This window comes from Phaenicophaeus curvirostris, chromosome 19 (assembly GCF_032191515.1).
Source record: "Phaenicophaeus curvirostris isolate KB17595 chromosome 19, BPBGC_Pcur_1.0, whole genome shotgun sequence".
In the NCBI taxonomy this organism is placed as follows: Eukaryota; Metazoa; Chordata; class Aves; order Cuculiformes; family Cuculidae; genus Phaenicophaeus; species Phaenicophaeus curvirostris.
This window is the reverse complement of record NC_091410.1, coordinates 10196960-10341138: the sequence shown is the minus strand read 5'-3', so window position 1 is coordinate 10341138 and position 144179 is coordinate 10196960. Positions and strand designations below refer to the sequence as shown.

Genomic DNA, 144179 nt, shown 5'->3' with positions numbered 1-144179 from the left:
AGGCAAAACTGGACAAAAAATACCATAGGACAAGGTTCTGAAATGGAAACACCTTAAGCTGATATTGCCCCTCTAAGATAGCACTGAAATTCCATATAAATTTATGGTGTGGCTGACTGTGCACTAAACTAACTTGGTGTGTCTGGACATCTGGCCCAGCCCAACAACAATGTGAAAGGGAATTTTGTATGTATCCTTTGCTGATGATGGGATTTTAAGTCTGGAATTTTTTGTTTGACTGTTGTCTACTAATTGTTGGATTCTCAAATGAATTTGTTGTTCAAAATGGTTCATAAATTTTCTCAGCAATAGCTCTTGGTATGCAAGACCTTTGCAATTTAAGTGCTGGTCATTAGTTATTCAGCTTATACAGTAATACAATTCCCTTACCGGAGAGTCTCTGTTCCCCTCTACCCAAAGCATTCAGAAGTCATGAGTCAATGCCCCAAGATCCCAGGATTGGCTTAAAAACAACATTATTTTTAGCAAAAACATGTCAAAACTGATGCTTTTTATTTGCTTTCTTGCTTTGAGTCTGTAGGGCTAATGCATCCAATGTGCTGGAAACCAAGCTTCAAAATAAAGGAAGCTGTAGTTCCCACATAAATTCAACACTTTGGAATCTAAAAGTGAAAGTTTTTCCTGAGAAGCCTGATTTTAGATGGATTTTTAGCCTGATGGATTCTTTGATGCCCAATACAAGGGTGAGTGCCAGCTGATGCTTTTCCCACTGTTGGAATTTTCACTTTGGTGTCCATTTTCTGGGGTTTACAGATGGTTGAATTCACCCTGCAGAGCATCCTTCAGCAGAGAGAGCGATAGCATCTTGCCCTGCCTGCCTATCTCCACACAACTCTTACAAAAATACTCTGAGAGTGGCTTATTAAGAGCTTATATCTGCCACAGTCAGAGTAATGGCAGCCATGCAGAAATTGCACCGGCTCACTTCAAAACAAACTATTTCCAGGAAAAGGCTTTTAAGTATTTTTAAGCTGAGTGGAAAGATAATCTTTATCTTGGTTATGATTCAGAATGGCAGTGTCAGAGCAGAGCTGAACCCACACAAGTGAACCTCCCTCCTGTCATACAGTCAGACCTCTATTTTCTCTTGAAGACCAGAAGAAATTGATAAATTGAAATGTCTGGAGGGGAAAAGTAACATTTTCCTGTTGGCAATTAAATAGCTCTTACCAGTGAGTCTTCTAAGGGATACTTATGTTAGTAAATAGTAAACATGGGGCCTCGGCTTCATCTGGAGCACGTAGGATTTTTAGTTAAACCATCTATACTCATTCCAGGACATTGCCAGACAATCCTGAAGGCATCTCACAGGCTGCAGGAGAAGGCCTGTGCATTACAAAGCACAGCAGCTGATGGAAATGGAAGGAGCTTGAGGGCTTCTGTGCTCCCATTCACTTGGAAGGGAAGATGCACACTGTGGGTGCTGCTCCTTTTTGCTTCAGTAGCTTTCAGGGTTACAATTAGTCCTTTTCCCTCATTTCTTTTAATCCACTGCCATCCTCCTTAATTACTGCCTCGGCTTTTAGTCTCTGCCTCACCTCACACTGTTGTGCTGAGGTAAGAGCAAATATTTTAAAACACTGGTTCCTCTCCGTGGGTGAAGTCTCACATCAATGAAGGCAGAAAAGCAAATAGAGAGGCAGACCCCTGCCTCGTATCCCACCGGAATGCAAGAATTGACCTTGTTACGTGAAGCCTTCCACCTCTTTCCTTGCTTCACTTCAAACCCACCTCCTCTGAACAGGACCCTTCTTTTTTCCCCAAAAAATTCTAATGGAAAATCTTAAATACATTTTCAACTAAGGTGTCCAAATGTCTGTGTTTTATTTCTCTTTTCTATTCTTCTTCCCTCTTTTCCCTGTCTTTTCAACCTTTCTCTCTCTCTCTTTTCTTTTAACTTTTCCATCGACAGAGGAACAAGAGAACTGGGATGATAACCAAAATTTTCACAGTCAGTTCTCAAATCTCAAATAATTTTCATTTTGCTTTGCTTCACAATACAAGTTTTCTAACATTTTGAGCATGTTTTATCTCACAAATGAAAATGGTGCTGGACTTACCTACAGGCATTCACAAGTCCTACCAGATGCAGCAATATGCGTCTGAAGAACTGCCTTTTTTTTAATGATTCTCAAAGCAATTTTCCACTTTACTTCATGCGTTACAGCAGACGGGAAATCATTTGAGCCTTCTGTGTATGTTGAGCCTCTCCAGTAAGGTAAATGTTTTTCTTACAAATAATGCCTTGCACGTTTGATCAACTTTGTAACCACAGTATCTATAAGTGCCTCAAATGTTAAACAACACTTGAGCCAGATATATTTACTAGCCAGGAGATTTAAAAGCCATTCTTGACGTCAAGCTGTGAAGATCAAATATTCTAACTTAATGGCTGCCAATACGGTTCTCAACCATTGTCTAGATCCAAAACCCATTGTGCTTGTTTTTGTTTTTGTTTTTGGCATCTGAAATAAGTCTTTTACTCAGACCACTTCTGTTCTTATATAAATAAGTTTCTAGGTCAACTTGCTCATGGATGTTGATATAACTATAATTTAAATCTAATGGCGGTATCAGCTTCTATTAGGGTACAAATTAGAGTTGTTACAGTACAGCATGAAGTTAGTGACTTTTCCATAGAGTAAGTCTTTTCTGTTCCTAGTGCGATGATCCAAATTCAGAGATTCAGCTTTCTTTTCCTTTTTGGTCTCTTTTCCCTTGGGTGTCTTTATACTACAACTTGTGTGGATACCTCGAGATAAAGCACTAACTCACCTAATATTCCCCCCTCTTTCTTGCATATTTGATACCTCTTCCCTCAAAAAGACAGAAGACAAAAGTTTCTCTAACCACATCACCTTTGATGTCCACCCTGGAAGGATATCGAGCACCATGTAAGCTCTCGGCGGGGCTGTAGCTCAGCGATCACCCAAGCCCCAGTCACAGTAAAATTTAATTGCTCTTGTCGCTGTGCAAACATGTAGTGAATAATCTAGACTTCTGAGCAACTTTTATGTAAGTAGAATTAGATTTGTACGGAGGATTTCTCTGTGCAGGCTACAAAATAACTGCAGAAGTCTAGGGCCAAATTCTGATATCATTACTTAGGTTTAATATTAACAGTATCAACGAGTGATGATGCTTGTGGAGTAAACAGCTATTAAACCAGAACAAGTACCTTAGACTGTGCCTCTCCACTATTACAGTTAACAAATACATAAAAAACTGGCTGTGACATCTCTGGGACAAATACTCCAGCCTTTCCATACACTGATAAGCACTTACAGCCTTTGTGAAATTACAACTGGGAACCATTATTGCTTATAATGCATATGGATTGCTGTATTGAATCTAGAGATAATCTGAAATGCCTTTATGTTCCTGAGAAGGCAATAAACTTCATTTGCATTTACTCATCTCTGAAGGAATTTATGGGTGAGGAAATCACTTGCTGTTTTTCTGTTTCCTTCTTTCTCTTCAGCTTAGTTTTATGAACAAACTTTTTATGACCCAGGTACAGGAGAGAGTGCATGCCCAAGGTTGGGAAAGCTGGGAGGTGGGATTCTGCTGGGAAGTATTAGTGATGCACTCAGCATCATTTGTCCATTACTCAGGGAGATGATGGGATGCCTGAGGCTTTGTCCCCTTTTGACCTCAGCATCCTGGACATCATGATACTGCCCTGCAATGCACCGAACTTGTTAATAATCTGCTATGGAATAATGACAGCGTGTTCTAGATTTTAACAATGCAGAACAGGGAGAATGGATGAAAGAATAAAAGCTGGCATTCACCATGCTGTTCAGCATGAACAGTGAGAGAAAAAAAGTACCTGACTTAGCCATCTTCTGGGTAATCCAGACACCACAGTGCTCTGAAGTGTCTGCCTTTCCCCAAATTTAGTTACTCAGTCTGATGCTGCTCAGCCTTTACACCCCAGCTCAAGTCTGAGCCGGATGCCCATGATTTAGTACTTGCTGTGTGTCCAAGAACACAAAATGTGTTGCAAGGTACAGAGGCACAGACTGCAGCGAGCATCCTCTCCTCTAGCCCCTGAAATACAAATTAGCCAGTCTGGTATTTGATCACGGGCTGTTCTTAAAGCAGTTTTTTTATTCTGTACTTTTATTTTCCATGGCTATTGCCAAGACAGAGTCCTCTCCAGGACCCCCTCCCATCCCATCTCATCCCATCTTGTCCAATCCCCTGGTTCTTCAGCCTTGCTTTTCCCCTTTTATTTTCCAGATCAGACCTTGGCTCCTTCTACCCCTTCTCTTCCACATTGGCTTTTGTGGCCTGCTTGAGAACTTGCTTGTGTATTTTATGCATGCCCATGAAATCTCGCCTTGCTGGCACTGCATCATCCCAGTGTTCTCAGCAGTTACTGGTTTTGTGTTTTTTTAACATTAAGCCATTCTGCCTTACTCCTGGATATTGGACTGCAATGAAAAAGCCTGTAAATTAATGAAATATCTATTGCAGCTGACTTTAAATGATCCTAGAAAAATAGAAGTTTAAGTCCTACTAGTTTTGATTAGCTCAATTACCTGCCAGTACAGGCTTCTTTATATTTCCTATTTCTTTGCCCAACCTATTATTAAATGTCTGAAGGAATCGCCTTCCTCTGCTTTCATTGAGGAAATAATTCCAGTGCGTAATAGTTCTCCCTGGAAAGAAAACTCTTCCTAAAATCTTCTTTTTGCACCTCCTCCCTTTGCCCGGACAATACTCAACAATTCCTGTCAATCCTTGATGAATACATGTCTTTACATATTCGTAGGTAATTATTATTTTTCCATTTTTGCAAGTATTTGGCCACCAAGTGGCTGAACTTAAAAGATCTGTCTCAGATACTTTGATAATGATAGTGAGGACATTGCAGAGTTACTGGTAGAGCTAAGACTTCCAATGTCTCGTCTCATCTCCAAAAGCTGGCACCAAACTCAGCTAAGCAGCACTTTGGGCTCTACTCTTGACTTTATAAGAAGTTTTGGACTGTCAGGTTTTGAGAAATGACACCAAATCATGGCCACGCTTACTCTTCCCTCTTCACTGGTTTGGGAGTAATCAGATATGCAGCCTCAGCCCTAATCCTTGCTTGGAAATAAGACACAGTTAGCTATATTTCCCCCAAGAGACGCTATTTTCTTCTTAAGGGGCTCACCATAAGCTTGTGGTCAGCCTTTGGGGGTGAGGCTGAATCCCTTGGTTTTACAGAGGTCCTGGCATTGCCTGGACTGCCCCCTACCCGCATGCATTGCATGAAATGTTTTATTGCAGAAATTTATTGTAACAGCGGAATAACTGCCTCTATGGTTTCATGTCATCTCTCAAGCATGACGGACGTGTCCAGTTAAATTCATCATAGAGACACACTTGGCAAAATGAAATAGAAATGTCATAAGAGGGTGAAGTTTGAGGGAGGGTGACAGAAAGTTCTGCTGCTTCACCAAGGGAGGGGGGAAATGGGAATCACTGGTTCTAGGGAAGAATTAAATTCCTGTGCTGCAAATAGACCTATTACATTATTACAGTAATTTAATATAGCAATTATTTCCAGTGTATGCCCACACGCATCAAGGTTCTCATACATGGAAATGTTTCACGGTTTGCAGGCTCTGACAGAAAGTCTTTTAGCGCTAACGTTTAGGCAATAGCTTTAGTTCTTGTTCTTGGGGCTTTGATCAGGGCTGAACCCGGTCCTTGCTTGCACCATCACCTCTGTGCTGTGCAGCTGGATGCAGGGGACCAGAAGTTGTGTGTGTGTGGAGGTAGCAGCACAACTGCCTGATGCTGCTTTAGGGTTTATGACATGACTCACACTTCAAAATGGCATTTTAAACAACTCTGATCTCCGAGAGAAACAAATATGCTTACGTGCTTCTTACAGGGTGCTTTTCACATCACTTTTAAATTAATCAGATGTTGTCTTTGTCACTTTGGGGGAGGTAAGGCTTCCAGCAGCTCTCAGGGCTGTGATACAAAGGCAGTACACAGCTCAGGTGAGCCAATGGAGACAATCCCTTCATTACAAGCATTAATTATAACACTATTTGGGCACTGCTGCCTCAGTCAGTCTTTCATTTGAGCTGATCAGATACAGGCCTGAGTTTGTATTTCATAAAGTGCTCTATAACTAAAGTGATTTAAGATCTTGGGGGCTGGGTGGGATGGTTGAGCATCCAGGCATGCCAGCTTCAGACTGGTGGGAATTTAAATGGCTTAGTTTAAAAGTCCCATAAAATAAAATAAAACGGTGAACGATCTGAATGGAAATTATTCACTGCCACAAATGGCATCAGCAGAAATGCCAAGCTTATCTATTTATAGTGTTATCTGTGTCTAAATACTCATAAATAGCTATGTAAAACACTGCCGTTATATGTATGTGTGTGTATGTCTTTTCCAGCCACTGAAATGTTAAATCAATTTTATAACAAGTTGCTTTTCCAGCCACTGAGTGGCTGTAAATGTTAAGTGTTTTTACAGGCAATTTTTTCCCCAGCTGCTAAGCAGCTTTAAATGTTATCAAAAAAAGTTGCTTTTCCAGCTGTTCAACCACTCTGAGAATTTTTAATGGATTTTTTTTTTTTAACTTGCTAAAACCTATTTATATTTTACTCACAAAGCAAGTGCAAAACTGTCCTGGCTCTGTCTAGGTCTTGTTTTTATTGTATTTTTTTTTTTTAAACCTGTGAATAAAAATTCTTTCTCTGTCTGAGGAATTTTTTTTTTTTTTTGAGAAAAGAAGGGGTTTTGTTTTAATGAGTCCAAGATGAACATTATGAGTTCATCTTAGCATTTAGATACCTCAAAAGCACCGTCCTTGTGGTATGTTCAATGGAAACACTGTTCTTGCGGTACGTTCAATGGAAATACTGTACTTGTGGTATTTTCAATGGAAAAAATATTATTGTGGCTTTTCCAATTCAGGAAATGCTGCTCGGTCTTTAAACCAGGGGAAAAAGAGGGAGTGGAGGGTGAGAGAGCTAAATTGAGGTGACAGCGAAATGGAAGAATTATTTTATTGTAATGAGGTGGGGAGAGATATACGAAGAGTTTAGGGCAGGAAAATGGAAAATTCTTGTGGCCCTTGAGGATTCATAACAGTGGGAGAAGGAAAGAGATCTGCAGTAGCATTACAGAAAGGTGTAGGATGAAGTTAAGAGGTAGACAAGAATAGATTTAAGGAAAAATAAGATATAAAAAAAATAGAAATGAGACAACGTAGAGATTTCTTAGAAGAAAGGGGAATAAAGAAGCAAAATCTCCTGCTAAATGCAATGATTAAGAATGTGACTTACTTGAAAAGGCACAAGAAGACCCTTTATCTTTGGGTCCTAAGGTCAAGTACCATAGGAACCTATTGCCACACTTTCAGAGAAGTTAAAAGATTTGCCATTGACTCAACCCGAGAGTGAAATCCCCCAAGCCGAGCCCTCCCTGCGACTGCATCAGGCTTCTGGTGCCCACACTGGAAGATGACTTGTAGTCAGATCGTTTTAACTAGTAGCCAGCCAAGGAAAGGTGATGGTCAGGCCATTCGTACTGCTGCTGGAGCTCTAAGACAGTAACCGCGATGCTGAGGCTGCTGGAGGAAGGTTGGGTGAGACTCCTTCAAGACCACAGACTCCGGCTGTTGGCAATCATTTACAAGTAAAGTAGGCTAGAAGTCACATTTCTGGGGCTAAAAGCACAAAGGTTCTGGAATAACATTTAAATTATAATAATTAAAAAAATAACAGGGAGAAAATTCAAGTTAACTTCGATATCCATCAGTTCCCTGGGAAAAAGGTAGGATTTGCTTTAGATAGGAAGTAACTGAGTTCTTTCCAGTCTGGTATTCCTAATTGTAATGATTTTTAGTGATGGCATGTGTAGGAGACCTGTTTAGACCAGCTGAGCTTGTGGTGGAATTCAGATGCCCTCTCAACTAATGCAACATATCCAGCAGAACATATTAGACACACAGACACCATGTTTTGTTCCTATCTGTTAACAGGATATATACTATATTTCTGTGCACATAATGGTGACATGATCCCAGCTGAATTGCTTTTCACTTAAACTCCCAAGTTTTCCATCCACTATAATTCAGGAATTGTGCATCTTCTTAAGTTTTTTTTTAAAAAAACACCTTTACTGCAGTTTTAATGTGTGCTTTAACTGATATTAGAATCACTCAAATTTGCAATGAAGCCACTTTGGCCACGTTCACATCTCTTTGTCTTTGCTTTCTAAGAACTTTTGAGTTATCAAGTTTTACTGGCCAAAAATGTAGCTGAGAGCAAATTTCAGAATCACACAGAAGTATTTACAGAAACTGACATTTCGGTTTCTACTAGGAAATATTTGCACCAGATGTGCTTACACACGCCTCCATTCAGGAGTGGAAACACCATCATGTGATTCATATGACCAGTCAGATTTAAGTAATTCCGATCAAATTTTGAAGACTCGTAATGAGTCCCGGGAGCAAACAGTTCATAAATATGGTGTTTATGGAATAAATTTAGACGGTCTGATAAAATCCAATGACCCAGCAAACTAAGTGGGCAGATTTCTCATCTCTTTAGAAACTGAAGGTCAATACCATCATGAATGGATTTAAAAAAGAAAAAAAATAAATAGAATTTGCTTTTAGATCATCCATAAAAAGAAGGGAAAAAGGCAGCAAGTGGATTAATCCAAAACACTACTAATCTTGCTGCTGAATTGTTACAGCTGTAAATCCTGCTGCATCTTTTCTTCTTTGTGTCATCTGCCATTACGACAGATGTAAGTTAGCAACTTAGATCATCTGATATTAAGTTATCCACACAGACAATAATTTTACTAGCCTGTAACTTAAACATATGGATACTTAATACTTAAATTCTCTCCTGAACATTGAACCACCTTATATGAGGCACTTAAATTGTTTTGCCGGAGCAACACAGAAAACCTGAAATTACTGCTGACTGCTCTGTCTCCCCTGGGTGTCACCACTGGTGCTGAATCTGAACATGTCCTTCAGGGGCAGAAGGCAAATTTTAGGGTATAATATGTTTCTGTATGGGCCTAACTGTGTCAAATTGATTCCTGTGTTCTTTTTGATGGTCTGAAAACTTAACGTATCTTTCCCATGTTCTTCATGCTCTCTCCCAGACTACTCCATGTGGATGAAGAAGGCTTCCTGAACTCCAGGGTGTAATCGACCCTCTGGAGAGCAGAGCAATTCATATATATGTGTGTGGGTATATATTATGTTGTATTTTCCTGGTTTAAAGTTGCCATGTATCTTGCTGAGATGAGAGGTTGATGGCAAGTCTTACTTTCTTGCATTGCACAGATTTTCTCTTCAGTGGGTAAGAGACATCGCTGCGAGCTGAACATGGTGAGTGAATGAATCTTTAGACATACATGCCTCATTGATATTCTCACTCTCTGGGCATGGATTGATTTGTGGTCAATGAAGTTAAAGGAGGTACTGTTGGATACATTGACTTGGTCTCTTCAGTTCATGCCCTTTGCTAGGGCAAGACCGGTTAGGGTTTATTTTTAGTCTTTTTTTCCAATCTAATGGCAAACTGCTCAAACAGTGGAGCTTCTCCCACATCCTTTGGAATAATTTTCCACAGTCTAAAAAGATTTCAGCACTTGGAAGTTTATCCTGTTATTCAGCCTAAACCTTCCTCTATTTAACATTACGCTTTTAGTCCTTATACCCTTTTCACCATCCTAAACAATTCCTCTTCTTCTCAGTGTTTACAATCCACAAGATTTCCTTCTTCCTTCCAAGAAGTTGTTTCCCATCAGTATTTATAAAATGGAAAAATAAATGACAAACAGAAGGCTCAGTAGAAAAGAACCTCCTGCACTACAGAAGTCAGATGTTTGTGCAACAACTGCATATACTTCAAAATAGACACAGTTTCTATAGCCTGCTGGTATCCAACTATACCACCAAAGATCCTAGACACATCTTCAGTCCAAACAAACTTTGGGAACTAGAGAGCTGCATACCTTGAGCTTCCAAAGTAATGCTTTATAAAAAAAAAATAAAAGCAGCCAAACAAAATCAGGATTTGTTTTCTTTATTTCCTATTGTTATTTTTGCCTGAGCATGAAATGATTGAGTTTACATGGTTAAGGGCATGTTTGTGAAAGAGAGCTGCATGGTGGTGCTTGGGCATCGTGTCCATATAAACAGTTAAACCTCCCAGGATGCAGGATCTTTGTTGTGTCTGATTAAGGCAGACTTTCATTAGGCCTTTTACCACCAGCTCTTGGAACTCTTCCACTTCATGCAAGTAAAAAAACCACAAATATTCCTCTACTTATATCAGTACCAGAAGCTGGAAGCATGGAATGCTTCAGAATGCTTTGAACCCCGTAATTCTCTCTTGTAATAATACATTTTTTTTACATTTGAACTCGTGAGTTATCAAGGACAAAGAACGTAGCAACTTGGTTAAAATAAAGAATTAAATTATGGTCATGGAAAAAAAAAAAGGTACTTTCCACTGTTCTCAAAAGAAAGTGTCTTTGGGAAAGAATGAATCAGAACAGATCTCTAACCTTGTCTGTATGACTTTGTATTGTATTTCACAGACCAAGGGATGGTCAGTGGGAGGCTCATGGTTAGACGGACTTTAGATAAAGGTCTTCCATATGCTGGAAATATCTTGTGCTATAGCGCCTTCTGTGAACCAGAAGAATAATGCTGTTAAATGTAGTGTTCATATAACATATCATGCTGTATAAGAGAACAGGTAAATGTTTTCCTTATGTGTTATGGCCCAGCCACAGAGCTGTTCTGCTCCTTATCTAAATCCCCATAATTAGTCCAGCTCAGGTCCTTGGCAATATTCCCTGCTGACCTCTCTCTTCCCAACACTCAGCTCTGTTCCAAGCAGCAATACATCACTTTTTGCCTTGACTCCACATCTTATTTCTGTAGGGTTCTTAGATCTAGATTGGTACCCAGCAGCTCTTTTAAAAGAAAACACTCAAAGTGATTCAGTCTGGTTGTTTCAACTGCTTGACTGTATGTGTGAACACTGGGCTCAGAATAACTGCTTAGTACTTGGGTTTTTTCTTCTGGGACATCATCCTCCTACAAATTCTACGTGAGCTGTATTTTCATTTCATCACCATGATCTTCCAAAATTCAGAATTCATCTTAGGATACTCTCTAATATTTATGCAAATGCACCCCAGGAAAGAATTTGGCCATGGGAATCCTAATGCCCTCACCACACACTGTAGCAAAATGTGTTGCTCTCCTGAGAAAGCCCATGATGAGGAGGTCAAAGAGAAAATACCGTGCTGCAAGGAGGAAAAAAAAAAACCCTATACACATCATTTAAAAGCTAGTTCAAGTCATTGATAGTACCCTCTCATTCACTTTGAACCCGAATCCACAATATACATAAGAAAGTGAAAAACAAAACCAATAACAAAACCTAGAAATACTATAAAAGAATTTACAGTATAACCATTTTTGTACTAAATTAAAGGAGTATTTACAATTCGGAATATGTACATGAGAACAGTCTTCTTATTTTTTCTAGATTGATTTGACGATGTTTGCTGCATTAAGACATCAATGTCCGAAACAAAATGTGAATTTTTGACCACTTTGACTACCAAATTAAACGAAGCACTGGACAGTATAATCTAGGTGGCTGGAAGGACTGGACCCCTTTGGTGCTGCGCTGACACATCAACTTCTAAACTCTGTTTTGAAGAGCTTAGACCTTCAGATGCCAGTGCAGATCTGTGTGTAGAATAACAAAGACTTTTAATGGGCTTCATGCACGTGCAACCTCAAATTGTCTTTTGGGAAGGAATTGGGAACTGGCACTAACGAAGCTGCCTGTAGCCAGACCTGTTTACAAGTCTTTGCCCAATTCATGTCTTGATTGCAAGACAATGCAAGAGGTACTTGGATTTGGGAAGGAGCTAAAGGGTAGCAATGAAGGAACAGAGGAAAGTTTTTGTCAGCATTTTAGTATTTGTTTATAATTTTAAGAATTTATTAAAAAAACGGAACTTTGTCCTGGTTCAATCTCATTAAAATATGATGAGGACTTTGCTCCTTTGTTGTTTCATCCTTGAACCACTCTCAGCATCCCTTTGGGAAAACTGTCCTTTTTCTGTCTAAGGGGACAAGCCTCCCTCCGCCAGGGGAGGTTTGGGCTGAACATTAGGAAAAAATTTTTCACAGAAAGGGTCATTGGTCACTGGAGCAGGCTGCCCAGGGAGGGGATTGAGGCACCTTCCCTGGAGGGGTTTAAGGGACAGGTGGACGAGGTTCTGAGGGACATGGTTTAGTGTTTGATAGGAATGGTTGGACTCGATGATCCGGTCGGTTTCTTCCGACCTGGTGATTCTATGATTCTATGATTCTAATTGAGGTCCTGCCCTTCCACGATCATTCGGGATGTGCCCAGAGGAACCTCAGCTGCTGTGATCAGCGATGACCATTACCCAGGTCTGGATTTGCAGCATCTCCTGTAACTCCATGGCAGAGGGTCAGAGCAGACAGACAGATGGAAGGGTGAATTGTCTGATAGTTCTCACTACAGATTAATGGGGAACAAAGCCTTTTGTTACCCAGCTGCCTTTGCTATTGAGAGCAGAGTCAGATAAAGGAGGAAAAACAGCCTTTTTTGTAACTGTTTTATGTCGAATCTGTCCATTTTGGCTTTATAGTCTCACATGGTAGTAACTCACTGCCACATGTTATCAACGTTAATCAGCCTCGACAGAGCCACACACAGCAAATGCCGAGCGCAGGAAGAAAGCGTGCCAGGCTTTGTAAGAGGAAAAAAGAGTTTTCTTTCTTAGAAGCCCAGTGAAAACAAAACCAAACCAGTCCCCAAATCTATGGAGAGCATAAAAAAAAAGCTCTTGGAGATAACTTCACATCCCCCTCCAAATCACAGGAGCCGGTTTTCAGCTGATGCTTGGCCACACTTGCAGGGCAGGAGCACTCAGGGTGGGCCATGGAGAGCAGGGCACCACAGGATGCAGCTCTATCGCGGTCCCTAGCCAAAGAAAGCAGTGCATTGCACTCCCCTTTGATACTTTATCTTCCCTAGCTACTCACAGTAAAGCTACAAAAAAGTGTGAAGAATAAAGAAATACAAAAGCAAGTTGCAGCCGTATTTCTCTACAAGGATCTTCTCCCTGTGGGAACCACCAGTGCTGGTTCCTGCTAACACATGACTTCAGCAACTATAGATAGTGGAAGTTTTCTGTGCTTTACTGCCTCAACAATGGGCTTGGGAACTCATACAACCTTTCATTTCCGTCCTTTTATTTGTAAATCGCTTTCCTTTAAGAATACTGCTATTTAATAGATGGGTTATGATGTCAAACACTTTAATAAGAGCTATGCTTTTTCCTCTGCAGTTTTGTTTTTATTCTAAACATGTTTTTTTTTTCCTAAACAGATACAATTTTAAGGAAAAAAAAGCCAAACATGACCAGAAAAGACCTTATTTGTTATGGAAAAATTATAACAAAGATTTTCTGTGGTTTTTTTTCCCTTTGCTCTTCCTGTTGTTGGTAATAAAAGAATTTTTATTGTTCTTTGGTGGTAAACCTAGCTTTATGTCAAAAATCAGGAAGGATTTTTTCCTTCTTTTTTTTTTAATTCTGTTTTTGGTTTGGTTCTCTGGTTTGTAGCCTGAATGGAACTAAACCAAGCATTGAAAAAGGTTGCCACACACGGTCAGAAATGATACTCCTTTGCCTGAGCTTGCTGGGCAGCGTGCACACTGATGCTGCTTCACAAAACATTGATTCCCATCCAATGACTACGACGATATGAGAAGCTTTCGTGCATCCATGGTAAATTCTGATCTGGGTTATAGAGCCGTGAGTGGAGGATTTAGGTCAGGTTTACCCCACATTAAATGAAACCATGGGCAGTGAAGCACCCACAACTACCTGGAAGATGCCACAAGGTACTGGCACTATGGATGGCTGAAATTTCTGCACTGACATTCTCCCCTAGACAAAAATAGTTTTTATGGAAATCTATTTTTGGGGGATTAGGCTGTATTTCGTTCTATTTTTTCCTTTTTCTTTCCTCATGGTGGTGGTGGTGGTGGAAAGCAACAAATGGTTGGAATTTTTGTTTCTGCAAAACTGGAAAATTAAATTTTGTTTTTAATATGAAAAATACCAGCAGCTGAAATGTTATAATTTCAAGACTAATTTAACTGATACACTGCCTAAGTAAAATCATGTGCTAATCATGACAACCTTTCTTTTCCTTATCCCATATAAGCTGTTCTGCCAATATTTCTGTGAAAAGCCTTAGTTGGCACCACTGCCTCCTTTAAAAAAAAAAAAAAAAGAAAAAAAATCTCTTCTTTAATTAGTACAAACATTACACAAAGACACACCACCAGCAAAACAAAGTAAAGCAAAACAAGGAAAAGAGCTCCTCTCCTCTTTCTATTACGAATAACTATATTCCAGATGTAGTATGGGAAAGTGAAGAAGTGCTCAGTAATGATGGTGGGACGTGCCTGTGCTGTACCTGCTGTGCCTTCAAAGGCAGGTATAGGGCTGCTCTACTCCATTCCATGGAGATCCCCAAGAGCATTTCCATGCAGCATAAGCTCCTACACAGTCCCCAGATGCCTCTCTGCTCAATCTGTCATTAGGAGCCCAGCATATGGACTGAGCAACATGAGGGAGATGGATCAGAGCACTGAAAAGTGCTTTTCCACTTGCTTTTACCCTTTTATGATAGTGGCAAGAAGAAACACTTGCAAATAATGTCTCTTTTATTATAACTGAGTCTACAGCTATTCAATGTGATTGCTCTGGTAAGACTTGGAAAGACATCAGACTAATAAAATATCCTTAAATATCAGTTTTGAAAGGTAATTCATTTGGAGCCGTACTTTTTTACCAGAAAGGGAATTTTTTTTGCTGCAAACATTGGTTGATTTTTCAGACGAATGGAATAACACAGCAGTCCCAGAAGGATTTGTGGAAATTATCAATATCCCATTTGCCACTTGAGCCTTCTTACTCACCCTGCAAATGAGCTATGCAAATATATTCTTTGTGGTGGGAGAGCTGAATGCCCTGTAGCTCTCTGAGAATCAAGGCATAAAGGTTCAGCCTCTCATGTTTCTCTTCTGCCACCTTCCCAAGGAAAAGCAGACCTTGGAAATCACAGAGACTTTGCTGCCTCTTGCAACCAACAGCACTGAAAGTAGTACAAATAATGTTTCCATTGCTCACTATTTCAGATTGAGAGCATATTTTTCTTGGAGCATTCTTAACCTTTGGGATCTTTTCATGTTCTTTAGCCATTGTGTTTGCCTCTTCCTTGTTTTCTTACAGGGAAAGCCAAAATGACTTACAATTAAAATCTTTTTTTAACAGCTTTCTCCTGTTGCGTTGGCAAAACAAATTTTGAACAGTTGGAATGATACAGTGCGATTTACTCCCTCCTTAAATAGTTTTCCCCTTCTACCAAAAAATCCTGCTCAATTTGGATCCGATCATTTGCTTGTGTATAGAGGGACACCTCTAGGGTCTTAAACAAAACTGGAAAGATCTTCACCAGCTGAAAATTTTCATTGTTAAGTCAAGGGACAAATTTACTTATGCTGGGCCAGTTTCTTTCAGCGCTACTTGTTTGTTTGTTTTTAAATTTTGCAGGATCAACTTGTGATTCACGGTGGTACAACTGAGAACAGAATCTGGTTAACTAATTGAAGGTGCTAATGACTAGTCAGTCTATAACTGGAGGTAAGCCGTAGCCACAAATTGCTAATGTGATTCACACTGTAAAATGTGGGAGGATTCAAGATTTAAGAGACTGGTTTTACCCATCCTGGTAACAGAACCTAACCAGGGCACTCCCACATGAAGGCAGGAGCTTTTTGCTGTCATCTCAGCTCCCTCTTATAGGTGCAGACCACCTGCAAGCCTTGAAAGTTTTCCAGTTCAAAGCTTGGGCTCATAACCCACCTCAATTTACAGCCCCTTTTGCAAAGTCAGCTCTAAGGAGGCCGTGTCCTCAGCAGCACCATCTGCTGTCACCCATTCTTACCCATTTCTATGCTTCATAATTTTCCTCAGTGAGTATGTTTACTCTGAAGGTAGATGCATAAATCGCATGAGCTGGCGCTCAAGCAAGTGTATGACAAATATGGTATTTTTTAAGGTTAGTTGTTGTTCTTTTTAATGAAAAAAAACCAAGAGGATGGGGTTGGACTTTTATGATGTGCAAAAGAGGTTGTAACCACAGAAAAATCTGCCTCCAAAAGCCAAATATTATTCATTTTGGTGGAATGCACTGTTAAAATAGCTCAGCCTTTCAGGAAGAGGCATGCTTATGTAAACCATCTAGTTTACTTTCTTTTGAACTGACAACCTGAAAAAAATCCTATCTGTATGTACATGTGGCATCTTCTTCATATATATGTACATAGACTTGCATATGTCCACACAGATAGTTGTGGTCCTCAGCAGTTTCATAAAGAACATTTAAGAGGCAATCGCAGAGGGGCTTGATGCCAAATGCCATGACAACTTACTGGTGCCATTGATTAAGATCAACAAACACCAGTGCTTTAACAAGTGTCAATAATTCACTCATACACCTTGCTGATCCACCTCATATTTTTTTAACATTTTAAAGGGGTGTAATAAGGGCTGAAACATCATCTCCCATCCTCTATCAGAGCTTGGAAACACCTGCCACGAACAATATGTCCATCTGAACAGATGATGAAAATTCTGGCACATCTTCAAATTTTGAACAATGTTTCTTTAATTGACACCTAACCCTCTCAAGTTTCATGTTAAAGTTCAACAGATATGACACTGAAGAGCTTAATACTGTGGTTATTTATATTGAGATATTCACCTTTCTTGAGTTCCTTAATGGGATTAGATACAGGATTGCATACATTCACCTAAATGGTAAACTCATCTTATATTGCTTTCATCTGCTTTTTGTTCCTTGCATACTCAGGACCTTTTCTTCTTTCATGTATCCCTTGTATTCTTTCAGGAACATCACGTAACTATCATTTATATACACCCACAACAGCTCAGCTCCTGCAGCCTGATCCCTGTACACACCGACACTGCTGTTTAATTCCCTCTGCTGCCTGTTTCCCATTCTTAGCCTCAAGGTCTTCCAAACTCAACCCACCGTCTATTCCCCCAACTTCTTCAATGGCTGATTGAACCTGGATGTCACTTGGAACTAAGTGTAATTTTCTGTAATGTTATTTAATAACTACCTTGGTTGTAGTGGGGTAACTGAGTGTAAGAGAACCAGTAAGACAGTAGTTGTGTTTGGATGCTCCAGCTACTGTCCGTAAGCTTGAACTTGGAACTGCAGGGGACTGTGTGTGGCTCTCAAGTCTCTAAAATGTATAGGTTACATTTCAAAACAGACACTGTTAGATCTTTGCATCTTTTCTCTTTTAATTTTCAACACTGTTGGCATTTGTAGGAAAATAGCGGCCAGTCCTTAAAAAGTCTAAGGGAAAGTTTTTCTGATCTTTCTTTCACCCAAACCTTCCATCATCTTCTCTTTTCCAGAATAAGGCCCATTTTGAGGACAATTCCCCAGAAAAATGTATAAGAGCTCCCATTCACATTATTAGTGTAAAGATTATGAGCTTCCCTGGATAAGGATACTCTCATGAATGACTTTGTTGCTGTTCTGCCCTGCAGTCAGGCAGCTAGGAAACTGTGCTTTGAAAAGTCAGCAAGAGTATCACGCAGATTAAATATTCATGTTTCTATTTTTCATCCTTTGATTTTTGTCCCATGTAGCTGTAGGGGGGAAAAAAAAAGACTGAACATACAATCATTTAGTTGAAAGTTTAATTTGAGAGAGTTCAAAAACATTTAAAATAGAGGACGAACTAGTTAGAGTGATTTCTGTTTCCATCATGTTGATAATTTGCATACTTCGGTTTCTCTTCTCCCACCACTTTCTGTCCCCATCAATTAGACATTTTTTTTAATCCTGCTTAATTTTTATTGAGAGTAGATGAAACACTGTGGCTGCTTTTCTTGGCCTGAAGGAAAGTTATATGTGTGCAGTAAAACTACTCCCTGCTATTATCACCCTAGGAGTTATACACATAAAACCCCTTTTTATCCATGAAATAAAAGAGAATAGGAAATGCTTATAAGTTATTATAATTGGTGAAAAATACTAAATTCAATAGGTGATTTTCTCCACTGTTACAAGTAGAAGTAGAGCCTTTCTACCTCTGTGGAACAATGTTGATTTATACCACTTAAGGATTTCACAGAGAGTAAGAAGTGAAAAACATAAAACAGTTGATTTTTTTTTTTCCTGGGGAGAAGAAAGAAAAAGACCCTAACCTCTTAGTCACTGTGAAATCCACTGAGGTTTAAAGAAAAAAGTGTGTAAAGAACATACTTTCACAAAGTTTAGGGTCAGAAAAACAATAAAAAGGCAAAGCAGAACAGAAGAAAAATAATCTAGTGAGAGAGATTACGTTACTTTTCTGATTAATCTCATGATTATATTACTCTGAAGTATACGGTCATACACAGAATTTTCAAGGACTGTTTTGGGATCAAAATAAAACCTGGTGAAACTGCCAGAATTTAGATGTTACGTTTAAGATGACTTAAGATGACAAAAGCTCTCATTGAAAGAGTGGATTTCAAAGAATTGTACTCCAGAGCAGTCAGTAGGAATGGTCTCCTTGCTTGTATGATATTGTGACACTAAGCCACCAGTTAGCTTAACTTACAGGGATTCACAGCACAGGGTATTCAGGTAACAGAAATCATATAAAAATAGAATGGTTTGGGTTGGAAAGGACCTTAAAGATCATCCAGTTCCAACCACCCTGCCATGAGCAGGGATACCTCCCACTGAATCAGGTTGCCTAAAGTCTGTGGGACTTCAAATAGGGGCCCTTTTCAGTTTTCTGTGGGATCTTCATGACACATAAGCAGTTATTCTGTCTTCATTGTTATATGCTCATGAACATATGTGCCTCCTTCATCTGAAATCAACGCTAGGAGCAGAACGACACAGATCTTTGCGATGTGCCAGGTTTTTGTGCTGGTTTCTGCAAAGGAGAACCTTAACAAGAGATCATTTGTATTTTGCATTTTGGCTTGTGCAGCACCCTCTCGTCCAGTAGACAGCGGGATGTTAGCAGTTTGATGACGAGGGAAAAACGGCTTTGATAAACATTAGACCCCATCATTATCTCATTTTGGTGCACTCTACATTTTTTCCTAAACAAATTCCATGGAAAACTCATGTAGGAAACTCTAACTTGCTACAAATGAGAACCCACAGTTTGATTTTTTTTCCCTATTCTTAATACATGAATGCAGGGATAAAATTACTTCATTGAGAAAAACATGGCATGCAAGAGAACAGAGGGATAAATGAAAAAAATTACCCCAAATCTACAAGTGTCTAATCCAGTTTTTATGGGGGAAAAAACCCCTAGTCCTATCTTAAAACTCTCCTATTCCACAGTGTCTAGAAAAGATACTAGAAACCAATGTGCTGTAACCTTTGTTCATATGAATAAACAGTTATTTATCATTAATTCTTCCCATTTTTTATCAGGTTCCAGCGATGATGTTTCTTCAAACTGAACGTATTTGATAATCATGAAGATGTTGATTTACAGGCAGCTTGGAAAACACGCCAGTATGATAAGTAAAGGAATCATTAAACTGATCTTTAAGTCTCCCAACCAAAATACTAAACCTGAAATTTAAAAGAAATCAATGTTACTCATATCAAATTCAACTTGGGACCTAGAAATGACTGAATATAACTTGAAAGCTTTACAGTTACTATAATGCCTGGGTCAGTGTGCTTATAGTGTTACTCAACAGTGACTCAAGATTATTTATGTATCACTAAGTTGGTTCTCTTGTTGATGTGCACAAATTTCCTCCTCTGAAGAAGTGTTCACCTCCAGTGTTAGCCAAGCATAATAGCATGGTGTTTGATACTGTGGAAACACACACAAATTACAACCCAACAACCACCGTGATGCTGGCCTTATTTCTGTGGAGGGTAACAAATGTAGGTCTCTCTTCTTAAGAAAATCAATGCTTTGTCATTTTTTTTTGGTCCACTGTTGTACAGGATGTGTATCTAATTGGAAATTGCTCTATGGAAATCATTAAAAAATGCCAACTTTGCATGTTATAATTTCCTGATAGAAGTTTCACTGAAATGTGTCTGAGTTTCAAGAAAACAAAAACAAGGATCAAAAAAGAAGACAGCCATTTCAAGACTGGCCAGTTACAGGGTGACCTCTCAGCGTTCCAAAATGCCACATTTAGGCTCTTGCCATTGTCTACCTGATTCCCATCAAGGCACTGGGCGTTCTAGTATAACTGGGCTTAGAGTCCTTTTGGAGCTTCCCTGGGATGGATAACTCCTCCTTAGCTTGGTCTTTGTCACCTATATCTCACTGACGCAGATTAAAAAAGTGTCACTGAGTTCACCCTGTCACAGAGGAGCAGCAAAAGTTTCAGAGACATGGTATCCTCATGGCTCTTTCCATCCTAGTGATTCCTGTGGCCCTCTGTCACCTGAAAGCTATATTAAAAAGCAGTCCCCCTAGGAGTCCTAGTAACTGCTTATCATTAAAAGCATTTAAGAAAAGCACTAGTAAACATGCAGGGGAGCAAGATGACTATTATGAGTCTATTTGGAAAGATCTAGTTTAGTGAAATAGCCCAGTTTAGTGTAACATTTATTAATCATCACTTATTGACTGCCCAGTTCCTATAATTTGTTAATATTCTCAGTGCATGCTTCTTGTCGTCCTTTCTTCCTCATGAATTCTGAGCTGTGCACAAGCTGTGATTTGTGATGCAGAGGACAAGGACTGAGCAGACACTTGAAATCAAACATTGAAATCACATGCCATTATTTCTATGCCAATCATGAATCTTTCGACAAGTGTTCTCCTTCAGCTTTGCCATATTCACTTAACAGAGAGGTGAACAGAAACATGTTTCTTTTGCTATTTAATACTCACTTAGAGAAAAAAAAGGGCTTTTCTGTTGAACTGTTTTTGTCTAAACTACTTCTGGTGAGCAATCAGGTTTTTAGCATTTTTTTTTTTGTTGATGTAAAAGCAAGTGTCTGTCTTTCTGAAAAAAATGGGAATTTTTACTGGAGACTTCAGGCAAAAAGCAAAAATATTTTGGCCCCTAACCAAAAACTTTAAGCTTAAAATGGCAAACCTGTCATTTTCAGCCAAACAATGAAAACGTTGGTTTTGGCTGGACATTTTTGGTTTTTCAACAGAAGTGATCTTTTTCTCGGTCAAAAATTTTCCATTAGGTGAGGAATAAACATTACGGGTAAAAGCCTGGTGTAACTGGAAGGAAGGAATAAAGGGAGAGATAAGGGATAAAAACAGTTTATCACAGCCATCACAAAGCTCCTGTTGCCAAGGTCTGTTACAAGCCACTGTACCAATCCGGTGAAGGAACCCTGAAACCTATACACCTTGATATATTTGTAGCATGATTCATGGTCACTGAATGTTCTATAAACAAATTTATGGAACTGTTTTTCTCTTGGTTGTTTCCCTTTTTAGAAAATTATCACGAGGAAAAGCACTTGCAGATTGTTTCTACCTGGACAGAGTTTTCATAGCTGTCCTCATGATCTCAGTTGCTACACAGGCAACAAAAAGTTCCAGGCACTTGTTAGTGGCTTTATTAGAATCATAGAATCATAGAATAACCAGGTTGGAAGAGACTCAACGGATCATCGAGTCCAATCATTCCTATCAAACAATTAATTCGGGAAAATCAAGAATCCCCTGTAAGCACCTGTTAGGGAGAGGACATGCCTTGCTACCTCTTTCCCACCAACTCTACACAGTTTGTAGGCAGAAGGGAGTGTGTTTAGGGATGGCAAAGCCATTTCAGACCAAGATGTGAGCCATCCAAGCACCAAACACAATACGAGCAGATTGTCCTACATAACTCTCAATCACCACGCAGCCTCAGTGAATCAATTACTCTTGCAGCATAAATCGCATCCACCACTGTCATTGCAACGTGATGTGTTTCAAGAGGGAGTGGACTGAGCAATCACTGCAGAAGGGGCAAGAGGGAAAAAGCTGGAAGGTGGGACGATATGGAACCTGCAGGTTAGCAGAAGGAGATGTGAAAAGATGTTCTGCATCCAAGAGCTGGCCAATTATGAAGCCTGCCTTTACTGATGGTGCATACCTGGTTTATTTAACTACTTCTTAATATTCTGCTTAATATTTGGTTCTAAAGAGCATCCTTCAACACAGCACAGGGTGAGTGCTGAGCTAAAGAGTAATCTGACAGTGTTGAAAGCGATGTGTTCCCCCAAGTTACTAGTGCATGTCCTTGTGTTTTCTTTTTCTTCTTCCATATCTTCAGGAAATATTCCATCATTCATGAAAGCACTGCTGTCTGCATCACACATGTAAATCTGACTACTTGGGTGGACACAGGTGAATTAAACTGTTGAAAATTGATGCATTCACCTTGCAGTTTTCGTGCAGAATCCACGATCAGAGACAGTTTTTTAATCACCTTTATAATGTTTCCCAACCAATTCATAAAGCTGCTTTCAGGACATGACGCAAAACAGCAGTTTAAAGCCATAGATCTTTCTAGTTAATCTAAATGATTAAGCACCTCGCAGCCACTGGAGAGTGCTGCTTGGAACTACAGTATTATGGCCCTGGATAAATCTGCTTTTATAATCCTGCTTAGTCTACATTGATCTGGATAAACAGAGACCCATCGTTTGAGAATGAAGCTCAGAAAAGCGTGATTTAGGTGAAGGGAGGAAAATAGGAGTGCATATTTTCAACAGGGACAGGAAGGTGGCATAGGATGTTAAATCGTGTTAGGGACAAAACATAATCCCCAGCTGCCCTTTACAATGACACTTCACACAGAGTCACCTTACTAATAAAGTCCCTGCCGAGAGAAACAAGTGATCAGCCTGGAGAGGAAGGCTGTGTAGGATGAGGATGACAAACCAGAGAAGCTCAAGTGGCTGCATCAGAAGTGTTTGAACCTGCAGCCAGCCTGGGTACAGCTGCCACCCCCAGGGACCCCGTGGGCAGCTCCGACTTGAAGACACAGCGTGGATCCTGAACACACACAAATGCTGCTGAGCTCAAGGAGCGTGTACGGCAGTCAAGGCATGCACTTCCGAGGGGAAAAATAAATGATACTTATCAACCCTCCTCACCTTGGGGAAAGAACCAAGAGCAGAAGTAAACATGTACACAAATCAGTTGATTACCAGGAATCCCAGTTCACCTACCAGCACCGAAACATGGGTATATTTATTTCTACCAGAAATATCTCGTGGGAACGCAGTTACTAACCCAATACAACACCCCTGCTGCATTGATAACAGTCTTTAGCAATCAACAGCAGTGACTTTTTTTTCAAGACGTAGCAGTATTTGTCCTCCTTTGCCTTGCTAACTTGTCCTTTATTGAAGAGCATATCTTGCAGGCACAACCATGCCATGATGCTGGGGAGCTGGCACCACCTTACAGATAGAACACTGGATGTGAAGGCAAGGAGACCCTGGTTTTTTTTTTCCCCCTTTGTCCAGATGCAGTTGGATGTAGTTGAGACAGCTGTTTTGTCCTTTTTCATAATTTCTGAGACATGAAGAAACAGACACCTTATTTAAAAAGATTTCTGATAAAAGGCTGAAGTTCTGTCTGTATTCTGCACTAAGAAACCCCCTATTCTACAAATGCTTCACTTAAAAGTTTTTATATTCAGCTACAAGCAGCTCAAGTTTAAAGTGTATGAGATCAGTCATTACATCACCAGCTTATCTATGGGGTTAATATAGCACAGATCAGATGACTGAAGAACTGGAAAAAGTTTTTGCAACTGAGGCTCTTAGGAAAGACTTTTTTAGCACTTAGACAGGGAACACGTGCTTGCACAAGTATTTGTGAATAGTGTGAAATAAATGAATGAATATGTTTAAATCATGTATTTTCTGTATTTCTGAAGGAAAATGAATATTGCTTGCATTTCTGAAGATGTGCAGCTAAAACAGAAGTCACTAACTTAATATACAAATTACTTGGCATAACCCCCTTGTCTATGTTTGCCACATAATCAGATCAGGGGGTCACAATGGCTTTATATTCTGAAGAAGCTGTGAACAAACAAGTTGGACACTGGATCTGCATTTGCAAACAAACACTGTGCAGTTATGCCACAAAGAATAATTACAGATCTTTCTAATACATAGTCTCAGTCTATTTTGAATCGATGCAAAACTTGGCAGTGAAGACAGAGAGACTGGAAGCGTTGGATGTGCAGAAGTAAGCTCCTATTCAACCTAAGTGATAATATTAAAATAAACCTCCCACAAATTTTACGGCAGCAAAACTCAGAAGCAATAAAAGGAAGCTTTTAGAAAACAAAGAAACTCATGAAACTCATTGCTATGAGACAGGAATTATGACTGCTATTATTATTATCTAGTGCCTATAAGCTGCTATGATGAATAAGGACTCTTCTTATGCCTTGTACGAATAGAAGGATAAGAGATCATTGTCGTCACAAATTTATTGGATTAAGAAAATAACATGTGCATAATGAGTCTCCTTAAATAGAATATTGGCACAACATTTTTAAGCTAGCTAGAAATCATTGTATCACACATGGCTTGAGCAGACAACTAATTAATTTGTACTTGAAAAGAAATACCTCCCTTCTGTGACTTTTTTTTAAGATGTGTTTTGGTGTTTTTGACTGATTGCCCAGATTGCTGGATGTGTTGTGATTACCTGAGTACCTCTGTGGCTCACAAAAACTACCATGGGAACATGATAAGAAAGGAAAGATCCAATTCCCAACACACTTGTCATTAACCAGAATCTTAGTTGTCATGGGAAACCTGGAGCTAGTTTCTGCACTGATACCATCAGAGCTACAGTTGCAGAAAAACTTTGGGATGCAATTTTCCTTGTATTCCCATCACTAAAAAGGTTGTATCAACTATATAACAAAAAGTGTCAAATCAGCACTGAAGATCTCTTTCCTTTCTTCCCTGATGCTATTCTCTTTCCATTGCCTTAGAGGAAAATTTTGTCACCGCTGGTGTTAAAGGAGTGTGATCCAACTTAAGCAAAGGTTACACAAGCTAGTACAATTACTAGTCTCCATATTTTACTAATAATGAATCTCGCTCTAATTCAGAAGATATGGCCTGCCTGGGAAACAATGCGAGGTTGAATAAGGACAGAGCAAAGAATGACATGTCATAAAAGCCTGATGCTCTTGAGTGCCAAAAGAACTGTTTCCTTCTGATGGGTGCTCTTGGGTAGCTAATTTGAGGCATTTGGAGCATTTGGTAGACAGCTGTTCTGCAGAGTGCAATGGCAAGTGTTTTCAAGCTAAAACCACAAGAATGAACTGATGATGCCATTTGGAAGCCATGTTCAGAGAACTTACATCCTCTGACTATGTTGCTGTTTTTTAGGAACAGAATGCAGCTTTTCACCCTCTCCCTTCCCTGCTGCTTTCCCTTTTGTAGTTCTCCAAGCAACCAAATCTTGCCAGAGCTGCAGATACCAGAGGTGATGCAGGCTGGATCTGAGGGAAGATGGGAAGCAAATCAGCTCCAGCCATCTTAGTTGGTGCTACTATTGGGACAGATGGAGGAAAAAGACATCTTGTTTGGTGAGAACCTCCCTCTTCTGTGCTGGAAAATCTGCACCTACGAGCAGTTAGAAAAATGATCTTTTATTCTTCCATAAGGCAGATGCAGCACACAGCCTACTTTGTTGACATGTGTCACTGCTAAACGTGGCCTTCAGTGAAAATTGTCCAAAAGAAGGGGATAAGAAACAGCGAATGTCAATTGTTCCTGTTAACTGCTAAACTGTTTACTGTTACATGTTTACTGATCTTCTGCTGATGTACATCTACCTGAACTGCTAGATGCAAAAATATTCATTAAACTAGAGATCAAGGCTAGTATAAGTGATGGAAGGAGAGCGTGTGTAAGGAATAACACATGAGACAGGAATGCAGCCATGAGGCTCTTCGGGATCAGACTTCAAACTAATCTAGTTTTAAAATTTTCATCAATGATCTTGGGCATATTAAAAAGTTGGGTTTGAAACGTGGATGGTCAAGGAGGGAAATACCAAAAGGGAAGAACCAAATAGTCCCAAAGGACTGAGTAATGGCAACGAGATGGAAATTTAGTAACACGTAGCATCAAACCATAATTGGTAATTGCAAGGATTTTCGCTCTGTATTCAGAATAAATCACAGCAAAAAGAGAAAAGAGGAAAAAGATTAATCTAGCCATAGAATACATTAGAGGAGATATTCACAGACAGGAAAGTATTACTATTGTCCTGCTATTGTAGGTCACTTTTTTTTTAACTGGATGACTATGTCTTATTTCTTTTTAAACTCTAATAGTGTCTTTGATTTCTCTCTATTTGTTGGAATGGAGAATCAAACATAGAATTAACAACAAAAAGGGGATGCACCAGTAGTAGTCTGTTAACTAACTACTGAAATCTTTGAAATGCTCCTTGGGAAGACTATGAATGCACAAACAACTTAAGAAGAAACCATGTTGCTTCTTTTCCTTCTTCTTTTTTTCCCTGGTATTTCTACAATATCTTTTGATTGAATTTTACATAATTAGGTTGCTGAAACACATTTTGCATCTTAACTTTTTCACGTTCTGTTTCTAAATACTTGTGCTGCTTTTCTACAATCATTCTCAATAATTAAACTGATTTTAGAAGCTTATCGAGTTCTTCCAAAAATTAACAATTTCTGAAGACAAAAAGTGTAGAACAGTTCACTAGAATGATCTGATTCTTTTCCAGACTTACTAATCATCTAGACTGCTAGCTGTGCACCTTGTGTGATCCCTGGTAGCTGGTGCTGCTGCAGCTCTTTACATCTCATTCTGCTAAGTTTTCACTCCCTTATTACAAATAAAAGAAAGACGAACATCCAATGAGATATGTCTTTCAACAACAGTTTTTGAATAATGTGCTTGATGTTCTAAGTCACTTTGAATGGAAACATGCACAGACAGGAGAGCATGGCCATGTAGACCACGTGTAATGGGACCACTAGCCTTCTTTTTCCATCCCCCCCAAATTACACATGCATTCAATGCCCTCTCTTCTGTTTAATTCTATGAAACCAGGCACATCCAACTTAATTATGATTATTATGCCACTTTATGTTGTTGATGTTTCCATCCATTCCTGCACTTGAGACCAAATCCAAATTGAAGTGATGTTTAGCGTGTGCATGCTGCACACAGCATACTTGCTTGCCTGTTTTTCACTTCCTTTTCACATTATTCTTAATGGGCCTTTAAGGACATATCTGTATTCTCGCAGTGTTATTTATGGTTCTGACATCATCCCTCAAGGTGAACAGTACTTTGCTGTAGAGTATTCACTCTTTTATAGTAAATCTGCCTGCTGCTTTCTATAAAAACAGGAAAACAGCTGCAACTTTTACAGGCAAGAATGAAGGTTTCTCCCTCTTCTTAATGTACTTTTCATCATGGGGGAGTTAAAAGTGATCATCGGAGGAGAGACACAAAGCACGAGTGTGGTCTTTCATGGTTGCATTTTATCTGTATTCCTTCAGCTGATGTTAAACAAAATGCATAAAGCAACATCAGATGCTTTTATTATCATTCTTTACTGACACCAATGCAATATGGGCAAGCACAGTAGAACATACAGAAAAAAGTGGCCTTGGCTCATGGAAACAGATCTTTCTTTACAAACACCTTGCTAAATAATTAAGAGTATGCAAGATGTTGTTTTCTAATCAATGCTGAATGAAACAAAAATCTACAAAGAAATATAGTCAAATGAAGAAATAGCAACTGTTAATATCTGAAGTCCAAGATACTAAATTGCCTAATGAGATTTAAATTGCACTCAACTTGGCCAAAGTGTAAGGACCAATATTTTTCAAGTGCAAATCAGGTACCTAACAGGTTCTTATTTTAAAAGGATGCATTCATCTTCCTTTCAGAAATTTTGAAATTGTTAACAGTAGAAAAATTATGAGAGATCTTAGCTTCTACTTTAACACTCTGGGAAATTTGAGTAAGAGTATCTTATTAGTGTCACATGTAGATCAGTGTTTGCTGATAACAAGTGGCACGTTTGAGAGCTCTAACAGCCATGAGAGAGACTGAAGCATTTTGTACCAAGTACCACCATGCTGAAGCAGCACAGAGTAATTTCAGGTTCTCTCCAGGCAGCTGCTGAAAGGCTAAAACAGAAGAGGTATGGCAGGAAGAAAATCCAAACCTGGGGATCTGGAGAGATAAACTGGAAATGCAAGAACAATAAATATAAAACTTCATTAAAAGATATAAACAAATCACAGATATCAAGAGCACATTTACCACAGAGGCAGAGGAGCATCAGGAGGTTTAAAAATTTGCCATTCCAAGAGTCCACGTAGTAGAGAGCTTGCAAATACCATGTAAAGAGTATCCCTGGTGTGGTTTCTAGCTCCTGCATTTAATTATAAACAAAATAAAGTGTAATGATGCTTAGGGTTTTCTTTTCCTCTTTTGAACCTGCAATTTTAAAAGTTGCTTATGTTATATGCACTTGCATCTGATCTGAACAGTGATATCATGTGGTGCATAACATGCCTTTGACTCTGTCTCCAGCCCTTTATCCAGTTAACTTGATGAAGCTTTCTAAACAGCTGGCAAGATCTTCTGAATGGCTGGGTGGGTCAGATAGAAATTTCTGAATATTATTACCTGTGGGATATGTCTTTGTATTGTTATTTTAGGTGATGGATTCTTATGAATGAATACCTTCTGCTTATCAGTGGGAGGACTTTGTGTGCCAAGCTATTCGGGTAATTTAGTATACCAAACGTTTACACACTCAGAAAAAGATGCAGCAAATCCAGGGCCAAACCAAGAATCAACACAGTTTTGATGCAAAATATCCACTTGCTTAAACCTTCAAGGTTCCCAAATGAAGCAGTGAAACCAAGTTATGTTTGTGTAGGGACTCCAATTTGTGCAGGTGTTTCTGCCTTCTTGAAATAGATGCGAAACTTCACAATTCATCTCCCATTGCTGGGTGTGATGTTTACAACAACCGATACAGCTCTACGCTTTATTTTGCAGGACTCAAACCTTTACGACCCTGAGAATTTCTGAATCGAATTTTTCTACTTAACATAGATGATCCATAATATTTCTGTTGTACCAGAGCAGTGCTGAAATCCTCTAGGCTTTAACAGCAGCTAAGGGCTTCTATTTTGTTAACTGACTGGTCAAACATTATTTCTGGATCTTTGAGTAGCTTTTCCTCTGAGCGTTCTCTGTCAAGCTAATGGGGATGTGTAAGCACAATTGTGTTTAAATAAACACAACTTGTGGAAATCTTTCCTAAGGACAATGCTGCTTCTTTTTTTCTTGATCACTGGATCTTGCTGATGTGTGCAGACTGGATACTGCCACCACAGCCTCCTAAGAACTTTAGAATTTGCTCTTTCCTTTTTTTTCCACTGTCAACTGGCCAAATATTTCCAACATTTTCCTTTAACAAATGTGTCCTTGTGGGGGAAAGTCCATTAGTAACAGAGCAGTTGCATCTTGTCAGGACCAGACTTTAATGGCTGTTTGAATTTTAACTATTATTTGCTAACTATTCCTGTTCAAGCCAACTAAGACCATAATAAAAGCCATTAAATACCAAGTAACTGGCCTCAGTGTAGCTGCAGGGTATAACACTGAGTATGATCTGAATTTATCCACCTCAAAGCAAGACTTTGACCCTCACAGTCTTTTTGAAGATGGAAACTTTTTAAGATAATATTGCCTAGAAGAATGAAAGTACTCTTCTTTGCCCCACGGAAGGCTGTGTATAGTCCGAAGGTAACATGACACAGTAATTCATTTTCCTGTTTACAGGATGAATGAATACACTAAATTATCTGGCACTGATTTGCATGGGACAATGCAATCTGGTGTTTGAATCAGTGGAAAAGTACACTGTGTAGAAGGACAGAAAATACAAAGCATTTCCCCAGTGCAAGCACAGGAACTGCCAGTGCTCGTGGATGAACAAGGCAGGCAAGGCAGACTGAACCCTTCATTCTTCTGTCTTTTTCCTCTCATGACTACTTTCTGAGCACCAGAAAGCATTTATGGCACTTAAAGCATCATTCTGGTAACCATTGTCCAGTGAAACAGCACTGAATAAGCAGAGAAACTACAGATAAAACAGACAGAAGTGATAGGAATGGAAGTGGTTGCCCATGGTCAGATGAAGCCCTGACGGTGTAATGCCAAAGAACACACCAGCAAAAGGACTCCAGAACATCTTTCATGGGTCAAAGGAGATGACTTTCTCTTATCTCCTCAGTAAGAAGAGCACAGACCCTCGTCAACTGCAGCTTTGCCCTGCTGCAGCCTGAGACAGGAATCTGGGATAGAAGGGGGGACATGCTGTCCATCTCCTGAGTCAGTGTCCGTGTGAAAGCATTGCATCACAAATTAAGGGAAAATATAACACAACCCCTCAAGAGATTTATCCTCTACATTATTAATGGATTTTCTGCAAAGACCCAGGAACAAATTTAGCACTGGTGGCATTTTCACTTACAAACCAAATCTGAGTCTAAGCTATTTAAGGTGGTTAGAATGAAAAGATCAAAATCCATAAAAGCTAAAGAGATAAAAGTTGAAGGCATGAATCTTAATCTGATGAATCTGTATCTTCAAATCTAGATGTGGGGCAACAAATGCAACTAAAATAGTCAGGTTAAGAAAGGAGAAAAGTAGGACAAAGGTTGAAGTAATTAAAATTTCCTGGTTATTTACTTATGGCCCAATCAAAGTCTACTGAAGAAAACAGAAAGCCTCACTGGGCTTTGGAATAGACTGTTAAGACATTTGCACATCTTAAATGATCACTGGATGTAACCAGTGCACTAAGACTGGAGTACAGAATGGAGAATTAAAAATAAGCAACGCATTAGCTCAAGTGGGAGCATAACAGAGATCTCACAAAGCAATTTTCCATGCAAAAGGCCTTAACTCACACAAACAACAACAACAAAAGACCAGTCCAAAACAAAACCCAGCCCTCACAAGTGATGTTCAAAACAATGCTTGGCTAGAAAGATGAGCTTTACACCATGTTCCAAATGTGAGCAAACTCCACAGCTGGAGACATTAATCTGAAAATGTTCACTGCATGAACTGATCACTGCAGGGATCAGGAAGAACTTTATTTCCCCGAAGAACAATAACATATTGGCAAGGTGTACTGCAGAAATATTTCACCTTTTTGAACCAGTGAGTGTTGCTGGTGGCTGGATAGCAGACTTGACAAATCATGAGGCATCATCTGTCTAGGATGTATCAATGCATATTGAAGGTGGTCCAGGAAAAATGCTATTTAGTGAAATGGCTTTTTACATGTCATCCTGTAGAAATAGCTTACTGATGCTTCACTAACAAATAACCCACAGCTAAGATTCTTACTCCCAATGTTTTGCTTACTGTTTAAAGTAAATCACAGCACGTAATTTGCATTTAAGGTGCTTAATTAAACCTAGCAGTGCCTGGAGGAGAAAGATGGAGGTCTCCTCTCTGACTTAGCTTGCTTGTACAGAATTGGTTCTCTCTTTCACTAAAAAATATAATGCTGTGTAATGTCATAGGGCTGAAAAACCCCCACCAACATACGTCTAGATTTAAACCACTTGCAGAATGCTTGGCTCATCTCTGTATTTGAGTGAAATGTGAGAGTTGTCACTCAGGCCTAGGAAAGCATTTAGGAAGCAGCTAATCACAGCTGCCCAGCAGTGGTTTTCACAGAAGGATATTACAGTGCCTGAGTTACAAGACTAATTTGCTTCTAAACACATTCTTTTTTTTATTAGAATCAGCTCAAGGCTTTGCATGTTTTCAGTGATGTTTAATGGGGATTAGTTTGAAGTGAAAATGTGTTTTTCATTTGTCTGAGAAAGACACAACAGGGAGCAGAGCCCTGGAGATTATTGAAAGCTTTGGGTGGTTCTGGGAGGCCAAAGGCCAAGCAACTTCAGATTTCAGTGGAGTGTAATAACCCCCTAGATTTGCACAGCCTGGTGTGCCTTATTGTGCAATTATGGAATGGCAGTCGTAGTGCATTTCTGACCTGTGGATTATTCACTGTGTATCATTAACGCAGGCATGACATGAGCAGTAAGAAGTCAGGCAATTCCAGCTGCATCTGGAGCTATAGAACAATCTCTACTCCCATCTTCTCTATTCTGTTAGGATGCAGTAGCTCTTACTCAGTTTAACAAAAGTTTAACTACAGAGTTGCAAATAATAGAGCTGTTAAAGTTTATTCCCTGATTCATGGATAATGAGTTAGTCATTTTGCCCACCTCAGGATATTTAGACAGTTAATTAGTGGCACAAAGAATTGCTATTTAAGGGCTCGAATAGGAAACACTGTGCATTGTTTTTCTGTTCAGTGGTGTTTGTGACATATGGTCGACTTAAATCTTTGTGTTTATTCAATGACTTGCCAACACATGAACATACTGGCTTGTTTTACATTACTTATTTTTTTTATTCACTTATATTCAGTAGCTGAAACATTTTCTTTGGTTGCAAAGCATTGCTCTCTGTGTGTTGCTGGAGGTACATGAAGAATGCTTAGAAGTCCAATGTTTCTGCCTTCATCCACCCTGAAGACTAGCTCCAGACATCACCGTGCTGAGTGACGTCTCAAATATTTCTGATGTCACACAGACATTACTATGAAACAGAGCTCAGACTTTCTGGAGAACCTTTCCACCATGATTGTGTAACACCTCTTTGTTCTGAGAGAAAGGTTTGTATCTATTGAGGATGGAGCATTCTTGTGGTCCCTAATCATCCTTTGGATTTTTGCATTTGGAGACCCAGGTTAATTTATCTGCAGTGAGCGGTACATAACAGTATTATTTGCATTGATTTCTTCCTTCAACCCAACTATGTGCTAGCTGTATTTCTTGGGAGAGATTTGAATGCTGTTAGTGACCTTGTGAGAACACTGTCTTCATTATTAAAACCAGGTCATAAATACCCCTGGGCATAATGAAATGCCTCACCTGCAATTCTTCACATAGTTTCCACTGCTATTAATTCTTTTAGGTGTATGAGGCCTCACACATGTCTATTCACTAAATAGATATCATCTGGAGGCAGCTGAATATAACATTTTGGCATCAAACAGCTTGTACATAGAACACCTAGAAGTATTAGTTGTGGATTTATCAATGTACCAAATTCTTGATTTCCTGAGATAGCTCATCTGGAGGGAGAAAAGCCAGCTTCAAACAGGAAACTGAAGTTGTCCAAAGTTCATTGGTGTTAGAGGTCAAGATTTAGTTCAGCTTATTACAGAGACAGATGTTAAATTCAGATTAGGAATTACATTTTGGGAAAGTTTAAGAGGTTTTGGGATCTGTGGTTTTGGCCTAACCCACTCTTTAATCAAAAATGACATCCTTGGGCAACAGTGTTCAACTCTCTCATACCTCTCGGAAATATGCGTTCTAGACAGACAGAAGCTATTTCAATCTCAGTAAGGAAACTCAGGTTATGCTTATTCTCTAAATACAGTTGAAGAATCCCCTCCAGTTCACAAGAAAACTATTTTCCCCATCCACATTTCATTATTTGCCTTTGACTTTCACAACATTATGAGTGCACTTTGTTTTTGTAGGAAAAACAGTTTGCTTATGATTGTCAAGTCAAACACATTTGGTTGCAAAGAAAAATTTAAATGAGGACTAGTTTGTCACCCATGACTTCTACTGAAGTGGTGGTTACTATAAATGATATGTTATAAATATGCTCTTTTAAGCAATACTTTGTTTTGAGTTGTTTTTAATTACTTTTATTAGAAACACAATGACTAAAGTGATGTTAAATTTAGAAAACAGCTTCTTCTTTCTGCAAGGAAGTCTTGGTGGTGTGGGTTTTTAGTTTTGTATCCTCCAATTAATGGTCTCGAAAAGTCCTAATGTGCCCTTTAAGTGAGACACGTGGGTATCCAGCCTGGCCTATAGCAATACTTTGTCAGGTATCCCTGAAAAAAACAGCTCTGAGTGCTCTCCACTGTTGCACCTTGAAAAAGCACAGACTCATTCTGGGATGCAGAGGGAGACAACTTTATTCTCAACCCGTCTCTTTTTATATTTTTCTCTATACAAGTCATATAGTAACTAAAAAACTTATGCCTAATCACAATTTTTAGTGAATACCTACAAACTAATCAACTAACAGATCATGTGCTGATCATGCATCTATTTACTGTTAACTTAGCGTTTTGGTACTGTCCCATTACTATCAGCAGGCAAGGCAAGCTTCACAATAAGTGATAACTTTCTCATTCTAAAAGCTAGTGGTTACATATTTAAAAAAATTAGATAAGCAATGTCTCAATGTTCTATGCACTTTGTTTTACTGAATTCTTGCCTCCTCATCCCACATTTTTGTTCCAACAAGCATAACTGTCCTTCTCCCGAGGCTGCTTTCGCTCCATCGACATATTCGAGCTTGCTCTGGAAGCCCTTCCACCCCGCTACTGAAATTTTCTGGTCTGGGAAAGGTGCCTGAACTCCTTGCACAGGGAACCAGGAATTCACTACAGAGAAAGGCACCAAAAGAAGGACTACTGAATAAAGCCAGCTTGTGAATTGGTGGTAGCGCTGCCTCTGTACTGTGCTGTCCTCCAGCAACCCGGCAGCCAGAGGAAAGTTACTGGGCTGGGTTATATCCTTGTTTAAAAAAAGAAAAAAAAGACTTTAGATAACATATTGCAAGATCATATTACAGTCACAGCTAAAACGCTGGTTACCATGATGTTTTATGTAAACAGCCTTTATGAATGCTTATAAAAATGAATTTAGTTACTAAATGTTACCTCTTCAAAGCAGGTAAATGTAATCTGCATTTTTATATGTAGCTGAACACCACAGTTGGCCACAGTCATGTGAAACCTGGAACTGAACCCAGGCTTTAGGCCTGCTTTTTCACTCTAATATTATGCTGTACAGAAAAGGAATTTACTAATATATAGTATTTTCCATCCACTATATATGCCAAAGAATTAGAAAAACAAGTTAAGAAAATGCAGGTAAAAGAAAAAGGAAATATCTCAACAACTCTTTGTAAAGAGATGGGAGTACTTAATTCTTGGTAAAATCATACAAAAGCAATACCAGATTGGACAGCATTCAGAAGTGATCAACCATAATGATTTTGAGCTGGAGATCCTGATTCATAAAATAACATTATTAATTTGCACACCTTGTTTTATCAAATGTAGTTGGAAAGGGATTGCTCAGAAGGTTATATGAAACACAGCTCTAACTAATGAGTTGAAGTCAAGGGAACTAATGCCCCAGAAGGGAAAACTTTCTGAAACTGCTACTTCTTAGGCTGCCACAATCTGCAGAGACAAATGGTAGAGGCCACATCTCTCAGAACATTTGAAACCAGCTTAACCAAAGTAGCAGAAACTGCAGCATGGAGAGCAGCCCTGGCTTGGCAGGGGAGTCAGTAGGATTAGCAAAGAGGTCATTCCTAGGGCTGCTGAGGGGCTGTTGTAGGGGTTCAGAGCTATTTTTGTCCTTTATGACAACTGTTTGATGAACAACTCTATTATTTCCCAGTTGTCAATGAATAAGAGGAAGGAGTTTCCTGTGGAGTAAAATCTTCCCTCCAAGGTGAAGAATCAATTGGAGACAAATACCAATGTCACATTCCAGCGCTTCTCTCCTTATTGTGTTTGGCATGTCGTTTCCTCTATCCTACATTGCAATTGGTCCATACCAGGGCAGAATCAGCCTGTTCTGTCTAATAAAATTTTATTGCGTTGCTTTTCAAAATAACAATTCCTATACTGGCATTTTGAAAGCCAGGAAGGCACAGAGGCAAGAAAAAACATGCCTACAACTCATTAAGGCTACTAGAACAGTTGCATAAAAGGATCTGACAATGCAGCACAGTTTCTCATTCCAGTTTCATTCCATTAATTGTTCCTTTTTTTTTTTTTAATGAAGAACTATAACCCCAAAATGGACTCTTTCCGTACAAAAGCACAAAGATGAGACTGGAAATAAAAATCATTAAGTCTTATTATGTGTACGGTCATGCCAATTGTTTTGTTTTGTTTTTTTCCAATGACCTTCTCAAATTCTTTTTCTCTGTCAGTTGTGCTCTCTTGACTCCTGCTGGAAAGGAACAGAAGGGATGAAGGTAAGTGGCCAAAACACCATGTTGTCTGGTGTTGCAATAATGACAAGCTGACCATATTCTGAGTTATCACTCATTCCTCCACAAGTTCAACACTTGGATAAACCACTCTGTCACTGACCTTGTGCTGTTTCCACTGGGCCCCTTTACTTCTTATTTCCAAAAAACCTGAAGAAAATCTGTCAGAACCTGAGCAGGAGTTTGCTTAGCCTCAGGACACTGGAGCTTCTCGCCGTGGCTTCCATCTCTGGTTATGGAAGCAAAGTGATTTCTGAAGAGACCCGGTGGCCTCACACTGGTGCCCTAAATCTCAGCACACGGACTGGCAGCCCCTGCCTGGGCACCTGCCGGTGCGAGTCGGTCACCTTCTTTCGTTTAGCCATTTCTCTAATGAGTAGGCCCTGCCATGGGAAAAGTTAAACTTTGAAAAACTCAAAGCCTCCCACTTTTGGCCCCTGCTTGAACTCTGCATCACCCTGAAGAGGGGCTGCAGGCCACGGTGCGGTCCTTTCACTAACAGAGGCGACGACTACACCCAGATGGCTCCCAGCTGCTACCTCCAGTCTTGCTTTGAAGCCCCTTTGGGATGTCTGAGGGCTGCTCTGCCTCTCACACACCACTTCGCTTTCAACATTTATGTGAACTCTTTACCTGTCTCTCAACTCGGGGCTGCCAGAGGCTCCCACTGCCCTGCCATTGCCGTCCTGGGGCACCAGCCAGGCTGCAAGCCCTGCCGTTTACAACCATCTTTCCGATGTCAACCTGGGGAGGTTCAGAGATAGGGAGGGGAGAAGGAGCCTGCTTGCTGTGGAAGGTGAGGGGCATGGTGTGGGACGTGTGTTTTCCAGGTAGAGAATAACAGGGTGTAAAATACAAGCTAACTAAATGACGCACACCCCCTTCCCCAAGTGGGATCAAGGCGTCTGAGGCGTTCTTGAGGTACCCTGCAGCAGCCTGCATGGAAAAGCATTCACTGATAAAGCCTGTGACCACGAGCAAGATCACAGAATCACAAAATGACAGAATAACTAGGTTGGAAAACACCCACTGGATCATCAGGTCCAACCATTCCTATCATAGAATCATAGAATAAGCAGGTTGGAAGAGACCCACCGGATCACTAAACCATGTCCCTCAGCACCTCGTGTTCCAGGGCTCTTTTAACAGGGTTATGAATCCCTTTCAAAACACATTCAGTGAGAGCAGTTACATTTCTCCTCCTGGTGTTTTATTTACTACGTATATTTTTGTATGTGTCTGACAGGGTTCCCATCAGAGCAGGTTCCTGTGCTGCCCGTTGAAGAGCACCCAGCTGTCTAGTTCAGACACCAGCCAGTTGAGGGGAGAGGAATACTGGCCCAGAAACACAGAAGGGTCTGTGCAGGCTCCCATGAAACACAGTGACCTGTGGGGCAGTGGTACTGCGCATCAGAAAAATCTGGTATTTCATCGTGGAAATGCTGCAAAGCAAAGGAAGTAAGTGATGCTATTATCCAGGCTTATTACTTCACTTAAAATCAGTAAAAAAGTCCTACATCTTCTTTCTAATCTCCTCCCTTTTTTTCCTCACAGCCTGGAAAACCCAAGGAGATGTCTGTGTTTGAGAATGGGAGAAAATGTTTCTAAGATGTCTCAAATGAAGTCTTTAATGCAAAAAAAAAAGAAAAAGGGAGAGCAGCTCCATTTAATTTCCCCTGTTTGCGGAAGCTATGTCCAACTCTTGTTATAGCCTGCAAAAATGAAAGTCATAGTCTATAATTTCTTCTTCTAGATAAGTAGGAATGAACCTAATATGTCCTTGGCCCTTGCACAGGCTGATGAGGAAGGGTCACCCTCATAAAGTTAAGAGCAGTTCCAGGCTGTATAAATCCCTTTAGCAACCACCACCCCTCAAGGGCTTGAAAAAAAGGTGGGTCACTGCCAGGCACAGCCCATTACACACACTTAAAGGTTGGTGCTCAGTCAGTGCACATTGATCCTCGAGGCACAAGCTCCTATTTAGGCCACGCATCTCCAGAGCATCGGTACTTGCAGGCGGTGACAAACAAGCACCATCAGGCTGGTGGTATTGACTGCCTTTGTACTGTCCCATTCTCTGCACACTTTGTTTGCTTGTCCCATTCTGCTGATGTTGAAAAGAATTCAATTTTAAAAGGGAAAAAAATGGAAAAGAAAAGCATAGTGCCATTGAGTCCTAAGAGTGCTGTTGAGTCCGTAACTCATTCCCCAGCTGTTTGCTCCAAGGGGAGTTAAAAATAGCTGGAAGCAAGAGTGCAGAACAGTGGAATATACATTTTGTAAATGGAGCACTGAGCAATGTCCTTGTTTCAGGACCAGTGAAGTTAATAATGGCCTAGAATCCACCTCCATGTGCAGGTTCTTATAGAATAATAATAATAAAAGTGTTCCTGGATTTTCACAACTTCAAGCCATAAAGAGGAGGGAAATCATATATTTACCCTGCCTTCCAGTCACTTTTTATAGCTTTTATTGTAACTTTTCTCAGAGAAGAGAAGGGATGAACAAAATTGTCCATATTTAGGTAAAGAAGAAAAGTGAGTGGGGGGGGTGTGGAGAAAAGAGAGACACAAAAGATTTGAGACTAAGTTATGTTCTGGTGGCATCTTTCATATTTAACAGTACAGCAGTCAGTAGTAATAACTACGTAAGCAAGTCAGTATCTGCTCCAGTGGCTTCCAATTCTAGACAGCTTTGCAAATAAAGGTAAAAAAAGCACTGTTAATTATCATGCATTATTTCCCAGTGCAAGCAATGTTTCTTCACTGTGACCACAGAGAATTATGTTAGTCATCCTATCAGAAGATTATCCACAACGGTTAGTAGTAAAAGTTAGTTAAATTATGGTCTGGAAAAAAATATTAGTTATAATGGGGCTTTCTGTAGTATGGGATGGGATACAAGGATTTGTGGATACATCTCCTGCTATTCCGTTGAGGACTATCACAATAGCAGTATCCTTAAACCAAGATTTGTTTATGTGGGAGTGAAAAAATCAGTTACTTGAAAACTCCCTGTTGGATAGCATTTGGCTTGATTATTTTTTGAGTGAAGTATAATTATACTAATTGAAGTAATTAGTTGTCTCTGCACCCCAGTTTGCTAGCTATAAATGGGACTAAGAATTCTTACTACAGGATGGAATACAAGAAGTTTGGGCCTGTAAGATACTTTGTCAAACAAGAGCTAAATTCCTGCTGGGGAATAGATATTTTTGAGCCTACCTTGAAGTAGATGACAGATGACATCTTCCATCTGATGGATGACAGATGCTTTGCCATTGCTGCAGCTAACCCCATCACTGCCACTGATGAGTGTATTTGACCAAGAGTCGCTGTAAGATGGTCATGGAACTGTTTGAACAGTCAGAGTAATTTCTACAGCAGGCAATTGCCTTCACTCCTATTGAATTCTAAAGAACTTTGGTAATTTGAAGGTGCAGACGATGCCAGTGGCAACTGAATTAAAGAGGATAGTAAGTAGAAAAAAAAAAGGACCATCTGAAAAAATCAAGACTAAAAAGAAATTCAGCATGTTACAGTCATCAGGCATGGCAGATGGTGATTGGTTCAAAGCAGAAAGAGCTGAGGCAAAAAAACTCGGTAAATATGCAGCTGCTCCAGTTCCAAGTGGTGTGCTTTGCACATGCTACTGAATTTCTAGCTTGTGTGATGGGATCATTCATCTTCAGGCAAAGGGGATGCTGTATTATCTACTCCAAGATGATCATGTTTTCATCTTTATCTTGTGTGTGTTGTCATCTCCTGCCTTGTGGTGCTACAGGCTTGTCTTTGCTACACGCATGAGGTTGCCTTTAGCAGAGTGTGGTAATTTAGCCCTTTGAGGGTCTTGCATATTTTAATTATTACTTGTATTATTGTCAAAAGCTTGCCTACATGAAATGCAGTCTTGCATTCCATGTGGGATTGAAATAGGGGTCAACACATTCTTTCAGAACCCTAAATATTAAGCAGACATTAATTCATTTTGAGCTTTGCACATTTTAGATGAGCATAAATCAAGATGTATAATGGGGAAAAAAATTCCTTCATATGTTGGGAAGTTGAACTGAGGCACTAACTCTAAGTGACAAAAAGTGGTGAATGCTACATAAAATTATTAAATTATTTGTTTAGCATTTACATAATACATGAACGCACCTTTTCTGTATTAAAGCAAAGCAATGATTGGTTTTCCACCAGCAAGGGCTGTGAAATTTAGCTGTATTCCCTTCTGGGATTCTGAAGTTCTCAGGTTCCGGCTTATACAACAGCAAAGTCTAAATGCAGACCAGTTTTTCATCCATGAAATGGAAGTTAAATAACGCTTGACCAAAGTAGACAAAACAAGAAGATACGTAGACTAACTGGAAACACTAAGATTTGAAAATTACCTGATAGGAAAAGGGAAGGGAGGGGATCAAAGACATCCCAGGGAATGAAAAATTCCTTCACAGCACTTCCCGTTCTCTCTGTTTTGTTAACCAAGGTAGGATTAGGTTTCAGCTGCCAAAAGAAATAACATTTGTAGATTTTTTTGGTCTGGGGAAGTGGGATAGAAAGATTTAAGACAGCTTTTTCCAAACTATTTGCTTTTTGTCAAGGAGTCAAGTCCAGTTATTGTTATTAATTTGTATTACAGAACTACCAAACCAAGGGTGGATTTCGATTGTATTAGGTGCTGTACAAATATCCAGTCAGAGACTTGTCTCACCTCAAAGAGCCCGTAGTCTAAATAGACCAGACAGACAAAGGGCATTTTGCCCTAAGTTGTAGAGCTGCTCGGCAGTAGAATAGGGAATTACACTCATCTCTCTTGAGTCATAGCCTAGTACCTCAGCTACTGGAGTACAGCTCTGGAGAACAGAGCTATCATTAAAAGAAATGAGCCTGCCTTCTTGTATCCAAACACAAGATAGGCTGAGATTGATTCAGCAAACTCATGATTAATGTGAGTTAGCATAACTGACTCCCATTGATGTCCAGCTGGGTGAGCTGGAGAAACCGCGCACCACCTTGCCCCAACTCATTTCTGTATTTAGTCCTTATGGTTTGCTGTGGTTTGGGTTTACAACAGGTTCATTTCATATATAAGGTTTAGAAACAGGCAGGGTCTCTGTGGGGGATTGCAGTCTGGTCTGCTCCTGACCTTGCATAGTACAGAACAATACCTAGAAATTCAGGTGGCCTAAATTGATTATTTAGGTGCCTAAAGGATTAGCCTGTATGTAATGTTGTGAAAAGTGAAAAGCAGTAGTTAATACACTTTCCAAAAGGTCCCGAAGGAGTGGGGCTGCTGAGCAGGGACGAAGACTGCACTCCACCCTCACCCTTTCCCAGGTATCTGCCTAGCAGAAACTGGCACATAATACTGCCTGCTTTGTGACTGACAGAAAAGGAGTTTGCACTCTGAAAGTCTTTACCTTAGCCTCTTGCTAATATAGAAACAAAAGACTTTCTGTAGGAAAAAAAAATCTGAATAAATAAAATAGAATGTAAGTGTAAACTTGAACCTGCTTATTCTAAGGTGGAGCATCTGTGGGTAATTCCAAATCCAATCCCACATGTAAATATTTGAAGCAGCATTTGAATTGTGAAGGACTTTTCTTAGGTGGGAGAATTTCCTGCTTGTTTTTTAAATCCTAGCCTAGATGTGCACAGGTGGCTTCAACTTTCTGCTGTGTGTGTCCCAGCTGCAGGCAGGGAAGTGGCTGGGCAAGCAGCAGATTGGCTGCCACTCGTTTCTCAAGATGCCAGCAGTTAGCAAAGCAGACCTCTCGGTTTGCTCACAAGACCAAGCGAGAGTAAATGTTTAACTTGAGTCTACAGCTTGTACCTTTCTTTATTATTAACTCAACCCCTGTTTTTCTTTACAGTTGCACAGCTGCTAGCACACAAGAAACAAAGGACCCTTGAATTAACTTCCTGATGGAGGCATGAGCAAAGGTAAAGTACGTTCTGTATTGTTTCCATACCTCTACATGGGAAAGGAGTTACACATTTCAGTGTTCTGCATTTCTGTTAGGGCAGAAAAGCCTGCCAATAGCAAGCATTGTCTAATTGTGTGGTTTTTAAACTAAATCACTAGATAGAACCAGCTGATTTCATCCTAATTGGACACAAACTGAAACAGTACCTATATACCTGATATAGGAGTATGTACAGAAGCTTTGTTCAGACATTCACACACTCACCAGTATACACCACTGCTTTCCATTGCTCCTTTCTTCACACCAATAGCCTTATCTTTGTAACTATTGTTTTCCTTTTAATTGTTCTCCTCTTAATTGCTTTCTGTACTGCTGAAGTTTAAAAAGTTCTGCCTCTTCTCCCTGTAGAAAGGCTTGACTGCATTATGAAGATCTGAATTTACATCAGGCCTTTCACTAAGCTCACACAAACCAGCTCATTTGTTTCAGACTCTTCCTGCATCCTTTATTCTTTACCTCTGCTCTTGGTTAAGCTGTGAATTCTAGAAGGAAGCTCCTTGTCAAGGGAGGCACCCGTCAGCACAGCGCAGAAATGACACAATCATTCTGGTTGCTGTGTCAATATGGTGTGAATATGTATTTTAGTTTATTATTAAATATCTGTGCGTGCTATGTGGTGGCTCAAAATTGGTTTGCAGAGAGAAGGATTAACTTGCTCAATTTTTTTTTTATTTGCTGTGACATAAATTTATGTGGAAAATTATATAATGGGACTTTAGCCAAAGTAATGTATCAAAGGAAGTTATTGTGAAGATCAGCTGTGGAAGTTGAAGCAAGTACTTAAAGACATCAAGAAAATAGCTGTGTAGTATAATTACATATTAGATAAATATTGCATATTTTTACAAACAATAACATTTTAATGGAAATTAGTTTTACACAGTTCAGTAAAAGAAGAACCTCCTTCCAGCTGCTCTGAATAGCTTTTTACTCCATGAGTAAATCTGATACGTCATGTGCGATATCCATCTAAGCAGACAATGCCTCAGCTCCAATACAATCTTTAAGAAAACCCAGGTGCAATCTCCTCTCTATACTTCTGTGTGTGTGGTGCCTGGTGAGGGAGAGCATGTCTGAAACTCTTGAATGCCATGGGGGAGGAGATTTTGAAAGGTGCTGCAGCTAAGCAGTTTCAGTTGTGGTTTGTGTTGTAGCAGCATTTGAACCATGGCATGTGCTGCTTTCAGAGTAAAATAGTTCCTTTATATTATTGTTCAGCTGTATTGGCAATCAAAGCATTTGATTTGTAAATATTTAGGAGTCTGTGAACAAAGGTTTGCAGGTGCATGATGAAACGTGAAAGTGGCATAATCATTGAGCGCTGTTTGGGAGAAAATAAATAGCTGTTTGGGAGAAGTTCACACATTTCTGATTCTCGAAAGCCTATTAGATTAGGAAAAAAACTCTGCTACTCCATGTTTTGGTCAGATCCAGCTGTTTATTTAGCCCTAAAGATCACTGGCACCATAAGCCAGGGATGATGCAGGGATGGCAATGCGGCTAACAGGTACTTCCAAAACATCTATCACATATAGCTAAGATTCTGTCACTTTACTCCCATTGAAGAATACTGAAAAGAATGGGAGTATTGGTGGAATAAGTTAGTACGTATTGCAAGGATGTCAGAATACAGGCCCAAGTGGCTATGAAAATCTGAATCATAAGACAGAAAAAGTAAATGAGGAGTTGCATGAATGTTAAGAGACTGACACCTTGGTTATGAAGTAAGAGGGAAGTCAGTTGTGAAGCTTTCACCCTGTTTCTACAATTGCCAAATTCAGATTTTACTGTTTACTCAAAGATTAAGAGATAAACTAGGAAAAGAAACCCAACAAAACACAAACTTGTTTTCTAAAAGAATGGGAGAATTGGCGCGTTGATAAAGAACCTTGTGTCTGTTCAAAGGTGACCTAGGTCAGCAGAGGATGAATTTGCCTTCTTTTTTGGCAGGAGTTTAATGTTTGTTAAGGGTCCATGGATTTCTCCGTTTTCTGAGCACTTTTTTTTCTAACCTGGCAATTCTACAAAGCATACGTTGGACTTTCAATGTATTTGCCTAACTTGTTCTGGGTGCTACGAAATGCAAATAAAGACACTGGCATCAAAAGGGGATGGAGTGCTTTGAAGATGAAGAGCTTGACACAGAGCCAAGAAGCCAATGGACCAGTGAGAACTGGAATTCTTATAGGACGTAAAGAGCATGATGTTTGTTGGTGAAAGGAAATAAACATCATAAAGGAACCAGGGAGATCTTCATTGCTTTCTCCTAGCTGATTGCTTAGGCCAATAGAGCTGGCTCAACTCAGCTTCAGAACTGAAGTGGTTAAGGAAAAATACAGATAAGTAAGGACTGTTCCAGAGAAGAAGGTGGGAAATAAGAAAAGGCTAAATTCTACATTGCCTGTATTAAAAGCGGACAGAGACCTTGGGCTTTAACTTTTGGCTCTGCTGGTATGACAGTGCCAGCAGCAAGAATCCCAGCCCAAGAGGACTTTGAGCTTTGTAGGTCTTTTGGTTAATTGGTTGGTTGGCTTTTAACTTTGTTTTTTTGGGGGGGTAATATTTCTTTTTTATATTTGCATGCTTTGTTGGTTTTTTTTTTTGGTGTTTTTTTTTTTTTCAGTGCAATGCTAAGAACCAGTTCCAAAATATTCTAGTGATACTGTAGGATGGGGTAGGATGGGACCATATCATGCTTCAGAGACATACGAACAGAAAGCAGCAAAGCATCATTTTCCAGCACAACCTTCCATCCATGCTCAGTGGCATTATTCTGACAATCAACAGATTACTTTCTTGGGTAAAAAGTGCAAGGCAGTAACTGCTTTTTGTGCCTCACTCCAGCTCTGAACATGCTTCTCTCCTGTCTAACTCCACAGAAAAAGACTCAATTGGCTAGCAGCAATGTACAGTGTCGAGTGTTAAAATGCATAGAAATAGCAATAACACTGTCCCATGATATGATCAGGGTTTCTTTCTCAGAATCTAATGATGTTAAAATAAATGGAATTATGTTGCTTTTCATTTTTTTTTAAGTCAGTAAATTCCGAAAGAGGATTTGCCCCATTTCTACAATGTGCTTAAGGACTTAGAGCGCACGATCAAATGCAGATTTATTAGGGGCATGAGGGGCTGGCATATAGCATTCCCCGCTTAAAGCTGCTCAATGCCTTTTCGTTCTGGTCAAGGAGGATGGTTTTTTCATCTTAATCAGTATTTGTGGGAACATATGTGGCCTTGCATTTTCCAGAGATTATTTTTTTATTGCACAGAAAAAGTGATGAACACTCTTTACTATGAACAGCAAGGAAAACTGGTGTTATGAATAGGACATAGAAAACATGAGTTGGAGAAAATACCACAAATCTGTCACTAGTGGAAGGGTTTTCCTTCTTTTTATTGACACAGTCAGTGAGAATACTTCCACTGATTTCAATGGAAGTTAGATCAAATCACAGTGTCTCTCTAACTCTCCCCCTCTGCTGGCAATTCAGTTCTCGCTGTGCTGTCAGAGCTGCATAGGGTCTCTGAGCTTTGCAAAAAAAGCCTTTTAAGAAGACATATAGTAGCATTCCTCACTTGAGTCAAAGGATGAAGCACCTAAGAAAACTCGGGGGTGGTGGAATGTAGGAGAAGTAATAGATTCTAGAGAAAAACAGGTAGATTTTGCAGTCTGAGCAATATCTGTTTACTTTTTATAGCAACTGGAACCAAGCACACAGACTGTGACTGATAACACCTGGTCAGGAAGATAGTGTTTCTGGTTTAAACATAAGGAACAAGCATGCAGAAAGGGCACCTTAGATTTTAACCTTACTTCCTTTGATAACCTAAATCAATTTCCACTACTAAGCCAACAAAGCATTATATTATTCTATTTTGAAACACAAAATAAATAACCTACAAACCAGTGACTGCAGATAAGATTATTCCATATGGTTTTGTAAGACACTGCAGTTTACAGGATATAGAACACTGGTACAGTCCATGGTCTGCAGTATTGTACATTAAGGATCTTAAAAATCATACTTTGTCATGTGCAGGAAGATTGGATTCTTGTATTTGAAATGTTAGCTTGTGTGTGTACAGCGGTTTGTCTGACAAGAATATCTTCCTACTCCTGCTTCACAGCCCTTCTTTGTGCAGCTTAATTTTTTTATTCTTAATCTGCTCTGTACAGTTCTTTGTTTTGCTCAATTCCAAAGACAGCTGTTTTTTCCCTACAGACCCAACTTGAAGCAGTGAACAAGCACACGGTGAACTAAGATTATTTAGGTAGTAGGCAGATTACTTTGCAATAGTGATAAACAAAACAGTCTCAGCTGAAAACAGAATTACTAATGGTCAATAGAATGGCAGACTTGTATGTTTTAGACAAATCAAATTCTAACCTTCATTAGCCCAAATTATAGTGTTATCTAAATTTGCCAGATCACGTCCACAGGTTGAATGGTTGTGTAGTTTTCTTCTAGTATAATCCTATGTAAAGAAACATTTGTTTATTTATTTATTTTAGAAGAAAGCAAAGCACAATCAATACTTTACTGAAAACAGCTCTTTAGAGAAAGAAACAGAAAGAAACTCAACAGAAAAAACCACCTTTGCTCTACATTTGTTTAGTGCTGGAGAAAGGTCTCAGAAAGACAACGTTCAGAAAAAGGATTGCTAGTTTGTGACTTTGGCACATTTTCAGAATTCAGACACTTTCACCTCGCCTTTTGTTCCCAGCTCAAATTCAGAAAATCCTCTTAGGTTAATTGGTTTTCCAGTGCAAAAAAAATCAGATGAAACCTGAAACAGGAGAAAAGCATTTTCTTCTTTTCTTTCCTCCCCACTGCAGAAGAATGAGATAATCCCGCTCGGTATGAGCGGACAACTCAGGGTGGGTCCCAGCTCCAGGAAGGGTTCTGGGTGGGAAGGTTGGAGAGAAGGGCTGGAAGAGGCTGAGCCGAGGAGCGGCCGCCGTGGTGCTGAAGGGACAGCGCCCGCCCCCGGGCTGCCCCCGGGACCCCCCTGAGTCCTTCCAGTTGGGAAAGACCTTTAAAAACATCAAATCCAACTGTAAAACTAGCACCGCAAAGTCCGTCACTAAATTATGCGGTTGAGAGCAGCCCTGCGGAGAAGGACTTGGGGGTGCTGGTTGATGAGAAGCTTGACATGAGCCATCAGTGGGCGCTCACAGCCCAGAAGGTCAGTGTAGCCTGGGCTGCATCAAAAGACGTGTGGCCAGCAGGTCAAGGGAGGTGGTTCTGCCCCTCTATTCCTCTCTGTTGAGACCTCATATGGAGTATTGTGTCCAGTTCTGGAATCCCCAACATAAGAAGGAGATGGGACCGTTGGAACCGGTCCACAGGAGAGCTACAAAGATGATCAGAAGGTTGGAGCACCTCCCATAAGAGGACAGGCTGAGAGAGTTGGGCTTGTTCAGCCTGGAGAAGAGAAGACTCTGAGGAGATCTCATAGTGACCTTTCAGTACCTGAAAGGGGCTACAAGAAAGCTGTAGAGGGACTATTCATAAAGGCTTGTGGTGATAGGATGAGAGGCAATAGGTATTAACTGGAGGGGGGCAGATTTAGCCTAGACATAAGGAAGAATTTCTTCACCATGAGAGTGGTGAGGCACAAGAACAGGTTGCCCAGGGAAGTTGTGGCTGCCCCATCACTGGAGGTGTTCAAGGCCAGGTTGGCACTTTGGGCAGCCTAGTCTAGTGGGAGGTGTCCCTGCCCATGGCAGGGGGTTTGGAACTAGATGATCTTTAAGGTCCCTTCCAACCCAAACTATTCTGTGATTCTATTCTATGTCCTTAAATGGCACATCTACATGCATTTGAAACCCCTCCGGGGACAGTGACTCAACCACTTCCCCGGGCAGCTTATTCTGATGCTTGACAACCCTTTCTGTGCAGTAATTTTTCCTAATATCTAACCTAAACATCCCCTGGTACAATTTGAGACTGTTTGTTGTAGAGAGCAATGAGGTTTCCCCTGAGCCTCCAAACTAAAAAGTCCCAGTTCCTTCAGCTGCTTCTCACAAGATTTGTTCTCTAGACTCTTCACCAGCTTTGTTGCTCCTCTTTGGACACACTTCAACACCTCAACATGCATGGACAATACTATTCTCCATGGAAGTTAATATCTCCTGCCCAGTAACAATTACTGAGATTTAAAAAAATTACAGTAGTACTTAATGACCCCAGTAATGGTCTGTTGTGCTGCTTTACCAACACAGAGCAAAGAATTGGTCTCCAGCCTGAATTGCCTAAAGCTTAATTAGGTATGACACACATTACTTCTTGTGCTAAACTGCTGCAGGAGGATGTTGTATGTTGTTAAACAGCTGCTGGATTCTGCCCAAGAGGGAAATCTATTTATGGGTTGTATTTTGAGTTGTAAAGTTTGCAACTATGCTTACAAAACAGCAAGGCTATAGAACCGAATTCACCTGCTGAATTATTAAGACTGTTCAGTCACACAGAACAATAACGATAAAACAAGAGGTTAGACACTGGCGGGCCCCATGTGAGCTGTGTAAAGGTATGGAAAGCACAGGTCATCCTGAGTGCAAGGGCTACTGCTGAGCAGCAATACCTAAGCGGTCAGAGACCATTAACAATTACCCTCTGGCCTGTAGAACTGGCTGGATCCAGACAGCTCAAAAAAAATATGTAGCCCCACTGGAAAGGCTCTACTTATGCAATGAGAAGTTCTGGGACAGATTTCCTGACTCACTAAAGAATTGAACCTGGAAGTACAACCACTAGTGAAAATTATGACTTTTTCTTCTTCAAGTTCTTTGGAAAAAATTGAGTTCCTGATTCTCAGTAACATCTTAAGACCAAGAGGTTGTCTTTGCATTTGGCAACGGCTGGGGTATTTCTGTTTATCAAGGATCCCATTTGAATTCCCCTGCTAAGAACCGAATATTTAGCATTTCCATGGCAACATATTTCTGAACCCATATTACAGTCAGACTGACGCGTGTCAACGGATACAGCGATGCAGGAGGTAGTGGCTGAATTTATTCAAGCAATCACATTCTCTTTTCTGAGGCTAATGCACATGAATCCAGAGTTAGCAAACTGAATTGACAGGGATTCCATCTCAATGAACATCTATAATGTTCCAGCCCAGGAGAGTAGCATTTAATTGATGAGTGGGATTATATTTACATAGCAATTATAACAAAGTCAAGGTTGGCTTTATGTCAAAGACTGTTTGCTGTAATATCTTCCTGCTTCGTTGTCTGGGAAAGCTTTTCCTTTGTGGGCAAGGAAAAAAAAATCAGGACAGATGCACTCAGGTTTAAACGTGCTTCTTTTCATATTCCGCAAATACTCACTTCGTGAAGCCAGCTCAGTAGTCACATTATGGTTACCTTAGATGCATACATTAATTTACTCCATTATAACTTAGATGCTGGTTGTTTAGCTGCGTAAGTATTAATAGTTATTCCCTGCTATCCTCAAATGGCTGTTCGGTGGCTAATGTAAAATGAGTAAGGGCTCATTCTAAATCCCCTGTAAGTCAATGGACATCTTTGTCCTCATTTCATTCAGAGCTGGAATTAGCTATCCCTGTTGCAGTGCCTCCAGAGATTAATTCTTTGTCCCCAAGACACCTCTGCAAGGTCAGATAATGCTAGTGACTCAGTTTCACAGGTGGGAAGCTGGGGCCAGGCAGGCTACTTCAAAATCACTTGGCAAATACCCCAAGGTCCTGACCCTCATCAAAACTTCAGTTTGGATTATTTTCCATGGATAATGGGATGTGGAGAGGGGAAAGGTGAATGCCTGAGTTTTACTCCAACCTGGAGTTGGATTCAGAGGGAGGGAAGCAGCTGGAGCTCGAAGCTAGAAGGCAATGTCACATCTTCTAGATCTGGATAGTCAGACAGACTAAGAAGGAAGGGCTGTACTCAGAAGTATAAAACAAATGCCATACTTGTTCTTTCATCTCATACAAGAAACCAGGTCCTGGCATTCTTGAATTTCCAAATGGTCAGAAGTGATCATCCTTCTCTTGAACTTGGATGATAGATAGTGTGGTTTAGATCCATCTTTTTACTACACTTTCCCTAAGTGGCTTACCTAAGCATATACCATGCTAGAGAGAGGGAAATAAACTTAAGTCTCTTGAGACTTTTACCACAAAAAAAAGTTTTCTTGTCTTAATCTAAGCTTTCACTGCTCTCAGTCTTATTGCCATGGAAATTGTCTCCATAGCTGGTATTAGAATCGCCTTGTTGACATCATTAGTAAAGCATATAATAGATAACTGAACTGCTCTGATATTTATCTTTAGGTCAACAGCTATTGAGACGCCAGGGGCAAATTAGAAGAAAAGCATAGACTTTTTATTAGTAGAACTTAGCTTAACTGCATTTAAACTTCATTAAAGAGCAAAAAAGAATGACCTTTCATAATGCACTCTTTCTTTATAAACTATGAAATAAGGATATTAGATTAGTTTGATCCTGGTTCTTATTATGCACACACAGTAGATGAGAATGCAAAAATTCCCTCACTCAGTCAAGTACTCTTGGATGTCATATCAAAGACCAGGTGCTCCACAAGCCCATTTCCTTTCTTCGGTGTTTTATGTTTCCTAGCCCTGTAATTCCTCCCAAGAAACCAGAAGAAATCTTAATTTCTTACCCCTCTCCCCCCCCCATTAAAGTAACAGCTCTGGTCATTTAAACAATCAAGCACATGTTCCTACACTGTCTGCACCTCATGCTATCCATAAATGGTGATGTGGTAAGAAAAACCATGGAGGAAAGGAAAGGAAATGACATTAACCTTTTCCATCTGATAAATAAGGGCTCTATTCAGCTACAATAATCCACATCCTTCCCTGGAGATCCCGTTAATGTAATACCTAAGGGCTCAGTTCATTTAAAATAATTTCCACACTGGCCAGCTGATTTCTTAGTGAATTATTCAGTCCCCAGACTGAAATATTCTCCCTGTACAATAGTACATGTAAAAGGCTTAGAGCCCTTCTGTAGCTCCCAATAGGCTGGCACTCAGAGGTGCCAGAGGGTCTGTGACATCCACGTGGCTTATCTGTGCCTTCTAAATCAGCAGGAACTGTTGTGCTGATTTTCATGGGACCACCAATTTGTAAGCAATGAGGATAGCATCCATTGTCTCCCATTCACTGCTCCCCTCTGCAGGGTGCTTCTCACCTCCCTGTCACAACTGAAGCACTTGCAGTTTTTAGGTGGTGAAAAGAGAGTCTGAAATTTGGGTGGAAATATAGTTCAAAAAAGGCAGCCTGGATTACGCACGTTGTTGCTGGAGTTTGTGGTAATTGATGTGGATCAGTGACCACTGCAAGGTTGCTTGAGTGATCCACACTCCCAAAGGCTAAAAGCTGCAAACCAAAATTTAGGTTCTTCTCCCCTTTGGAATGCATAGATGGCTCTGATGTGATTGGTATCTGCTCAGCTATATGTGCCCAAGAAAGTTCCACAGACAAAGGACTGTTTGTATGCGTTCAGGCAGATGTTTTCAAAGCAGGACAGGGGAGCAAACCATACAGAATCGAACTGTAAATCAATAGGAAACAGTAGAGTAACATCAGTAGCAATATGTGAAAATCCCAGATTTATTTAGTTCTATTGATCCATAGTCGATTGAATACCAAGGGAATCCTGTCATTGGCACCAAGACGTTTTGGATGAAGTTCCTACATTATGAGACATGTTCCTTCCTCTTCTTTTTCCCAAAGGGAGTGTAACTAATTGAGCATAATAAACCAAAGTTGTATGCAATTTTGCAACCTTTCTGTTGCTGTAATAAGCTGTGCTCTGAGGGTTCATTATTAGAATGTCTTGAAACTTGCTAGTTAAACAGGAAAAACAAGAAAGCTGACCTCACTGTAGTACTTAATTGAAGAGCATTTATTGACTGTTTTTAAGTTCTTATAGCAACTCTGTTTGCTAACAACTATGAGCCAGCTCTTGGCTTGTATAAGACCCCTAGCTCCTGGGATGGACACAGCCTAGCTACACAAATAACGTCACGCTCCAGGCTTGGGTCACAGGGTTGGATGGGGACTGAGAAGGAACCTATAGCTGGAGGTTGGCACTTTTTCCCTTGTTGCAGGGCTCCTCAGCTTCTCTCTTCCTCCAGAAGTGTGCGGCCAATATGCCAGAGTTGTGTATTGGGCACACTTTAGTTCCTGGCTCTTTGGTGTTGGGGCACATAACAGGATTCAGTAGAGAGAATAAACACTTTTGGATCCACCCTGAGTCCTTAAGGGTTCTGCAAGTTGCAGATCTTTAGAAGAATGTTATCTATCAGTGCCAAAGCAAGCTACAGCTGGACCTCTCTCTACAAGTAAAGCCACCTTTGAACTGTCATGCTGAGGCTGGCATGCTCTTCATGCCAGTCTCCATCCCATCTGTATTAGAAATCAAGGCAGAAGCATGAAGATCATTAGGATGCTGTAACCTTAAGAACAGTTTCTCACTTCATAGAGTTACTCAGCAGGCACTGGTGCATTTAGCTGTGATTCATTATCACTGAACTCTGGCCCTGGCCTTCGCCAGTTTTATCTGGATTCAGTTAACTTGTTCCACTGGTAGGAAAGGTTTCTGAGCATTTCTGTTATCTCTCTGGAAATCTTAAGTAGGGAGCTGAACAAGATTGAGAACAGTTGCCTTGTAGAAGAGACAGAAAGAAATGAATTCTGTAGGAGTTTAGGGAGGAAAGGAAGTTGTTCCTGGAATGGATGGACATGGCTCTCCTGTGGTATAAAAGAAAAAGCTGAGCTAGCAACGGGTGGAACTGGACATTATTGTATATGATGTTGTATTGACTTTGTGCAATGCCCATTGAATTCACCTCTAACCTAGTTCATCATAGTGTAAAATGAAACTGGCTGGGTTTTTTTTCCAAAAGTTTTTAAAACAGTTATGGCTTTGCAGAGCTGTTGCTTATCAGCATTCTGAATACTGTAATGCCAGCATAGTGACGCAGGTAAATGAAGTCAGTGATACTTCATTGTTATAAAGCAGCTGCAAATCTGACCCAGAGGAGATACGGATTCTATTCAAGGAGTCTTTGATGCAAATTTATGCAGATGACTGTCATTAGTCTACTGTATGTTTGCTTGAAACAGCAGGGTAGGAAAGAGACAGATACTCTGCAGAGAACAGGCCATAGAAATTGCAGATTTGTGCCAAATCTGCCATCTTAGAAGAAATATGAGAGCACAAAGGAGCCATGCCTCTCAATTCTTTTGAAAGATTGCAGGAAAGGAGGAGGGTAGAAGCTGTTTCATCACCAGCACAAACCTGTTGGCTTCACCTCCTCGGCATTTAATAAACACTTCTGTCCTTGGGTCCCCAGAAGCAAAGCTTCATGGTCGGGTGGGCACAGGCAAAACCAGCAGTGGGGCAAAGAAGCAGGAGCAGACAGAGTTCATTTGACACAGCCCTAATTGACAGGCTCAGGGTAAGATCACTTCATTTTGTGTGTAAAACTCTAATGGGCTGAGTTAAAAAACTTTGTAGTAGCAGGAGTTTCCAGGAATGTATTTTGCCTAGGTGAGCCAGAACAACACCTGGAATGGGCTGTGGATGCACACGGTTGATAACGTTGCTCTGTACTGCATCTGCCTCTTTATATACTGACCTCATTTTCATGGACTGCCAAAGCTCTCTCCCAGCTCTCTGGGATTACTATAACATTTCAGGTGACAGTGACAGTAGGTCCAGTGGTCTCTTTGCAACCCAATGAGAGGGTGAAGCAGAACAGGAGTTTAAAATAACCTTTTTTTTTCTGCTAAAAGCACAGGTAGGCTAGCAGCAGCAGAGGCTTCTGGGGGGAAAAATGAGGACTTCAGACATCTGTCAGTGACTTTGATTATATATAATGGTGGTGGGATGCAGAGAGAAAAGCCAAGGCCCAAAAATATTTGTGCTGCATGCAAAAAGCCCTTTCCACTTTTACAAAAATCCTGTTGTCAAAGCTGCCTTAAAGGGGCTACAGTTATCTGCTGGATCAGTTATCAGAGAAAGGGGGAAGGATTTGGGTCATGTTAGTTCCCGGTGTAAATCCTCTGGTCACTTCATACTTATTGCAAAGTAGACCTTGAGCCTCTTTGAGAAAATAAAATCTGAAAAGTGCTGGACTCCCAAATGCAGTGTATTTTTCATCAGTTCTAATGTGTTGAAAGATGGGATTTTCTGTGAACTTTTCCCAAACAGTCTTGCTTCTTTTTTTTCTCTCTTTGAGAGGGGGAGGAGTTGTGCCTAAAAAAACAAACCCAACCTGTCGTTCTCAGCTCTGCCAACCTGTCAGTCCAGCCATGCAAGAGAGAGGGAGAGAGACAGAAAAAGAAAGGAGGGAGTGAAGTAAAGATTCTTTCAGATCTCAGCAGGCATTAAGGTAAAGCCCATTTCTCATTTCCTTAACTGTGCTTGTCACTGCGTGTGTACATGTAAACAGAAATTCTGTTACCTTAGAGAGTTTTAAACTAACTTAACAATCTGTATGGGAATAAACTGCTTATCTTGTTTAACTGCAAGTGTGTTTTGCATTGCAACCTGTCAGCTTGTTAGTGGTTGTTTAGAAAGGCACTTTCTCTAAAATTCAGAAGGAGAGTTTGTGTTCATTTGAATATTAAGAAGAGGCAGAGCTTTAGCACTTGTATGAATACATGTTTGGGAGGAATATTAAGCTGTGTAATTTTAGGACTGGAGCCAGCCTGTAATTACTGAAGATCAGGATAAGAACTTGTTAGAGGAGAGGAATTCTTCCAAAGCTGCCTATTGCAAGGCTTTTCTGGAGCATTTGGTATTAGGTGCTGCTGGAAACAGGATAGAAGACTATGCAGACTGTGGAACTGGTCCAGTTTGGTAGTTCCTACATTCTTCCTCTTCTGTCTGCCTATTTCTGGTGAGGTTTGTTCAGTTTGCTATTACCAGGGGAGGAACAAAGCTGAGGTGCTGCAAACCTGCCCGCATGAATTCTTAAGTTAGGAGGGCAAACCAGCAGAGGCACTTTCAGCTCATACCAGAGGAAATTGAAGGTTACAGACTGTGAGAAATGTTGGCTGAGATGAGTGTGAGTCAGAAGAATCATTTTGCCCCAGAGCTTGCACCATGATTCTCATCTGGGCGACCAATGTGTTTGGAACAATTCTAGTAGAGGGGCCCTGGTAGTGAAGGCCTGAAATACAAGAATGAACACTACTTTGTTAGATCCAAGGGTCTGTGCATGAGGTCTTGTGCACAAATGTATCTATGTAGGGCGTTTGCTGAGAGATTCTGACTCCTAGAATGTCATGAAAATCTGCAAAAAAAGGTAAGAAAGGGAGAATTACATTCATTCACCTTAGAGGTACCCCTGCTACTATACTGCTAAATCCTGAACAAACATTTTAAACTGTACTGAGGACTCTGTAATATTTTTCTAAGTAGGCTGATGCCCTGGGAAGGTCATATGGAAGGCAAACTGGTGGACAAGATTTCTTTTCCTTGCAGTATATTTAGGGTTGTCATAATGCCAAAATGTGCCTGCTGAAGATAACCTGTAATACCAAACCAACAGACAGAGCAAGTTGAAAGATGGCAGAGAACAACAATACAAACATAATATTGCTCACTGTATGGGCTGCAATGCCCTTGCCATGGGTTTTATTATATCGTACTGGCTAGTGCATCTTCTTTGTTGTTAAACTTCATCAAGCACTTGTGCCTGTGCTGCAGTTTTGGATTGAATCTCTCCTCCCATGACAGCAGCTACGACAGAACTGTGAGCCTAGGAAGAAGACAGAAGTGATCCAGATTAGAGAGGGGTGGTTTGTCCATATGACCATTACTATGAAAGTTTGCAATGTCCTTGTGTTACATCATCTTCCTTTCTTCCAGTAGTATGGTCTCCTGAGAACTTTAAGCTGGGGTTTCTTATTGTCCCTGATTCATTCCCTGAGGGGATGGCAATACAAAGTGAGACTAGAAACCTTAAATAAAAAAAAAGAAATTATTTTATAGATAGTGTTTTTGTAGTATTACTATAAACTTTCTTGCCAGAGTCAGAATGGAGAGGGAAGTGCTTTTTTTCAAGTGACTGTAGGAGGTGGAGAAGAGGAAATAAATGCTTCGGTTCTGGTGGGGATAAACATTCCTACTGCTAGTTACAGTAACAGAACTTAGTCACTGAAAGAAGGAAAGGAGGGAAATTCTTTAGCTTTCATGGCTTGCAGAGGCTTCACTAACTAACCTTACAGAACTTTTGCATCTTCTTTCCGTTTCCCTTCCCTTTGTTTCTATTGAAATGATTTAAAGCATTGCAAAGAATGCTTAGGGCATCTACATGACACCTACTACAATGCCAATGGTAATTTTTTTTTAATGGGTGTAAACATTCTGATGCACTTGTTTCATTACTGCTTTTGAAAGGATATGAATGTACTGATGTAACAAGGTTGTTGCTACTAAGTCAGCCAGGCTCCCTAGAGATCAGGCAATTGATCTATGTACTGTCAAAACCAAGATTATAGTACATGTTGATAAATGGTTTAGCACTGCTTAGCAAATGTCAGTTGATCAATCAGAGTTAACCAGCTGCAAACTTGCTAAATTCAGGCAATGTCCAGGCAATCCATATTTTAGATGGGCTTCATTAGTGTAGCTGTAACAACTCAGCACTGCAACACAAGGGAAAAAAATGTCAGAAATACAAGTCAAATTCTTACTGAGATTTCTATATCCATCATTCTTGAGACAGAAAGAGCAGGGACTGATCTATGAGTCATTTGTTCAGGAAATTGTTACCAAAGAAATAAACTTTGCAAAGGAAGTGTTACTAGAAAAAGGGTTGAAATCTCAGAAACTCTCTGCTAGAAGGGATTCTAAATGGTTTTTGGAAATCAGTTAGAAAACACTTCATACTAAGAAAGTTTCTGCCTTCCAACAGAATACTGCTGATTGATCTTGCTCAGTTGTCTCCATCATGACTAAGATTCTCTGCACTGGCCATTGCCTTACCCTTCTTTCTTTTATCAGTTACCTTCCTTGCCCAATATTCTCACCATGGCTTTTGGTGAGACTGTTTGGTAGCAGGGCATCCATATCCAGTAACCTATTGTGCAACTAAAATGCCATAAGATAAATACAAATAAGCCAAACAAATGAAAACAGTCTCATATTACTTTTCACTTTGCTTTCTAAATTTGGATAAAAGCTTGATTTGATTCTTCATCTTTTCATCTTATATTGTAAAAGCAGGCTAGTTGTCCATCCTGTCTGGCAGGAAGCGATGCTGTAACCAAAGAAGCCATTGTGCTGCTTTTCACAAGGAACTGCTCTTTTTTTTGTAGTTTGCAGTCACAATAGTAGCACTGGTTCCTCTTTTCCAAGCAGTTAAATTCGTGTTTTCAGAGTGTAGACAGGGGGGAATATGCTTCAGCTACTCATATGTTATTTGTGGTGACACGCTGGACTGGAGAACTGGAAGAGTGGAGAATGTTTCAGCCCTTAATTTCCTGTGGAAAGATTCATCTGAGGAAGCATTGCATTTTTGGTTTCTCTTTGCTGTCAGCATGGCAGAGGATAGTAGGTCAATACTAGCCTGAGGAGATCTAAGAATTGACATTTGATAAAAATCAGCAGTCTGGGAAACAAACTGAATAGAGGTAATTTCAGTGAACAGCCATTTTTCAGGCAAGTTTTCCTGCACCCCAAAAGGAAAACCGAGGAATTCACTAGGCAGTGTGAAATCAAGACTCACCTTGATAAAAGGGTAAAATTAGTTGGAAATTTTCCATGTATAATAAAGACATTTCCACTCCTGAGGCAACTTAGAACACAAAGGAGCTCCAGGCCTTTTTTAAAAATGTTCCCTCTCAAACTTTTTCAAAATTGGCACTTAGTTCTGTGTGCACCAATGTCAGGGTACTGATTCTGTGTTGCACTGCCAGCATCACCTTGTTTCTTTGCAAGACCTGCATCCTGGCAGTGATCAGGACTGAATCATAGAATCACAGAATCATAGAATAACCAGGTTGGAAGAGACCCACCGGATCATCGAGTCCAACCATTCCTATCAAACACTAAACCATGTCCCTTAGCACCTCGTCCACCTGTGCCTTAAACACCTCCAGGGAAGGTGAAGCCACTTTATGGACCTGGTTTCTGACATGGTCAGGTGGCCCATTTTGCTGTCCAAGAAGTGTTGATCTGCAGCAGTTATGGGAGAATATGCACATTTTCTCACTATCATTTTCCCACTCAAAGATAGCTCAAATGAAAACAAATCTACAACTGAGATATTCACTTAACATATATAAAAGTAGATGCTATAAAATACAGCCTACTTTCCATGAGAAATCTCAATGGGAAAATCCAAATATTTATATTTCCACTCAAAGCCTTAACCAGTTGTTTGACTATTAATGAAAATCGTTTTAGTTTTCTACAACTGAGAACTCTTTCCAGGAGTGGCCTGCGGTGAGATTTCTAGTGCAGTCTTGCTTTGGATAGACTAAGAATATTAATCTTCTCATGGCATTTTGTCACCACAGCTAGCTATTCCCCAAAGAAATGAGGCATTTGGTACCTCATGTGAAAAAAAACCAAAACCAAGCAAATGTCAAACAGCTTCTCTAAGTTTCTGTCATTCAGGTTTCAGAAAGATTTTATTTAGTCTTTTCCAATAAGAATAAATAATCAGTGCTTTGCTTTATCTACATAAGTCTGTTCAAATTGAGTGAAATGATTGGTGCAGCACAGTTTTGGGTTGAGGTGCAGTTTCCCTGGTAACAATCAAGACTGAAATCAGAACCTTTTGAACAGCCAGTGGAATGTGGTTCTACTTGGATGACAATAGGTTAAAGCATTTTAATGGCTAAAAACGTAATCCAGTACAATAGGATTTATTGCCACTATGTCATCAGATTGACACTATTCCTGCAAATTCTTTAGCTTGTGACAGACTTCAACCGAAATGTGTTTAGTGGAAAAACTTGTAAAATGCCATTAATCATTTTGTTTTCCAAATCAACCAGAGTCTGTGTGTCTCAGGGGGTTAGAAAGAAACTATTCCAAGTGAGTGAAATTCAACCTTTCTGCACAAAGCCCTAATGAATGGCTGTTCTGGACACAATAAATGGTTCTAAGAACTAACGGTTCATTTCTGCAGGGTGCTGAGTACTCTGGTCCAAGTCTATTGGAGAACTTCCGCACTTGCTTAATTTTACACTAACAAAATAGTTTCCAGTGATTTCTAGGATGGTTATTCATGCTCTTAAACCTGATTGTATTTGCTGACAGACAAGACCTTACAGGATTAAGTCCTAAACCAACACTGGAAGAAAAGATTCCCTGTTCAGTATGGCAAAGGCATGGGACAATATTTCATCCCTTCTGCTGACATTTTTCCAACTTCTGTAATAACAATCCTTTTCTCTTCTGAAAGATCCCAAAGTGCTGTCTGAACTAATATAGCGCAGCCATAGCTAGGAGCAATGATGTGTAAGGTCAGGACAGGAGAATACGTTGCCTGCAGCTTTAAGGAAATGTCAGGTTATGATTCCAAAATCTGCTCCTTCACACTGAAGCTAAAAGTGTAAAAGACTTGGCTTGGCATCCTTTGGGATGTCAGTAGGGGACCTCTGCCACACATAGGTATCTAAAACCATCTATTTTGTTTATAAGACAGCAGAAATAGGTGACTATTCCACTTGAACCTTCTACCAATTTTCCTTTCAAATAAAGGAATGTCATTCTCATTCATTTTCATTTAATATGAACCACAAATTCTCCGCAATCACATGTCTGGTAACATGCACACCTTTTCATTGTCGAGAGGAGACTTTTACAACAATAGAACTTCAAGCTAGTAAGTATTCCGCTCTTTGGAATTATTATGTAGTTATGAAGAACAATTGAGCCAGACAATGACACAACTTGTTTCTTGTCTTCCTCAATGGGAAATGGGTTTTGAGTTTTGCGAGGATGTTCATAAACAGCCAAGGGTGTGTAAGGCGAAGAATGACCTCAAAGCGGAGTTTTACACAGGAGAACAAAGAGATCTCAAGCCCTGATTTGAAAAACACCCGAAGACCAAATCAATGGCATAATATCATAATTATCAACACGCGTCATAATGTTGCTGGAACCCACTCGCCGTTTCTGCCTTTAAACACAAGTAAACACAAGCTCCTCTCCTAATTGCTATGCAGCTGTCAAGCTTCATAAATAATGTTTGTGCTGGCAGTAGCTGGGAGATAACTTCATCTATCCAGCATTCATATGGACTGGAGATTTCATCCTTGCTTCTTTCTGTGGGATGTTTTGTGACATTATTGTTTTCAGATTGCTTTCCCTTTGTTATGGTACTTCTGGCTTCCTTCCAGAACCTTTGAGATGACTTTTTAGTCTCCTTAATCTGTACTTTCTCCGCTGAGCGTAATCAGAATTGCAGTTGCTCCCAGACTAAGACACCCAAGTGGTATGACTTGTTTTTTTCTGTGGGAAACACCACTTTATGTTTTTCACAGACTTCATTCCCTGAAGACCTTTTTGGTAAGAAGCGAATACAGCTTAGCACTATACAAAATGTTCCTGAGAGAGAATGCCACCAGTCCAAGCTCATGGGATTTGGAGCTTGTCAGCAATTTGATAGCAATTTGAGGTTTAATTAATCACCTACGGATTTGTGTGACTTTTGAGTGACTCTGGCTTTATGGCAGGGGAAAGTGATGTTTTTACTCAGTTTTACTCAGTCTAAACAGGAGTAAAAATGATCCAGGGACAATACAGCATCAAACATCTCCCCCTTAGGCTGGGTATATCACTTTTGAGTTTAATGTTGTTGACCAATCATTTATCTAATTCCCACTGAGTTTGAAGTGGTTCAGGTGACAGTGAAAGTAAATTTCAAACTAGAGAGAAAAATTATGCTCAGGCATGCTGCTATCTCTAATGACAGCACCCCCATAAAATTAATGTGTAATAAATGAGAGAGACATTTGCTTCACAGGTCCGTAGCACCTATGAGGAAAATCAGAAAAGCTGTTTTTCAAAACTATCTTTGGAAATTGCTTTGTCAATAAAATGAACTGTAGTGTAGTTTAGATATCTTTTTTTTTGTCAGTGTTGACATTTGTAATGTGGCAGATTTTTATTTGATGTATTTTTGTTAACATTACCTCGATAAGATCTGCTTGCTTGTTCACAGTGTTTGCCTTTGAGAAGTAAAACAGGAAAAACACAACTGACTGAGCAGGTTTATGACAAACATCTTGAAGTGAGCTCAACCCCCCCTAAGTAGCTCATTCAGTCAGTAGTACTGCTGAGTTAAAATCTTAATGCAAAGATCAGTCATAGAGGTACACACCACGGACACCGAGGAAGGCAGAGTCAGCCTCTATGTAAAACACAGGAAGAAAAAATACTATCAGGAACACCTCAATTCAGTTTTTATTAAAGGTATTTTTTTTTTTAAATAACTACTGTCACTTTTGGAAACAGTTTATTTTTTTAACAATGATATATTCACTTTCCCAGAGACAGCTGAGGGATTTCCTGAATTCATTATGATGGGACCAAAAAACCAGTTTGTTGCATTCTCCAATGGTTTGTTGTAAAGCCTTCAACAAGTATTTTCCCTCTCTGGCTTCAGTCTTGGGAAGGTTTGAAGCAGGCTTACATTTGTTCTTATTATGTGCTTCTAGTTCAGCATATGCACCAATGTTTTTCTTACATTTAAACCCAATGCCTTAGCTCTTAGATTGTCCTCACTTCACATGCCTGGCCTGGAATTCTTCTCAAGTCCTTCAGGAGCTGAAGAAACTGACTGCCTGTGATTGAAGGGTCTCATCAGGGTGTCACAGTTAGTGTCAGTGCAAATATTGAAAAGGATCTTAAGAATTAAGCACTAAATCTGTCTGCTTCACAAGGTTTTGAATAGAATGGAGAGGAGAAACTTTGTATATGGTGTCATAAATTATGAATAAAGTTTACCCCATTAAATATTTGATGTGGACCACCATTAAAGAGTGGGCATTGGCATACATGAAACGCAACTCTGATTCATGATGAATGTCTGTCTCTAGAGGGATGAGTGACTTAGCTAAAGATGTTTTAAAAGTGAGGGAGAAGAGACAAGCTTTAAAAGGAGATTCTGTTTTCCTTCACATTTCTGAAGACTAGTCCTTGCGTCCAGAAACTCACTGAGGTGCTCAAGAATAAACTGTGGGACAGCTTGAAGAGACTGAAAAGGAAGTTATGCAACTTGCACACTGAGGTAAAAATAAAATTCTTAAATGTACGGTCCAAACACGCACACGTGATTTTCCAGTTCCACATTATTTTCATTATCTGACTTTCAAAACATCAACATACTGTAAATTAGACTGCTGAATTTGGGAATAGAATGACAGAGTTGAAAACAAGAGTAGCCAACATCATGCTGAGTATAAGTTTTGAAAAAACAACTACTGAGTTTCAGAGTAACCTGCCTTTCCAGATCACATGCAACCATGCTGAGACTGTGGGTCATGAAGTTGTATACACAGGAGTTCAGCCTTCTGGTCGACAAGGTGTTGAAAGCTACCTCTGAAAGAAGCATCCCATTCCTAAATTACCTATAGACTGTGTGGAGTTAAGTAACAATATGGAAAGTCCACATTCTGCCAAAGTCTGCGAACCAAAGAAAACGAAGATTCTAAAAAGCTCTTGTTCCCTAGAATGTATTTGCTATGATTCCAGCAGGCCAAGCCAATTCTGAAGAGCCACGATGGATACTGCCTGTGGTGATACTAAGAAACCCAACAGCTAGATCGGATCCAAAACAAGAAATCAAAGACAACCCCTTTGCTGACTTCAGTAGGATTTGGATCAGGCCTCTGATCTCTGAAACCATTTAATTTGTTTCACAGACTTTTAAAAAGTGATGACACATGTAGCCCGACAAACACGTATTTTGATTTGAATGAAGAACCTGAAACTCAGGATGCCATGTAGGACCATGGGCCTTGACTGAGCAGCTCTAACCATATGAGTTACGTGATGTGCTCTACTGGACTCAGGAGAAAATCATATTTAAGCCTCATATCAGAGGTGGACTTCTGCTTTATCTATATTCGCAAACAAGACTTGTACAAAGCTGCTCAGTAAAGTAAGCAGTCATTCTTGACTCTAGTAATAATCGATAAATCAACTTCTTGAAGCACAGTATTTGATTACCTGGTTTATCTGACTGCACGTGTTAATGTCAGTCATGGAATTTTCTGGTTTGCGGTGTTTCCTAAAATACTAGGTCATAGTGGATGCAATTCATTTTATGTGTATGACTTATTTTGATTTTTTTTTCCTTTCCATTTCTTCAAGGAAGTAATACAAAAGGAGTTTTCCACCGTTAGACCCTACTTTAGATTTGAAAATGTAAAGGCTTTGGTGATTTAATTGGTATTTGAGATGTTTTATTAGGTGGGCTGAGACAGCTTCTGGGTATTACAATGGAATTCCTGCTGCGGTCAGTAGCCCAAAGTCGAGATCAGCAGAAACTTGCAAGTGCTCCTGTGTGCCTGGGATAGCCCTTAGAAGTCAATAACCGGCGTCAAGCTACATCTTAGGGAACTGTCTGCTAGGGTTGGAAAAAAAAATCAGATATCCTCAAGCTTCCTACTCATATCTTCCTTCTCTCATGTGTTGAACAGAGCTCACTCATGCTGTTAACTTGGGATTCTATTTTATTCTATTCCTTATATGAAACACAATAGCGAGGCATCTGATCCAAGCACCATTGACACCAACACAAGGCTTTCCATTGTCAAAGCTTCAGCCTTTTGAATTGGCAGGATTAAAACTTGCACAGGCTATATAACGGGTTCTCTGATCTTCACACAATCCTTTGGTTAAAGCCACATAACCTTTTCTTCTCCCAGTTATTTTTGCTGTGTGCACAAATAAAGAGATGCCAGACCAGGGAGCACTGAAGTAGATAGGACTGCAGGAGCTCACTGTAGAATTATAAGAACTACAGCCCTATATCTGTATATTTCTTGCTCTGTAGACATTCATGAATAAAGAGCACAACTAGAAAGATAGTGATTCCGTGTTCTTGTGTCACAGTGCCCTTCCCTGGTTTACATTGGTTTACAATGTACTCCAGAAAACAGGAAAAAAAGAGTACACTTTCTGCCTCAGGAAGCAGAACCGCACAATGTGACGTAAAGGAAACAGTCCCTGAGATTGGAAGAAACCTTTTAAAATATCAGCCCTTGCCCGCCCCCAACATCCTACATTATTAATGACGTGTTGTGTTTTGAGAAGAGATTTAACAGCACTGAACTGCAGCAAATAACAGAGCTGCGGGTGTTGGCTCCATTAAATGAAAGTGGTCAGCATTATCTAATCTGATTGTTCGTGACCTGTCACTTACCTAGTGTTGAATATATTATTACATTACATCATGTCTATTAAAAGCTGCAACAAACTCTTCTACTGCTCCCTCCCAACAAGGTCTGGTGGAAAAGTTCCTCGAAGGATTTTTCTCTGCCTCTGTAGGCTGAATGTAATCCGTAAGATTTAATGTTTGGAGAAATTCTACTGCACACATCTGCAGAACTATTGAAATTAACCTCCTTCACTGAGCATCGGAGCAGGCATCAGTGTGTCCAGGGACAAGGGAGAAGGAAACCATAATTAGTGCTAACACTTGTATTCAGTCGCTTTACAGCTAACATGCATTAAAACCCAGGGGATTCTGCCTGCTGAAGGAGTAGGTTGGTTACTGATTTCCAAAGGAAGGTCACAGTATTTATAATACATCTTTTAATCTATTTTCATGTTTACACATCTGGTAGATTTTCAGGTCTAAGATAGGAACCAGCTATACCATCTTTAAGAAATGAGGCTGCAGAGGTTTGACCAGAAATGATCCAGTCAGCTCAATTCCAAAATGCAAATGGATCACAGCTGATGGAAAGAGAACCAGAAAGAGGAATTTTCAGGCAGGAGGAAATAACAGTGCTCCTGCATGGATCCAGCCGCTCCATTGCAGGTGAAAGCTGCACGAGAAGTACATCAGGGTCACCTTTAAGGATTGGCTTTAGGATTGCAGGTGCACTGGGGCTGCTCACATGCTGCACCCAACCTGAGTGCCACATGTACCTACCCACATCTGCACCAGGATGGACTGATGCTGTATCATATTATCAAGCACATGCTGTGTCCAGTCACCCTGGTACTGGAGCTGCTGAGAGCTGAGGGTTAAAAAGAGGAAGAGAGTCCCAGGAGTCAATTTTAGGTCTCACTCCTGCCAAATTGTCTGAGACAAAGAATGGCAGTGAGGCCCAAAATCAGGAGTTTCAAGTTGCCAGCACTTTCCATTTCTCATGGTATTTCAGTGTTTCCACTGCTCATTTCTGGCTAAAACCAAGCAGTGCACACAGTGTGAATAAATTAAAATAGACATTTTCAGCTTTCTACAGTTTTGGGAAATTTCTCTGAGTGGTAAGCAGTGGGCTGGTTCACTTTTAACCTGTCCTGTGGCTCTGAAACAGGCAAGTAGCCTTTGTCATGGAGCAGCTTTAAAAGTCTGTCTTCTCAGACTTAAGGGGCCAAAGTTATTTCTTTTTTGTTGTTTTTTTTTTATTTTTTAATTTGTTTTGTTTTAAGGAGATCTGGTTCCACTTATTAAAATTAGATGTCAATATATCTGTTACTGTAAGTTGTTCCAGTGTAGATTGCCGCTCTACTGTATGGTTTTAAAATCTGTGCAAAGGTTTGCTGCTCTGTGCTACTTGTGTTTATCTTTAAACACGCGTAATAAACAAACACTTTAAGTATTGTCTCTGTGTGGAGGCATTGAATAGCAAGTCTATGGAGTATCCTTTTGCTCCAGCTCTGAGCTTAGCCTATTCAAAGTTTTCTTTCATTCCTGTATTTGCAGCTGCTCTTCAGCTGTTGAAAGTTCTATATACACAAAAAGATGGAGAAGAAGGTTGTTAACTCGTAAGGTGATTCTTGCAGAACTGTGTGTTACAAATGTGACAGAGTTCCATTGGCAACTGGTGAACTGCAGCCCAACCACTGTGCCGAAGTGATCTGAACAACAAAACTTTTATTTTAAAGGGAAAGTTGAGCCATTGAAAAGCTTCGCTCTGATGGCTTCAAAGACATTACTACGGATACAAGAAAGTTCTGTGGCTGAAGCTCACGGCTGGGGCGAGCTACTCTCCTGTAAAGTCAGCACAAAAGCACGTTCTGATCTGAAAGTGCTCTGGGTCACGCTCTGTGGTGGGAAGCCCTCTCCTATGTCCCTGCTTGTTAAAGGTCTGGCTCTGAGTTCAGTTCAGGGGATTTTGCATTCTCCCCCTGCCTCCCCCCTTGTAGAGATGCCTGCGGAGCTGAGGAAAATTAAATGATTAAAAAAAAGCCCACTTGTAGCATAAAGTTGTGCTTATCAAGCTCACAGGCCTGACCATATCAGACTGAGAATATCAGGCACTTTCTGAAACTGTGAACATCATTGTGTTCTTTTAATTCTGCCAGAGTGAGAGGTTTTGCATGATAAAGACTATTTTGTGAGGCAAGAACAAAGATTTGCAAGCTCAGTTTCCTGAAGCATACCTGTTGGAGATGCTAGCAAACACCTCCATGGGCGGGCATGTGGTGTGCATGGTGTGAGATACACAGATGATGAATCATGATATGTCAATCCTGCTCTGGGGATTACGTATTAGAAGCAGAAAGACTGCCTGTAAGCATGAAAAGTTAGGTCCGTTTGCAAAGAAGAGTGAAAGGAAGGAAGGAAAGGAAAGGGAAAAGGAAGGAAGAATCTCAATGCTGTCTTTTAATAGATTTATTTAGATTTTATTGTGTGGTGTGGGTTTTTTTTTTTTTTAAAGGAACAAGTATTTGAGTCAGTTCCAAAGCAACTCAAAAGGTTTTGACTTGTCACATTTCTGGTCTGTGAGCTGAAAGCCTTCCAGGGTTGCACAACAGTGACTAAAACTGGAAACCTTTCAGACCATTTCCAAAATGAAGGAGGAAACTGAGGTGATTGCTAAACCAGCGCTAAAGAGAGAGAGAGATCCACTTCCATGTGTGTGGGGTTAGAATGAGACTATTCAGTTTCATTTGCAAGTTTTCAGCTGTTTTCTTTTTTATTTAATCTCTGAACAGAGAACCAAGATTTCACATTGTTCTGCTTAATGTTTTACAAACAGATTGTTGACTGAAGTTGTCACTGAACAAAAAATTCACCCCATTTGCCTAAATAATAGGAAAATATAATATATAAAATATAAAATATCAAGATTATAGTGACCATTACATATAGGAGAAGTCTTTAGAAGGCTAAACTTGATGCTTAAGGCTTTAAATTTATTGCTGTTTTGAGTGTGCTAATGAAAATCAAGAGTTCAAGTTCTTCTGGTACAGCTGCTTTATTCAAAAGGAACTCAGTGAAGATGATAAATATAAGAAGACTTGCGTCTGCTAGTGTTTGCTTTCTCGTAGCTCTTCACTGGATATAAGTAGGTGTTGGGTTTGTTTCTATTTCTGCTACTGCACTGCTTTATGACCTTTGAAATACAGAACTTTACTTACCTTTCCCCTATATCTAATTGGGATGAAATTTTCAATGATATCCCACAAACACAGGTTTCTAGAACAGTTTCTTATCTCCCTGGCCATCTTTCAGTACCCAACACAGTAAGATTCCAGCCTTTGCTTAGATAATTAAGAATCTATGCTGATTTTCAGAATGCTGAGTCTGATATGTGTAAGCTTTAGAAGAACCTCTAAAACCTCTCTGCCAATTACCCTAATGAAATCTTTGAGATTTCTCGATTTCTGGCTTCCTGCTATCCTGCCCAGCTTCACTGCTGCATTTTTATGTCTGGTAAGTTTCTGTTTAGGGGGGGAAATGCATTTATAAGACTATTTAGCAGATGTGCTGCAAATTTCAGCAGTATGAAAGAAGAGGCTCATGAGGCGTACAAACATGCCCAGAAATAAAGGCAAAAACTCGCACTGAAAGTAAAAGCAAGACAAAAAAAAGGGCAAGCGTTTGTGTTTTAGTATTAGAGGAAGGTGAAAACGCTTCCTGGCAACATCTGAGAATAATTTGCAGCAACCGATCTGTGAGCTTTAGTGAGTAGAGAATGTTTTTAAATCCTCCCCCACCCCTTTGTTAATCTTTACCAGGTAGTAGGACCTTTAATGTAATTCATATGGCTTTCTTAGGTATGTGTAAAACAGTTCCATTTTGAAAAGTAAGATTTTTGAAATGGCTCTAAGATTTAAGTTCGTAAGTCCGGTTGTAAGTCTTCTCCCCTCTAAAATTTGGTAATAATAATAGCCTTCAGACTGTTCTGCAAAAGGCCGTGTGTCTCAGTAGAGTGATGAACATCTGGCTTCACAGCCTCACTGCCTCTCATTTGGAATAGGAAAATCACGTGCCTGTTTAAAAGTGTCCCCATGAATGAAGTACAGATCATAAAGTAGTCTTACATAATTCAGAAACATTGAAGGATTTTTTTTTTTTAGAATTAAATGTTCTAAGCAATGTCAGACAATGTTAAAGAGTGATTAATTATGATGCATGATTCTTATTGCACTTGAGAGACTTTAAGGGGTAGCCTGGAAAAGTTCAGATTTGGCTTACCTTTAAGCACACCCAAAATACTGGGCAACAGTTTTAGATGTTTTTGAGTGACTGAGGAGGCTATTTCCTAAGACTTTCAAGCACATTTGGGATTTTAGGTCATCTGGGGCACGTCTCCACTCTGCAATGCCAAATGGCTGTGAGCAATCCAATTTTCAACATGACGGAGAAAGATTAACTCGGATCCTGAAAGCAATATATGTCTGTTACCGTTGCTCTGCACTGATTCTTTTTCACTCCATCCAGCTTCAGGGCTAAATTATTTGGTTTTGTGTTAGGAAGCTCTGCATCATGTTCCCTTTCTTATTACAGACATACTTCTGGTGGCTTTGCAAAATCCAATCTAGCAGCTTACTACATGGCTTCATTTACACCAGTCAAGAGCCCATCACAAACATCCACAAGTGTATATTTATGACTACAATCTGTACTTAGGAAAGACCCTAATTAGAGTCAGAACTCCTAATGCAAGATGCCTCACAATCAGAGTTGTCTCCTGTGTGTGACAGACTACCATGAAATCAGAGTGGACTTTGCCACATAGCTTTGTGTATGACAGTCTGTGATTCTTGTCAGCACCAACAAAATCTAAAGATGGTGCCAACAAAGACCATTTTTGAAATATGATGATTTGCTGATGGCAACAGCAGACAGTGGAATCTGCTCAGTAGTCTTTGATTCATGATCTGCTTAGTCCCTTTTAGAGTCCCAGCCTGTTTGTGAGTATTTTCAAGGAACTCTAATTTGAATTGGTAAATAAGAAAAGCAGTGTAAGCCTAAGTATGTTTTTTATTTCAAATTTTATTGGCTCCTGATTACAATCTGCTTCATTTTCACACCTCACAATATGAGTTTCTTAAAATAATATCTCAACAGTTTCCAGTTTTGTTTGTTATTAAATACAACTTATAAAACCTTAGGTCAAGAGTCTTCAATAGAGTAGGCTACGCCGTTTGTATAAAGCTATGAGTAAAGCAAGTCCTATGAATGTTTCCAAAGAATGTATTCCAAGTAGTATTTTTGGAAACATTAATGTTGTGTTTTTTAATGAAGGCCACATTCTGAGGCTACGACACCATATGTCACATTCATTTCTGTACTGCAAAAAAAAAATATACAGAAAAAGAAAAGAAAAAAGAAATGGAAACTATGTTTGGCTTTTAAGTGTTTTTGGAATAGTGTCTTTGCATGCCTGTCATTGTTCCTTGGATGGGAGAAGGGTTCTTGGACTGTTAATCTAGTCCATCCAATATATATTACACTCCATGGGCCTGACTCTCTTCTGCCTCGAAGTGTGTTCAGTCATTTATATTCAGGCAAAATGAATGAAGAGCTGAGGAAAAAGACTACTGCTAGGAAACTTTTTTTATAAACTCATTTTCCACGAATATGTTGGCTTCATTGTAAAACTACATCTGAACTTTTGTCAGTTGAAACCAGCTAAAAACAGGAAAAGTACTTGTCATTTTTCTATTGAAAATGTACATTTTTGGGAAGAATAATGACGTTTTTCCTCAAAAATAGGAGATTTTTTCTTCATAAATACCAGTCAGAAGCATGAGATCTGGCAAAAAATATTGAATTGTTCTACCTGTGTACCCTGCCACTTCTGACTTGTCAGTGTTTTGTATGTTAGTGGTTGAGATATGGTCAAAAGAGCTGGAGACCTGCAGGAAAAGGCATTTGCCTTTTTCCAGCGCTGTATCCTAGAAGTAATTAATTCATAAGCATCCTGTAACTGATTAGTTCAGCTTAAATCTTTCCTTTTCTATTGGATTCCATTTGATGAGGTCTCAGTTTCTAACACAAGTTCTTGTTATTATTTGCTAAATGTAAAGTGTAGCACCTCATACTGCAGAAGTTCATATGGTTGCAATCTGTAAAGATGCCCGTTTTCTCTCTGATCTGTCAGAGGAATCTCCTAATTCACATCACTTCCTAAATTTATATAATCCACAAAATTTATTAACATAATGGATGATTTTTTTCAAACTCATTAATAAAAATGTAAATACCTTCTAGCAGCCAGATTTTTTTTCTTTATTTTTAAGGAATGACTTGTTAGGATTTCCAGGACCTCAGAGAAGTTTCTTTTTTCCTTGAAATGTAAATACCTTTCTACAAATTAAACAAGTATGTCTCTGTAGAACTAGCCTAGTAAAGTTCAATTCCATGACCAGGTTTTTCTGGGCAATTCTGAAACACAAATAACGATGAATGATTGTGTGGTTGATACATTTTCTGGTTAAAACACTTTAGGGCTGAACTTTCCTGCCTGTGCTACTGAAGTATTATGTCTAAATGAGGGTGTTTTCCTAGGCATTTATTCTAACAGAAGAAAACAAACAAACACACAAAGAACAATTACCTACCTCAAGTACCTAGCTAACTTTAAGAGGGATGGTTCAGGCCATTCCTGTGACCATTCATGACAGCCCATCCTAGCTGGAACGTTCCTTCACCAAAACATTAGAAGAGATACTCACAGTGGGGTCACCACAAAGGTTTTTGATTTCTGTTTTCATCTACATACCAAGTTATAGGACTGATAAGGACATTTCTAACGGGTTGAATTTCTAGCTGCCTCATATTTCCAGGTCTACATTTTGACATATGTTGTGTAATGAATGACAGAGACTGTACTCCTCAGAAAATTGCTCATGATGGCCACAGAGTGAAAGTATTTAGACTTGGTGTTACACAGTCCTGGCATAGGAAATTAAAGCAAAAATAAACTTTTTCTTTTATTTCATAGATTTCCAATGAACAAAGAAAACAAATAGACCCTGGGACCACAAGTGTGTTCTGTAAACTGATGCCACGAGGCAGATATGAGAAGGATGACTGAACAGAGTGGTTGCTATAGGCCTGTAAACATACAGGGAAATAAGATCAGTTACAAAGGCGCTTGTCAAGAGAACCCTGAAAAGGGGACAAAAAGATTGCAGAAGCGATTTCTCCACAAGGATGGCAGCTGCAATGTGTACTTCAAACACATCTTTGGGGAATGGGAGAGCTATGTAGTGGACATATTTACCACCCTGGTGGACATCAAGTGGCGACATATGTTTGTGATATTCTCCTTGTCCTATGTTCTTTCGTGGCTGTTCTTTGGACTAGTCTTCTGGCTGATAGCAATCCAACATGGAGATTTATTCAATGATGAAGAAATAACCCCCTGTGTCGCAAATGTCCATAGCTTCACAGGAGCATTCCTATTCTCCCTTGAAACGCAAACGACCATCGGTTATGGTTACCGCTGTGTTACAGAAGAGTGCTCTGTTGCAATCCTCATGGTTATCCTACAGTCAGTATTAAGTTGCATTATTGACACCTTCATAATTGGAGCAGCCTTGGCTAAAATGGCCACAGCTCGAAAAAGAGCTCAAACCATTCGTTTTAGCTACTATGCTGTAGTTGGCTTAAGGGATGATAAATTTTGCCTCATGTGGCGCATTGGTGATTTCCGGCCAAACCACATGGTTGAGGGCTCTGTACGAGCTCAACTTCTGCGATACAAGGAAGACAAGGAAGGAAGAATGACGATGGAATACAAGGACTTGAAGCTACTAAATGACCAGATCATACTTGTTACACCAGTGACAGTTGTACATGAAATTGATAGTGAGAGTCCCTTGTATGGTCTAGACCGGAAAGCTCTGGCCAAGGACAACTTTGAAATCTTGGTCACGTTTGTCTATACAGGTGATTCAACAGGAACTTCGCATCAGTCAAGAAGCTCATATGTCCCCAGAGAGATTCTTTGGGGCCATAGGTTTAATGACGTCTTACATGTAAAGAAAAAATACTATAAAGTGGATTGCTTACAGTTTGAAGAAACCACAGAAGTTTATGCTCCTTACTGCAGTGCCATGCAACTGGATCGGAAGGAGCAAGAATGGAACCAAATTGAGAAGACACGGGAAAAAGAAGCAGAGACGTCAGCACTGGAGATCAAGCCATTTAGTGCTAACCAAAAGTCATTTAGTGCAGTTGCCCTCATCACCAGTTGTGAAGATCCAGAAGACCCAGTGACAGCTGTCAATCAGCTTTCTGGAGAAGTTTCTTATCGGAAAGCAGCTGTTACCTTAAGTAGGTTATCAATAGAGTCCCAAATCTAGCTTTTTACTGCAATTAAACCCACTTTGAACAAATCCTCCCAGCGTAGCTTTTAGAATATAAACAATGAACTCAAATGCACAAATATTTATATTACAAACCTCGCTGACAGCATGCCTACATTGTAATACGGTGCTGCGCTGCTAGAAGGAGCTTCATACTGGGTAGCATGGGTATCAGTAACAAGTTTAACATTGGTACAAGCCAACAGCTTACATTTGGGCTGACTAGACAGCTACTGTACCTGAGCAAACCTATTGTAAACTTTATTACCCTGCATGGACCAGTGCTGGAAGTACCCAGAGACAGATAATGATTTAGAAAGGGATCAAAACCAATGTAGAATGCCCTCTAGGTCCGAGTTTTTTCAAAGTTGCCTAATGTATTTGGAAGGCCAGTTCCAGTCCCTCTATAGCAGGCTCTGAAGCTCCACTACCACGACATCGAATGATTGTGCTTCTGCTATGATTTCACATCTTTAGCAGTTCAAATGACACCTCCATCCTGGGGTTACATTGGTGAATCTGAGGGGCTGTTCTTTGTAGGAGGGAGTGAACTGGCAAGAATAACTGAACCCAGTATTACTGAGTAGCTTTGGAAACCTGCTTACACCCTGCCTAGTCCTGTAGGATCAACAGTGGGATCCTGGAGAGCTTTTCTCATTTCCTAGTCGTTAGCCCTTCCCAGAACTGCCACTCCCCGGCAGCTTGAGGTATGCGGTATGTCAGCTGGCTTGGGACTGCGTGAAAGCTTTGTTACGTGGCTCTGATGGTTAGGACGGCTGGCCAAACTGGCTCATTTGCACTGTTTGGAAATCAAAATGAGACCTCAAGTTTGAAATCAAAATCAGCAAAATCAGGATGAGCCTCAGAAAGAAGATAGTGTTTTTTGAATGAGCTGTGCAATAGTTTAAATCAAAACATCTTTCATTTCAGAATATCATCCTTACTTTTCTTTTTAGTGTATTATGCTTCTTTAAGAAGACAAAGATCAATCTGGAGACCCAATAGTGTGATTTTGTTAAAATGAAATATTTTTATTCATCTGAAATGACTGTGTAAAACTGATCCTTCACAGTGAAATTCAACATACTCGGCTGTCAGCTCAATGTGGAAAAAAAGGAAAATGTTAATGTTTTGAAGTTGTCTGTGACGTGGAAGTTCCATGCTCTGCACACCTCTGTAATTTTTCAATAAGAAATATCTCATCATGCTTTTTCCCCTCTGATGATTACAGTTAATTTGTATTGTGTTTAATTATCATGCTAACATAAAAATAATTGTCTCTGAATTCATAGCTGCCTAAAACACGATTTATCTCACCTGACCTCTGCCATCAAGAAATTGTTTGCCTACTGGTTGATGTTTTCTGTTACTACTGGAACTCTTCTGTCCTCACAGGGAAGTTCATCCCATCTTGCTCTGGCTTTTAGGGAGTTGAAAGCAATAGGACGTGTTTATCCTGGAAATGTTCATCCCTCTCCATTTATTGTTGAAGGAGATGAGATGTCTGTTGTGGAAATGATGGCTAATTTTAGGCTGCTAAAATTAGGTCTGACGAGTCATTCACATCCTTCTGACTAATTAAAAGTTTTTAAGAGCTCATCACGTTTAATGAAGAAAAATAGCATGCTGAATCTTTTTCCTGAAGTTTGCTCCATAGAGTAGTATTGCTGCTTTTTTTAATGTATGTTGCATTTCTTTTTTGCTAGCTCTTGTCTTTGGATAGATGTGATCCCTTTAGGTTAAACCAAGCACATTAATAAGCCTGGGGAGAGGTGGTTATTCCAAAGCTCATTAATTAGCTTATTTTATATGCTGAGCCATCAGCAGCATCCATCTATAACTGCAGTTGAAGACATCTTCTTGTATCCTGGGAGTGAGCACTGGCAGGCATTGGGGAAATAGCTAAAAAATGCAAAGGGATGTAGTATTATGGGTAAGAGTCTTGGTGATTATGTTGTAGTGGGAAAAAAACTATTCAGATTGTATAAAATAGAATATAACCTTCAAGACGTATGAGGTAATCCTTCCACAGTCCTCTGTCTTTGAAAGATCTTGGCTGGGTTGCTTTATTCAATGTTGGGCAGCCCAATTTCACGAGAATCCAGAGATCTAGGAAACGTGTGTGTGAGGATGCAGGGAAAGAATGGTGTTGGTGTTTTGGTCCAAAAAGGGTCTAGAAAACAAACATTTCTCAAACACAAAAACTGCAATTCAAGAAAGACAATCAGTTGCTTGTGTCTGATGTGTAGGACAGGAAAGTATGGGCTTAAGCAGAAGCCAGAGATGAAAGTTAATGAGGAAACATTAAAAGAAGGCAAAGCATTGAGCATGGGGTGTGTAACCTCTGTGGTGGTGGCTTCAGGAGCCTGTTGGAGAAAATATCTGTAAGGAGTGATACAGAATGGTCATCCTTACCTTGAACTTTCTAACCTTGTTCCTCTTTGATCCTGTGATTTTCAGAAAAAAGAAAAGTCTAGCAAGAAATCTGGTTAATTGGTCACTTTACAAGTATTTACACACATGTGAGTATTTGCTTAATTACACAGGTAATGCTACTCAGAGACATGAGATACTACTGAGATACTTAATCAAAATCCCCAAAATACCTTCAAAAGGTGCGTATTTCAGGTGCTGTTTGTAAAAGTAGTTTCCCTTATTAAGCTGTGAATCCCAGCTGCCTTTCCCTCTCTCAGCTATGTACTGTGTGAGCCTCTTGCGGTGAAGAAAATTCTTTCCTCGGAATGACTTTCCTGTAAGTGAAAGTACCAGGAGTCTGATTTAACATTTTGCCACATGCTTCTTGGTATAGATAGATATAAGCACGTGAGCATGTATAGTAATGTATGCTTTGGCATATAAGTCAACCACTAACTGATGAGGGTCAGGAAGAAACTTCTCTCCTGGGCAAGTTAATTCATAACAGGCAACTATACAATTTCTTCTACTTTTATCTACAGCATCTGATACCAGCCAGTGCTGGAGACAGGATACTGGTTGAACCACTGGTCTCAAGCCGTCTGGCTTTTTCTGGGTTTCTCTGTTTGATATTTTAATTTCATTTATCACAGTATAAAAGCTATGTATAATGATGTATAGTGAAGCATGCACTGCATTTTTATGAATAACGACACAGAAATAAAGAACATGCCTTTACCCCACACCTCGTGAGAGCACATTTTACTTTTCTCCCCTTCAGCCGCAATTTTAAGCTTCCATATCTGGAGCACTAAGAGGTTATGGAAAGATTTATAAAGCGCAGAGTAGTCTTTCGACTTTAAAAGACACCAAATTACAAGCAAATCCACAAAGTTATAAAGACATTCTGTAGATGCTTCTTAGCATGAACTCCATTTGTTTAGAGGAAAAAAAAGCCCTTCTCACGGACATACAAACTCACGCTTCTGCATGGCAGTTGCATCCAGAGCTTAACCTGCAACCTCCTCACCTGAAGAAGGATCTTTGATATCACCAGGCGGGTAAGACTGGAAGGGATAGCGGTGTAGAAGGGAAACACAACCACACAAGGCTCCTTCCATAATGATCATTTTGTGGGGACTCACTGCACTTTTGGTAGAGCTAGTTCTAACATCCTCTATGCCTAAGAAAGACTCTTGCAGGATGCTGGTGTACAGCATCTTAAGGTAAACAAGAGGGAGAATCTTCTTCGCCCATCTGATTTTTCTAGATGAGGATGTTTGCAAAGGATTTCCATTTGGCTTTTTTAAAATTACTTATTTATTCATCCCCATTGCAGAGCTGAGCAATGCAAAAAACTCAGAAACTCATTCTGAGCAAGACTCAGAAACCAAACAAATATAATAACACGTGCATCCTCCCAGCAGAAATGCACACCTGACCCTTGAGTCTTCCCTAGTGAAATGGATAAAAATGCCCATCAGTCCAAAATCAAGTGTCTGGCTGCATTCTAGGCTGTTCAGTGAGCTGGGAGCTGCAGTGACACACAAGTAACCTCCTGCTCTCCCACAGCATTGCATGTTCTCCTTGGGTCTTCAGCAGAAAGCCAATACATTGCATGGAAGTTCAGCATCTTCTTCCTAGCCACCAAGAGGCAGCAACTGGCACTTCTTTCTGCTTCAGCTGGAAGTTGCTCTCCCTGTTCCTATCTTTTCCACAAAATTTACCAGATGAAGAAAAATGTTAACAACAAAGAGAAAGTATAAACCACATTGCATTGGACTCCTGTATTGTTATTATAGCTGCATTTTGGTTATTTTCTCTTGGAAAGCAGCACTATTGTTCTGGGTCAAGATTACTTTATGTCAAAGGGAATATAATAAGAGATTATTATATAATTTATTTTCCCAGCTTTGCCTACCACTGTTCATTAAGGCAGCTGGCATTTCCTTCCCCTTTATCATGTATCATTTAGAGCATATTTCTGTGAAGGTGATTTTCAGATGTGGTGCATAAAATACATCCACTTGCTTATCCCTTGTTTCTTACACACTGTGCAGGAGGTCTGACTTCAGCTGCTAGACTAAGCTGAAGCATTAAGGTTACACAGCCAGGCTCACATCAGGAAATAACAGGTATTTTTCACGGTAGCAGAAGTGTTTGCGTGGGAAGAAGAAAAATTCTTTATAAGCTTTTTTTAGCTCTTAAACCTTTGCTGGTTTGGAGCTGGGAACCTGCAAACAGAAAGAGTTGGTGTCTGTGGTGGGCCTAAGAGGCCCATTTAGGGAAGCATCTGACAACAAATTCATTTCCAAGCAGACAAGAGGAAGCATGATGGAAAAGCAACAAGAACGAAACAAGGCACAGTTACAGTTGTAGTCTAGGCTGAAAAATGTGGATTTATGTTTTCATGGGGCTTAAAAACACAACACAGGAGTTGCTTCCAGAATTTAAAACCTTTCTTGGGGTCAGTTCCTGTCGCTGAGGAGATGCTCGAGGGAGGCACTGGCCCAGGTTGCCCAGGGAAGCTGTGGTCGCCCCAACCCTGGAGGTGTCCAAGGCCAGGTTGGATGAGGTTCTGAGCAACTGGATCCAGTGGGAGGTGTCCCTGCCCATGGCAGGGGGTTGGAATTGGGTGATCTTTAAGGTCTCTTTCAACCCAAACCATTCTAGGAGTCTAGGAAGTAAGTACGAAGTTGGATCATTCATTTTGGGCTCGTGTTCCTCCCTAGAAAACCCTAGAAAGGTGGTTTTTTTTTTTGAGGCTGTGATATCACACCTGCCAGTCAATATCTACACCACATTCCACAGCCCCAAATCACCCCGGACTGCCAGAAACGCCTACAAATTCCCGCATCACCCCCAAATTCCGTATCGATCAGAAATATCCATCAGAAGTTGGGCTCAGCACAAGCCCAACCTCGGATGCTACCTCTCAAGAACAAGCAGCAGTGAGATTCCCCCCTCCAGGCCCGGGCACTGGAGCCTCCATCCCGCCCCCCCCCCCCCCCCCTCCCGCCGGCAGCGCCGCCGCGGGCACTTGGCCGCCCCCTGGTGGCCGCTTGCGGAATGGCCGCCCCCCCCCCCCCCCCCTACGCTGTCCCGGGGCAGCCGGCCGAGCCCACCCTGCAGGGCTCCGAGAGGAGAAAAACCTCCTAAATTCTACTCAACCCCTTCTGCTTCGCTCCATCTCTGTCCCAGGCGCTCCTTCAGGGCACAATCGTAGGGGTTTAGAAGGGGAAGCAGTGAGAGGATGCGGGGGGAATGGCTTTAGAGCGGGGGAAGCTTTAGATGAGATTTTTAGGAAGAAATTCTTCACAATGAGGGTGGTGAGACGTTGGAACAGGTTGCCCAGCAAAGACGTGGCTGCCCCATCCCTGGAGGTGTTCAAGGCCAGGCTGGATGGAGCCTTGAGCAGTCTGATGCAGTGGGAGGTGTCCCTGTCCTTGGCAATGGGTTGGAATTGGATGATCTTCTCCCAAGTGACAGGGGACAGGACAAGAGGGAATGGCCTCAAGCTCCACCAGGGGAGGTTCAGGCTGGACATTAGGAAAAAATGTTTCACAGAAAGGGTCATTGGGCACTGGAACAGGCTGCCCAGGGAGGGGGTTGAGTCACCTTCCCTGGAGGAGTTTAAGGGACGGGTGGACGAGGTGCTGAGGGACATGGGTTAGTGATTGATGGGAATGGCTGGACTCGATGATCTGGTGGGTCTCTTCCAACCTGGTTATTCTATGATTCTATGATCTTTAAGGTCCCTTCCAACCCAAACGGCTCCATGATTCTACGAGTGCTCTCCCTGCCGATGGATTCCCCAGCCGCTCCTAAATGGCGTATGGAAAGGTGGTGTTATGGCCACGGCGTAAGCAGAGAACCTGTTGTCAGCAAATTCCTAGTATTGCCTGTCCATCCTAGGCAAACTTGGGACCAGAAGTTAGCGCTTTCTATAGCTCGGTAGAATAAATCAAACTCAGAAAGAAAATTATTTTGGTATAAAAATTGATTTGACATGTGCTCCATCCAGCTGATTTATTCTATATCGTTCCTCTTTATATATAGAAGCAAAAGCTGACAGGTTGCTTGATTTGCCAGCTTAGGTATATATAGCCAGTCAAAACTGGCTACACTCCACCAGCAACTTTTCAAATAGGGCAATGATCTATTTGTGGCCAAAGATACTTACTTCAAGAGGTATCAGTGTCAAGAAGCAAAAAGCTGCTTGTTTGTTTGGACCAGGGCACTCATGTGCATGTAGAAAGGCAACGTTAACATTTATTATGTAAAATTACACACAGAAGGGCTCCAAAATAGAAATGCCTTAATAATTATCTCATATTCAGTGTCATGTCCACTTCTGAACACACATTTTCCATTGAACAGCTTTGTGTGTTCTCTCACGCATGGGAGTAGCTCCAATTAAACATCTGCTGAACCATCTATATCATCCTCCTCCTTCACATCCTTTCTTCAGACTCTCGTTTGCAGCGGCGTGTGTAAGAAGCTCCACAACTGTCAGGCAGCTGGTCTGTGCTGACTACTGGGCATTGCATTTGTTCTTCATGTTTCCCCATCTTTGATCACAGGGTGTCTCTCAGACTTGCCTGACACGGGAGGGACTATTTTTGGTCTGGTGTTCATTCGGCACGATTCCTGCTTAGTCCAGGAATGAGCTGATGGCCTATGTGTAACCATTGTATTAAACAGCAGCAGAAAGGAGACAGCCCCAAAGCCTCCCTAGCACCATTCACAAATGTCCAGAGTGGGTGTCTCTAGCATACTGTCCTGGTAGAGTTACCTTTTGGGTGTGTCGTAATTTTTCCAGTTTCGCCTGATAAATGCTTAATTGTGATAGCAATACCCTGATTAAGGCATAAAAGAGGAATTACACATAAGTGGGTAGGTCTTATTTCAGGTCTCCAGGTGGAAATCAAAAAAGACCCTGGTGGGTATACACAAAGCTTCCTTGCCCACCCAGGTCAAGGACCTTACTCATGTTGAGTAAGTGTGACCCCACCAATTTCAATGGGACCATTTCCACAGTGACCTGTGGTAGGATGTGAGTCGGGAAAAAGATTTGGTAAGTACTTTATTGTAGTTCTTGGAATTACTCACTGTATATACTGATTAAAACCTCTTCTCTTCAGTGATCACTTTTTCCATAGGGAAAAAAAATCCACCTTTCTTTTGTCACTTGTTTCATTTGAGAAGGTACAGCAGAGCACCACTCCTGAGTTAGGGCTCATAACACTTTGCCTCACTGGGTTTTCTTTCTCCTTCTTCCCATTTTATCCTTCTTTTTGGAGAAGTACTACGTAAAGCTGTCAGATATAGCTCTTCACAATCACACAAGACATCAGCCCTGCACATCTTTACACACTGCCAGCCACAAGCCATTTCCCAACACCCTCCAGCAAAACTACGGCAGGTAGTACAGAAGACTGTAAACCACAGACTTCCCTTGATGTTGTCGATCCCAAAGGTGTGAAGGGATGATTTGGAAAACCTTATGCTGGCATTAGCAGTCCACAGGGATCTGGGTGCAAAGCTCTAGCAGGGAAAATCACAGCAGAGTGGAAGCATTCCTTATGAATGTATGTCTGCACGTGTGGAACTGAAATAGCTCCCATCACTTTCCTTACATTAGCCTTAAAAAATAGAATGGTGCCTGCCAATTCCATCTCAAGTTTCACCCCTCTGAAATATGTGCACTTTCACCAGCTGTATATTTGGCCCAGGGTAATTACTGTAGTGCTAATTTTACTTGAGATGATGAAAGCACTGGAACAGCCAAACCATGTAAAGGGAGGAGATGCGTACAGCTGATCCAGTCTTCTGGGTCCTTTTTTGAGTGAGGAAAGTCATGACTTTGACTTGTAGATTTGCTCCTTAGGGAGGCTTCTTCTTACAAGAGTTACCTGAAACACAACTGAAGCTAGAGAAGAGCGAGGTCAAGGATACTTGTGTACTGGAAGATAAAAGCACTGAGTACTGAAGTGTTGCCTTGTAGTAAATTACCTTATAGAGATTACTCAAATAGATCAGCTTCTTTTATTTTCTCTCCTGTGAGAGAAGCCACTTCCAGACACCAAAAGCACAAAGATGCTTGAATGTCTTCTATTTCTCTCTGCTTCTTCCAAAAAGATTCAAAGTCAATTGACGTTTCTAATGAAGATTCAGAACAGACACTTATTCTATCCAAACCAGTTCAGCTTGAAAAAATTACAGTAATGTATGGTCAGAGGAAAAGCAATTTGCCAGAGCTTGAAGAGTGTGAATAACGCAAAGCAAACAGCTCTCTGCAGCATTCGCTCGTGCTTTCAAATCTGCTCACCTTAACTGTGCACCCATCCTGGCTTCACCTGGGGGTTCTGGTGACCAGCATCAAGGATGGCCGGGCCCAGAGAGTGGTGGGAAATGGTGTGAAATCCAGCTGGAGGCCAGTGACAAGTGGGGTTCCCCAGGGCTCAGTGCTGGGTCCAGCCCTGTTCAATGTCTTCATCAATGACCTGGATGAAGGCATCGAATGCACCCTTAGCAAGTTTGCGGATGACACTAAGCTGGGTGGAAGTGTCGATCTGCTGGAGGGTCGGGAGGCTCTGCAAAGGGATCTGAACAGGCTGGACCGCTGGGCAGAGTCCAATGGCATGAGGTTTAACAAGGCCAAATGCCGGGTCCTGCACTTGGGGCACAACAACCCTATGCAGTGCTACAGACTGGGAGAAGTCTGTCTAGAAAGCTGCCTGGAGGAGAGGGACCTGGGGGTGTTGGTTGACAGCCGACTGAATATGAGCCAGCAGTGTGCCCAGGTGGCCAAGAAGGCCAATGGCATCTTGGCTTGTATCAGAAACGGCGTGACCAGCAGGTCCAGGGAGGTTATCCTCCCTCTGTACTCGGCACTGGTGAGACCGCTCCTCGAATACTGTGTTCAGTTCTGGGCCCCTCACCACAAGAAGGATGTTGAGGCTCTGGAGAGAGTACAGAGAAGAGCAACAAAGCTGGTGAAAGGGCTGGAGAACAGGCCTTATGAGGAGCGGCTGAGAGAGCTGGGGGTGTTTAGCCTGGAGAAGAGGAGGCTGAGGGGTGACCTCATTGCTCTCTACAACTACCTGAAAGGACGTTGTAGAGAGGAGGGTGCTGGCCTCTTCTCCCAAGTGACAGGGGACAGGACAAGAGGGAATGGCCTCAAGCTCCGACAGGGGAGGTTTAGGCTAGACGTTAGGAAAAAATTCTTTACAGAAAGGGTCATTGGGCGCTGGAACAGGCTGCCCAGGGAGGTGGTTGAGTCGCCTTCCCTGGAGGTGTTTAAGGCACGGGTGGACGAGGTGCTGAGGGATATGGTTTAGTGTTTGGTAGGAACGGTTGGACTCGGTGATCCGGTGGGTCTCTTCCAACCTGGTTATTCTGTGATTCTGTGATTCTGTGATAGTGATTAAGGAAAGCTGAGCAGTGTAGTGATTTCTAACTTCTATAAACTGGGAGGATTTTTTTAACAAAACACTCGGAAATTATTGGCATTGTTGGCCCTCGATCCGAAGCACACCCCACCAGGAAAGATGAACAAAGCCAGCCCGTTGTGCTCTGCTCTGGTCTGTTCTGCAAAGGTTTTTATGTCACCTTTGCTGTCAGAGAGCACAAGCACCTTCCAGTACTGTAACAAGCGACATGACGAGCCTCTGTTCATTCACTTTATCTCTTTGTCTCTCTCGCTTGCTCTCTCACTCTTTACTCTTTGCCACTGATTGCCTCTACATGTGATCTCTGGCCTTTGTCAAATCAAGATATTCACAACCTGGGTGCTGAATGTTCCCTCTGCCTGAGCCCGTGACCGATGGCCTTGGTAGGCATTTGGCTCCCAAGTTAAGCGTGTGCTTAGATTAGAGTGAAATATGTATCAAAGTGCTACTCTGTATTAAGGTGGTTTTTTTGGCCTGAGGCTTCTGAGGGTGAATGTGGACTTCTTTTAATCAGCCTGGCTTCTCCATGAGCTACAGACCAGCGGCATTTTTCTGCAAATTGCCTTACGCCAACAACAAACTGCAGAAAATGCTAACTCATGCCATCCCAGTCTGCAAGCAGGGAAGGGACTGGCAGCAAGCCCTGCCCCCTCCCCAGCAACTGCAGCACCCAGGCTGTATTACAAATCAGTATGAAAACCTAGCACAGCCCTGGAAAAGCTCAGGGGTCCTGGGACGTGCCATGTCACCCATGGACCATGATGACACCAGGATTCACAGTCTCAGTGCGCTGCAGCAACTTTGACATTTCACAGATTTTCATACTGATTTTTAATACATGATGGGAAAGAGCACAATCCTTTCCCCTCCAGCTCCAGCCTCTGTCACAAGGTTGCTTAATAGGGTTTGGGCATTAACTCAAATAATATCAGAGGATCAAAGCCAACTTTTGAAGTATTAGGGAGATTACAAAGAAACAAATGGCTCTTGCCTTCTGAGGTGCAACATTTCCAAGTGAAAAGCAGGGGAGAGCCTCCTTCTGTGGCCATCCTTCCCCTCTGTCTGTGCATCTTGATCAGGCCAAAAAAGAGTCCAGGACATGCAATTTGGCCCAAATTTTAATGCAGGATGCCCAAGTATGGGTGAGGAATCCTTCCACCCCTGTGCATCTGTGTATAAATGAAAGGCAGAATTTCGCCTGGAGGCATAAAATGGCACCAAAAAAGTGAATAAGCAGCACAAGATCATGACAGCAGAAGAAAGGAAGCAGTGGCATTTACTCGCGGAAGATTATTTCACATGACAGAGGTGTTTTAGTGGGTGGACCTTAAAGGTCTGGTCCAAATAATCGGTCAAAAACAATATCAGGAAGTTTAACCAAAAAATTTTAGGTTGGCGTGGTTTTACTCATCTGTTCAGTTTTAGTTTTGAGGGAAATTGAGAAAGATGCCAGCTAATTTGATTTGTCTACCTCCCTTCCAGCCATGCAGGAGTTACGAGCAGGGCTGGACTATCATTTTGTGTCAGCGATCTACCCCTCTGATTGCCGGGGCGTCGTGTCTCCTGGCCAGGCTCTCCTTGCTCTGCTTGGCTTCCTGAGTAGGGAGGTGGAGGCATGGGGGAGAAGAGATGCTAGGATGGCTGTGAAAGGTTCCCAGGCTCTCCCAGTCAAGCTGGGATGGCTCCACATCAGTTCCAGCACCCCAAGGACCCTCTTTGGTGCAGCTATGGCTACAGAGATTGCTATGTTCAATCAGAGCTGGCAGTGCTTTGAAATCACCAGCACAAACACGCATACAGTCACCCAGTCTCCTATCAGGGAGTGGTCTGCACCACTGCCACCAAGATGGAAGTTCACATTTGATGTAAATGGGCACAGTGCTGGCTCCTCAGGAAATTGAAGCTTGTTTTCTGCCGTGTTTTTCCTTCCACAGTGGCCAATGATCTAATTCTGTGTTTTTAGCAAAGTTTATTTGCTTTCCAGGAGGGAAAATAAACTCTGATATTGTCACTTACGTTGTGGCCACGGACTCCAGGCAAAGTTCTTAGGTTCTGGTACAAACTGATAGAAAACACAGAGGGAATTTGCATCTAAGCTAATATACCAAAATAAAAAGCGTGAGAAAGTAAGGAAAGTAGTAGTTTGTGTGATTTTAACACAAATCAGATGCTTCTGAGTTTATAAATGCAGTTTTCACTAGAGTGGATATTCCGATAGGTAATAAAGTACAGTGACAATAAATGATCACCGCCAGAAATGCAATATCCACATTGCAATGCAGGAAACCCCCCTAGGATTTTAACAGAAGTTCTCCAAGTCACTTCTGGGTATAGTGTTCTGCTGTTGGAAGCAGGTTTCATCATGTACCCACATATTTCACACCATCTATCTCTCAGGAACTGCCAAATGTCATCTGAGAAATTGAAGCTGCCCAACTTCAATCACTTCAGTGAACCAAGTTGTGTAACACAAATGGGTCAGTAGGAGAGCTGCAGAAAAGGCATCTATTTTGCATTAATTTTACTTAGAAGAGATGAAATGCTTCTAGCTCTTTCTATCACAGTTGAATTTTTCCTTTCTTGCCACTCCCTTTCCCATTGGAAACTTTCCACATTTCCATCTGTGATGGCATATACATGGTGACAAAAGCCAAACTAGATCTCTGCTTCATCCTGTCTCTTGCAGCTGTGGTGACATTAGAGAAAACTTCAGTCTGTAATCATTATCCTTTCCTCACCTGAACAGAACACTGAAAGGTAAGTTACCACCTTTTTTTGCTAACCAGGATGCTGTTGTGCTGGGAAGGCTGGTGGCAAGATGCTGCAGGGGCAGAGAAGTAGACCAGGAACACATCTTTACCCCTTGTAGCTCTCCCAAACCTCTCACCTTGCCTAAAAACCATTCACAAGAATCAACTCACCAAACCTTGATAACCCCCAAGACAGGAGATTGAGCTTTCATTCCTCAGGAGAGGAATCCAGCCGCTGTCTCTAAGCACAGCGGACTCTGCGGGTGAATGTTAAGTTGGCTGAGCACCGTGTTGGTTTTTGAGTAAGCAGGGGACTTGACAAGTGACAGCCATTGTAGGGTTCTCAGTGAAAAACCTGTGAATATCTACTCCCTTGAGAGCCCTCCTGCTCACATACAATATTAACATAACCAGAAGTTTGCAAGCCAGAGAAATACAAAGATATTCTTACCCTGTTCTGTTCAGCTGACCGTGAGCCTATCCTGATTTTAGAAAATCTGGCAGGCCAGTAACACTAGCAAATGAAGCTGTAAGGAAGAATGAAAGTGGTCACGAAGTTTTCTATGTGTAAATTGCTGGCTCTTAACCCTTTTCCTTCCAGGAATTGTCAAGTTCCCTATGTCAGCTCCATGGGCATGTTCTCACCACTTTGGCAAGTTTTATTAACCATTAACTCCCTTTCCCTTGAAATACTCAAAGAATGGGCACTACAAAAGATCATTAGATAACTTTGAAATTAATAGGAAAATACTAGCCTTGTTAATATGCAATTGCTTGGACAGTTGTATCACCTATACTAGGGTCCTTCTCATTAGTCTGAACATAGGGTCTGTATTGCTGGACAAAGAAAAATAAAGAACATTTCCATGTCACAAATGATGCTGGGTGCTAGTTTACTGCATTACTAAAAGATTATCCATAATCTCAAATTGTGGAAATAGACCACTAAATGGTAATACAACTGTCTTGCTACAGCAAGGCCTCTAGAAAAATAAAGAAAGGGCAAAGTATGCATTAAATAACTGATTAACATTTCCTAATCATGTTAAGGCCTCTGATGCTGCAAAATTAAGTATCTGTTGAAAGCTGAGAGAGAGCTCAGTTTTACCAAGAGGTACTTATATTTTGTAGGATCCGAAAGTTTAGGTGGAAATTAAAGATCCTTTCAATTAGGCATCTTGAATTATTGAGAATTGAGCCTCATGGAATATAGTGTCAGAAATAAGTTGTCTCTGGCAGAACTTCTTGAGTTGCTTTTGAATTGCTAATTATATACAGGTACCGTTAGCTATGGATTACTATTTGTAATTCATGATTTCAAGATTTCTTCACCTTGCTTCCTGCATCCAACATCTGCAGTAGCAAAGACTGAAAGTATATACTTATTTGTTTTCAAAATATTGTCACTGGCTGGTGATTTGTACCATAAGACTAAGTAGGACAGCCTGAAATCTTGAGTAAAGATTTTGGACACAATGTATCTGGGAAATAAAGACAGAAAAACTGTGAATGGGGTGGGAGTTCCACTATTCTCAGATACATAAACCAATTTCCTATATCACATTTTGCCCCTTCTATGAGTAAACACATTATTATCCAATATAACTGTGTTGCTGGCTGGACAGCTGTATATCCTATTTACTTGCAAAGCACAAAATACATTTATTTGGTCTCTCAAGTCTTATCAATCATGTAACTGTCTCTCTGTGGAATTTTCATTTGATTTACCCATTCCTTCTGTTACAAATGTGGCTCCATTTTTCCTCAGAGATCCCAGCATTAGACCTATAAAGATCCAGTTAATGTCTAAATCCTAGGGGTTTACTGTGGATGGGGAAACCACCTTTTCCTGATGAATTTTTTCCAGTTGACTTAATGGTTAAAGAAGAAAGGCTAACTTATGCCAGTTTACATGCATGGAAATGGTGAGACCAAAAAAAAAAGCCCAACTTGTTATTTATGGCATTTCTTCTCATCTTGTGGAAACTGACTCCTTTGATTTTACCAGACCATGTTTTCTTTGCAAGTACAATACAATTAAGCTATTTTCAGCTGGCAATAAAATCCTTGAGAACCAAAGCAGATTTGGCCATTTTAAGAGATGAAGACTAATGCAATCTGATAATTAGGGCATTTCACCGCCAAGACAGAAAAAGCAATTTAATAACATCTCCCATGCAGTAAGACAGGGGCTAAAGCCTCTGGTCTCAGCTGGCAAAGACCACGACTGCAATACAACTCTCAAATTTGTTTCCCCGGGGCATCTGCAGATCTCTGCAGGACTGAGGGCCGGGGTGGCTGTGATGGTCAAATGTGAGGATGCTGGAAAACAGAAAGTGCAGGGAGAAAAAATCCTTTCTTTCACTGGTGTGGCCTGGCTGAAATTTGTCTAAGAAAAAAAAGCATCCTGCTTTGTTACTGGCTCCTTTGCTCCTTTTCTTACACATCCTACGCTGGTATAAGATGTGACTGTTCTGGACTTTCCGAGCCTTTCTTATCCCTCGGTATCGTTTCTTCTGCAGATAACAGCTCTTGTCTTGTAAAGTCCTCAGACAATGACCGTTTCACATAGCTCTTCTGCTGTTTCAGTGAGGAGGCTCTGTAGTGAGGGAGTAAGACTTCTGCAGCTAGGCTATATCAAATTAGAAAAAACACTTATTGAGAGAAGGAAAACAAACCCTCGCTCACTCTTGAGGGTTAAGCTTTCAGCTGTCTCTCACCCTCTTTGTCCTGGCTTGTTGCAACAGGAAAGGGTTTTTTAGAAACTTTTCTTGTAACTTCAACTTCCCTGTTTGGGGGATTTGGAAGTACTTCTCTTGCTGGAGTCCATGCAGATGAAAGACAGCTTTATTACGGTTCTCATTAGCTGTATAATAGATTAGAATCGATATTTCATTCTAAGAAGAGCTTTCTGGGCAAAGCTGCTCCGACTTTAAGAAAGCTGTAAAATAGTCGTGATGTATCCGTTCTACCCTTCCTCAGTGCGAAATCCTAGCTGGTTTGACCTGCAAGTCTGCACTGCTGTGAATAACTCTTACTCATTTTGGCGGATCTGGGATCTCCGGGTCTAGCAGGTCTGTAGTCTTTATCAGTTGGTTTGCATGAGTAAAGGCTGAGTAAGAGTCTACAAGGTCAGACTGTAATCTGTAATATCTTATGGATATTGTAGTTTGTTGAACCCACCCCCCAGCAAACTGCGTGTTTTCTCAGCAGAGCATCTCTTAGCAATAGTGGATTGCAGCTCTACTTTATTTTACTTACATATGGATGAGTACACAGTTCTTCAGGGTGGGTCAAATTGTTGCTATTTTAGCTGTTAATAGGAGCACACACACTCGGAGGAATGGGTGATTTTTTTTCTTTGATATAAGTACATGAACCATGTAATAACTGTGCCTGTGGCTTTAAAATCCTGTGAATTTGATGATCTTTGCCTTACTGATTGAATAGAATAATTGCAGTCATTCCCTCTCAATCTGGGGATTTTCTTTCCCCAGATTCATCATTCAAAAGAAACTTACCTGTGCTAAAGGGCTTTTCTTTATTATAAATGAACAGAAACATTGAAGAATAACTTATAAATGATATGATTGCCCAACGTGCCAGATTGCTCAATATGTACAAGCACTTGTCTTCTGTTCCCCTCTCCCCAGTATGTAAATTTTGCATATGCTACACACATAACACCAGGGGCTTTAAAAACCAGCTGCTTTTGGCCATTGTATTTGTTGCTGCAACAATGTGGTGCTTCCTCATTCGGAGTATGGGGAACTTGGCAAAAACTGTAAGGGACAGTAAGGGCAGTTGGTGGCAATACTTCAGCAGCAATCTGTGTTTCTAAAGCCTTTACTCCACGAGAAAGCATTTGGGCAAAGCATTTTCACTGAGTATTTAAAGGCAGCTAATGTCAGAGTTGTAAACTTGTGAAACAAAGAGTTTAAACAAGAGTGACTGCAGGCACCGGCATTGCTCTGGGAAGTAAGGAATCATATTTAGAGCCTGTTCTGGACGTTGTAAGGAAGCTTGCCGGAGGAGAGTGACCGACCCACTTGGACCAGTCTATCCCTCAGCAGCTCCAGGCAGAAGATCTGACCACTGATTAACACCGTCTTCTCCTGGAAGCATCCCTAGCACCCATGTTCTGGGTGTTGCAGAAGCTACCATCACAGCCCTGGGTGCAATTCAAGGTGTTCAGGACCATTTCCAAAGCCATGTGTGGTCTGCAACCCTTGCATTCAGCAGTCACCTTTGCCCTTATCTTTCCAGCACACCACACAGGGCTCCCTGATGCATTTCAGCTGTTAGCACTTTGGAACTCGGCTTTCTGAGGGCAGCGGGAGAGCGTTGCGGCAGTGGACACCTGCCTCGGAAACTAACACCCCTGCACTGTCCATCAGAGCTGGAGCTTGGCAAACTTCAGAGTGTGCTTACAAGGCTGTTTTTGTTCCTGCAAGGCTCCCAGCCAGACATTTCATCCCTGTTTTCTTTGTCTTAGGCCACGTCCACTGTAGGGAGGGCAAGCTATTAAAAACCATCTTGATTTCTGCATATTTCAACAATGGCCAGCCAGCCTGCGAAGCAAGCTGCCACAGGTGATCTGCAAAACAAAGAAACGGGTCCTGTGAACTAAAGCCAGGCAAAGAATTCTTTGCTTCCAGTCTTGCTCCAAAAGCTCTTAGTTCAGGGATCAAAGCTCTTGTTTTGGAAGGGACATTTGATTTCAGGGAAAGAGAAGGACGTAAAGTTTAATAGCTGTGCTACAGTACACTCGACTGTCGCTTCTAGTGTGTGTTAAGGTCAGGCATTTGTGATGAGATACCCTGCATCTTAGCATTTCCCTTCTCTGAAATAAAGAAAAGAACAAAAGGGGTGAAAATGTTCTCTCTTTGACATTTTTCCTTACTTCACGGGGCTTTGGACATCAACCGGAGATAAGCTGAGGAGAGTAGGGATACAGATCCCACGCAGAACCTTCCCAAGTTCTTAGTAAAGGCTTGTAAAAGCCCTTCTCGGCAGGATGGGGGTACCCGGGGCAGGTGCTGGTGCCCGCGGCTGCAAGGGGGACACGGAGAAAACCGCAGCGCTGGCTCCGTTCTTCCAGGGGCACCGCGGCTTCCCAAGTGGGCACCTTCCCAATCAAGATCCTCCCTATCAGGCACCTTCAGCACCCAAAATCCCCCTGGGATCCTCCGCAGCGGGGACCGCCCCCGATCCCCGGCACCCGGGACCCTCCACACCCGGGATGCTCGGCACCTAGGACCACCCCCCCCTGCACCCGGGATGCTCGGCAACAGGGACCCTGCGCAACACGGACACCGCCCCCCCACTCCCCGCACCCGGGATGTTCGGTAACAGGGACCACCCCTCCGAACTCGGGATGCTCGGTAACAGGGACCCCCCCCGCTCCGAACCCGGGATGCTCGGTAACAGGGACCCCCCACACTCCGCACCCGGGATGCTCGGTAACAGGGATTTCCCCCCCTCCGAACCCGGGATGCTCGGTACCAGGGACCCCCCCTCCGCACTCGGGATGCTCCGCAACAGCGACTCCCCCCTCCGCACCCGGGATGCTCGGTAACAGGGACCCCCCGTCCGCACTCGGGATGCTCCGCAACAGCGACTCCCCCCTCCGCACCCGGGATGCTCCGCAACAGGGACCCGCACTCCCCGCCCCCGGGATACTCCTCTCGGGGGACCCTCCGCCAGGCACTCCAGACCCTTCGCAAAGGGACGCCCCCTCTCCTCGCCCCCGGGATGCTCCTCTCGGGGGACCCTCCGCCGGGCACTCCAGCACCTCTCCCCCCGGTCCCCCTCCCCCGAGCCCCCCGGGGCGGCTCCGCAGGGCGGGGAGCGGGGTCCCGGCAGGGCACCCCCCGCACCCCGGGCCCGGCTCGGCTCGGCCCGGCCTCCCTCCTCCCATTGGTGCGGGGCGGCGGGGGGGGCGGGGACGGCGGAGCCGCTATTAAACATCACATGGCAGCCCGCAAAAAAGGGGCAGCGGCTCATTGAGTGGCTCAGTTGCAAGCGGGGCGGCGGCGGGCGGCGGGCACCCCGGGATTGGCTTGCTGAGTCCCCGCCGGCTGCTGGATCTTACACTCTTTTAACTCATTAAGCACCTCCTTTCAGGCCACCGGCAGGTAAGGAGCTCCTTCTTCCCTCACCTATTCGGGATGCCCGCACGTTGCTTGGAAATTCCCGGGATAACGCGCTTTTTTTTTTTTTTTTTTTTTTTTTTTTTTAATTGTCGGGGAACGTGTCCCACAGCCCTTCGGAGGGGGATCTCCTGCATTTCTCCGCGAGCTATTCTCAGTGCCTAAAATAATTAGATAGGTATGCTGGGAACACTCGAGCATCTGCTTGCAGCATCTGTTTATGTTCATAACTTTCCATGCACCAGCTGCTTCCCCCCCACCCCCCGCCACACACCCCCCCGAGATATTTTATTCTGGGGAAGGGCTGGAAGTTTGCATGACAACTCCGTGTCGCAGAAGTAGCACCGCTCCATCCCTTTCCGTTCTGCTCGCCTGCTGTTTCCCTGTGCAAGAGAGAGGTCAAAAAAAATCGAGTCTTGGAGAACAGCTAGGTGGTTTTGAAAAGAGTGTCCGAAATGTTTTAGAGAGATGTGGAATGAACCTGTAACTTCATTCATTGGCATTATGGAAACACGGGATGTTATTTATTTGTGGTCATCGTGCCAAAAAAAAAAAAAAATAGGAAGGGGGGGGAAAAAGAATAAAAATCACATTGCAGCTGGGAAGCTTGTGTAGAGGATGTATTGTTTCAACTTAGTTCGTTACAGTTAAAGGAAAAAATACTGATAAGAAGCGGCAGATTTATTTGCGGGGGTTCAGTGCCGCTCTGTCATCTTCCTGGGGCCGGGACAGCCGGGACCCGCAGGTGCCTGGGCTGAGCCAGGACCCGCATCTCTGCCCTCTCCCAGCCTCCTGCAGGCAGCCGGCACTTGCTTCTGCCTTTCAGCTTTACCTTTACACTTGTTTGCTTTTCCATCCCCACCGCCGGCGCATCAAGTACACCCCCTGGTGCTGACTGCTTCACTTGTCGGTGTTGGGTCATCAGCTAGAAATATCCTCAATCCGTCTCTTGCAGGACGGCTGGTGCAAACCCCACTTGTCCTTTCCTTTCTCCTGTTTCTTCGCACCCATTTCCCTCCATCATATTTTTTTTTTTTTAATATATTTCCTTATTTTTCCCTCCCGCCTGGTCACAAAGTACAGATCCTTCTCATTGCTTTGTGTAACTTGAGTCCTACCTAAACCAGTAGGTAGCCCTGGGAAATGACTTTTCAGTCTGGAGGAAGGGTAGAAGGGTGGTTGTACCCAGCAATGAGGGAGCGGGGACGGTGGGAACAGGCTTCGCTGGTGCGAGGAGCTCCTTTGTTCTGTTTGCTGAGGGCAGCAGGGGAAGGCGCTTGGCTAAGGTCGTGCTGGTGCTCTCTTAGCAACATGTGCCCAGCTCGCTCTGCGGGGCTGTGTGGCGTCAGCCTGGGAGTAACTGCTCCAAGTGCTCGTTAGTGCTCCTCTTGCTACCTCTCGGCTCTTTTTTTTTTTTTTTTTTATTTGCACTTCAGCGTTTTTTGCTTAGTATTAAACCTTCTGCACAAATTCCCTTGTGGAGTTTAGACATGTGATGTGAACGTCTTTCCCAGGGGGAAGATCTCGAGGAGGATGCTTGCTAAGGGCAGAGTGGGGGTTCGGACTCCTCATCGTGGCATTTGCAGAAATGTTAGTTCTGAAATGCTGCAGATGCAGCACAGTCTGTTTTTTTTTTTCTCTGCTCCTCCAAGCATCTGCTTGCAGCAGAGCAGACCCGGGACTCTTCCATCCCATCCCATCCCATCCCATCCCATCCCATCCCATCCCATCCCATCCCATCCCATCCCATCCCATCCCATCCCATCCTTTCCTTGTAAAGCTATGTTGATGCCAGTGCTGGTAATTACAAGCCACGCTGCTCCAGTCTTGTATTCTCTTCCAGGAGGAAAGGTAGCCTGAATTAATAATTAAAACACACTGAATGATGATTGAATTTTCATCTGTGTGTATGTGTGCCTGCCTGCATAGCACGTGGCCAAATTATACAAAGATTTAGTTTGTTGGTGGGTACTGGGTTGGCTTCTTTTGGCTGGTGAGGATTGCAGGGCTGGTCTCACGATAACTTGGCACCTTTGGTGCCACCAACAACAATAATGATGTGGGAGGCAACAAACTTGTTTTGTCCTTGAGCAGCAGGTGGATTAGCAAAATAAGAAGTACTATTAGATTTTTCATGGTAGTTTGATTGTTTCTGGGATATTTGGTGGAACCTCCACTGAAACTAGTTGTGAAAGTCAGGGTGAACATTGATCAGGTGTGTAATCCAGAAATCAGTGGGTTTCCTGGACATTTTACAGGGCCTGTGCATGCTGTTGGTCGTGCTCCCATCTCGGCATCCTTCCACTCCAAGCACTCACAAGGAAGAGAGGCAATTTGTGCTGTAAAAGAAAGAAGACAACTATGCTGTGGTGGAGCATGTCAGAGCTTTCTTGTATAAGCTTAAAGCAGGTTGCGAAGGTAGCATACAGTGCCCCTAGGCGCGCTGCGAGTTTAAATATCATTAGAGCCAAATTGGTGCAGGTTTGGTCCCAAGGGCAGAGCATTAACAGGGTACAGTTAGGAAGGAAAAATGCGGTGCAAGGTACAGCAGGTAGAAGGTACTCAGCCATTCAGAGTAGAAATATGACAGTGTATAATACTTACTCTTATTTGTGTTCTAAACTTCTAAATGAAGTCAGCTTGCTGCAAGAAGCTGGTGTTTATGATTTCAATGATTTGTGGAATTCAAACAAATATCCTTGAGTCAAGACTTTTGTGGCGGGTGCTGCATACTCAGACACTTGGGACTTATAGCTTACCATTCCCTCCACTACAAGTTTTCCTCTAAAATGCAAGAGATAATGCAGGAAAAGAAAAAACAACAACCAAGACTTCTAAATAAAGGGTTACCTAGGCTGTGTATTTCCTTCGGCTTGGAACAAAACAGATGTTGGTTGAGTGTGGAAGTTGACCGTGACTGTTATTATAGGATGTGGTTTGTAAAGGAAGTGATCGATTTGCAGACCAATGCAATGGTTTTACAATAATTTTTTATGTGGAATGCATTAACGGCAATTTCAGTTCCCCCTCTGCTTTCAGGTTTCTAATAAAAGTATTTTTCAGGCAAAAAAAATAATCTAAGTGAACATTAAAGTAATTCCTTTGTAGTTTTGAGAAAGATATCCTGATGGGAATAAGAAACCCCATGATTAGAAAGGTGTGAAGGGGGAAAAAGTGAATCCTCACCCAGTGTAGGCAAGATAGTCAGATAAGTAAGAGGGCAGCTGTACCATCTCCTAAGCCTGCATTGCTGAAAGCCGTACTGAAAACCGTGCATTACCAAACCTATCAAAAGCTGCCAAAACGTCTTGTATGCTGCTGAAGTCACAGATGACTAATCTCAGCAAGTAGGCGTTGGGGCGCATTCTTGCACAACAAACAGAAGTGAGGGAAAAAGAGAAGGTAAAAGTAAACCCCAAAGAGATTCTAGAGGGAAAACCATCCTGCGTGCAACCTTGAGCACGATGTTGTTTTCTGTTTGTCACCTGCTCTTTTCCTAACAAGTGTTTGCTGACCTAAAGCCCTTGTAATGCGGTTGAAGGATGTGGGAGGGCTGAGAAACTGTTTGATATCCGTCAAGTTTTTGGAGCACCTCTGCAGGACTTTAAGGGCTGCTTTTGGGGAAGGAGATAAGTTCTTATCTACAGCTGTTTTGAGATACGATCAGAGGAAGAGCCACAGTGTACTGAAGCTGCTTCTGGGCAGACTCATGCTCCTTGGCGGCTGCAGTTTTGTTGGGTTTCGAACAAACTCAGATGAGTTTTGATAATATTGATTTACAAAGAGCATCGTGGTTTAATCTCCCACTGCTGTAAACAGTACTGAGGCCTCCTCCTGTGACAAATGGACAGCAGGCATTCCTCATCACTCAGTTTTAGTTTTATTTCCTCCATGGGGCGCATGTGTGGATGGAGCAGTTGCATTAATGCATCTCTTCTCCTCTGCAGTATTTCAATTACATTTCCTGATGTACAGTACATGACTTAATGGATGACGCACTTGTTAAAAGCTAAACCTGGGTCTAAGCCAGACCTCCCTGAAACAAGTTTGGTGGCTTCTGTCCTGAGGAAGAAGGTTTTGTAGCCTTTCTGCTGAGTCTTAATTGCCGACGTTTAAGACCCATGGGACACACAGAAAGGTTACACATTGGAGCAGGGAACCGTCTGCCTTGGGCTCCTGAGGGGAAGGTGGTGGTACTTGCCACCAAAGGTGTTATGGAGACACTCAGCCAGTCCTACTCCATCTTAGCCTTTTGCTACTTGCATAAGCAGGAGCAGATGAGGGCTGTTACAAGGTTTAGTTTGCATCCTATGACTTGAGCCTAATGTGAGTGTAAAACCTATTCAGATCCTAATGAGTTTATGGAGTTAAAGAGGATCTAATGCAGCCTTTATTTCTGCCATTTGCAGAGAATACACAACTCCCTTTTTTCAGCTTAATTTTTTTTTTTAAAGCTATATGTGATGTAATTTCATAGAAAAGACTGACATTTGCATTTTCCAAGTTTATTGCTTCTCTCAGTACATGCCATCATCCTTTTTGTATGCTCCCTTGTTTGTCATAGGTAGAACAGTCCAGGAGACTCATATCGTTTGTCGTTGTAAGCTGCTTCAGTATTTATATTTGAACTGGTGGATGTTAATGCTAATTGTTTGTTTCAAAATAAACTGAAAGCACAGTTGTAAATAGTAGATCGATTCTTTGCATGTCCAGATCTAAAGTGAATTTGCTTAGAAACTTGTGTAATGTGATCACTTCAGTGATTTCACTCAGGAAGAGCGATGCCTTCTTTGTAGTAATGATGTCGCTCCTGTCAATACACAGCTGTGCACATTATATATCCCAGAAAATGCTGTCATTAAGAATAAAGAAACTTCCTGCAGGTCCTCAGGAGTCATTTTACTTGCTTCTTTCAGGTTTGATTCCTTATCCTTTTTCTCCAAGATCTAATACAACATTTCTCTTTCTTTTGCAGACCATGCCCTCTCTATGACGGTTACTTATTAAGCTAACTCTGCATGCCAGAAGACTGTCCTTGGTTGATCCAAGGGCTTTTGGGGACTCCAGCCTTTCCCCAGTTTTTCTGTGTGTGTGTGTTCCTCTAGAACTTTCAAAACTGTTTCTCCAAAGGGTTTTGCAGAAACTTAGACTGTTTTCTAAAGCAGAAGCACCTCAGTCCACAGCAGTAGTGATGGGCAGCGTGCGAACCAACCGCTACAGCATCGTGTCTTCGGAAGAGGACGGCATGAAGCTGGCAACCATGGCCGTTTCCAACGGCTTTGGGAATGGAAAAAGTAAGGTACATACCAGACAGCAATGCAGGAGCCGCTTTGTCAAAAAAGACGGTCACTGCAACGTCCAGTTTATTAACGTGGGTGAGAAGAGACAGCGGTACCTGGCAGACATCTTCACCACTTGCGTGGACATCCGCTGGAGGTGGATGTTAGTTATATTCTGCCTGACTTTCGTCCTCTCCTGGCTTTTTTTTGGCTGTGTGTTTTGGTTGATTGCGCTTTTGCATGGGGATCTGGAGGATCAAGAAAATAGCAAACCTTGTGTCTCTCAAGTGAGCAGCTTCACTGCAGCCTTTCTTTTCTCCATTGAGACCCAGACCACGATCGGCTATGGCTTCAGGTGTGTCACAGATGAGTGCCCCATCGCAGTTTTCATGGTAGTTTTCCAGTCTATAGTAGGCTGCATCATTGATGCCTTCATCATTGGTGCTGTCATGGCAAAGATGGCTAAGCCAAAAAAGAGAAACGAAACTCTAGTCTTCAGCCACAATGCCGTGGTGGCCATGAGAGATGGAAAACTGTGCCTGATGTGGCGTGTTGGAAACCTGAGGAAAAGCCACTTGGTGGAGGCACATGTACGAGCGCAGCTCCTTAAATCCAGGATCACGTCGGAAGGGGAGTACATCCCTTTGGATCAAATAGACATCAATGTAGGGTTTGACAGTGGGATAGACCGCATATTCCTGGTCTCCCCAATTACAATAGTACATGAAATAGATGAAGACAGTCCTTTGTATGACTTGAGCAAACAAGACATGGACAATGCTGACTTTGAAATTGTAGTAATATTAGAGGGCATGGTGGAAGCTACTGCCATGACTACCCAGTGCCGTAGCTCATATCTGGCAAATGAAATCCTTTGGGGCCACCGCTATGAGCCTGTACTCTTTGAAGAGAAAAACTACTACAAAGTGGACTACTCGAGGTTCCACAAAACATATGAAGTGCCCAACACACCTATCTGTAGTGCCAGAGACTTAGCAGAAAAGAAATACATTCTCTCTAACGCAAACTCCTTTTGCTACGAGAATGAAGTCGCCCTCACCAGCAAAGAGGAGGACGAGATTGACACTGGGGTGCCTGAAAGCATGAGCACAGACACCCACCCGGACATGGACCACCACAACCAAGCAGGGGTGCCTCTAGAGCCACGGCCGCTACGGCGGGAGTCGGAAATATGACTGACAAACTCTTCCTCTCTCTTTTGGTTGAAAGGAAAAACAAAAATTAAATCTATCGGTCAAAGGCACGTTGGCCTGAGAAGTTGGCCCAGAACAGTTTTCAGACAACGGTACTGTTGAAGAGTGGTGTGAAGGCAAGCAGACCTGAGAAACCCCGGCTGGTTTTAGGGCTGTCCTCAGACGAGGGACGACAGAAAACGAACTCTAAACACAAAGCACTAAACATGTCTAAGTATGAACAGAAGGCACATATGTTGTAGAATAAATTATGTATATATTTTTTTACAAAACTTGAACTTGCAGGCAAGCTTTGGTTGGGTTATTATTATTTTTTTTTCAACTTTTTCCAGAATGCTTCTCTCTAGGGAACAAGAATGTTTTTAATGGCATAACAAAGGCAAGAATCTGCCTTATTATTATTATTATAATTATTTTTTAAAAAGCTGCTGCTAACTACATGAACACAAATGGTTATTTTTGTTGCAGTGTAGTTTTTATTTTCTCTTGTGTAATTTAAAAAAAAAAAAAAAAGTCAGTGTTGAACTTTTTGGGTTGAAAAGCTCATGATCACGTCAGAGAGGCTGATGTTGCCAGAAAGTCTAAACTCCTTTTGAGGCCAGTAGTTTGATAGCTCGAATCAATTTCTCTCTTTCCAATTACATAAGGGGCATTATGTAATATCAGGCCAATCAGTAGCCTCCAGCAAAATTATGATTTTTGGGGGGAGAATTTAATTCTTTGTCTAAAGGAAAACTGAAATAAAATATATATATATCTACATAGAAAAAGTACTAAGTTAAAACTACCTAAATGGATACCAAAGAAAATGCACAGTTTTGCACAGTGAAATTTATTTTAAAAAAGAAAGAAAAAAAGGAAAAAAAAGAAACAGGCTGCTTTAAACAAAAAAAAATTCAAACCTCAGACACCTTTTTTAGTTTTGATTTTTTTTTTTTTCTTTTTACGACCTTTATTTTGCACCTTATTCTAAAAGCTCAAGACTTGGATCTCAAGTGAGCGAGGACTCCTCCCCTTCCCCCTGCTCTTCCAGGGAGAGATAAATTCCCTTCCTTTCTTGTAAGGAGTAACGCAGTTAGAGGAGAGCAAGCAAGCAAACATCTGCCCTCCCCAGTTGCCAGGCTGCAGCAGGAGGTGAAGTATTAGTGCTCCCAAACCCATGCTGGACCACAGCACTGATCCAGCATCCTGAAAACTGAGCCATCCTCGCTGGCGTCGGACCCGAGCCCCTCGGCCGCCCTTGTGTTACCAGTTAAACTGTGCCAGAGACAGGCAGAGCTGCTGGTCGATGCTAGAGGCTGGTGCTACTAGAGCAGGGGTTGAAGCACAGATGAGCTGAGCGATAGATAAACCCCCAGGGAAGAGAATTTTGAAGAGGAGAGGCGAGGGTTAATGGAGACGAGATGAGAAAACAACTTTTACAATACAGGGCTTGGGGAATGGCACAGGGGTTGTAGCATTATGTAAAACGTGCTTCTCTTCAGCAGGGCAAGAGTGTCTGGGAGTGTATTTTCCAGCTCATTTGGGGAAGATGAGGCTGCAAAGCGAGGTCCATCTCCTGCCTCTGCTTGCCACCAAACACTGAGTGGTCAGTGGCTGAGTCACCAAGCTCTGAGCACATTTTGTGACCTTCTGTGAAGATCTGGCTCTAGCGGTATTTTGGCTCCTTCACCCAGAAGGCTTTAAATTCTCTGTGCCTCTAAGATCAAGGAGACAGCAAAGTTGTGCTTCATGCCTGCTCCCCAAGGAGCAAGTGGAGAGGGGTGGTGGTGGGGACGCTAATTGTAGTCAACTCTTGCAGTATTGGATCACTGTATGCCATTAAAAAACAGCTTGTTCTAGGTCTAATGTCTTCTGCAAATGGAATATCTGTGAAGGCCTCTGGCCCCTTCCAGCCCTGCCTGAAAGAAATGCCTGCAATGAAATGGTGTCTGATGAGATGGTATCTACAGTGGGTGGGTTCGAGACTGTGGAAATTTGACATTGTAAACATTGATTTGGCTACTAGAGAGGGCAGATGATTAAATGCAAGCACGGAGGCTGTCGCTGGGGTGGGGGCGACGTAAAAGAAAGGAAAGGCTGAACATATAAAGGCGATTTGATTGCAGTTTCTGGGTCAACGGTGGTGAAGACAACTGAGTGCTGCTAGTGCTGCTATTGTGATATTCTTGGACAAGGAAAATAACTAAACCAAAGAGTATTCAGTGAAACGGAGGGTGCATAAAAACGCAATGGGGAAGGGATGGAACGGGGAGGCTGGCTGGGAGAAAGGGGACCTTTTCTCCAGGTCAGCATCCCCCAGGTGCATAGTGCTCCCACTAAGTAATACTTGAGATATTTGAGGGAGGGACATGACACAGGGGATGGGGAATGCGGGATTCTGTTTGTTTCTTTAAAGCAAATGAAATTCAGAGAAAAAAAAAAAAGAAAATCCCCTCTCCCTAACATTTCTGGTGCAGATGTTTTGGGTTTGGGGGCTCGTTTTGTTTTGTTTAGTTTTTTTTTTCAAGTCAGTTTTTCAGAAATATTTTTAAAAATGTACATTTTATAAAGTTTATCAAGTATTTTCATATTTAAAGCCAAATGTAAATAGAAGTCTGTAAAGGAGGACAAGGAGAAGAAGAAAAAGGCCACAAAAAGTACAAATTCTGCTCGGCAGTCTCGGCTAGCTAGTACCTAGATGCTACCGGTTAGCATGACTTTTAGAAAATACTTGCAAGCCTTATAGGATTCCTAATGCTATGAACTTCTGTTTATTTATTTTTAAGCATGGACTTTTAATTTGAAAACATGTTCTAGTTGCTGGCATTTTTAAAAGTTACCAGCTTTCTGAGTGCTAGTCTTGACAAGGGTGTGCATTGAGGTAATCCATTACGCTCTCTGCCACATTCTTTTTCTTTTTTTTCTCTTTAATAACCCTTTGTCTTTGCCGATTGAATCTCACATTGCAGAATTGCACTCAGCCTCTGGCTCCAGGAAGCTGCTAGAAAGAGACCTGCAATGTACACTCCATGGTACCCTTCCCCCTTGTCCATCATTTCTATATTTCTCAACATGCTGTGGTAAGCCTGGTATTGTAGCACACTTCTACAGCAGCAAATTGGTTTAGTCATTTTTGAAAATATTGTTATTTTTAAGGACTGCACGGTGACTGACAGCGTTTCTTCAGTTCCCCATCATCCTGGGTCAAGCTGATGCCTGGTTAGGGGCCTTTTAAACTGACTGAGGTGTCCCCAGAACTCCAACAGGTGTCGGTTCAGCCTCTTTATCAAGGATGAAGTTGGCTCAACCAGCTCGCACAGAAGGTTTATACTGTATTTCGCTTAGGGTCTGGGGGGGAATATGTTATTTCTGCCCTTCCCTGAAAATACTTGAATGAGACACATTGTCTAAAACATAATACTGCGTACAGTGACAAAAAGCATTTCTGAGGCAGGCGGGGATGGATCTCTTCTTTCCTTTGTCTCTTCCGTGTGAGTTGTCCTTGGATAAGTAGCAGGGGTAGAAATCATTACTTATTAGCTGTGTTTAATGATACTCTCCCAGCCATGATAAACTTATGTGTTGTTAGTTTAGCACTTGCTCTTCTCGGAAAAGACAAAGGGTCCAGATGTTTTATTTGTTCTCTGAGGTCTTCTTTTCCATAATGGATTACAAGGTAAAACTGAGAAGTACTGTAATGTCTTTAAATTATGGCTGCTTATGACCATTGTAAAGTAGAAGGGTGCTGCATAATTGCCATCCCACAGCCAACAAAACTGATTTTGTAATGACTTTTGGCCTGCAGCTATTGTAAGGTGAACAATCTAGGCATCTGACAGTTGTCCATTACTATTTTCCTGTTTGCAGCCTTTTTGTATCAAAGTCTTCCTAATGTACTGCACAAATTGTGGATTGTACAGATTTTTATATATTATGTCTTATTTTATTATTTCTAAATAAATAAAAAAAAATTGAGAATTAACTGGTTTGTGCAGCATGTGTGTAAATGACCTGGGAGGTTGTATAACTGTGCTTATGGCTCTCTGAGCACTGTCTGAAGCACTTTAGGAAGAGTTAGGTCGTTCTCTCTCTTGACAAAAGACGGGAGAAAAGGTGATACCATCATTATTTCCCAGATAAGAACACAAACCCAGGGGAGTGAAAGGCAACTTGCACCAAAGGAAGATCTTCCCTAGAGAGACTGAGGGACTTTCTTCAGGTCATACCTGGAACTGCAGAGCTCTAGATCATTAGCTGCAAGTTGTATGAAGAGGGATAAAAAGCTCTAAGCCTGCATAAACTACAAAGTGGAGGGAAGGGGGAAGGATGAAAACACTGAGTATAAGCAAGCACATTGAAAGATTTGGAAAGGGATTAAAAAATTAAGCAGGAAAGTCACCTTCAAATCCCCATGTTTCATGTCTGCTTGGAACATCCTCTCATTGAAGTGATGCTCCTCAGCTCAGCTCAGTTTCAAACACACTGGCTGTAATCTTCATACATGCCTCATTTGTCTGGAGTCCTGAGCCTGATGCCACAAGTGTGGAGCTGGGTTCTTGTGTAACGGGACGGGGAATCATAATGGTACAGGCCTCGAGTAACCAAAAAGAGACTTAATGCCCTTATTTGTCTGGGTTGGAAAGCTCCTTTCCCACTGTGTGTGGCCTCTAGGGCAGATATTGAAGCTGCACGACTGTGACTCAGCTCAAAACTGTTAGGCTAACTGGAGTCAAGCACACTGCAACAGCTGAGGGGAGCTGTGAAGTATTTCAGTGCAGATTTGACCCCCCCAGCTGTTTTTTCCATCTTTTTATCAGTCTGTAATGCTATTACATGATGCCCTGGAAAGAGCCGTGACCCTTTCTAGGAGGACTCCATTTATAAATTCAAATTTACTTTTGAAATCTAATGATCTGTTGGAAAGCTTATAATAATAATAATTACAGGGCTGGATTTAGAGATGCACATTAACTGTCACAGCCTGGATCTGCCTATTCTTCCTACTGCAAAGCATCCTCTGTGTGAGCCACTCACTGCTCTGCCCATGGCTTTGGTGTTTGCTGCAGGGACAACAGGTCAGAGCCAGTGTCTGCAGGTTTTGCTTGGCTCCCTCCTGTTGTCTAAATCGTTAGCACCCTCTCCTGTCAGTGCCTTTCTCTTTTGCTGGCCACTTGTCCTGTCAGGTGGAGTCAGCATAAATATAGCAACAAAACACAGACGGCGTATTTTAGTAGCTAGCAAGGTTATAGCTAAAAATCTCCTTCACAGACTAGCTGGACGCATCTAGCAAGCATCAAGAATGTGCTGCAGGACACAAGCATACGCTACCTGAATCCAGGCAGCACAAGTAAAATGACACAGAAGACAGGTAGCATTGCCCATCGTTTGCTGTTGCTGACCTGCCCTGCAGGAAAGGGCTACAAATGTACCAGTTTCAGCAATATATACTTATTCTTTATATCTTATAATATCTTATTCTTTACAAAATAAATATGCTTTACAAAATAATATCTTATTCTTTACAAAGACAATAGCTATCTCATCTTTTCCTTCCTTATTGGCTTGGATTTCAATCCATAGATAGTGGAAATTGAATTTTTTTTTTTAAAATCTACATTGAAACTTATACCAATGACATATGGTTGGACTCGATGATCCGGGGGGTCTCTTCCAACCTGGTGATTCTATGATTCTATGATTCTATATAACATTGTGAAATAGCTACCAAATCACTGTTTTTGGGAAGCTGTGCAAAAGGGGTTCACGAGCTGCAGCATAGATCTGTCCTTGTTGCATACACTCTTCTCAGCACCTAACAGCCACAGTAGATTTCAGGGTAACTCAGGAACCAAGTTCAAGCCCAAGTGTTAGGTCTTGTGTGCCCAAACTTGGCTTTGCTCTGGTTTCTACTTGGCATCTGGGGGGAAGGTAACCCAGGGAACCCCCACTCCCTCCTGCTGCAAGAAGCATCTTGGCTCCTTGGGGAGACGTTCCCTGCTGTAGCACGTAGGAAGTCACAGGCTTTTGCTTTCCAAGATGGATATTTTACTAATTCTTTTTTGTCTTACTGAGTATAAACTATATTTGATATGCAAATTAACTCATTAATTATCTTGCATTACATGACATACAAAGTACCTGTGTTTCATCCAGGCTCGGAGTCTGCAAGCAGAAGGGACATAACTGAGGTGTTCACTGGGTTGCCCAAACCTCCAGCTGTTCCCTTGGGAACCTGCTGCTCGAGGCTGTAAATGCCAACACTCCGCAGTAAATAGAGAACAAACCAAATCAGGACTCTTTGAGGCAACTGCCTAAGAAATTTCTTGATTATTGTGAAAAATCTGGCTGCTAGTGTTTCACAAGACTAATAAACTCCAAGGTAATGCTTCCACCAAAATAATTATTGGAGTTTCATTTAATTGACATATAATAGCCTGTTAACAGGAAAGGATAGATTTCTATAGTTTAATAGCACAGGATCTTTCTGAAGAGGGATGAATCTTACCCTGGGGCAGTGTGATTACCTAGGGAAATAATACCATTTTGGCTCTATTTTTGAAGTCTTTTGATATTCTTAAATAGTACGATGGCTGTTAGCTCCCAGGAAGGATGAATGGCTACCTTGAACAAAAACATTTCCATTTTTACGCCTGTATTTATGTGCAATCCCGTTGCATGTGCACAGAGAATTCAAGTCGGGCCAGCAAATAATTATTTTTTTTTTTTTTTGCCATGTTGATACTTGCACTGACTTCACTTTTGCTGGAAAGGTAGAAGCAGATCAAACCTTGGTATTTTTTCTGTTTACACCTTAGGCAAGAGAGCTTTGGCTGTCTGCAGTTGACTTGGAATACCTCTGTGATCTACAGATGGAAACAACGGGAATTCCATTCTTTCTTCTGCAAGAGAGTTTGGCAAGAGGTGTCTACCCTCTAATAAGAAGCTCAACAGCTAATTGAAAGAAATAAGAGGCTTTAAAGGAAAATAAAGTGAGTGAAGGCAGGGAGCATCTCAAATGCCCACACTACATTTCAAAGCAAATGGGTGCAGAAATGCTGGACCAACTCTTCCTATCAAGCTCAGTAGCTCCATCCAAAGGATGTTTGCCTCCCTGGGCTTGGGTGGCTCTAGCAGTGACATCTGGAGAAGGAAAGCAATGAATTCAATTGAGGAAGGCGCTATGTCAGCTGTGTCTTGCTTTGCAGAACCTGTGCTGATGGAGGCAGGTGACCTTGCAGATCACAGTGTCCTTGGCCTCGCCCCATCCCTCTGTCTCTAGCCAGTGTACAAATCTGATCCCGTATGGAAAATTGCCTCTGAGAGCACTAGTGAAGTAAGGAGGCTGTGGACCTCTGACACGGTGCTCTCCTCCACATGCCACGAGCTTCGATATGGGACTGCACGCCTTGTGCATGGTCACTCCTGTTTTCAGAGAAGCCAAGGGGATTAAAAGCAATTAGGAAAATCCTAACTTATCCTAATTAGAGCCAGTGTGGAGCTGTATTAGAGTAGTTATCTCAGGTTTTCCAAAGCTGTTTCCCAGTGGGCTTGGGCACTTATTTTGTCCCTTCTCTTTCTTTCCCTTTCTTTTCTCCCTCCCTCCAGTGACGCTCTTCACCAGGCTTTGATCTCAAGGACCCTTGTGGGCTTAGTATTTACCTTTATAGCTGCAATTTTTTAATGTAGTTGGAGCGTCTTGGTATTTTCAATATTTATAGCTAATTAACTCCTGCAATGAAGTCCTCCTGCAGTTCTTTGCACTTGCTGTTTAATGAGGAGGGGCTGCCAGAGTCGCTGTGCCCGTCCCTTGGTGTATTATCTGACAGTTTTTCTATTGAATTAACTCAAGGTATGCATTGACTAAACATCTTTAGAGCCATTGGACAAACAGACTATGTAATATTCATAAATTAATGCAAATCAACTTCAAATATGTCAGCCTAGCTCCCCTAGGAATCCCTGGACCTCAGCATGTTGTGACAGTTCTTGTTTAAGCAAATCTGGATCTTTCAGTGCGAATAATGAGAGTGCTTTCATCCTGAGCAGTATTACCAGTGAGACTAATGTGCCATTCTCCTTCTTAAAACTGTGGTGTCATCAGATATAAATTAAACCACTGGGAGAGCAGGAGAAGAGAATGTGAATGGCATTTGCATGTATTGTCCCTCCTTTTCATCTGCTTCAGGAATACATCGTGGCTTCTTTTTAATTCCAATATTGCTATTACATTAAATGATTGAACAGTCGTGGTCTTTCAAATTCTGGGTTTTCGGACTTGGAGATTTTGTTACATGTGTAAATTATTTGCGTGTATTTGAGATATAACTAATTACATATTGCTTCAGGGCCTCATGCCACACACTTCAAATATTGCAGGTTTCCTTCCATGAATAATTTCATGCCCCTGGAAAGCTTGCTTCAAACGATGTTTGCTGCTTATGGCTTTTCAGGAGGAAACTTCCTAACACATTTACAGGGAGCTTTAGCTACTCTAAAAGCTCAGAGGATTTTGCTGACACTCAGCTTACTATCCACAGGAGCCCATAAACCCTGGGAGTTCCGAGACTGCAGTGTTGGGATGTGCCTTGCCGCTGTCCTGCCTCCTGCTCTGCTCAGGTACTCGTCTTATTCTTTTGCCAGGGTGCAGATGTGCGGTTTATTATTTCCACCGATACTGCGAGAGTCCATCGTGTGACTGTAATTCTCAAGGGCAGCACTGTGCTGTATTATTTATGCTGAAAAATGTAAGCATTACCACTCAAAAATATTCCTGCCCCTAAGACATCTCTCTAACTAAACACTTTCAGCCCATTCCACCACAGCAGAATTTGTTTCAGATAGAAGATGTCCACATGGCTTCCCTGAAGTTTGTCTCCTTTGCATATCAAAAAATGTTAACAAATCAGCATAATATATACCCCGGGGAGCAGAGAAAGCTGCTTTACTATTTCTTGGCTGGCTTAATTCATGCTGGAGTTGTATGACTTTTCATCTCTGCAGCTGGAGGAAAAGGCTAACACACAGCGTAAAAGTAGTATGATAAATTGTGGAAAAATAACTTGCTGGCTTTCCTAAGAAACTCTCCTCTCCAGCTCCTCCTCTCACTGTACTCCTTCCAGCGCCCCAGAATTCATTGCATCAGTGCATGTTATGGCACCTTTGGGATGCGTTAGTCATAAGAATGGAGCTACTGGTGCTTTGCAGGCGTATTTTAACTTTGGCTCTCACATGAGAGCTCTGACACATCCGTGCTGTCTGCATGTCTGGGTAGCGTTTGCTTGTGGATGCCTCCTGAGATTCCAGACAGCTCAGAAAAGGAAACATCTAATTTGTATTTGCTAAGGTATGCGGGAGGTCTTTTTGTTGTTCTTTGTTGGTGGTGAGGGCTTTTGGGTACAGGGTTGATGTGGAACGAAGGCAAACGTAGTAGCTCAAATGGAGACTTCAGGTTCGTGCTGTAATGTCCAGCTCCAGTCTCTCTTCTGAACACTTCAGGATGACCAGATGGAGCGAGGAAATGTGTTTGCTCAGCCAGTCCTTCTCCTGTGCCCCTCTGTATTATTTTTCTGCCTTGGGAAAATTCACAGGTGCCTTGTGAGGCTGCAGTGACTCTGGGCTACAGTGACCTAGCCCCCTGGCATGCCGCTCACTGCGTGGTGCTCCCTGTGATGTTCTCTTCCCCTGTGACTTACAGGCATCAGGCACTGAAAAAATACAGCCTCCAGGAATTTACACTGGCATCAGGAGGATTACACCCGCTGCCTCACCCCGACTGCTACGACCACGTACCAAATTGCGTGTATAATTCTGCCCTTTTGCACAGCAGACGTGAAATGGTCTTGATAATGATCCCCAGTTTTCTTCTTCCTTTGAATCCATTCAGATCTCAGAATTCATCTGTAATTGCATGTAATTAACTTCTCCTTATAGGATGCTTTTGAGAGGGGAGCTGATAAGTGAGTGTCGTACTTTACATTATGGACGCTTTTTTCTGGAGGTTCTCACTTTCTTCTTCAGGTTCTTTTGCTCTCAAACGGTGTAATCTGGACTAATTTCAGTGATTTCAAGTTTTTGTGCAGAAAAGTGAGATCAAAACAAACTCTCTGTCTAACTTCTTTTGCATGTAAACACATAAAAATTCCCAATTTCCCCCTGCAGGTTTAGTACCAGCCCTGATTTGGAAAATTCATGGTTTTCAGGCTTAATCTAATGTAACCAGAAGTGAGTGGGCAAATATCAAGGCTTATTATCAAGCAGCACATTTTCCATCAGCAAATGTACTGAGGTCAGTAACACTTATAATGCAAAGGTGTTTTAAATTAAAATACTCTGGCACATTTGGGCCTTTCATGCTCTGACTCATTTGCTAATGTTTAGCACATAATCATGATCATTTTATGGAAAAGAAGGGACAGGCATGGTCTGAAACAAAACTGTTTTGGCCTGTCCACATTAAATGTTCTTAGATTTAAGAAGCTGTAGCACAGAGAACAACCTTTTTAGTTTTTCTCTCCCTCAAAATGAATGACCAGATAGAGATCTGGTGCACAAGCAGGGGAACAAAAAATTCCTTAAAGCAGCATACTATTATGTTTAGTAAAGATTTCATTAAATGAAATTAATGTAATGAATACTTGTTTTTCCCCTTAGGGAACAATAAGAAAGCTTCTTATACATATCTTGTCCTGATACAAGCCCCATGACTGGTTGCAACCTGTAATAAAAATGCCATATGCAAGAGAATATATTTAATATCGGGAAGGCAAAATGGAACAATATGATCTGTTTGGGGTTTGAAGGTAAATGTTGAGACATTTTTTTCCTTTAAAATAGTCTGTGTTAGATGCTGGTTAGCTAACTGGGAAATGAAATCACAGAGGATTTATGCTGTTAATGACAGGCTATGATGTCAAAGACATTTGGCCTGTAGCCATAACCTTTTGTGTGGCTCTGGTTGATTCTTATAAACAAACAGGACTGCTCTGCTCCTGCCTGGGTATGAGTCCCCATCAGCTGGGAACACTGAAAACTGGGCTATGAAGGGCACTTAAATATATTAAGCAAAAAATTGAGGGGAAGCAAGAAGTGCTTTCTCCCCTTTTTGGCTCTGTTTTTATGCCATAGGGTTTGGTTAATATTTAAATAAGCACCAGGTTACTGAAATAACGCTGAAACCAATCGCACTTTCTGAAACTCCACTCTGTCACGTTGATTTACAATTAGTCAAAAGCCTGATGCATTGTCAATAGTGTACATCACCATGATTTTTGTTTCTCTCATCCCATTTGCAGTATAAAAGAGCAGGCTAGATTGGCTTTTACAGCCATGCCAGTGTGGCACCCAACCTCAGCATCAGGTGGGAAGTGGTGGGACCACTCACACTGCCTGTCTGGGGAGATCTAGCAGGGACAGGTCTGCAGCACCCAGCCAGGAGAGGTACAAACCCCAGGACTTCCCGCTCCAATAACCTCTGAAAAAAAGCTGCAGATCTGACTCCACAGAGACAGGGAGACCCTGAACTGTATACAACTTTTCTGTTCCCTTAAGGAGCTTACATGCATAATTTTAATCATATTTTCCCAGATAATACATAGGATTTGCTTGAAGCCATTTCAGCCGTTTGATACATGGGAGGGCTTCATTATGCTGTTATTGGTGTCATTTTTCTTTTTACACAGAGCTGTTTTCCTTTTGTATTTTATCCTCCTGGGGCTGTGTTGCTAAGGGTTCACCAGGTGCCAGACCCTCAGCTGGGTGAGGAAGAGTAGCTGCACTGATTGAAGGTCACCCATTTAAACCCGTCAAGGATCCTTTTATTAACATAATTGCTAGCACTACATTGGCTAAACATTACAGAACGTCTTTAAATGTCTGAGCTAAGTAAGGTCGCTGTCCTTCAGCTGTTTGTTTCCTAAACCCTCAGTGACTTCTTCAGACCCCATCTATGCCATGTGACGCTGCCTCAATCCAAACCTGGGATCTGGACATGGACCTGGCAGCAGGGAGTGTTTCTGAAACCTGGCTCATGACTATCGAAACAGCTCTTAAGAAAACTAGATAGCCAGGAAAACATTAGCAGCCTAAAGGTTATTCTTATGCCAGGGCTGAGCAACCTTCCACTCACCACCAGGCTTTAAGCCACATTTGTTTTCCAGGTCTAGGAAAACACTTTGCAGCCAACTCTCCATGGGACAAGTGCCCACAGGACAATTCTCCATGGGGACATCTCTAACCCTACCCCTAAACCTAAGCCTAATCCTATCTCTAGTGCCTCCTGTGGTCAGTTGTCCTCATGGAGACTTCTCCCTGTGGAGCATTGTCCCCACAAAAAGTTGTCTGCAGAGAGTTGTCCCTTCTCATGGTTTTTCTTTCTGCCCTTTTCTTGCACTGAATGAAGCAAAGGAAAAACATCAAGACCACAGGGAATGTTTTATCGCATCAATGATCAGATCCAGCCTGCAATTCAGCAGAACCATACATGCACAGTGAAACCCAGAAGTCAATCTCTTCTTTTCACTGCAGGATGAAAACCTCCCCAGGGAAACACGTCATACTGCACAGGGCATGGATGTTGGTTATGGCTCTTGCTGAGGACTGAATCAGCAGCACCTCCAGTTTAAGAAGGGACCAGTAGTGGCTCTTTCAAGTTGGGGGAGTGTTAAAGCAAGGTGAGCTTGGTCTGTCCATCCACCTGCTGCAGCTCCAGGCACAGCAGCATCAGTGCAGCATTGCACAGACTTGCCTTCGAGCGCCTGTAATTTAGTCCAGATGTCAGAGCAGCTCTACAGTTTGATAATTGTGTCTCACTATTAACATATTTGGTTTACAACAGAGGAGGATCATTACAACTGTCACATTATTCTGTTTCTTTTTTTCCCCCATCTCCTATTAGTAGAGACACTTATTATCATTTTAATAGGAAGAAACAAGTTCCCTATGTCCTTTTCCAGTCCTAAAAGGACAAGACTATATTTTCCAGAAGAGCCTATGATTGCAGATTTTAAATGTTCAACTAGAATACATTAAAATGCCCTAGATGTCAAGAAAAAAAAAGAGAGTCCTCATACCCAGAGGAAGGTAGGATGCTTAAGCTGAATTACAGCAGTGTAATTATTGTTAATGTCAGATCTTACAATCTACAACATTATTTATAGGCATCTGCCCAATTCACAAAAATATCTCTAAAATAATTTCAGAAGAACTTCACTTGAAGACTGTTCATTTTGGAAAAATATAAATCATTGTTCCATTTAAACAGATTTCAGCTCAGAGAGCAATAATATTTCATTTGTGTTGAAAGAAGTCAGGGGCTTATTAAATATTAATATGTGATTACAGCGTGGGTTAAAGTTCCTCTCTTAATACATACTTAATATATAACTTTGCTCAGGTGACTTCGTTCCTGAGGGAGTGTAAGTTTTGCTTAAGGGACTTTGAAATAAAGAAAAAAAAAAGAGTATAAATATGCCAAAATACAATTCTGCATGAGCTATTCATGACAGTATATGGCACCTGGTGTGGTGCTTTGCTGAGCTGAGGTAGTATGTTACGTTTTAAGCATTATTGATAATAAATGTCATGAGCTAATTAATGATGCTGTACAAATAGTACACCTGGCACAGTGCTTTGCTCATGTCCAGAGCAAAAGGACCTGACTCATTTCAGTCTCATGTTCTTGCTTTTGAGGCCCCTGAGACTGAAACAGACAGGTCAGACCATGACATGAAAGACTGAATCTCCAAGTATCTGTGGTCAGAAAAAAAAAAAGAGATGGAAAATGCCAAGGAGTAGGGACTGGGAGAGAAAGATTTAGTGAAAAGAGAAAAAGCAGATTCTAAATCAGGGCACGTGATGTGCAGAAGGGAGTTCTGAAGAAAGACGAGTGGGAACTGTGTGTTTCAAAGTCTCAGGAAACCAACTGTAAATTATGAAAATGCAGTGGGATTTCAGCTTTTAAATCATGCAGGGACTTTCGGCAACTATAACACAGAAGTCTTTGAATCTACCGAGATAAGGGAATATCTTCAGGAAGAGATTTTTTCAAAGGCTTGACAGGTAGGTTGGTGTCTATTGAATATTTATCAAGATTTTTGATAGCATAAAGACAACTCCCCTGCTAGTTCAGTGGCCACCAGCCACTGCTGGGTACAGGGGCTGTTTGACCCCACACTTGATGGCTGTGGTCCCTGGGGTAGGTTATTCCTGATCTGAGCCGTGGGGAATCTCAGCATCCCTCCCTGCCTGTAGTCAGATGAAATCCCATGGGTTGTGGCATTGAGGAGGTGTCAGAGAAGGGCCAAGTTTGTTTGCTGCACATTTGGTTGCACTGCAGTATTGCTCCAAGAGAAATTAAGAGGTAATAGTTGAGTGTTTCATTAATTTTTTTGAGATGTTTTGAGCCTTATATAATTAGAGGCTGTGAGACATCCTGAGACAGGAGAGAATGATCATTTGTGCATAAAAAGGAACATCATATTATTTCCACTGTTTTATATCACAGATTTGAAGAAAAAAGAAATCTCCTTGAAGATGAGATAATCCTGGTGGAACAATCCTGTAATATTTGCTGAAAACTGCATGCAAGACTGAATTGTGAACTTTCAAATGAGAACATTTTAGACTTGTGCTGCATGTTGCCTCTAATTTAAATTCCCATAATTCTATCTTTGAAGTTCTTGGTCCTTTAGACTTAAAAGGCAGAACTGCTTATCCTTTGTGCTTGGGAAAGGAGACAAGACCTTTATAGTTTCGAAATGGGCTTTTTTTTTTTTTCTTAAGGAAAAATGTAATTGCATACAAACTGCAAATCTCTCTAAACAATTCTCATCGGTTGCCTGAAGAGTCCCTTGGCTGAATTGTAAATCACGATAAAGTGCACCAAAAAGGAGTTGGGGCATAAACGAGTTTTGGAGCTGTCTAGTCTGGGGTTCTGTAAGGTAATTAAATCAAGGAGACTTTCTGATCTATGGAAGGGTCAATGTATCAGGGCAGTGCTTTGAACCATGGTCTCATTAAGACACAATTGCTGCCTTCGCTTCCCAGATTGTTTATAACAGCGAGCTTATTCCTAAGCAGTCAATAACTAGAGAACATAAATCAGTGCACAGAAAGAGTTATTCCCAGTTTATGGACCAGATCCTCAGCTGGCATAAATCACTGTTGCCCCAATGATGTCACCTCAGCCGTGCTTTATTTATACAATCCAAAGATTTGTCTCATACTGTTCTCATTTTATTGGCTTTTATTGACTCATTCTGTAGGCACAGATTTTCATAAATGAAATGAAGGTGGAGATAATTGAGGTATGTGAAAAATAATATTATAAAATTTTCAAGGGAAAATCAGAATCGTTCTCTTCCTTTCCCCTTCATTTCAATAAAAAATAGTTACCATGTGAATTTTGGTCAGTTTATAATCATTTCCCTAAATAACACCATGACCACTTTATGAAATGTTCCAGTGGTCTTTGCATGATTTAATGATGCTACTTCTAGATTTTAATTGAATTTAGGCTTAGCACTGACAGGGGCAGCGATGGCAGCAGCCCCCAGGTCTGCAGTTCCACAAGGGCATGTACCAGCTCCTTGGACATGTTTGAGTCTGACGTCCCACGTGTGCAGCAGCAGGGTACAAACACTGCTCTTTGGGAGCTTTTCTATTAGCCTTGTTCTTAGCATCAGGCTAAAATAGATCACAGAAGTTGAATCTCCAAGAATCTTCTCCAAAGCTGAAGATCAGCGTTGGTCCATTGGCTGAGATGCAGGGTGGTATAAGAGGAGGCTGAGGGGAGACCTCGTTGCTCTCTACAACTACCTGAAAGGAGGTTGTAGAAAGGAGGGTGCTGGCTTCTTCTCCCAAGTGACAGGGGACAGGACGAGAGGGAATGGCCTCAAGCTCCACCAGGGAAGGTTTAGGCTGAACATTAGGAAAAAATATCTCACGGAAAGGGTCATTGGGCACTGGCAGAGGCTGCCCAGGGAGGGGATTGAGTCACCTTCCCTGGAGGTGTTTAAGGGACAGGTGGATGAGGTGCTGAGGGACATGGGTTAGTGCTTGATGGGAATGGTTGGACTCGATGATCCGGTGGGTCTTTTCCAACCTGGAGATTCTATGATTCTATAAGGTAGGCCCAGCAAACCTCCTCCATGGGAGAAGAGGTGAGAACAATATCTGTCTGTAATGCCTGTAACACCGATTTCAAATATCACCCTACCCAACCATTTAGGCAGTCCAGCTTTCCTCCTCTCCATCTCACCTCAGCATCATGCCTGAACACCCTGATGTGGAGAGTTAGACAGCAAGCAGCAGCACCCATCCAGCCTATACAGCTCCTCTAACAAAACATTGTCACTAATAACTAATTAAACTTACAAAAGATCCTTTCCATTTTTGTTCCGGTGGTTGCTGTGAGCAAATCTAGCAGTATGAAGTCATTTTTATATGTCCTGGTTCTGTTTCATCACGCTGATGTCAGAACTGATGTCACTAGTGTCAATATGGTGTTTATGAAGCTGGAGATCAATATTAAATACTGGATTTAGGAAGCATTGACAGAGTTGTAGCTCTGACTGCATTCAACCTGCTTTGGCTGACAGGGAGCCAGAGGGTTTTTTCCATGTCATTCAGTTAAAAGAATTTCCACTGTCTAGCTTTCTCCTCTTGCTACACCGTAGCGCAGTGACAACTACCAGTTGGAATAATAAAAAAAGAGAGATCTCCACGGAAATCGTAAAAATTTGAGAAAGAAATCTCCAGCGAACATAACACAAAACCAGCAAAGAGACTGAGCATGAGGAAACAGATAAGAAATAATGTGAAAAATTGCTGAGCAGAGATGCAGGTGCTCAAAACCAATAAATAATTAGAATATATTTAATTAGGAATGATGGTAATATTACTTCTTGGGGTTTAAAATGTGAACTTTTATATCCATCTGGGATTTTGGCACTCAGATGACAGTGTGTTTGGGCATTTCAGTCCTCTGCTGTTCAATTTGCAACACAGAAAAATATCATCCACTATTTTTTCCGTGACAAATTATCAGCATTTCATTCCAAGCTGTTTCACAAATAAAGCTTTCACTAGAGCAAGGGCGAAATATTCCTTGGTTATCCACACTGTCCTCCTCCTGCTGCTCTGAGAGGGGAGATGAACACAGGATTTTAAGAACAAATAATAATAAATTGTATTTAAATACATTTATCTGTCAGAATAGGCACATAACTATGAACAAAACCCCAGAGGAGATATGATCCACATGAACAGGGTACAAGATAATGAAGCAAACTTCTGCATCCCAGCTCTGCATCGCTTCCTTTCCCTCTGCCCTGCTGCTCCTCCAGCCCTCTATCTGCCTTCCTTAGTCAGCTCCATGAATGGTGCAAGGCAGACTTTATCCCCCTCTGTGTTTAAAAAGACACCAATAACTTCATTTCATATGATACCTGTGGTTGCTGCCATGTAATAAAACCTCCAGAAACATAACCATGGAGTTAGAATCATAGAATCATAGAATAACCAGGTTTGAAGAGACCCACTGGATCATCGAGTCCAACCATTCCCATCAATCACTAAACCATGTTCCTCAGCACCTCGTCCACCCGTCCCTTAAACCCCTCCAGGGAAGGTGACTCAACCCCCTCCCTGGGCAGCCTCTGCCAGTGCCCAATGACCCTTTCTGTGAAAAATATTTTCCTAATGTCCAGCCTAAACCTCCCCTGGTGGAGCTTGAGGCCATTCCCTCTTGTCCTGTCCCCTGTCACTTGGGAGAAGAAGCCAGCACCCTCCTTTCTACAACCTACTTTCAGGTAGTTGTAGAGAGCAATGAGGTCTCCCCTCAGCCTCCTCTTCTCCAGGAAGTTGTTTCTCTAAGAAGGCTGGAGACTATACACTTTTCTGCTGACAGTTTATGTGTTTATATATACACACACACACTTATACAGGCTGCCTGCCTGCTCACCATCTGTAACTTCATCACCTTCAACAATCCATCCTTTTTCCCCATCAACTCTCTCCAACTCTCCCAAGCTATTTGTAAGGCTGAGACCCTCACAGGTGGCAGCATTTCTTCCTGAACTCATGATGGCACTTTATCTTTGCTTGCTCTTAGCCTGGAGATCTCTCTTACGCTCCTAATCTTCCTGAAACCATCATTTCTTATCCAAAGCTGCTTAAGCAGTTGAAAAGCAACGTTCATTTCCAGGCAATATGTGCGCAAACTTGGATGAGGGCTGGTTTGCAAAAAGAGCTGCCTATAATCCGGAATAAAATTAAACCTTAATCACTATGTTCTGAAGGAAAGACTTGTCACTGCCCAGCAAACATGTATCTTAATAAAGTCATTCATTCTTCCAGAGCGCAAATCCATTTGTATCCACTGGCTTAAAAGGATGCGCATCTGCACACAGGAACTTTGGATTTTCCCGATCTTAAAGAGTATGTTGCTGTTAAGACAGGCTTATATATATATACAGGGTCTTAAAGAAGGGTAAGTCACTGCTGCTGTCTGAATTTCATTAGCATCAGCTGGCCAAGAAGGGCTTGCGGTGCAAGGCACCTTAGTGTAAGGAGTTGCTACCTGTGCTGCTGGCAGCCCTGGCACTGGGCAGGCAAAGGGCAGCTTCATTCCTGCTATAGGAAAGGTTCTGAGTTGTAGATGAATTAAAGGCTCTTTTCTTGTGCTACACTGGACCATGACAGAGGTTAGAAATCAACCCAGGTCTCCTGAGCCACCGCCCTGTGCACTAACCACAAGATTTTCTTCATCCTATCCATTTCTCAACTGCTAGTAATTACACTTAGAAATGCTCTGGAAGCCAAAACAAACACGAGAGATATTTCCAGTGAGCTTTCAGTTTGTTATTAATCCTTCAAAGATGGCTTTGTCCACAGGGCAATGCAGAAAGTTATGTTGCTAAGCCTGCTTCTCTGTTTTGCGTGTTTGCGGCATCATTTCTCTCTGATGAGCAAATTTGCGTACAAGTCGGCATCTCCCTTTTTGGACTGGATGATTTCTCTCTCACATGATGAGAAAAACAAATTCCACACTGAATCAGAACATTGCCTGCACAACTAATATAATCTGGATTTGTTTCAAAGGACAGGGCTTTTGGTCACTCAGGATCTACCTCAGAACCAACTGGAAGTAATTTTCTACATGGTTGGTTTTTTTTTCCCAACCATACTATGAAGTATTACCTCATGAACACAGCATGATAGTAAATATCCACAGATATTTGTTGTCTTCCTCAGGTCTCCTATTGCTTATCTCAAATTTTAAATAGAAACTGTGGAATAAAATAGGCATTTGCTGGGTTTTTCTATACTATATTATATTGACATGGATGTGAAAATTCCAGCACCTACTCATACTGCACTGACTCACTGGAATGTGCTTATCGCAGATGAATCTATTGAAGAAAGTCATCCCTATTGACACTTTGCCTTTTCCCTTGAGGCCTGTTCATGCATGGCCTCATGGATCTTCACAAGGGTTGGCTGAAAGCTGGGCACGGTGTCCCTCTAATTAGCAATATTATCTCACCTGGCATCATATTTTACAATCAGCAGAAGTTATCTGGGAGATCTAATGCACGAGGAGCCGATGGGAATATTTCAGTTCTGTTATTGACTTCTCTTCTCAAGCTTTGTAATTAATTCCTGCCGCCTCAGGCGGGCTGTAGTAGCGGTGATGGATGAGCTGTGCTCCATCACAAACACAAGCTAACGTCCAAGCCGCAGTGTTAGACTGGGCATCCTGTCCCACCACAGCTGGTGACTCTGCTTCTGCTCTCTCTGATACAACCATGGCAATGTAAAAGCAATACACAGTGATATGATTCCCAACACTGATTATTAACTAAAGAAATTCCAGCCCATATTCGCTAGGAGAGACCGTTCACCTATTCTTGCCCTGTCTTCAAGTCTCGTGTATTTCTAGGAATAAGGCATCTCCTGTCATTCTCCAGAGTTGAACACTACAGCATGAAAAACTATTTTCAGGCTTTCAGGGCAATCACTGAAGAATTCATTTAATGAGACTTCCAACTTGTAAGGAAGAGATTGTTTACAAGCATTTGGACCAACAGCACAGGTAAAACTGGAGGAATTTCTGCTTGGATTTAAAGCCAATAAATTCATTAAAACTACTGTCATTTAGACTTAAAAGTCCTTTTGAAAGGAACTATTGGCATTGTTAGGCTCTTCAACTAAAAATCTGGGCCTCAGGAATGATGTTCTGTTCAATGAGTACAACCCTAATACAACCGAGTACTATAAATGCAGGTCACATTATATGGCAGAAAATTTATGTAAGACTGGATTAGGGCCAAATAAACCTTCTAAGACAAAAATCTAAAGACAGGTTGATGCCCAAATATCTGTGCAGCCATTTAACCCAACCTATTGTACGTGTTTTACATCCGAAGTTATGACTGAGTGGAGCGTGGAGGTGACTCAGATGCCAGGCTGTGTAAACACTGCTGCTCTGCCTTGCGGATGCACATCTAACAGGGTACACGCTGTCCAACCAAGCCTTCTCGGGTAGTAGGTAGAGCTGGACCTCAGCCAAAGATTGAGGACAGAGATCAGGATTTCAGACTCCATCCATAAAGTTCAAGTAAATTGGCAAATGGTGTTTTAGCTCTGGCTGATTCCTGGCTTTTACTTCTCCTGGTAGATTTGGTATAGGTGCTATAAAGTGAAGACTGACTGGCTCATATTTATTTTTAAAAACTAAACTAACCAGATGATATTTTTTTTATCTGACTATAGGCCAGTCCAACCCACATGAAGAAAAGGCTACAGCACAGATCAACTATTTCTTGGCCAACACAACACTTTATTAGGGGAGTTTTCCAGCAACTCCTGTCACAAGTTGCAAGATATTTATCAGAAACAAATGGAGTTCAAAATTTCATGACATTTAATTTTTTAAGACAGTAATTTCCTATTTCCTTACCAAAATTAGAAACAGAAAATGTTTTTGAAAGTCCTCTCTGCAGCAAACTCTATTGTGATTCAGTTCTTTTTCTTTGCAGCTAAGGCATCAATTGCATTTATAACAGAAGTCCAGTACAGTCTCATACTTAATAAACTGAGTTCAAGTGCAGGCACGGGAAGTGCCAGGAGGGGAACACCGAGTCTCCTGCTGCTGGAGGAGAGAGGTGAGAATGCTTTCAAGAGAATGACTGAGGCAGCTGCAAGATCCAAGTTTCACTCTACCAGTCTCTCAAGGAGAAAACAAATTTGCTTGACATTAAATCCTTCTGGAAGTTACAATGCTTGTCCTTAAAAATTAAAGGATGGCAATGGGTTTTCCCTAATGTTTGCTCACGTCCGCAGCTCAGAAGCTTAAGAAAAGAAGATGAAGAATAGCTGTTTCAAATATCTGTACGTATATAAACATATGTATATACACACACACAGAGTCATAACCTGGACACGACCTTCCACAAAGTGACTGCAAAACTGTGTGGGTCATTTGCAGATTTGAGTCATCTCTCAGCCCACCACATTAAGAGAGAACAGGACAGCGAGAACACAGACAGTTTGCAGGAGGTGATTGTAGGAAAAACACAGATATATTATGCAATATAATCACCTTGCTGGTGTTATGTGGAGCTTCCATTCCTTACCTTGTCTAGTGATATGCCCAACAAAGCTACCACCCATAGTTAATGTGGTAGAGTGGGTCACAGAGTGGCGCTTAGAATGTGCAAGTATATGGTCTTATGGCAGTTTTAATGAGAGAAGGTAAAAATTAAAGTAATATGTTGGGTGTGATCATGTGGTTACATCCTTTTATCCTGCTACTGGGATGTTGATGTCCCACCCTTGAACCTTGTATTCTCCCTTCAATGTTATACTTTTTCTCTCGTAGCTCTGTACCCTACTGATCTATTTTCTCCTGGTCATTATAAAGTCTAGATCTTCCCCTTTATGTCTTTTGTCGTCTGTCCAAATTTGGAAAATTGGCTGAATTTACAATAAAGAAAATTATTATAGGGATCTCACAGCTTTGCTAAGGACACTGTGCACATGTGCTCACTCAGGATGCATACAGCGCTGCGATCTCACATAATTTCTCAAGGTGGATCCTTTTTGCTGTTAGATACTGCTGCTTATTAGGGCTGAAAAGCTGCTTTGAGCAGAGCACAGAGCAAGAGCTGAGCAAAGACTCCACCGTGAACAGTCTACACCAGCAACTGGGCTGCTGAGTCTCCCTGCTCCCCTTTTCGGGAGGAACACAGATGGTTTCTGGGTCCGTAATCCACAGACCAGCCCTCGTCTCAAGGACGAGGTCACGTAGCAGGAGGAAGAGGCTCAGGTAACAGAGAACAGCATCTCTTGTTACACGACCCAGACACAGGAACGCAGACACTGATTGACCCCACGAGCAGGACAGGTCCTTATTGTGTCCCCAAAGGTATAGAGGTCTCATGAGGTGGGATGGTTGCACTTTGAAAGGCCTGTTCCCAATAAATCTGCTCTAAAATCTAAATCTAGGTTTACAACAGCTGAATTACATTCAACCCCTAAAACCCTTGCAAAGGCTTTTAATGTAGGAAAACATGCAGTGGCTGCAAGGGTTACATTACACCTTGTGACTGGGAAACCATCCGGCAGCAGTCAGTTAGTCATGCAGTCTGTAGCGTAATTACAGCTCCACAGCCCCAGAGCATGTTTTGGATTTGCTCCACCAACACCGGGTAATTACTACCCTATAGATCCAAGGCTTTTCAAGGATTTATAGGGCTGGCATGTGGTACACCCTGTGGAAAAACAGCAGATCGGGCATGATATAACAGGTATGATACTGTATATTAATTTCCATGGAAACCCTTGTGGGTAAACTGATGCCGCGTTTGGTCTTGCATCAACTAGCAATTGTGCTGTGATAAGTGAGCACTTGCTGATCAGTGTTCATGCTTGGGCTAAAGGTTTCTTTGTAGGGTCAGCTACGATGAGATCATTAGTGCTCTTTGGGGAACGCCTCGTCATACCCACAGGAGCTCTGTGGGAAGAAAAAATGATCACTTGTTAAGTAAAAGTGCTAAAAGATTTTTACCAATTGCCTGCTGACAAATCAGTGGAACATCTGAGTATTTGTCTCTTGGCGCAACTCTATTAAGACCAGCAAAACCGCAGCGGGCTTGGACTTAATTTGCCCCTTCGCCTTTTGAGCAATTCGATGTTTTCTAAATTCTTCCCTCTCTCATTTTTCATTTTTGCTGTGGCTTTCCAGCAGGCAGCAGAGACAAGGTACATGCTGAGTGATCATCCTGTTCGGTTTTCCACATCTGACACACACACACAAAAAAAAAAATATGTGGAGAGGAAGGAATGGTTTGCAGTGAGTGATAACGGCTCTGCCTGTTGCTACCACGGGACATCCCTGACGTGAGGATGGTGGTGGAAAGGCACGTGGGCTGTGTCATGGCAAGCTGGGAAAGCAGGGAAGTGTGGTGGCAATGGACCACTGAAGGCAAAAGGGATGGGACAAGCAGAAAGTCAGGAGTCGAGCACAGCGTGGTCTGCACGAGTCTCTGTGCAGCTGTCTAGATCAGTCCTGGGGCTGCTGGGGTGTCACAGCAAACCTGGGCTGAGTTTCAAGTTGGCCTCAGCTGATTTATGGGCTGGATGGAGACCTATAAAACCTACAGCAATTCTGCATGGAGGTTCTCTGTGAAACTCAGCAAAACTGTGAAACTCCAGCTGAGCTTTGTCCTGGTTTTTCTGAAACTTGGATAAACGTAAACCAAAAGCCTCAACCCAAATACTGCCAAATTATGGGGAATTTGCCAAAATGGAGAGTATTTTTAAATATCTTCCCATTTTGTGGCTTATGGCATGGGCATAAGGGTACTAAGCAATAAACAAAGCAATACAGAGACAGTGTTTCTGTGAACTCTGTACATGACCTTTTCTACGAGGTGAAGTTATTGTATAAGACTTTCCTGTCTGAATGGGAAGGGAACGAGCAGGACAACACAATAAATGATCTCTCAGCAAATGCTGAGCACTCAATCACAAGGGTATGGCCTAATTTCAAGGTCTCAGCCAAACCAAACCAGCTGCTGAGCCACAGCTGGGTGTAAGGCACCACAAGACCTTTGGATGAGAGGGACAGTCAGCAGCCCATGACTGTCCAGGAAAAGGCAGCCTCTAGAAGTCTAAAAAAGCCTCAAGTGCGTCTATCTAACAACAGGGGATAAGTAAACTCTAGATAGAGGGATACAGAGTGATTTACTGCCTTTTAAATCTGTTTTCTCTTAAAAATCTTTCCTCTAAATAAATAGGACTTGGCTCAGATCGGGCCCTTTCTTTACTGTACACCAGTGTCACTGCTTCCAGAAAGCAGAGAACCACAGGCAGTGGAAATAGGTCAGGCCTTCTGAGGTAGCGGTGGTAATTACCCTCCCTCTGAGCCTGCAAATGGGAAAAGAGTGCTATTTCTCCCCAAAAGTCAGAGTGCAAAAGTGGGATGCTGTGTACTCAAGAAGCCTGGGAGGTGCTGGAGCAGGTGCCCTTGCTGGCTCCCACAAAGCATCAGCAGCTGGACCCATCCAGTGCTTGGGTGGAGAGGGACGGAAGGCAATTAACTCTTCCCCATGAGAGGAAGAGAAAGAAAAGCAATGTTTGTCAATAGGAAACATGAAAAAAACCCAGCCCTCAAACCCAACTATCCTAATTCCACCCATCAGATAAACTAATGGAGCACTAATACTTCTCTATTTCACCCTTCCTGCCCTGCCCTGCAATTTGCAAACGGAACAGATGCCTCTGCATCCCTTTGCTCTTGCTAAGCTGCCCATCCTATCTCACTTTTATCTGCTGGAATCACAGCACAGTGTGCGTATCAGTTCCTGTTATTAAATCAACAAAAACAGTGATGTTGACAAATGACAGCAGCTGTCTCCATCCGGGACTGCTGGTGGTGTGATGGTGACCTGTCTTTCCTGGGGATCAGGGACCACGTCCAGAGCTCTGGAAGGTTTGAAGAGTTTGGTTGCAGGGCAAAGGGGCTGATTGCCAGTGTTTCTCCCACTCATCCAGCAGGGTTTATACCCTACATCCATTCCCATTTGATTGCATGGGGACAAGGAAGAAGGATGGAGTGGTTTTCTAAGAGCAGCTGAATGGAATACAAAGCAGAACCTTTTTCTTTGCAGGGATATAATGTAAACAAAGCTGTTTTCCTGAGTGCACATGTTGCTCAGTGTGTTCTCGTGTCCTTTCACTTGCAGAAAATACTGTGCCTACCCTGCGATCCTTACAGGTCTATAAAACTCTGTCATGACTTGAAGTTTGTGCATTGAAGAGGAATAAGTGTCATTTTCACTGATTCATGAAAATTTAAGGTGAGAAGTGAAGTGTCACTTAGCCTCTGTCTAGCCTCCTTTCCTCAGTTCACAGCACACTGATGTCTTTCTTCTAGAAAGACATCCAGCCTTGCTGTGAGGGGATAAAAAGGTCCACTGACTCCCGCAGTGATTTCTTTCCAATGATTATGTCACTCCTCTGTGAAATGTGTTCATTTAATTTCTTGTTATAATTTTACAACCAGTAGCTTCCAGCTGCTGATTCTTGCTGCAGCCACCAAAATGGAGCTCACTATTCCAGAATCAGTCTCTCCTGCCGTATCATCCCCGTATGTTCCAATATCTGTCCATTATTCTGTACTTCGTTTTGTGATTATTTTTCTTGATACAAAATTAATTGGACAAACATTGTAAATTCAAACAAAGCGATTGTGAATTAGTGCCCACAGGTTACGAATGACCCCTGATGTTCCAAGAATGTCAAAATGGAAGGGAACAAGTCCGGTAAATAGTCCTCATGGTTGCTGCATGAGTCGTTACAACCGTGCAGAGTTCCCCTACCGCAAACCACTCCGTCTTCCCCCAAAGAAATGCAGTGGATGTAAAGTAAAGGACCCAACTGAAGCTGAAAGAGAAGTGTTTTAAAGACAGAGAGCTTTTTTCTTATCCTTACTGCTCCAGACGTATACCAGAGTGAAATGGAGCTGGGTATAGGGCCAAAATTAATATTATTTTTGGAAAGAGACTAATCCTGGAAAGTAAGTAGATGAAGAGGAAGAGAAACAAAGGATTGCTAGTTAGTTAAGGTCACTATGAGGTCTGGCACGCATGACCCAAAAAGCCCAAAAGCTTTGGATTCAATCATCCCAAACAATGAGAGAATTGACTGTGATCACATAGTTACAAGAGTGCAGGGGGGTAATGGAACAGTCGGAAATTCAATAAAAAAAGGCTAGAATATCCACAAACAAGATGTACTCTGCCATGTTATGAAGGGTTTGACAGCAGCCATAAGCACTTTCAGGTGAGGATGCCACTAACATCAACCTGCCAAGAACACCAACCATCCTTGGAAGTATGGGAATATTGTAAAATGCTGAGAATCTGTGGCTGGGAACATAACATGACTTTCTCACCACTTCCTTCACAGTAAATGGAACAGGGGAAAAAAGAAAAATAAAAAGAGTATCTGGCGAGGCCAAATCCACATCCAGTTCCCCAAAGCCCCTTATTAGAAAGTGCTTGAGGGTTTGAGAACATAGAGCCGAGGCTATCAGGGAACTGAGGATGCTTCCCACTCCTCCACTTATTACAACATAGGGAATTTAATCAAGGTTGGGGTATTAGGAGCTGTGGCTTGATTGAGCTGTGTGCACTTTCATCTGATACTGAGTTATTTGCTCTGCTTTATGGTTGTTTTATGGTGACATAATAAACCAGTTATCAGAAAGACCCCAGTCTAGGATGGAAGTTTTCCTTAGTTGAACCAAAATAAGAGGGACCTGGGAGGTATAAACATTACTCCATCTTCCCCTCTGTTTTGGGGATGTTGTAGACAGCCCTGGCTACACAGGAAAATCCATTTGCTAAAATATCCACTGAAGCAGCAACACATGCATGGTATTAATAAGTTCAGAGTCCACCCCTAGAACAGCCACAACATGCAAATAAATATCACAGCAACCTCTAAGGACAGACACTTTCGGGCTTATTTCTAAAGTGTGGACAAGAAACCAGTCTCCATAGAAATCCTTTGCTGCACTTGCCCCGCTTTTGATAAGGCTAATTAGCACCTAGCAACACCTCAAGAAAGATGAAGCTTCATTTAAGGCTCGTTCCTTTGACACACAGTTGCAAGGATCAGGGAAATAGAAGTCTTTCAGGATCTTATAGCCCTCAGACACAGTACCTGTAAGATGAGAAGAATATGCTTTGCTTTAATTAGCTTTCTAGAACTTGCAGATACATTTAATAGGCATAAACCCTGCCTATCTCGGGTCTGATATCAGACTGCATTTGTCATTAGCTCTCAATTGCTTCTCTCTGTCTTGCTTTGCTGAATCCTACTCAGATTTAGAAGGCTGTGGGAAATCACTTTGCTATGTACTAAATAATTAAGAATGAAACTCAGGAGAAGAAGGGGGAAGAGATGAAGTACCAATAAAGCTTAATTTTGTTTAAACAATAATATTGTCTTATTAATATTATTATTTCAAGTATGAATTTAATTTCAAAGTAATCAACAATAGTCTTAGTGAGAGGCTGAGTGGTAGAGTCTGTTTTACCTCCACGTGTCCAACTTATTTATTTACATATCAACATACCTGGTCCTTCCTTGTGGGCTCCCAGCTGCTGATGCCACTCACAGGGATGGCACACTCTGAACTGGCATCAAGCTACACAAAGCTGCCATGTGGATCATTAGATGGAGTCCAGCAAGGTCTCGCGCTGAAATCCTTGTAGTACCGTAGCCTGGGTATCGCTTCTACTCTGACAAACCCTTCCAGACGTGCATGATGCATCCTTAGTTGAGGAATTCAGGTGGAGAAATTCTTAGGTGCACATTGTTAAAGCAATGATCATCATGACATGATATTTCAGTCAACTTTTAGATACAAGCTGAAACCCTCCACAATGAAAACTAAGCAACTCTATATTAATCAGTTCCCTGTGTGAGTTTGAAAGCAAACAAGTTGTCAAGCTGTTGCAAAGCAATACTCCACGTCTGGGGCAAGGCCCTTATAGAAGACCTTGTGGTTCAGATTGAATGAAATTACCTCTACCCTGAAAATAAAACATTTACCACAGTGAAGAATGCTTCAAATTCCCTAGAAGGGGGCTTCTTTTTATCTTTGCTGGCACTAACAACTCAAGCATTTTATAATCCTGGACAATCTGAAGCACTGAAAAGTAAAGTATTTCTAGATATAGAACCAGAAAAAGCTCAAAAAGAGAGAGAAAATGCTTTTCCCCTCCAAACTTTTCTTTCTTATTAAACTGAGCTGACAATGAGCTGAATTTTATTTACTTCCTACATCTAAATAGAAAGACATACTACAACACAAAACACCTGATACAGTTGACATTTAATACTGTTCATCTGTAATGAGGATCTCCTGTGGCTACTTTTCTAATTCCTGTTAACACAACTTCCGAACACTAATTGCTTTCACACTTGGCTTATGAGGTTTTTTTATAGTACATGTGCAGACAACAAACAGCTAATAGTAACAATAGTCATAAAAACTCAGTCACCCACAGCATCAAAATACTTAGTGTCATACATTCTAAGCTAGGACACTTTTCCAAACATGCTGGCATAATCAGCTGAGCTGATTTGCACATTTTGCAATCTTAATTAGACCTCAATAAGGATGAAGATCATGAAGATTTTTGTTCTGGCTAATAATAGTTGTACTTTATCTTGCTTTGTCTTTTAACTAAATATGCCTTAATTGTGTATTTACATTTGCTGGCATGTGCAAAACATTTTAAGTAGATGGGCAAAGCAGCTAATTAGTGTTGTACATTCTGTTCTTGCATGGCACACCAGTGAATTGTTCAGTGGAAGTAGGTAAGCACCCACATGGTCAACATTATTCATTAATTAAGACACAGAAGTCTTGTACGAGGACCCTGAAACTTGTATTCCATAGCACGGGATTTCTTATCAAGATTTTTCATGAAATCATATGCAGGGTTTTGATGATTAACAGTTTGGAAAAATGTGGATCTGTGCTGTAGGTCATTCTTCTACATAAGGTTTTATTTACTGCTCGCTCGGTTCTCATTCTCAATCAGAATTAGCAATTCTCCACTCATACTGTATGTGTTCCTGTTCCTTTGCTTGTTGCCCCTTCTTCTGTGGAAGACACAACATGTAGCATCAACAAACATGTAGCAAAATAATCAATAAACAAATATTCTGTGTTGAAAATGAGTGGATTCCTTGTTGAAGTATATTAGCTTGATTTCTGCATAAAATACAAGGAACATATGTGGGTTTTAATGCAATGCTTTTAAAATACCAGTTAGAAGCAGTTTAAGATTCAAGGGTTTCTCTCTAGAGACTACGGGAGATTGTTCACAATTATGCAGGAGTGTAATGGGGCTTATAAGGAGCTATATTTCTTTGTAATGGGGATGAAGATAATGTAGTTTCAAACCACAGACTGTACTTGGCTATGCATTGACATGCAGTCATCCACCAGCTGTTTGCTTTATCATGAAGGAAGCTTAAGAACGCAAACGTGAGAGGTTGTTGGGTCTGTACCAGATCTTATGGGTTGTTAGTACAATTTTTCTGGTACTGGTGATGCTGGGACCTGTGATTACTGCTTTGTTCACAAATATGACTTGGTTTTATCTTGTTTTCTTTTAAATTTTCTCTCTTTTTTCTTTTTCTTTTTTTCTTTTTTTTCATATTCTGTGTTAGAAGATCTGTTCCAAATTGACTACTGGCTTCATTTATTTAAATTGACCTTGAATTGTGTCTCTGATGAGCACTAAGGCTGAAAGCATAATGAGGAGCAAAATAAGCTTCGGGTTGCTGCAAGTCAAGTAACTCCACTAATAGGAAAATCTAGCAGGTCTATCAATAAGAACACTAAGAGCTCCTCTAATAAACCTGTCAAGGAACCAGTATGTGGGTTCTGCTTGGACTTCTATCTTCTCCTGCACATGGAAATAGGTGTTTACTAAGTAAGAAGTGATGAACTTTATTATTAGTATCATGTTTAATTTTTTCCTTCGCAGTGGAGGTACTAATCTATTAGAAATCAAGAAGAGCTACTTCTCAAGAGCCTTTGAGCCATTCTGGATATCTTTATAGAGGACATACTTACAGATATTTCAGATTTATCTCCCCAGTTCATAGAACAGGCTGAGGTACGGATTACCTACACTAGTAGCGCAGAGGGAAGAAATAAAGTTGCCTTTCTTCAAAGCACCAAATTCTCTCTTTTTGATACTTACAGAGCTGTTTCTGACAGCTGAGATTCAGGCTGGTGACACAAACAAGAGCAGGCAGAGACATGTGAGACCTGATCTTCCAGGCATCATGGGCAAAAGCTTTGCCAAATCAGAGTGTCTAATATTGCTGAGAGTGCACATACTTTTGAAGCAGAATTTCTGTCTCTACACCAGCACAATATCTTTACTGAGGATCACAGTTTTAGTGCTACTACATTTTAATTGTATTGCATGGACTTGGAGAAGAAGCAATCACCTTATGCATATCTTCGTTTGTATATGATGACCAGTATTCAGTGTGTAAAAAATGCTCCATTCTAAACAACCAAAATAAATGCATAATGGTTTATAACATCCGCTATTATCACAATTGCTCTAATAGGTCTTCTCCTGTCTTAACTGGTCATGTATAGCAAAGTACTAGTTTAGAGAAGCCTTTCCAAGAAGGGGCTACTGGAATATTAGATACAGATTAAGCTACAAGGAAACATGAAAGATGTATTTCAGAAAAGAAGTCTGGCAGGTGACGGGATATTCAACTGAAACAGGTCAGGAGTCAGACCTCATTTCAAAATGAGATTAAATCTGAGATAAGGCTCAAGTTCAGAGGTTTGGTGAACAACTTTTTTCTTTTGAGATTTTTTTTACACAAACTGTAGTTAAGAGCCAAGTCAGGCATGTTTTCTGAAAAATAAAATAGCCATTAGCTACAAGAAACCAAAGCCAATAAATAAATGTGTTGCATTTCCACACTACTGCTCCTTCAATGCTTCCCAACTCAAAAAAGAAATAAAGCTTAAAAGATAAGTTATCCCCTCAGCAAAATTATCTCCCAAGAACCTGGCAACTTTCATGAGCTATAAAATTCAATTAACATTTTTTGCTTTGTGTGTCATGTTTCAATTAAGTAGAAAGCTTATTAATCATACAGAGCAGGAGTGTATTTAACATGAGATAATGTGTTGGAATTCAGGACTTTGTTACTCTGATTGTGATTCAGACCCAGAATGGTCTGTAGCTTGTTTATGTCTTTGAAAATGGAAGGTATTGGAGTCATTTGTGGTGTATATATCAACTGGTAAAATGACTAGAACTGCACTTAAAGAGCTTGGAATAGCCTTTCCCTGCAAACTGCTGAATCCATGCCTGGCACTGAAAATGTTTAACCACAGGGTAAAAATGACAACTGGATCTGTGAAAAGGCTCTAAAGTCTTCCCAGAATGGACTATGAAATGCTCTATGCCTACGAGAAAGGTGAGGTTTTCAAGACACAGAAGGACGTGTTTGGAAAAGCATGTGGCTTTTTCACACCCAGGTACCAAACTCTCCCACAACTGTGTATTTTCTAAAATCCCAATACTCACTGCGTTTGAAAATCTGCCCCAGGAGACATGAACCAGCAGCTTTTTCCTTGCAAAGGGAAGAGAATTATGCTTTGGTGGTTTTGGCACTAAAGGAGACATCAAGAGCTCTGTGTTTTCATTTAGATTTTGCCACTGTTTTTGACAAATTATTTACAGGTTTGAGCTTCGATTTCCCGTCTTTAAATAAGGACTGACCTTACTTCCTTTGCTTACAGAAAGGTTTGTGAAAATAATGAGACCAATAATGAAGAATGTCATTAATATATAAGTTATTCCAAGCATCTCTTTGCCTGACATCTCTGCAGTGCCTGGTGGGGCCAGCTCCCCAGCAATAATGAAGGAATGCTAAAACACAAAAAAAAGCTCTGGGCAATGACTTCTTGAATGATAAAGCTTAATAGCTAGTCCATCCACACTGATGAATGACATGGGTATGAAAAGATTAATTTAGATACCTTTCCAGAATATCTAGAGACATAACCTTCCAAGCTGCCAAAATTTTACTGAAATCTCATAAGTTAAAATACCAATTGCTACTGCCATTTCAGCACTTCCAGCTTGAGCTAAGAATTGGAACCTTAACATGTAATAGGAAAAAAAATTACTGGGATTCGTCAGAAACTGAAGTTTGGCTCTACAAGTAATAAAGGATCCATGACTGGCAGTATATATATATATATTCTCTCATACAAGTAGTTTCTTAATGACAAAACAAACAGAAGTAGAAAACAGGAAAAAAAAAACCTTTAACATGCCATATGCTCAGGAGTAGTTGGAAAGACAGAGTTTCCTTCTCATGTTTCAACTGAAAGTTTTTATTTATTAAAGATGATTTAAACCTTAAAATTTTCAAAAGATTAGAATAGAAAATAATAGTGGTTACATGTGTCAGCTTTTCAGAAGAGACTAAAAATATGAAAAAAAAAGAAAAAAATTCTTCAAGTGTAAACCAAATGCTGTAGTAAATCATTGTGTGTTCTAAATAAGTCAGTGTGATGCTGATAAAGCTTTGCTGGCTGGTTCAAGTCACATTTCAAAAAGGTTCTTAAACTGGTGGTTACATCCCATCTGTGATATGTAGTTGTGTAACTAATCAGGTGGGCCAAAAAAATATCAAGAAATAAATCTTTAAGAAATGTAAAATGGGATTTGGCTCAAAGGACAAAAGGACCTGTGCGAGAAATTTCCACATTAAAAAAACATTGCTCTTTCTTAATCCTGAGGTGAAGAAATAGTTTGAAATGAAGCAGACAATTCCATAATTTTAGGGGAAAAGTATTTATTATAAAAGTGACAAGTTCACCAAAACATCCAGTCCAAATTTAATTTCGAAAAAAATTTCTCAGTCCCCTGCTCAGCTGTGCTAGGATCTGTAAGCTGGTGCGCGATGGATTCAAGGGCTTGAGGAAGATTTAATCTGTCTGTGTAGGGACTGCTATTACTGATTTTGTTATCCAAAGTTATTCTTGTTTTAACTCTTCTCCAGAAGGTCCAAATGGCTGACTTGGAGCATGGGACCTCTTTTCTCAAAAAGCTGTGCAATAGATGGCATCTTTTGAAGCATAACATGTGAGAAAAGAGATTTTTTTGGAGCGAGGGGAAAGAAAAGGTCTGTAAGTGGTCGCAGATATCCAGCAGAAGGCATGAGGACATGGACAAGGACTACCTTCCTCCCTGCTTCAGGCACAACCATGGTGTTAAAAAGCTCTGCCCTCCTCACTGCTCTCCCAGTGCCGTGGGGTCACCACTGAAATACAATTGACAAGCATATACAGTCAATGGGGACTGGATATAGGGTCATTGGATCCCTGAAGCTGTGGATCTTGCTCCATTGATTCATCCATGCCTCACCTGAACTCCTTGATACCCCTGTAAGATACACCCCTCCTTGGACGACAGCTTAAAGTATGTCCACTTTGTTCTGTTGGGATTCAAAATATCACTGGTGAACTCTGGGCCCTATCAGAAATGATTGTGTTCTGTCCTTGATTTTAATGGGGCCATGCGTTTCCTTTGATCTAATCAGCCATCCTTCTTTTTTGTTTGTTTTTTCCCAGCAAAAAGTTAGATTTTATCCAGCCTGACTTCTGCCTTTCCAAAGCATAAACTTCTCCTCCAAAGATGGGAGCCATTTCATCCTACAGATAGTAAAAAGGTTTCCCTGTTCTCCATTTCTGTATTTCTCTTTCTAGTTCCTTTGCTACTTTGAAATTGGAAAATAACCACCCAAATAGCAAAATAGTGAACAAACAGAAGGAAATAAATAGGCTGGAACAAGATCATTAAAAACACAAACACTGAATTCATGTCCAGGTGAGATCTTCTGTAAAAATTTAGGTTGATTTATTGATTAGCCAAGGTCACTACCCCTGGCACCAAAGGCAATGTTTTCTGGTTTCCCCACTACCATTATTCTGTTGCATGGTGCACAGTTATTTTATTGTTGATTTAAACCACTGGGGAGAATAATAATATGAAAACCAGTGCTGGATAACTGCATATTACATGTGCATGAAAAATCTGTGCTGGCATGACTCTGTGTAGTGTTTTGCAGGTGAAGTCATCACAACAGCAGAGCACATCTTTGTTTTTGACTCTTGGAAATATGTCAACCTTGGAACAGGGAAAAAGGAGAGAACGAGCAACGTTTACTTTTTCTGAATATGTCTTTTTCTCACTTCATATTTTTTATGTCATTAACGACTGGTGTTAAGGTCAAGTCCCATAAGCTCAGTATTACAGACCAAGTCACCAGGCTAGGGATCCTGTGTGGGGGATTTTCTGTGGTGGGAAGCCCTTTACTGCTAGTAGGCCTTGCTGACAATTTTCTGTTTTTGAGATTGTGATGAAAATTCAACCTTCGAGACAGCAAATAATAAACAGCCCTGGAAAAAATAAGTGACGAAAGGTCTACAAAATGCATGCTTTTGTTCCCATTTTATCCTATGAGATATCATTATGACTAACAATGGTCATTTTATATAATTTGCTGTGTAATTTTATGATCTCAATTATATCAAATTGTAGTTATAAGCATATATTCAGGGATGCACCAAATCTCAGACCATAAGACAGCCAATGAAAAAAAAGCCCCATTCCCATTATTTCTGCTCTTGCAGATTAGTACAGTGTTACTGTAGATGGGCATCATTGCCTGAGTCTGTTGCAATGGGTCACCTGCAGAGGCAGAAAATGATGACTGAAGGTATGATATTCATCTTCCAGGGCCTCTTTAGGTAGGTAATTTATACCACAGCGGTGGTAAATACAGTCTTCATTGCACAACTCTGGAAAAACATTCTTGAAGAACAGCCAGATAATTTATCTGTGTTTTATCTCCTCCTGAGCTACACTGTGAATTTTCCACAGGTCCTTTTCTTAGTAATTAGCAATAAATCAAATCTTGATGTAAACGTCCCTAAAATTTGGGTTTGGATAATTCAAAAGGTAAAGCAGGTAAGCAGCCTGGATCCAATCCTGAACTTCCTTTGGTTAGAGTGTTGTTTGGGTTCCGGGGCTTGGTTTTGCTCCATCTGAATAAACAGAGCTGACAAGCACAAACTGGTTAATTCATCGCACATCTGAAAATGGAATAAGGAAAAGAGCAGATCTATTTCTATTTCTTTTGAGATTAAGAAGAATAAAATACCCAGACGCTTACTTTAAAAATAACAAAAGGTTCATCATCTTTCTTTAATCCATACCCAAAAGTGACCTAGACTCGGAGAGAATACAAAGCTTTCAAGACAGTTTGAGAGTTTCTATGAGCTCATGACCCTTTGTGTAATCTGCATTATATGTGAAATTATTTTCAGTGAACTAGGAAATGATCACTATCCAACATGTCACTAGGGACTCTTTCAAACTGTATAATTAGAATAATTTCACTTGTATTGGTCAGGGCAGGGATTCAAAAAGCAATTCAGAGGCAAAAGGGCAAGCAGCCAGACCATGCTATGTGGAGCTGAGTTATGTACTTTGCATTTTATTACTCTTCCACGTAGAATCTGGCAGTCGTGTCTTTAGCAAATGCTGCTGTTTGTTGTCTGCAAACTCTTCTGAAACAGGGTACCAGTTTGCTCAAGTTCAATACAATCGATCTAGGAAAGGCTAGGAATAGTTTGTGGGAAATACAATGCAGAAGGTTTGGAAACTGTATGACAGAGGCTCTCAAAACCTAAGACAGCTGGTGCAAAGGGGCCCTTCCTAAGCTCTAATGACAGTAGAGGAAAGCACGTAGACACTGTTTCCACTGATGTAAAAGTGGGAACTGAGGGATGCTCTGCATCCAGGACATCCATTCCTGGTTCAGTCCCTAATTTTCTTACAATAGTTAGGCAGTTAATTAACATTTCTAAACACGTTCTGCAAATGATTTGTCTGTCCCACTGCAATCAAATTACCTGCACATATTAGTATTTACACAGAAAGGATTTTTTGTAGTGCAAGGAAGAGTGACCTTGCAGAGAATTCCTAGAGGAAAAAGTCTATGTTTTAGTGAGTTTTCCATAAGATTTGTGACCAGTCTACGCCCAACACCTTCACCGAGTTGTCTCCCTTCATATGCTCCTTTCCTTAGTGCTTTCTGGCCCTCAGCAAAGTGTTTGTTCAGTCACATTGAGCCACACACCTCTCCCTCTATGGGAATATTTACCTTTGACTCATTACAAGGAAGATCTGCAGCCTTAGAGGAGAGATAAAAACACATACTAACCCTTCAGGGATTACACTGACTGCCTTGGTGACACAATTTACTTTAGAATTACAGTTCCTTGTACATCAGACTCCTGGTGCCACAAGAAGAGTCTAGTTTAAACAAAGTCCTGCTTTATACCATACTTCATATTGATACAGTTATCTAAGATAATTGTCTTAGAGCAGTGCAACATGTATGGGAAAATGGCAAGTGGTTCCGTTCAAACCTAGAAACAGTTTAAGATGTAGAGGCAAAATCTGACCCTAGACATCTTAGTATTCTGGATCTTCCTGCTCTCATGCAGGAAGGTACCTACTCCTCCTTCTTTGGTGTATGCAAATGTACTGGGGCAGAAAGATAAATTCTGAGACTTATTAGTAAAAGCAGATGGCTTCACTGCACCGATGTTAAGACGCTGAATAGTTTTGATTCGTTTTTGTAGCCAACTTTTTTCCACCTTGCTTGAGTCTAGTAGTCCTTGAGGCTATGTCATCACTGATGACCTGAGCAGGACAAGGGCAGGGAAGGCAGAGAGTGCTTCTGAAAGGTGAAAATGCTAGAGGTGCTACCAAATGAAGAAATCTATCTGGCTAGTTTAAGTCTAACCCTAACATTGCTGGATGTTTGTCTCTCTCTAGGGGAAAAAACCCCCATTTTTATGTTCCTGTATTTCTTGCTGTTTTATCTGGCACTGAATAGATTTTTTGATAAATGCAGAAAAATACTGTGTTTCATCCTGAGTGCTAGAATCTGAGGAGCCCTTTCAAAGTATTAATTCCATGAAGCACTTTCCTCTGTTTAGTGATACGCTATTCCCTGGTGGTTTGGGCAGGGAGAGTAGGGGCTGAACTATGTGATGCCATGGAAATCACATTCAGACCTAAGTACAGATGGGGACCAGCTAACTCCTAATTTTTCTAACCCCTTCTGTGATATTTTCTCCCTCTGTTAACCTGGGATGAGTCATGTCTGGCTGCATTTTCAGGTGTGACTCCTAGACCTGAAAAAATCAGGCCACTAACCTCTTTGTATCTCTGTCCCTCACTCCCTACAAAGGGAAGAACTGTAATGAAGAGTTTGCAAGAGTATTTTCCAAGATAATTGATCTTGGTGAAGTGTTTTGAAGAGGATTGGTGGTAGTAAATGCCACCTGACAGCTGAGTCAAGAGATTCTTACAAAGGACAAATTAAAATGAATTAACCTAGCAAGAAGTTAGTCCTTCCATTATGATAGCAGCTCTGCTCTGATAAAAGCAGGAATTCAAACAAGTTGATGATTTCATCTCCTTGGCAGAGAGATTACTGCACAGCTGCACAGCTGAGATGTCACAATAAAAGCAAATGCTTACAAAAGGTTGTTCTTTATGTTTTTGGCTTGTAAATGTAAACTGCTTGCACTATCCACACATGCCAGGAATGTTGACCATGACCCAAGTGTGCCTCTATCTATTCCCCTCCAATCCAGGACAATACAAAATTGCAAGTGTTAAATCCTCTTGCTTTTGCAGCTAAAAACAAAAGAGAAGAAACTTACTCTGCCAGAAAAGAATAGGTGAAATGCATTAGTCTTTCCCTCTCTCCTGTTGAGATGACTTAGAAGATGGAGAGTTTTCTCCCTCCGATCCTTCCAGAGTGCAGAAAGAAAAGAGTAAATGGAAGTAGTGGTTTGTAGGGCGGTAGTTTGTAGCGCTGTTTGATTTAAAGTGCTTTCAGTGTAGGAACTTGATAAATGGTCATATTTTCTAGACGAGAAAACCTTTTGAAATGTTTCGAGGGTATGAGTGCAGCTGTGCTTTGTACGTTTGTGCTTCACACATTTGTCAGAGGACCTCAAGTGCAAGCTTGTCTTGCAATGCAATTTGTTAGTGTTATGAGGGCTCTGCTCTGATGTAGCACAGGGTTTCCCTCTGATACGCAAGAAAATGCATTTGGATTGAAAGCAAAGAATTTACAAAAGGCAAAGAAAACACAGAGTTAGAGGCAACTTCCTGTTCTTGGAGATGAGGCAGATTTTTTTTCTTTGGATAGATTATCTTATAATAGGCATGTATAGGGTTTTTCCCCTACCTTTTCTGAACTAACTTATTAGATACTCTTTTCTCCAGGGCCTTGAACGCTACTCACCCTCCATATACTTTCACCTAGGCATAATCTTTGCAGCTTGTAGGCTTCTTTTTTTGTATCTCAGGTTTTCACTGCCCTTGGTGTTCTATAGCTGTATCTGACATGCAAGAACCCAGGCTGCTCTAGGGTTTGGATGACAGCTGCCTTTGCTATATCTAGCTGATATATTTGCCTGGAACTATGATTTGCCTCTTGGTTTTCTTGGAAATGTAAGAGTTTGAGTAAGAGACAGAAAAAAAAAGAGAATACTTAGACAACCTGAAAAGCATTATTGCCAATTTGTAATACGAACCTGAAGCCTGTAAAATGATGACAAGTATGTGAAATTGTACAATGCTGGCTGACATTTCAAGGTACAAATATCCACAGCTTCATCCAGATTGCAAAATATTAATGATTTCAAATGGAAAAATTTAATGGGCCAAACACTGGTTTCTCTTTTCTATTTTAGAACACCTAAGACATGATTTTTGTTGTTTTCTAGGAGAAACTAGGCATATTGAGGAAATGAAATGATTCAAGTTGAAACATATGAAGTATTAGGGAAAAAAAACAACCACAAATGCAAACCTTAACAGCATTCACACACTGTCAGTTTTAAGACAAAATACAGATCAAGATTCGCTTCATGTTAAAACTATATTTTTTAAGTTAAGAATCTGGTTCCAAGCTCAAATTATAATACTTTGATAATTTACTGTCACTTTAGATTATTAACCTGTATGTTGTAGCTTGAAATTTATGCTTTTTCTTCAGTGTTTCTGTTTCACTTTCTCATTCTTGACACAATTCCAGAACAGTAAGGTCGGGTTTGATGCTGCCAGATGCAATAATGACATCTAAAACAACTCTCAACTGCATCCTTTCTGGACTTCCTTGAGAAAATACCTAACTTACATGATTTTTCCAAACAAACAAACAAGGATGGATCTCCATTCTCCTTTCTCTCCATACACCCACACAGATACTATAATTTCTTTAGACTTTTTTATGAGTCTTATTGTTTTAAGTCACTGCAGGCATCGTGCCAGCCTCGTGGTCAGGTGCAGTAATCCAATGAGTGTATAATTTTCAATTGCACACTCACAAATTAAACTGCAGCTGCTGTCCACAGTTAACCTGATCCTCTCACTGAGCTATCATTAGGGAAAATCAATTAATTTTTCCATTCTCCCAACTGGTGCTGAAGTTGAATAGGTGGAGAAGAAAGAGAAAAGGGGGGGGGAAAGGGAATTCTGTGTCTATTGTGTTGGAAAGGTAAAACCACTGGTATTGGGTAGCCAGGCTAATGCAGGTCGGTTACAGCTAGAAAGAAAGGCGATACAAGTAGTTTGCATTACATCTTATATATGAAAATGAGAGCTAGTCAACCATGAAACAAACCTACTTGGTACTCAAGCACGACTTCCTTACTTTTTCACCAGATACTTTTTCCATGTGCTTCTGTTTTATAATCCTGGTTTGAGTTTAGTTAAAGGTAAATGGAAAATATTATGTTAATAACTAGAGGGAAGCCTGCCCTGAAAACTTTGACTGGCTTTGAAGTCATGAAGATTCAAGGATTTTTTATAATTCAATAAAAATTATGTAAAATTAAGATTTTGGAAAATGGGATAAGTTACAGCAGGAATGATTTCTTTTTTTTTTTTTTTTTTTTTAAATCATGAGCCAGATACGGAAAAAACAAAGATGATGCTTAATTGAAACTTACTGCACAATGTAAAAGAGAGACCTCTCAAAAAAAATCCATTAGGATGGCTTTTATGAAATGAAGTGGAGCTGAGTGCATTCCAGGTTTTAATGGAAATTGAAATATACCAATTTTTTTTAAGGATAGACATTTCAATTTGTATATATTGCTCAATTTTTAGAAATGTTATAGTAGATATTCACTACAAAGACCTTTTATTTAGTTAAGAAATTAGATGCTCAACTCAAAACACTGTTTTTGCAAATTCTTGCTTGAAGATGGGTATGTCCTGATGATAATCTGAAATGAATCATCAAGAACTGAGCTGGCCAGAGAAAATTAATCCTATTCAAACACCCATACTGCAAACTTTAATGAAGTGTTTGTTATAATTATATTTTCTTTTGGAAATGTTAGCTAAAAGCAAAATAAACCCACATTTTAGGAGAAAGCAATCTCAATACTTATAATTTTTCTAAGTAGATTGTACCGAAACTTGAATTAATTAGATGCCGTGCACTAAATTGTTAATACAGGTTATATAACGAAAGTCTTCTAGCCAGAACACAGGCACTCATGGGATGTTTCAAGCATCAATTCATGCATTTACAGATATTTTGGACAGCTGGTAAAATACCATTCACATATGACTGAATTTCTTTTTATTTTATATATATATTTTTTTTTTAAACCATTGGGTGGTAGGATAAGAAAACAAGAAAGTTTTCTGAACTTGGTGGGGATGATGCAACAGGATTGTGTGATCTCAGAGGGCTATGAGCTGCTTTGCTATGTGATAGTGTAACCGCTCTTAGGTTGCATAAAACCAAGAGAAAATAAATCACGGTAATTGAGCAGCATCTCCACTAGTGTCAGCACCTAGCAGCATCAGATCCTGTAAGATCAGATTCCTGATGGGAATTTTAGGCACAGAAATGTTACAAACCTGAAAGTGGAAGGGTTTTTTAAAGAAAATTAAACTTATGAAAATGCAGGGGCAGGGGGATTAGGGGAAGACATACACTTGGTCGGTCAATCTTAATTATTGTCTGAGAAGGTTTCTTGATAGCTCATAGGCAATGCAGAGGCTGTGTCTGTCCTGAGAAAGGGGAGGATGAGCTGCAGTCCTGATGGAGCCAGAGAGAAAGGAGGGAAATGCCACAAAGCCTGTACTCAAAAGCCACAGCAAATGAGCGTAACTACCTGAAAGGAGTTTGTAGAGAGGAGGGAGCTGGCCTCTTCTCCCAAGTGACAGGGGACAGGACGAGAGGGAATGGCCTCAAGCTCCACCAGGGGAGGTTTAGGCTGGACATTAGGAAAAAAAATTTCACAGAAAGGGTCACTGGTCCCTGGCAGAGGCTGCCCAGGGAGGGGGTTGAGTCCCCTTCCCTGAAGGGGTTTAAGGGACGGGTGGACGAGGCGCTGAGGGACATGGTTTAGTGATTGATGGGAATGGTTGGACTCAATGATCCAGTGGGTCTTTTCCAACCTGGTGATTCTATGATTCTATGATTATACCTTCCCTGCTTTACACTATATTTTCTTTTCTTTGAGTAATAAGTAAAACTTATTGAAAGATTTAAAAATTCAAAAATTTACAATGAGAAGAAGGATCAGGCTGAGGTGGGGGGAACACCTCCCTCTGTCCCTGGTCTCCTCCACATCCAAACAAACGCACCCCCCTATGCTCGGAGCAGAGATACCAGCAGGTACAAACCATACACTTAGTCAGAGATCATTATCAGCCCCACTAGATGCCATAATACACCTGAGCGATCACATCACTAAGTAATTAACTAAGTAATCAATTAATTAATGATAAAGGAAAGTTACTCTTGTAACACAAATCAGTTTAGGAGTTCTGGTTTCAGAAATAAAGTATTTACTAAAGGAACTAAAGAAACAGAGCCACCATTGTTTGCAGCAGAGACTCTGTTATTCTTAATTAACTTTTCTGAGTGTAGGCAGCACTCAAATGACCAAAGACTAAATCAACAGGCAGTGTGAATGGGCACAGCACTGGGAAAACTACTCCTTGTGATCTGACAGCCTGAGTCTAATTTTCAGCTATTAGCAGAATTATGTACCTGGGGAGAAGGGAGAAAGATTGTTTATAATCTGAAGTTTCTGCACTTGTTTATAATCCAAAGTCTCTACACTGCTTTAAGGCCATCAACACTGCTGCCTGCTGCTAATATGGCTAAACACTGGGAAGAACCAACCAAGATTTCTATTGCTAGGATGTATTTCAATGAGGCACAGGGTCACACCTAAATCAAAATAGATTCTATGTGGAAAGCAGAAATCTGTGCTTTAGGAAGCCAAAATGGTGTCGATGCTCCCTAAAATATCCATTTGCCAACATTGCAGTGAAGCTCTATTGAGAATGTGTATTTGCACTGTGTGTGTGCTTTGCTTTGCCTACCTATGCGCCCGTTTGCTCACAGAAAATATAAAGGAACCTGGGCTCTGAGTTGTATTATTGTACGCAAAATTCAACTTGTATTTGGTTTTCTTGAACATAAGTAAAAAAATAAATTCAAATGCAAATGAAAGAGCAAGCATGAATTTTTGTTGAGGAATAGAAAATTACATTTTTCAGGAAAGGTAAAATAGAAAGATCTGGATGATTTGTTTCGAAAATCCTGTAACGAAGAGAGGAAACAGATTTTCAATGACTTCTCAAAGCCTGAAGAAGAGATGCTACTTTTCATATTGACATCCCTGTTTTCTCTTAGGCAATACAAAAGTCAGGGATTCTTGACTGCACGGTTACCTGTGAGCACAGGGAGTTACCTCTTTGTATCGCTAAGATATAAAGATATTTATTAAGAGATAATTAACTCTTCATTCACTCAAATGAAATATACATTTGGAAAAACCTAATAAACTTCTAAGAGCAGACTATAAGTAAATGAATAGCATTTGCTAGTATCACAGTTTATACGAGAAAAGGGCTCAGACTGGAAAATATTGTCATTAAATGATCTTTTTCCTTAATAAAGTAGTGCAAAGCTGATATTGCTCACCAGGTTTTAAGGCACCATTCTAATTGCAAAGTCCAAGACCTGACTTTCCACTCAGTTCCCCAAGCTGGAGTTTAACATGTCAGTAAATGCTGTCTGCAGCACAGCGTATTTCGGGACTTGGAGAGTTCCCACAGCTTCCAGTAAACTAACAGCTAAAAATGTTTGATATGTGTCCAGCAGTGTAGCTTGCTTTGCAAAACAGAGCCCTAAGGTTTCCTGCTTTAAGGGGTTGGAGAAAAGGAAATGAGAGAGAAGCAGTTTTGAAATTTCCATTTGAAACTAATTATGCTATCAGTTTTTTGAATACAGATTTTATATATACATATATATATGTGTGTGTCCGCGTGCATGTGAAAACGCGTTACCACACAAATGGCAGAAAACAAACATCTCCTTCCATGGCCAGACCTCAAATCCCTGCCCCAACATCTCACAATATGAAAACTGTTCCAGTTTAGGGTTATTTTTGCATTTTTGTGGATGATTGTTGTTGTTCGTTTGTCTGTTATTAATGGGCAAAGAGGTGAATTGTTTTAGCTTGAAGGGGAAAAAAGAAAAATTTTCTGCCATATACAATTTCTGTTCAAACTGTTAAGAAATTTTCAGCATTTTATGTAAATCAAACCAGGAAGTTATAAAAGGGATATGAGTACAATGCTAACAATAGCACTATCAGGTCATTTATAAAATAGACTTATTATCCTTACTATCAACCAAATGGAACACCTAGAGACAGACTGGGAATTGTTTTTGTTAATTTATAGACACACAACTTAATTTATAGGTGCCTACACTTGTGTAGAAATACTTGAAATGGCATCAGTCAGAATAAATCCTACTTATTAGTGTTTTCAGGTTGCCATATGGAAGCAAGGCTGAACATCATACATTTGCTGGTGGCTGATGGACTTGGATAATCATCTCCTTTTGGAAAATTAAGAATAGAATCTGAAGAAATGCCTGATTTCTTAAACACTGTTGCATCACTGGGGGATCTTACATTGGTTGTGTCTTTCCAGTTCTTGTGATTCATATATAATACAGTCATACCCTTCGGAGAATAACACATCAGATTTTATGTTTTCATGCCATACTGAAATATATGCTGGGAATTCTGTATTTGCTCCATTTTGCAATACAAATACTTAAATTTAATGACCAGTGGTAACTCACATGTGAACAAAACGGAGATAGGAGAAAGGAAAGCAAAGGAGAAAAATGGAAATCGATATAGTTTCTGGGCTACAAAAATGTCTGAGAGAGTTGAGGTCCTAAATGTGGCTTTTGTTCAAGGACATCTATGCAGGCATCTGTGACATAATATTGAACATCTAAGAGGTGGACTTTATGTTTAATGTGGTCTGTCTTAGGCTCTATCTATAGTAAGCTAGGAGAGAAAGGGATGATTCACTCAGGTTTGTGCTAAAAAAACATTCTATGAAGATACCTTTTAACTCCCAAGTGACAAAAGAGGCTGTCTGGATGATTAGCTTAGACCTGATAATCGATTTTTAGATCATAAGGTAAAGGGAGAAGAATGTTGCCTTGTATTCTAACAGCACTCCACCAGGCTTGGTTTAAGGTAGAAGATGTTCAGCAGGCTACTGGATCACTTCATCATTTCGGCTACTTTCATCTTAGAAATCATTCATCATGAGGATTGGGGGGTGCCACAGCTCCTCAGGGTCATGAGGAAGGTGCTTTTTGCAGTAGGTAATCCTGCAATAATTTCAAATCAGGGGCTTAGCAAGTTGGAGGGAACATTGAAGGTCTAATTCCAGGAAAAAAGCTACAGGGAAAAATTATAAAAAGTCTCTATTTTTTTTTTTTTTTGTGATGGAAGCGGAGCCTTAAATCTTCAAATATACCAAGATTTTGTTTATATTGAGCAATACTTTAAGTTTCCTAGGAAACATGAATATTTTCTTTCTTAAGAACAAAGAATTTAGGCTAGCAATTTGTTCTGAGATGGTAGAGTTGTGCCCTTTCTACCAAACAAGCAATCCAAACTCAGACAAAGACAGAAAATGGAAGCAGAGGAGCCCTGGTGTTACATTTAGAGAGATGCAGGAGCTGATCTGGTAGAGCAGCAAGACTAGAATGTGAAAAATGGCATTAGATGAATAAAGACTATTCTCCAGGCTTTGGTAGGTTAGCACTGGTCTTGTAATAAGTGAATAAGGGTGCAAAAAAATTCAGGAAAAAAATCAGCCTTTCTATACCCAGACTCCTAAGCAGAAGATGCGCTGCCTAGAAAAGAGTAGAGAGAAATAAAATGTTCTGCAGAGGGAATGAAACAAGGGCACAGAATTCATTCCTCCTGTATCTCCTTTGAGCTGGTTGGGTTTTATGCACCTGTGACTTATCAGCAAGGCATTTGCATTTTACAAAGCTGGCTCGGTCTCTGTTTCCATGAGAGATTGCTGGATGCTCTCCCAGTTTTACAGAGACCTGGAGTACGTGTTCTTATAGTCATGTGTTTAATCGTATGTTTGACTGCTAACACCAGTGAGCTTGAACACTTCCAACAGGAAAATTCAGCTGTACAGACCTGATGAGGGACAAACCTGTTCTTCTGACAGTAGTAAAAAAACACCTACTAAAATCGCTTTAC

At 41.1% G+C, this 144179-nt stretch overlaps 2 protein-coding genes across 4 annotated transcripts; both read left to right on the top strand.

Annotated features, from left to right (window-relative positions):
• Positions 1–42251: 42251 nt before the first annotated feature.
• On the top strand, positions 42252–75026 carry KCNJ16 (potassium inwardly rectifying channel subfamily J member 16). 3 transcript variants are annotated; one of them, XM_069872493.1, is made up of 3 exons: positions 42260–42321; positions 54660–54763; positions 71754–75026. In XM_069872493.1, the coding sequence occupies exon 3, from the start codon at positions 71830–71832 to the stop codon at positions 73117–73119; it is 1290 nt and encodes a 429-aa protein (XP_069728594.1). In that variant the 5' UTR covers positions 42260–42321; positions 54660–54763; positions 71754–71829; the 3' UTR covers positions 73120–75026. The 3 variants fall into 3 exon arrangements, with proteins under 3 accessions (XP_069728593.1, XP_069728594.1, XP_069728595.1); XM_069872492.1 differs by lacking the exon at positions 54660–54763 and having other exon boundaries at positions 42252–42321; XM_069872494.1 differs by lacking the exons at positions 42260–42321; positions 54660–54763 and adding an exon at positions 62544–62626.
• A 16723-nt stretch (positions 75027–91749) lies between these two features.
• On the top strand, positions 91750–102330 carry KCNJ2 (potassium inwardly rectifying channel subfamily J member 2). Its single transcript, XM_069872913.1, has 2 exons — positions 91750–91878; positions 96869–102330. Exon 2 carries the CDS (start codon positions 97085–97087, stop codon positions 98366–98368), a length of 1284 nt encoding a protein of 427 aa, XP_069729014.1. The 5' UTR covers positions 91750–91878; positions 96869–97084; the 3' UTR covers positions 98369–102330.
• Positions 102331–144179: the final 41849 nt, after the last annotated feature.

Bases quoted from the DNA above. Each gene is read 5' to 3' on its own strand.
- KCNJ2 (XM_069872913.1), top strand. From the start codon at position 97,085: ATGGGCAGCGTGCGAACCAACCGCTACAGCATCGTGTCTTCGGAAGAG.
- KCNJ16 (XM_069872492.1), top strand. From the start codon at position 71,830: ATGAGAAGGATGACTGAACAGAGTGGTTGCTATAGGCCTGTAAACATA.